Source organism: Myodes glareolus, chromosome 16 (assembly GCF_982192425.1).
Source record: "Myodes glareolus chromosome 16, mMyoGla1.1, whole genome shotgun sequence".
Classification (NCBI taxonomy): Eukaryota; Metazoa; Chordata; class Mammalia; order Rodentia; family Cricetidae; genus Myodes; species Myodes glareolus.
In genome coordinates, this window is record NC_142041.1 from 32984956 (window position 1) to 33117092 (window position 132137).

The 132137-nt window shown below is 42.4% G+C and overlaps 3 protein-coding genes and 1 long non-coding RNA gene across 7 annotated transcripts; 1 reads left to right on the plus strand and 3 right to left on the minus strand.

Annotated features, from left to right (window-relative positions):
- Nucleotides 1-299: 299 nt before the first annotated feature.
- Nucleotides 300-15234, minus strand: Nudt2 (nudix hydrolase 2). 3 transcript variants are annotated; one of them, XM_085677239.2, is made up of 5 exons: nt 15083-15210; nt 11748-11818; nt 4474-4583; nt 3777-3910; nt 300-944 (listed from the first exon to the last, which is right to left on the minus strand). In XM_085677239.2, exons 4-5 carry the CDS (start codon nt 3901-3903, stop codon nt 628-630), a joined length of 444 nt encoding a protein of 147 aa, XP_085533365.1. In that variant the 5' UTR covers nt 3904-3910; nt 4474-4583; nt 11748-11818; nt 15083-15210; the 3' UTR covers nt 300-627. The 3 variants fall into 3 exon arrangements, with proteins under 3 accessions (XP_085533365.1, XP_048276272.1, XP_048276273.1); XM_048420315.3 differs by lacking the exon at nt 4474-4583 and having other exon boundaries at nt 15083-15208; XM_048420316.3 differs by lacking the exons at nt 4474-4583; nt 11748-11818 and having other exon boundaries at nt 15083-15234.
- Nucleotides 15235-15411: 177 nt separating this feature from the next.
- Kif24 (kinesin family member 24) lies at nt 15412-73657 on the plus strand. Its single transcript, XM_048420311.3, has 13 exons — nt 15412-15564; nt 37168-37806; nt 42426-42609; nt 48816-48913; nt 49740-49955; nt 53075-53162; nt 59256-59377; nt 60171-60276; nt 62511-62582; nt 65746-65855; nt 68086-70203; nt 70681-70774; nt 71484-73657. The coding sequence occupies exons 2-13, from the start codon at nt 37193-37195 to the stop codon at nt 71622-71624; spliced, it is 3963 nt and encodes a 1320-aa protein (XP_048276268.3). The 5' UTR covers nt 15412-15564; nt 37168-37192; the 3' UTR covers nt 71625-73657.
- Nucleotides 73658-73659: 2 nt separating this feature from the next.
- On the minus strand, nt 73660-106709 carry Ubap1 (ubiquitin associated protein 1). 2 transcript variants are annotated; one of them, XM_048420312.3, is made up of 7 exons: nt 106497-106708; nt 90033-90073; nt 87501-87625; nt 80726-81649; nt 75843-76025; nt 75197-75298; nt 73660-74707 (listed from the first exon to the last, which is right to left on the minus strand). In XM_048420312.3, exons 2-7 carry the CDS (start codon nt 90064-90066, stop codon nt 74567-74569), a joined length of 1509 nt encoding a protein of 502 aa, XP_048276269.2. In that variant the 5' UTR covers nt 90067-90073; nt 106497-106708; the 3' UTR covers nt 73660-74566. The 2 variants fall into 2 exon arrangements, with proteins under 2 accessions (XP_048276269.2, XP_048276271.1); XM_048420314.3 differs by lacking the exon at nt 80726-81649 and having other exon boundaries at nt 106497-106709.
- LOC146891450 (uncharacterized) lies at nt 84655-85943 on the minus strand. The gene is made up of 2 exons (XR_014997334.2): nt 85670-85943; nt 84655-85011 (listed from the first exon to the last, which is right to left on the minus strand). It is a non-coding gene; the product is annotated as an uncharacterized LOC146891450 (long non-coding RNA).
- Nucleotides 106710-132137: the final 25428 nt, after the last annotated feature.

The following is a 132137-nucleotide window of genomic DNA, read 5'->3' on the forward strand; positions in this document are numbered from 1 at the left end:
TAGTTCTATTGGTTTGGAAATCCCAGCTCTATGGGTCTGTATGTGGGTGAGGAAGTGCTTGGAGCTGCAGAGCAGAAGGGTCACCCTAGATGTGCTGCATCTCTTCCAGTCTCATAGTACCAGCCTTTAGCTTTGGGGGTATAGAGTTTGGACATAGGGTTTCCTCTGGTTTACACGGTCAGAATGGCCTGGTGGTCTAAGGATTCCCTCTGGTTAAACCCAGAGCTCTCATTCACTTCAGTTTCTCTCTCTCTCTTTTTCCCAACCAATGGCATGAGTCCAGGAAATAAGCACACAGGTTTAAAGGCTATGTAAACTGAAGTTTATTTATAAATTATGAGGATACACTTATTGGGACTGGCATTTAAATTTTTTTACCCTTCTTTGCTTTTTAACTTAGCTAAAATTCTTGCTTGCTCTTATTTTGAAAGCAATTATTTTCTATGCTAGGGACTAAATAGGGGCTTCCTTGCCCTCACCTGAGAGTGCCAGATCAATTTTACTTCCACCAACCTATCTGCTCTTGGCCACAGCTAGGCAAAGACAGTGCATCCTTCCCTGGATAGGAGGGTGGGTTCATCTCAGGAGACCCTCAAGGAAGCAATGGAAGCATTTGTTTTGGTCAGCTCAGGCCGGTGTGGAGCAGAGGAACTGGTGTCCTTCTTGGAGTGTTGCCTTCATCTCATCAAACTGAGCCAACTGGCAGGCCTCTTCCAGTCCTAGCCAGCGGTAGGCTTGATGCTCCTGGGAGAGGCAGATCTCTACATCGTAGTCTCTCACCTCTGCCAGCCAGTAAATGACTGTTTTCGGCTTCTTCCAGGCCACGTAGTTGAGCTCCTTTCTGAAGCCCTCAATGATGGTCAGCTGGCTTGCTTCTATGCCTGTTTCCTCCCGAGTCTCTCTCAGGGCTGTTTCCAAGTCAGTCTCTCCAGGGTCCACATGGCCTGGTTAGGAGGAAATAAAGAAGAATCTGACTTCCAGGACAGATGGTAGAAAGCCAAGGTCTTCAGTGACCTTCCCGGGAGTGCCTGGGCTAAAGGCAGTCTGCGGGTCATAGTGCCCTAACATCCCTAGGGAGGCTGTAAGGCAGACCGTGTTGGCTCACAGGTCTGAGAATCCCTCCTTCCTACTCCATCTTTGTAGAGGGTGACAACAATGTGCGTGGCAGGTCAGATTCAGATATTGCTTCGTTATTGCTGTGCCACGTGTTACACCTGGGGCTGTGTGCACAGGAGGCAGGCGCTCTACCACTAAGCTACAGCCCATCCCAGAATACGGACTGCCTTCTGGTGTCTGTGAAGGCTTTCCTCAGATCTCTGCTTTCCCGTTCTTTTGCGTTTTCTCCCTATATTATTCACAGGGACCCCTTTTCTTGGAGACCTTAAAGTAATTTTTCCAAGGAGAGGCAGTCTCTTGGCAGAGTGGGGGCTAGCTGAAAGCCCCAGTGAGGACTCAACACTCTACAGTTAACAGGCGCAAGCCCTGCACTGCTGCCCAGCAGCTGTTTCCAAGTAGCCATCAAGGCGTTCTCAAATTGTTTTCATCCTCCTAACTGAGCAAGGCCAGATTTCAGACTCACAGGGAAAGTCGTGATGGGAACTTAAGACTAAGGACAAGCCAAGAGCCAGTTCTAAGAAAATTTGTTGGCAAGACCCAAATCAAAGCCGACAGCTGCCAAGAAACTGTTGCAGCAACACTTGAAACTCTGCAGACTGTGGTGGCCCCCAGCTTTACCCCTAGGCCTTTCCCACAAATTCTTAGTGTCCCAGAAGGGCCCAGAAGCAATGAAAGGGTTCTGGTAACCTGTATCTCCTCCTGGCTCTGGCAAGTTGCTGAGGGGCCCTCCTAGTTCAGTCAGGAGCTCATGAGGAGCAGGAACTGACAGCTGTTCCTTCGTTGGCCTGAAGGTGGAGCTACACACTAGGAGTTCTACCTCCCAGGGGTCTGGGCAGCTGCCTAGTGGCTGCTGAATGGAAAACAGGAACTTGGCACTTCTGGAATCCATTCTAGCCACCCGCTTCTGGAGAAAGTTTTTGCACACACCACACTGATAATGTATTGAGGAAGAAAAGTAGGAGGGGCACTGGTGGTGCCAGAACACACTGATTCAAGGTGCACCCACCCCCCACACACAACTATCTGCCAATCTTAGGACACCCGTCCCAGGAACATATATTCAGTCTGCTGACCACCGATGCTAGTACGGTAATTTCATCCCAGGTCAAAAACGGAAATGATTAGGAGAGGTCCTTTGACATCTCCAAGTGAGAGGACCCACAGTGTGACTCCAGTAATCAGGAGATGAGTGTGAACACTCGTAGCTACAGCATTTGTGGCAGCCCTCTCTTACCCTGCTCTTCCTGTGCAACTCAGATGTCAAAAACTCCTTTTCTGTTGCCATGTCTTGTTTTCTTCCAATCTCAGCTGTCTGTCCATGCCTCCCCATCCCACCCTTCTGTTTTTATCTGTCCGGGCTGTTTACTCTGGGGCCTCATCCCAGAAAGTGCCAGAGCCAATCTGTTATTGCTCACTGGGACCATCCCAGTGGCCTCAATCAAGGATGGCTTCATCCCCATCTGAAGCAGAGTTGGATTAAATAAAGAATTTTAATGTAAGTGTAAGCATGAGGATTTTTTTTCTTCCTTTTTTGGTTTTTCAAGACAGGATTTCTCTCTGTAGTCCTAGCTGTCCTGGAACTAACTTGTTCTATAGATCAGGCTGGCCTTGAATTCAGAGATCCGGCTGCCTCTGCCTCTGCTGGGATTAAAGGTGTTATCCACCATTGCCCGGCAACATCAGAATTAACAGAAAAAGAGGCAGTCAGAAAAAGTAAGACACACCCAATAGCATGAGTGTGGGCTTCCAAGAAGAGTTATGAAAATACATAGTCAAATGGGCACGGGCTCCTCAGGGGACACTCCGTTCACCTCTTCTCACATAGTCTGCCTTCTCTTTTAGGAACATCCAAGGGGATCTTTTGTACCCTTAAAAGAGCATCCAGGATGCTAGTGAATGAAAACCTACTTACAAATACATCTGGGCCATGTCAAAGGCTCCAGGCCACTGGACTTTCTTCACCTTTTTGCCTTTTGAAGACCTGACTAGCTCTGTCCTGGGTGCTCAGTGAGGAGCCCAGGCAAAGGTGGCTGCTGAGATTACAAGCGCAAGGTCTCTATGATCTTCACAGCCTCTTGGTCTGAGAAGGACCCTTCCATTCCTGCCAGAATATGCAATGGCCTATGACTAGGAAAGCCAGCTGCTCTGCGCCTCTAACAGTCCAGAACTCATACTCCCTGGATGTGTGGTCCCCAAAAGAAAATCCGAGTGAAGGGAACACTAAACAAAGAAGCAAAGGATCTTATCAAGCTAAATCAGAAAAAGGGCAGGAAGAAAACATGGGATTTTTAAGTCAAGCTCTACTTTGATAGATGAAAAACTCAGAAAGGTAGGCACATAGCCATCATTTTACTCAGTTTCGAAATTTCCAAGTCCTGGCCCAGTGGCTCTTCTCCTGTCTAGCCATTCATGAGCTAGAGCACAGGTGAATGACAGAAAAACACAGGTGCTTTGTCTGCTGGGGTCAGCTGCAGAATCCTATGTCTAGGTCTGGGCTGGCCTACAGACCTTATACATAGAAAGGATTAAGTGCTCTTGCCTCTCCCTCCTCCTCCTGCTGTACCCTTACTGGGAAACAAGCCTCGTAGGAAGTCTGTCAGGGTGGATTTCTGAGCAAAGCTTGGCATTTCCCCAAAAAGCTAACCCCTCTGCCCCTGCACCTTTGGGAGGAGTCCAGTGATGAATGCCATTTGATGCCTGCAGCAGCAGAAACTCAATTGTGCTGTTGTCCACCTTGGGAATAAGGTGTCTTCGAAAGATGATCAAGCCACATGCTCTCAGGGCCATGCTCTATCTATGAAGTTAAAAAAGAAGTGAAACATTGGGAAGCTATATACAACAGCAACATCCACACAAGGGGGCACATCTGGAGAATAGGAAGAACTGGCTAACAGTGATCTCACAACCCACAAAAGGACAGACAGCATGCCAAGAAATGGAGGTTAGTTTTTCAGTTTTGCTATTCTTGAGAAAATGCCTCTAGAAGATTAGCCTCTAAGCAAGTGGAGTATTTTCTTGATTAATGGTTGATGTGGGAAGGCCCAGCACACTGAAGATGGGGTCATCCCTAGGTAGGTGCTATAAGAAAGTAGGCTGGCCAGACAGTGGTGGTACGAGCCTTTCAATACTAGCACTGGGAAGACAGAGACAGGCAGATCTCTGAGTTCAAGGCCAGCCTGGTGTACAAAGTGAGTTCTAGGACAGCCAGGGCTACACACAGAAACCCTATCTCGAAAAACTAAAAACAAAAAACAAAAAAAACCTGAAAAATATGTGTGTGTATACACACACACACACACACACACACACACACACATAAATAAAGCAGGCTGAACAGCCAGGCATGGTAGTGTATACCTTTAATCCCGGCACTCAGGAGGCAGGAGAAAGATGCAGGTGGAATTCTGTGAGTTTGAGGCCCAGCCTGGTCTACAGAGTCAGTTCCAGCAGTTTCAGGACAGCCAAGGCTACACAGAAAAAAACCCTGTCTCAAAATCAATCAATCAATCAATCAGCCTGAGCAAGCCAAGGAGAGAAAGCTGAGAGCCTGTAAGCAGTTCCTCCATGCTCACTGTTTTAATTTCTGCCTGGAGTTCCCTGCATGAGAAACTATAAACTCTAAGCTGAAATAAGCCCTTTCCTCCTCAAGTTGCTTTTGGTTATGGTGTTTGTCACAGCAATAAGAACATAACTAATACAGAGGGGCATCCAGGGTTAGGGACAAAGCTTTGTGGGTAACTACTACAGGACCCTGGTAACCACCCTCCTCAAGGGACTTATACCCTGAGCTTCAGGTCTCCCTGTGAAACTCAAGACTCGTTTGTATGCATTATGAGACTACAGAGACTCATCAACTAACTCACTGAAAAAGAGTTAGAATAGAAAATACACTAGAAATAATAACTAGAAATACACTAGAAAAGACACTAGGAACATGTTGCAGTTAAACTCGCAATCCCGTTTTCCTCAGCCTATATCCTGAGTCCTTAAAGCAGAGACTCCAGCGGAGTCACTTAGGTAGTCTGGTACACAACACTTGTGTTCATTTTTCAGTCTCATATTCATGTCTATTAAGTCATATATGCATTTGGTCCAAATGAAAAGTAAAAACCACCAATGGTTAAAAAAAGAAAAGAAAAGAAAAGAAAAGAAGGAAGGAAGGAAGGAAGGAAGGAAGGAAGAAAGAAAGAAAAAAGAAAGCAAGCTCTCCTTCACTCCAGCAGGGCAAACTATCCCGACTGTTCACAGCATGGATCTGGGCCTAGACTTGGAGGGTAACAGCTCCACCTAAAGAGGCTGCTATGAGGGCTATGTAATCATCACTTAGTTTTCTCCCTTCTTTTTCTCATTAATGTAGCTCTGGCTGGCCTCAGATTCACAGAGCTCCACCTGCCTCTGTCTCCAAACTTCTTAACTGTGATATAACTCTACAGTGATTTATAAGTGCCTTGCACATACTAAACCTCAGTAGATTTCTGTGGAATAATATCTGGGAGAGGGCCGCTGAGATGGCTCAACGGGTAATCAAGGGTGAAATGCTTGCTGCAGAAGCCTGACAACCCATGTAAAGAGTCACACCAGAAAAGTTCTCTGACCTTTACACATGTGCTATGGAGTTCAGGGGAACATATATGTGCGCATGCACACGCACACACAGAGCTAAGAAATCACAAAGGAGAAATGTGATAGGCAACAATGTGACCTTCTCTGAGGGATTATCATAGGCTTACTGAAAGAAGGGGTGTCTGAGGAGAGAAACAAGAGACAAAAAGCAAGTCCATAAAGGGAGGAGGGGAGAATGCGGTTCAAGGTGGAGGGTAACACCCTGGGCAGAAAGGTCCTGAAGTAGGATGGCAGAACCAAAAGAAAGCTACGTGCTATTTTGCTTGCTGGTGTGATGGCACACACCTGCAATCCCAGCTCTAAGGAGGCAGAAGCAGGAGTATCCCACTGAAGATTTGAGGCCAGCCTGGATTACATAGCAAAATCTTGTCTCAAACAAAAGAATAAACAAACAAAAAGAGGCACTCTCGGCTGTCAAAGGCATAAAAGTCAGGCCCAAACACCTCTTCCGAATAATTCTCAGGACTGTTATCAAGTGCTATTTTAGGGATTTCTCACGAAAAAACTAAACACCTTTTCCTCTCCTCTCCTTTTTGCTTCTTTTTTTTTTATTTTTTTATTTTTTTGTGGTTGGAATAAAAAAAAAAAGGCTTCATGCATGTTAGGTTTTATCACCAAGCTACAAAGAGACACCCAAACCATTCTAAAATGGTGGGTGGGAAGGTCTTAAGAAGTAGAAATGAACTCAGTGTTTTAGGAAACAGTCTGTAGTATACCTTTTTTGTTGCTGTTGTTTTTGTTCTCTTTGTGTGTGTGTGTGTGTGTGTGTGTGTGTTGTTTTGGGTTTTTTTGTGTGGGGGGGATGACAAGGTTTCTCTGTGTGGCCTTGGCTGTCCTGTAATTTGCTTTGTGGACCAGGCTGGCTTCAAACTCACAAAGATCCTCTTGCCTCTGCCTCCCAAGTGTTGGGATTAAAGGCGTGCACCACCTGGTATATCACTTTTTAAAAGAACTGGTGTGGGAATAGTTAGTGACATTTCAGTATATACATCTATCTCTGTGGCACACACACCATTAAAAATGGGATAGAACCAAATGTTCTGGCTGTAAGAAAAATATTTTTGGATATATTAATTGAAAAAATTATGGTACAGAATATGTATAATGAGATCTTTTTTGAGTTAAAAAATTCATATGTAAAGTAGTAGTACATAGGCTTTTATGAAACACCATGTTCTATTTTCCTGGACTCCTTATTTATGCTGAGAACATTTTCCATTCTGGAAGCCACAAGGAAACACCTTGTCACTGCAGAACTACTGAACAAGTATTTTAATCACTGGCTTAGAGTTCATGTAGAAACAGGTAACTGATCCTATATCCTTCCTACAATTAGAAAGTAATAAATGTAGGGTACCTTCCTCTTGCCTCTTGAAGAGCCCCCATATAATGAGTGCCAGAGCCCTAGGAAAACTCAGAAGTCAAAACTAGGCCGGGCGGTGGTGGCACACACCTTTAAGCCCAGCACTCGGGAGACAGAAGCAGGCGGGTCTCTGTGAGTTTGAGGCCAGCCTGGTCTACAGAGTGAGTTCCAGGACAGGCTCCAAAGCTACACAGAGAAACCCTGTCTCAAAAAACCAAAAATAAAATAAAAATAAAGACAAAAAGAAAAAAAATAGAGCATGAGAAAAGAAAGATGCCTTCATGAAGGACAAGAATGACAGGCCTTGGGTGGCCATGCAGACCCATAAAAGAGAGGAAAGGCTAGTATTCTCCTTTGGAGAGGAATGGGAGTGGGGAGAAAGTCTTAGCATAGTAGAAAATGTGCATTCTAGCAGGTGTAAAGAGGCTGCACTAAAGAAACAGTCTGGCCTATAATCTGATCAGACAGCTAAGGAAAGATGCTTGACTCACAGGGAAGACAATCTTCTAGAAAATGAGAACTCCCCATTGCCCTTTCAATTGGCTTAAACCAGCTGTGTACTAGAAGTCTATCACCAAACTCATATAGACAACTCTTCCTACTTAACCCTTTAAAAACTATTGCTGATTTATAGTTATTGTTGTGGGGGCTATAGGCACACATGGCACATGTGTGGAATTCCAGCGACTGAACTCATTGTCCAGTTAACAGCAAGCATTTTACCTCTTAAGTCACATTGCTGGCCCCACTTCTTTGTTTTATTTTGTTTTTTTTTTTCTGTGTAACAGCTCTCGCTCTCCTGGAACTCGCTGTTAGACAAGGCCTACCTCAAACTCACAGAGATCTACCTGACTCTGTCTCCTGAGTGCTGGGATTAAAGGTGTGCCCATCTAATAATTTTATTTTCTATGCATTTATGTTTTGCCTGCATGTATGTCTGTGTGAAGGTGTCAGGTTCCCTGGTACTAGAGTTACAGACCGTTGTCAGCTGCCATGTGGGTGCTGGGAATGAATCCAGGTTCTCCGGAAGAATAGGCAGTGCTTTTCACGGCTGAGCCATCTCTCCAGCCCTAATTTAACTTTTTGTTTGTTTGTTTGTTTGTTTGAGACAGGGCTTTCCTATAGCTTTGGAGCCTGTCCTGGAACTCGCTCTGTAGACCAGGCTGGCCTCGAACTCACAGAGATCTGCCTGCCTCTGCCTCTCGAGTGCTGGGATTAAAGGCGTGCGTCACTACCACCCGGCTCTACTTTTAGCTTTTGAAATAGCTCAAGTGTCACCTTTTTAGTGACACTTCAAGCCTGTAATAACTCTATAAATCTCTACTCTAAGACACCATCAGAGAGGACTCTGACTCATAGACACTTAGGCATTTATTATAAGGAGTGTATGTGTGTTGGTGGGAATCAAATACTGGGATCTGTACACGAGGCACATACTCTAACCACTAACCTACCTTCCTAGCCCTTGGTTTTTCAGTATGGGATACTGCTATATAGTTCATGCTTGGTCTTGAGCTTATTATGTAGTTCAAGCTAGCCTCAATTTTGAGATCCTCCTACCTCAGCACAAACTATGTCCAGCTCAGGATTATATTTTGTGCATTTTGGGAGCTAGTAGAGAAATCATGCTAGTCCACATCTGCTGTTGGGGCCTAAAGTCTAGTAATATTAGCAGTCTGGGGGCGGGGTTAGATGTGAAGTAGAGGAGAGCAAGGAAACTAAAGCATGTGAGAGCACATGGAGACCGATGAGCATAACTGGAAGTCATGAAGATAAACTACAACCCTAGACTTCCTTTCATTGCTTCTAGGCTTGATGATACAGATGGCTGTAGGTAAAACCAGAGCCCTCCAGAGATGAATGCCATCTTACCTAGGATACCAAAGAGCTGAAGAGAAGGATTCAGTATGAGCTGAGATTTCTTCAGGCCTAGATGCTGTCCTTCATCACCAAGGCGAGTCAACAGACTGGTAAGAAGGTGTATGTACTACAGCCATGCCAGCCCTGTGCTGCACAACATCCTGGCTGCTCTTTCACTCCAGCTTTCCAGATCTTATGCAGACATTTGTTGTGGGCAGGACTGAGCTAGAACCATTAAGAAGGGGATTCTGGGGCTGGAGATTTGGCTCAGTGCTTAAGAGCACTTACTTGTTCTTGGAAAGGATCCAGGTTCAATTCCCAACATCCACATGAAGGCTTTCCCCTCTTTGGGTGCTAGGCATGCATGTGGTTCACAGACATATGCAGACAAAACACTCATACACATGCACACACACGTGCACGCGCGCGCACACACACACACACACATACACACACATTCTTCTTTTTTTTTAAAAAAAAGTGGTGGTGGTGGTGGGTGTGGTGGTGGTGGTGGTGGTATACACACACATTCTTAAAAAAGAGATTTCTGGGAAATGTAGTTCCAGTATAGCTAAAGTGACCCAGTACAAAGCCACTTTAAGTATGCATCCCTTGTAAGGTAAGTCTCTGTTGGTACCTCTGGCGAGAAAGAACCAGACTCAGTCTGTTTCCTTGGGACCCAGCTCAGCAGCTCAACAGATGTTCATTGACTCAACAGAACTCTTTCCCCACCTCCCACTGAAACAAATGTTTAAGTATGTTCTGGGGCCCTGGGAAACAGCTCAGTGTTTTCTTGAAGAGTGCCATTTGCATAAAAGTCAATGGAGCTATTGTTGGTTTTCTGTTTTTTTGGAGAAGAGGGAGCTGAAACTATCTAGGGGCTTGAAAGTATTCAGCTCTCATACATTCTCCAAGTGTATTCAAACCTCAGGGGGTTAAAGAACACAGCATCCAATATGCAAATATGCCTGCAGCCAGGATTGCAGAGGTGAGAACTCCAGGCTGACAGCAGGCAATTCACACTTCAGAAAAGTGGCAGAGTGCCTGAGGTGGTTAGAAGAAAAGAAAAGGAAAAAAAAACCCTCAATGTCATCAGAAGGTTCCAGAAGCTAAGGAAAAATGCTCTTGACTTTCTCCACACACAGAATTTCCTCACAGTCTAGGATATTCGGCGGGGGGGGGGGGGGGGGCTACAGACAAATGGCCATGCTGCCGTGGTCCAACAATACACCAACTTAATCAAGAATGCTACTGCAGTTACCTGCAAAAGCACTCACAAACACATATTTTTATTTGCTTGCTTATTTATTTTGTGGGGCCAGAGCGTGAACTCAGACTTCACACATGTGAGATAAGCGCTCTCCAACTGAGCCATACTTTCCGTCTTTACATAACAGATTCCCTAAGTCTTCCTCACATCCCTTAAACCAGTGTTTCCAGCCACTATGCTGTCCGGCATCAAGACTGTGTCACCTATACTGTGCAGTTTTTGACTACTAAAGTTGCTATACGGCAACCCTGTAAGCCCAGGCATGGTGGCACATGCCTGTAATCCTAGCATTCAGGAGACTGAACTTGTGTTACAGATCTTGTCTCAAACAAACAAGTTCAAAGGAGGATCCTTTTCTTTTCTTTTCTCTTCTTTTCTTTTCTTTTTTGTTTCGTTTCTCTGAGTAACACTGGCTGTCCTGGAACTTACTTTATAGACCAGGCTGGCCTCGAACTTGGAGATCCATCCTCTGCCCACTAAGCATTGGGATTAGAGGAGGGTGCCACCACTGCCCAGAAAAGGATGATCATTTAAGACTTACGTTTAGTTTATAAGGAAACAGATTTTTAAGACAGGGTCTCACTGTATAGCTCAGATGGAGAAATGTAGACCAAGCTGGTCTTGTATTCAGAGACCTCTCTGCCTTCCGAATGAAGATGAAGGCCTGCACTAATGTGCCTTTCTAAAGTTGAGATCTTAAGAAAGAGTAAGCCAGGCTTAGTGTCACACACCTTGCACCGGTAGCCTCAGTATTAGGCAGAGAGGCAGCAGTATTAGGATATCAAGGCCAGCTTTCACTACATATAAACTTGAGGTCTTTCTGGACCACATAAATCCTGTCTCAAAAAGTAAAATAAAGATTAAAATACTTGCCCAGTGGCATAAATGGCTGGTAATATGATTTGAATCCAGAGAAATCTAACTCCAAAGCCTGTAATTTTTTTTTAACAGCTCTGCTTATCATGAAATAGGGTTAAAGGTACACATGGCTCCGAGAACATGCACAAGTGATTAATAAAATCACCACCAGTTTTAAAACTCCTTTGTCTTTAATCTGGACTCATCTGGAGACTGTTTAGGATGTCTGGCTGAAACTTTTCCACAAAACAGGTTTTAGGCAGGGAGGATGGAAGTAACCAAAGCCAACTTAGGTGGGGAAAGTGTCTCCTGAGGCTCCTAAAAGTCCGATTTGACAAGGGTGTCCTTGACTTCACTGCTGTTTTCTAACAAATAGGAACCTAAAACCACAGGGTTTTGCCTAAATCTGGTGTCTAGAAAATTTGCACATGCCTGTGAAGAGGAACAGCAACTCTGCTTGCTCCCCAGCAGCTCCACGGGACTCCTTGCCTACGGCCTCCTCTACTACTTCCTTCTTTGTTCTTGGAGGAAGAATGAAGCATATGTCCAGATAAAGTTTTCTTGTAATAATAACAGAAGGAAGAAAAGAAAAAAGAGAGAAAAAATCCTAGTTATATGAAAATATTAGAAACAAAGAAAATGCTCCCCCAACTGTACCTTTCTCTAGGCCTCTGCTTCCTCTCTGGGAGATCAAGCTGCTGAATCACCTTGCAAACTTGGCTATTTGGCTGAGGGAGAAAACAGGAGAGTTTTACCTGCAGTGACACACAGGCTTCTAGGATCAGGGCAAAGTCAGACAAGGTTGGAACAAAAATGTTTCTTAGGGAAATTTTGTTATGTGGCCTTTTGGTGCCACCTGCTGTTCAGCTATGGGAAGGAAACCTAAGTGATTCTGATACTGGCGCCTACAGAGGCCTGCTGAACGTGTTCTCTACGGCTGGACAGAAGGGTGAATGTAAAACTGAACACTACAAATCTCTCATGTTCCAGAGGTTCACAGTTCAGTGAAAGCAAACGGCGTTCAGACAGATGTTACAAAGTGTTGCATACATCATAAGGATGTCTGTAAGACAGAAAGACAGGCTGGCCAGGCAGTGATAGTGCATGCCTTTACTCCCAGCACTTGGAGGAGGCAGAGGAAGGCAGATTTCTGAGTTCAAGGTCAGCCTGGTCCACAGAGTTCCAGGACAGCCAGGCTACACAGAGAAACCCTGTCTTTAAACCATCCCTCCCTGCAAAAAAAAAATAAACAAATAAAAGAAATATAGGCTAGGCACGGTGTTGCGTGCCTTTCTTTAATCCCAGCACTTGGGAGGCAGAGGAAGGTGGATCTCTTTGAGTTCAAGGCCAGCCTGATATACAGAGTGAGTTCCAGAACAGCCAGGGCTATACACAGAAACCCTGTCTGGGTATGGGAGGGGAAAAAAGACAGTGAAAAAAAACTTTAGGTCAAAAGAGTACCTCGTAAGGATGTGCATGTGTGCATGTGTTTTTCACCTGAGTGTTATGGTCAAACTTAGGTCCTCATACTCGTACAGCATACTTCACGTCCAGACTAAGCCCCGTCTGGAGCACCATCATAAAGACCTCACACACAGAATAGCGTTCCATTGGTAAGCAGCTTAGCTTACATTGTTTTTTTTTTTAATAGTTTATGTATTTCTTTATTTCAGACAGGATCTCACTATATGACTTCTGCTGACCCTGAACTCTCTATGTAAACGAGGCTAACTTCAAACTCAGTGATCCTTCGTCTGCTTCTGCCTCTGGAGTGATGGTATTAAAGGCATGCCACCAAGTCTGGCTTAATTTATATCCTGTAGACAATAAGGACTACTGGTTTTAGGTAAAGTGTATTTTTGTCAGATTGACATTTTACAAAAGCACTTTGGCAGTAAGCAAGGTGGAGAACAAACTGGAAGAAAAAATTGCAGGCAAAGAGACCTGTTGTTGTCAGCTTATTTCAGCAGCTTGCAAACGGCAGGAAACTAGATTGAGAGTGAGCCTATGAGAAAGGAGAAGGGGCGTATGCGATGTCTGAAGTAACTAACACTGACAGGTTGATATCTCATTGTCTGTCTGAGAGACTGCATAAGTTCAAGGGAACTGGAAGAGGTGTTCGGCTTGAGTAACTGGATGGATTTCCTTTTGAATCGAGTTGAATTTGAAGTGCTATAGACTGTCCACAAGGTAAGTGGAAACCAGGTCTAAGGTTCAGTAATATCTCATTCCATTCTTCATTTCCTAAACTGGACACTTTTTTTATGAGAAAAAGAATTGTTTTCCTCATAGGTACTTTGACAATCCATGTCTTGACTAGTTTATGTCAACTTCAAACAAACTAGACTCACTGGAGAGGAGAGAGCTCAGTTGAGAAAATGCTTCTGTAAGATGAAGGCAAGGTGTAGGGCATTTTCTAGTCACTGACGGGGAAGTGCCCAGCCCACTGTGGGTGGGGTCATCCCCTGCACTGGTGGTCCTGGATTTCCTAAGAAAGCAGGCTGACCCGCCCACAAGGAGCAAGCCAGTAAGCAGCACTCCTTCACCGCCTCCGCATCAGCTCCTCTCTCCAGACTCCAGTTCTGTTTGCATTCCTGTCCTGACTTCCTTCATTGATCAACAGTGATGTGGAAGAGTAAGCCAAGTAAATCTTTTTTTTTTTTCAGTCAGGCAGTGATGGGGCACACCTTTAATCCCAGCACTCGGGAGGCAGAGGCAGGAGGAATCTCTGTGAGTTTGAGGCCAGCCTGGTCTACAAGAGCGAGGAAGGGCTGCACTATTCCTTCTCCAGCTTCCCTGAACTGATGATTTTTGAGCTAAAATGAGCACTCGATTAAAATACACATGGTGCTGCATACATGCTGGCTAGTGTATTTGTTCTTAATAACGGCAGTGCCTTTTAAACCGAGAAGCTAACCTGCCAGGCACTGTGCTGCTTTACCGTTATTTCTTCACTCAGTCTTCCTCGCAAACTGGGGAGGCCATGCTACCGTTTTTCAGAAAAGGAAAAAAACTACGGTCCGGAAATACTTTGGGTAGTTTTTCAAACGCAGGCATGCCAAACTTCTAACATCATTAATCGTAATACCCACTGGACATTAAACATTTTGCGTTTGACAACTTGACTGTTCTCAATTTAAGCTGTTTCGCTTTTTATTTTCCTTAGGATGGGAATCTTGTGACTTTATTATAACTGTCTCAGCCTTCATTCAATGAACACTTGAAAAAGAAAATAAAAAATCTTTGGGGGGCGTGGAGAGACAGCTTAATGGTTACAAGTACCTGCTACTCTTCCAATGGACTGGGGTTCGGTTCTTAAGAACCTACACTTGGGTGGCTCACAACTGCCTTTAACTCCGGCTTCTGGGATCTGACGCCTTCTGGCCTCCGAGGGACGTGCATGCACTTGGTGCACATAAATTCAGGCAGGCAGGAAGGCGCGCGCGAGTGCACACACACGCATATTATATATATATATATAATATACATATTATATATACACACGTATATTTATAATTATTATTATAAATAATATATTATTATATTATTATATATTATATATAATAATATATTATTATATATATTATATTTATATATTATTATAAAACATGTTAAAACATGTTATATATAATCCCTTGTAATGCAGGCAGGGTTTAATCGACAACAACAAGGCAATACTGAGGCCGAAGGAGAAAATATGATGACTGGTTCTCTAAATCCCAAACCCGGGCCTTCCTGTCTTTGGGATTCTTCCGAGCCACACCATCGCCACTCAGAAGAGGACGACGCCGGACCACAAACCACTGAGGCCTTTTCTTCTCCGATGCAGAGCGGTAAACCGAGGCCCTGGGAATGGATGGGGCCTGTCCTACACACACCTCACTGCCAGCTCTGATGGCGCTGCACGGGTCAGTAGCAAAGCACACCACCCGCACCCCTGCCCCACGCCCCCTCCCCCCCCCGTTCTCCGCCCCCAACACCGCCGCACTCACCCGCAGCGCAGAGGCAGGAGGCGGTCCTTAAGCGGAGACGTAGCTCGCTAGCCAATCAGAAGAGCCCGGCTGGCCTTCAGCCGAGCAACAGAACTGGGCACCAGACGCTCCGACCCGCCTCCGAGGCACGGTTCTCTGATGGGACTGTCGCGAGATCTTCCTCCAGTGGACCCATTGGTAGAAAGAAGGTTACGCCCCCTGCTCTCCGGATCTCTGATTGGCTCTTTAGAGGAGAAGGCGGTAAACGACAGCAGGCTCCCTGAATGGCCATTGGTCGGTGCTGCGGGACTGCGGGCGGGCGGGCGTCAGCGCGCGCGTTCGAACTGGCGCTTGGCGGCGTTGCCATGGGGACGTGGCCTGGCAGTCGCCTGAGGCGGGTTGACAGGACGGCTGGTAGTCTGGTCCTAGGGCTTTCTCCAGACGAGATTATTTCTCGCATCCTCCGAGGAAACTGACCGAAGAGGAGTCCAGAAGCCCCCGAGGTGAGACAGGGTCGCGGGTTTAAGCCCTGCGCCTGCGCGGGAGAGGTTGCGCCTGTCCGCGGAGCGGCGCGTGGAGACCGGCGTTTGCTGGGCACCTAGAATTTGGCTTCTCCTGGTTCTTCGACGGTTCACACACACACACGTTTCATCTCCCTAGCTACGATTTCTTAGGCCATTGTCTCGAAAACCACTGTTCTTGAGGCTTTTGAGTCCCCAAAGTACTCTTGCCTTTGAAACACACTCCCCAGAGCGCTTCTATTCAACTTTGGGTTGTTTTCTGTACTTCCGGGAACCTCGTTCTTCCTTTTCTCATATAATTTTGAACTCTGAAATGAGACAGACGTTTCACAATGTCTTGCACATAGTAGATATTTAGGAAATATTTGTCCAGTTGAGTTTAACTCACTACAAAAAGATTCTGTTTTCTTTCATGCCTTGTTTCATTCAAAGATGATTTGGGGGCAGGTGGAAGAGGCTGAAAATTCGACGTTGGGATTTCCACCTTTTGTGAAAGGTAAAGTTGTGAATTGGTTGCTACGACTCTCCTCACATTGCAGTCTGATCCACCAATACCTTTTATCGGGCTCCTAAATGTATTTCCCTAAAACAGACCATTCTGGCCGGGTGGTGGTGACGGCACGCGCCCTTAATCCCAGCACTCCCTTAATCCCAGCACTCGGGAGGCAGAGGCAGGCGGACCTCTGTGAGTTCGAGGCCAGCCTGGTAACAGAGCAAAGTTCCAGGACAGGCTCCAAAGCTACAGAGAAACCCTGTCTCAAAAAACAAAACAAAACAACAAACCCAGACCATTCTGTTGTTATATGTCAGAGGGTTTTCTCTTTTCATTTGATGGTTACACCTTGGAAAATATAATTACTTGAGTTTGAATTTTTCATTTGCATGCGTGCGTGCGCGCCACAGCACTCAAATGAAGGTCAGAAAACAGCTTTGAGGAGTTGGTTGGTTTTCCATTTTGTTGAGGCAGGATCTGTTTTGTTACTGCTGCTGCACATGTTCTCCCGTCATACCTCCCATTTCCCCATAGTACTGGGTTTATAGACCACATGTGACCTCTACCATGCCTCCCTGGGCTACAGATATGCACTACCCCATGTGACCTTTTTTTTTAAATATTAATTTATTATGTATACAATATTCTGTCTGTGTGTATGCCTGCAGGCCAGAAGAGGGCACCAGACCTCATTACAGATGGTTGTGAGCCACCATGTGGTTGCGGGAATTGAACTCAGGACCTTTGGAAGAGCAGGCAATGCTCTTAACCGCTGAGCCATCTCTCCAGCCCACCATGTAACCTTTTATGTAGGTTCTGGGCATTGACCTCAAGTCATTAGGCTTATGCATTATGTACGTTTCCCTACCAGGCCATTTCCTTGGCCCTGATTTGAGTTTTTAATTTAATGTAATGTATTTATTTGGTTTCTCGAGACAGGGTTTCTCTGCAGCTTTGGAGCCTGTCCTGGAACTAGCTCTTGTAGACCAGGTTGGCCTCGAACTCACAGAGATCCGCCTGCCTCTGCCTCCCAAGTGCTGGGATTAAAGGCGTGTGCCGCCACCGCCTGGCTGAGTTTTTTATTTTTTTAATGTGTATTATGTGCACCTTGTGGACTTCTGGTGAGAAGGAAGTCGGAAGAGGGTGTTGGATTCCCAGAGCTGTAGTTACAGACAGTTGTGAGCTACCATGTGGGTGCTGGGAATAGAACCCTGGTCCTTTGAAAGAACAGCCAGTGTTCTTAACCACTGAACCCAACCCCATTTATTTGGGGTTTTTTTTGTTTGTTTTTTGAGATAGCATTCCACACTGTAGCTGAAACATGCAGTAATCCTCCTGTCTCAGCTTCTCGAGTGCTGAAGTTGTTATTATTATTACTTTGTTTTTCAAGATAGGGTTTCTCTGTATTACAACCCTACCTGTCCTGGAACTAGCTCTGTAGACTAGGCTGGCCTCAAACTCACAGATATCAACCTGCCTCTGCCTCCCAAGTGCTGGGATTAAAGGTGTGCACCATTACTGCCTGACTGAGTGCTGAAGTTATAAATAAAACATTTATTATTTGTTTTATTTATTTGTTGTTGCGTGTCTGTGTATGAACAGAGGACCAGCTTTTGGGGAGTCGATGCCCTTCTCCAGTGCAGGTCATCAGGCTTGGCAGAAAATGCCTTTATCTGTTGAGCCCTCTTGCCAGCCTTTAAAACATCTTTTTTTTCTTTGCATTTATATTCTACAGAGAGATTTTTGTGGCCACTATCTTTCGTATATATTAACAACTCAGCCTCTACACAGTCACCAGGCATCCATAATCCTATTGTGTTTCCAAGACTATTTCATTGTTGACTTGTGGCCTATATACTCACAGTATTATTGCTGATTATTCTTCCTTATATAAAATTTATAACTTTAATGAGAGCATTAAAAATGTTGCTAGGTGGTGGTGGCGTACCTTTAATCCCAGCAACTGGGAGGCAGAGGCAGTCAGATCTTCGAGTTCAAGATCAGCCTGGCCTACAGTGTGAGTTTCAGAATAGCCAGGGCTACACAGAGATACCTTGTTTTGTAAAACAAAGCAAAAAGTATAGCAGCTGTTGTGGTTTGGATTTTATGATATATAGTGCTAATTGTCAACTTGAAAAAAATCGAGACTCACCTAGGGGAAGGTGATATCTATAGAGAATTGACGTGACTGTATTAATTGAGGTGGGAAGATTTGCTCACTGAGTGACAGCATTCCCTGGGAAGGAAATGCTGGACAATGGAAGAGTAGAGAAAGCAAACTGATCACTAAAACATACATTAATTCATTGTTCTCTGCTTTTCTTATTTTAAGTTTTTTTTTTCTTTTTTGAGATCTGATTATCCTGGAACTCTCTATGTAGATCAGACTGGCCTTGGATTATAGTTATCTGTCTGTTTCTTCCTCCTGAGTGCTGGGATTAAAGGCATGCATCACTACATGGATCTTTTGCTTTTCTTATTTTAAAGATTTATTTTTATATGTATATGTGTGTCACCAAGTGTACTCACATTTGTGTATGGGTCCAGGGAGACTAGAAGAGGACATCAGATCTCTGGAGCTGGAGATAGTGATGAAGTGGGTTCTGGGTGAGCAGCAGGCACTCTGCACAGCTGCGCCATCTCACTTACCTTTTACATAGAAGAAATAGCAGTTTCTCCAGGTTGCTGTTGTGTTATTTGTATAGTGAAGGGTTGAACTTTTCTCCATTTCCTCATTTAGTATTTGTGATCTGTTAATCCAATTTCTCCATGGAGACTCAGTAAACTTGTTCAATCTTTATGTAGAGTAGGTCCTTAACAAGTTTTGTTGAATGAGGCTGGTAGTGGGTTGGTGCACACCTTTAATCCCAGTACTCCAGAGACAGGCAGATGGATCTCTATGTGTTCAAGGCCAGTTTGGTCTGTTTAGTGAGTTCTAAGCCAACAGGGATACATAGAGAGACATTGTCTACACACACACACACACACACACACACACAGTTAAATGAATACTGGAGTCAAGTATAACATAGACTGTAGTCTGTAGTCCTAGCTGCTTGAAAGCTGAAGCAGGAAAATCACCCTAATCCAACAGTTTGAAACCAGCCTAGGTAACAGCGTGGTCAAGACCTAATCCTGGAGTGCTAGGGATGGAGCCCAGGGCCTTAATAAGCATGCTTGGTAAATGCTTCACTACTGAGTTGAGCTACATCTCAAACAAGAGACGGTTTTAGTGGTAGTAATATTGGCAGTAACAATTGTAGCAGTGGTGGTAGTAGTTGTAGGTTCAAGGTTAAAGGAGAGGAAGGAATCTAATATGCTTTCTATTTCAGGTCTAAGTGGTACCAGCACCTACTTCCCTAACCCCAAAGAATAGTTCAGCAGAGGAATAGATAGTTAGTTGATTGGTTTGGGACAGATAAGACCAGACAGACTTCAAACTCAGATCTGCCTGCCTCTGCTTCCCTACTACTGGGATTAAAACGGTGTGCCACTACCCCTGACTTTTGTAAGGAAGTGATAAGTTCTATTATTGTTACATGATTCATTTGTTCAGTCATGGAATCATTTTAACTGTGATGGGTTGAAGATAGAGTTCAGTTGATAAGAGTACTTGCTTATCTAGCATGCCTGAAACCCTGAATTCAATCCCCTGGACCACATAAAACTAACAGTCATGGTCACAAATGCTTAGCACTTAAGAAGTGTAAGTAGACAGGAGAAAGTGTCAGAAGGCAGGTTCAAAGGTTAGAGCTATTCTGGACTCTTGGAATTTAAGGTCAGCCTGGGCTACCTGAGACATCATATCAGAAAACAAACAAACAAAAACAACAAAAAACATATAGTTGTCTCTTTTACTATGAAGTGAACTTACCTAGTATTTGGAAGCATTGCATAATACTGGTATTTAACTAGTATCTAGAATAGTATATTATATCCAGGCCACAATTTCAAGTTGAGAATTCACCAGCAATGAGGAAAAAACTGTATCTATATCTATCTGTCTGTCTGTCTGTCTGTCTGTCTGTCTATCTATCTAGTAGTCTGTTTTTAGTTAGCCATCTATTTATGTTGACATATGATTGGTTCTTGCTGGGAGTAAGCCTTTAATCCCAGGACTTGGGAGACAGAGGCAGGGAGATCTCTTGAGTTTCAAGCCAGCCTGCTCTATAAAGCGAGTTCCAGGACAACCAGTGCTACACAGAGAACCCCTGTCTTAAAAAACAAACAAACAAACAAACAAAAACTAGTGGTCTATACTAATGTGGCAAATATATAGATAACCATTTACTCTTCTAGAAAATTCATGTCATTGTTTTGAATAAATAAAATTATTCCTCACTTTATCCATTTATGAAAAATGAAAGATTAATTGAATAGCACCATTACATGTTAATAATTTAGATCACAGTAAATGAGGTTATTTATATACTTTTTTTAACTTTAAAAAGCAAATTGGTTTTTCAAGACAGGATTTATCTGTGTAGCCCTGGCTGTTCTGAAACTAGCTCTGTAGACCAGGATGGCCAAGATTCTCCTGCCTTTGTTTCCTTAGCGCCGGGACTAAAGGTACCCCATCTCCACCCAACCAGCTTGGAAATTTATAAAGACTAATTGTAGCCATTATTTTTCCAGGAAAACACATGAGATATGGTTTGTTGACGTGGTTTTATGGCTACAACTGGCAAAAATCTTTTAAGTGACAAGTTCCTGAGATTGGATTAGACCAAAATTTTAAATTTTAAAAATAAACCTCTGAATTTAACTCCAACATTGGTTACTACCTGTCCCTGTTAGTGCATTCAGAATTAAACCTCTCTATATAGAGACTATTATATTTGTGTTGACTTAAGATGACTGGGTTCAGCAATTTTATTATGTTCATTTTTAGGTGATTGCCACCAAACTTAAAAACTTAATAAACCTGTTAAGGGCAGGTCTTGAAGCAGATCATAGAGTATTTATAGTTAATCATAAAAGAACTTTTTCTTTCAGTTACAAATCGAAATAGTCTCAGAGTAATTTTTTTTAAAGTATTATGATAGTAACTCACATATTAGTGTCCAAATGTCCACAGCTGACCTTAGGAATTCCACTGAGTACCATCTGTTCTAGTTCCTCTGCAGCTGTTGCTTTAAACAGTTGTCCCTTCCTTTGTCTTCTTAAAGCTCAGTCATCTATAGATAGGATAATCCCTGAAGTTTGAAGTAACTGGTTCTCTTGAGAGGGAAGAATAAACTGTAGTGTTTAACTTCTAATTTGCCTCTTAGAATATGGAATTTCTTGTGTGTTATTCAGGATCTAATACCTAACCTGAGGTACAGAAATGTTTTATAAGAAGTGATCAAGAATGTTGAGTTATATTGTATCTGTTTTTAACTTGTATGTGTGTATTTGTGTGTGATGTGTAGTGATAATTTACATACAAGCAGGCAACATTAGAGTCTGATGCTTATATTTTTTGAATTTTTATACTTACCCTAGGGTTCCTCATACTTGCTGACTTGCTCCCACCTAAAAGCAGGTAAACCTGAAAAACTCTTAGCAGAAATCCATCCTGTTTGCCCCTGGACAGCTTTGAACTGATGACCTTTTCTGTGTAGGGGGGAGGGAGGCCACTTGTTTGTTCTGGCCACCCGGATGCTCAGCCCCGAAATAACCACACAGAAATTGTATTAATTAAATTATTGCTTGGCCCATTAGCTCTATTATTGGCTAACTCTTAAATCTTAATTTAACCCATTTCTATTAATCTGAATATCACCACGAGGTTGTGGTCTACCAGCAAAGTTCCAGCATTTCTGACTCTGTCAGTGGATCCATGGTGTCTCTCTGGCTCTACCCTTCTTTCTTCCAGCATTCAGTTCTGTCTTCCCTGCCTACCTATGATCTGCCCTATCAACAAGCCAAGGCAGTTTCTTTATTCATTAATGATAATGATAGCACACAGAGGATTCCCACATCACCTCCCCTTTTCTGTTTAAATAGAAAGGAAGGCTTTACTTTTAACATAGTAAAATTACATATAACAAAACAGGTATCAAATAAAAATTACAATATTTATATCTATTTTATCTTTTATCATAACTCAGGAAAACTATATTATTACTATCTATTCTTCAACTCCATCAAAGACTCCAGAATGATATAATATTATCTAAGTAAATAGGAAGTACATTGTAAACAACTTCCAAAATTCTAGAATTGACAGAGACATCTCGCTACCTGGACAGTCACCCAAAGTTCTTCTGTATCATTGGGACATCCATCTTCGACCTACAGGCCCATAGTATCCAGCAGACTTTTCCACAAAGCAGGAAATTTCAAAGACAGGTCTGCCTGTGTTGGCACTTTGCCAGTCACTTTCTTCTCTATCCTGCAGAATGTCTCACAGACTCTTTTATGAAACAGGAACCCCAAAGGATCATCTCATCTTTAAGCAAGTTCAGCAGTCATTTCTCTGTGGATCCTGCATGTCTAGTTCGTCTAACAAACTCTATAAGGAGCCTCTTTAATGCCCATCTTCCTTTTGAAGAAAAATGATGCTGCCAGGAGCAGATGTGTCTCACTGTCATGAAAAGACCTAAATTTTTAAAACATTTTAAATGCCATATTCTGAAGGTCTCTGAAAGATTTGAAGAATCCCTATCCTTCCGAAATACTTCTCTGCACATCTAAAAAAATCTAACTAACATGACTACAAACTTCACTATTATAGAAGATTATCTATTAACCTATATTTCTTAATTATACATTTCATTTTTAAATGAACTACACAATCACAATACCTCAGTCAAGATCAGAAATACATATACATATAACAAAATTGACCTTAAATTTGTATCAGTAAACCAAGATTCTTACAATGCAAATTATTCATATCTATGTCATATCCCCCTTTAAATGTGAACAAACAATTATAAACAATAATTGGGAATATGGGCATAGTTTTGTCCATACTGCTTCCTGCTGTTTGGGGGTGCTGTTAATCAGGTCTTTCATGGTGTATCCTGTATGCTAAATTCACCTCAGTCCAGCAGTTGGGCAAAATAATTTTTTGAGGGTATTCATGGCAACCTTTCAGGGGGGTGTGGTCTATGAAACCATATTTGTCTGGAAGCAATCCACAGGTTCTCATCTTCCGTGGAAACAAGATAAGAACTTTTCCAAAGCAGCATATCCTTAGACCCAAATTTGAAAGTCATGATACCTTTATAATATACATGCTAGTTTAGCATAGCAGCCCATACAATGAAATGTCTCTTTGTACTTAGCTCATTCACAGTCAAATAATTCAAAGAAAACACAATAATATACATAATCCAGATTCTCTGCGAATTTTCCATCTTTACGTGGCTTATTTTTCTTTACTCCTTTTAATCTATGACTATCTGTACTCTGTCTCTTTAAAGACTTTTTTAAATGATTTACTTCTTTTCCAACTCTCTATACTCTTTTTCTTTTCTCTCCCAAACCTGCGTACATTCATCCAACACCGTGACCCATTTATAGTTCTTTTATGTCTGAATCTGTCCTTATTGCATTTTCTGTAATTCTTTGCTGTCCAGGAGCACTTTTGCTTGCTAAGTGCTTAAAAATATAAGCTGTGACATCACCAGGTCCAATACGGTGCTACCTGCTTGCCTGCTCAGTCTAAAACTTAAGCTGTGCCATTTCTATGATATATATACATATCATATATATGGTGGAGCTGGTACCTCTTCCCTACCTCTAAAAAAAAACTGTATACAAATGTTTTAAATCCCTTCCCACCGTCATCAGCTGCAGCTAAGTCTTTGTTTACACAAAGGCCCTGTTACTGTCTTAGACTTTGACTGTTTTAAGTGGCCTTCCCCATCCCCCTTTCCTTCATTTTCTTTATGCCAAATCTTTTAATTGAAAGGACACAGCACCTGTGTTAGAATAAAACTCAGATGCATGCCAGACAGTAGTAGTGTACACCTTTAATCCCAGCACTGGGGAGGCAGAGACATGATCTCTATGATTGGGAGACCAGTCTGGTCTACAGTGCAAGTTCCAGGATAGCCAAGACTACACAGAGAAACCCTGTTTCAAAAAACAAAACAAAACAAATAAATCAGGTGTCCTTCCTGCCCTTGTGTGCATGTTCTTTCCCTTCCTTCCTTCCTTCCTTCTTTCCTTCCTTCCTTCCTTCCTTCCTTCCTTCCTTCCTTCCTTCCTTCCTTCCTCTCTCTCTCCTTCCCTCTCTCTCCCTCTCTCTCTCTCTCTCTCTCTCTCTCTCCCTCTCTCTCTTTCTTTCACAAGCAGTGCACCCTCTTGATCCAGAGTAAAGTTTTGCTTTGTCCAGACACTTCAGTTGGTATGTCGACCTTTATTTGCAACTTTGCAACCCCAAACTTTTTTCCAACAGAAGGTAGGTTTTCTAGTCTGCAGCCAATCTGGCCTTGGTGTTTTTTTATTGGAATTTATTTCTTTATTTTGGTTTTGAATCTTTGCTTTGGGTTATATGTTTTAACAGTGTTGATTCTTCTGAGAAGTTCATGAAAAGTTTTTCCAATTTTTAGTGATCTTTCATCAATGTTTTAGTAGTTTTTATTGCAGAGATCTTCCCTTCCTTCCTTCCTTTCACTTTCTTTTTTCCTTCTATCTCTCTCTTTTAGACAAGTTTCTCTATGTAATCCTGGCTATCCTGGAACTTGACATGTAGACCAGGCACTGACCTGAAACTGGAACTCACAGATATCCTACTGCCTCTGTCCCTAGAATGCTGGGGTTAAAGTTGTGTGACACCATGCCTAACGTGATCTTTGATTTTTTTTTTTTTTTGGTTTGGTTAAATTTATTCCTAAGTATTTTCTTCCCTCTCCCCACCCCCCCCCTTTTTTTGAGATAATTTGCTGCTGGCATACCAAAACTATTTCTGATTGTTACATCGACAGCTGGGAGCTAGCAGTCTCCAGGCTTGCCACAAAGGAGAGCTTCACATATTTGTGCTGTTGAATACTAGGACAGCCAGTATGTAAAAAATCTGCCCATCGTCCTCCCTCACCATGGAATTCACTAATTTGCTGTTCATTTTTCTGGTAGTGACAGCTGTGAGCTACTCCATGTACTAGGGGTCAGCTAAGTGGGGAGTGACTGAGCCTGTCTGAGGTAATGGAAAGAACAAATGTGAGACATGAGAAGACTTAAATTCCAATTTTGGAAGTCACTTGTTACTCTGGCCAACACGCAGGTTCGTTATGAATCTTTCTTCTTTCCAGTAGAAGGAAAGGGTAATGATAGTATTGCAAATAAATCTCAAAATCATTTTGGTAAACAAAAGATCCAGTCTGTTTGGACGCTCGCCTTCCTGGACTTGGAGGGAGGGGGAGGGAGCTGGAGCTTCCCACAGGGCAGGAAACCCTGACTGCCCTGGGGGACGGAGGGGAAGGAGGGGGGGAGTGGGGGGGAGTGGGAGGGTGTTGGGAGGGGGGGCGGAAATGGAAACTTTTATAATTTAATAAAATTTACTAAAAAAAAAAATAAAAAAAAATAAAAAAATTAAATTTGCAAAAAAAAAAAAAGACAGTAGATACAAGAAAATTTATCTTCTTAGGTAAAATTTAGGGAATATAAATAATACATAAAGCCAGGAAGTAGGTCAGTGATAATCTTCACCAGGAGCAGAGGAAAGCAAGGCATGCAAACAGGCATTTGGAGTCTTTTGAGAGTAGTGGGTCTGTATCTTAATTGTGGTTCTACAGGTGAATAGAGCTATCATATAGCTTATGAAGTTATATGTTATCACATATACAAGCCAGAAGAGAAATTTGGAGGCAGTTTCATTGTACAATAAGAAAGAACATAGAAATAGATTATTTGGAGTTGTGCTGCAGGTGCCCGAGGGAAGAGCAGCAGCACAGATAATTTGTTGTCTTTATTCAGTGATTAAGTAAAATCATTGCTGCTTTGTAGTGTGAATGTAGGAGACCTAAACAAAGTCAACAGTCATCAACTTTGATGTCCAACTTCCTTTACCTATTTGTCTTTTTTCTTGGAATCTTTTTGAACTAGTTATTGTGGAGGGTGTTTGAGATCAGACAAACCTTTTAAAATTAAATATCTATCTATCTACTTATTTATTTAAGAAGGGTTTTACTATGTAACTTTGGCTGGCCTGGAATCCACAGAGATCCATATGTTTCTGCCTGACTGAATATAAAGCTGCTCTCCAACATCTCTATCTTCTAAAATATTTACATTATTAAGTTTGTCTTGTAGGCCAGACCATCTCTCCGGCCCTTCAGTTTTACCTGTAAAAGTATAGCTGTGGCTTCTAAAAATTTTACTACGGAGTTTAAACTATAAATAGAGAATACAGGATGAGACCAGGTGGTGGTGACACACACCTTTAATCCCAGAAGAGGCAATCAGATCTCTGGTTCAAGTCCAGCCTGGTCTACAGAGCAATTTCCAGGACAGTTAGAACTGTTACACAGAGAAACCCTGTCTCGGAAAAACAACCAAACAAAAAATTTTGTCTTGTAGCATACTTAACCAGTTGTTTTGAATCTTATTGGTTAATGGATCTTTTTTCCTTTATGTCAAGGAACTCCATTTACATCCTTAGGGTTACAATGTAATGAGACTATTCATGGATAACTTTAATTTCTGTTTCATTGCGTGTATGTAATGTGCATGTGTGTGGGCAGATGTGTGTGCACATGTGTGTGTGTGCATGAGGAGGCCAGAAATTGATTACTCTCCATAGTGTTTATTGAGGCAGGGTCTCTTAGCTGAAATGAGAGCTTGCTGATTGATAGTCTTAGCAAGAGCAAACCAGCTTCTCTTAGAGAGTTCCTGGATTTGTCTCCCAAGTACTTGGGTGACAGCTAACACATCTACTCAACTTTCTTTATATATACAGTGTTCTGTCTGCCTGTATACCTGCATGCCAGAAGAGCACACCAGATGTGGTTGCTGAGAATTGAACTCAGGAACTCTAGAAGAGCAGCCAGAGCTCTTAACCTCTAAGCCATCTCTCCAGCTCCCTCCCTACCTATCCAACTTCTAAATGGATCCTGGGAATCTGAACTCTGGTTTAAACTTAAGCTTTATGGGGCAAGAGGGCTTTATCCACTAGGCCATCTTCCCAGCCTTGATGATAAATTCTTTTTAAAAACAACTTCTTAGGCCAATTGTGGTGGTGTCCACTTTTAATTTCAGCAGAAGAGACCAACCTGGTCTACATAGCAAGTTCTAGGACAGCCAGGACTGCATAGAAACCCTGTCTCAAAATACACACAAGAAAGTATTTATTTTGTAATTTATGTGTAAACATTTGTGTCTCTGTGAGTTCCTGTGTACCATATTCATGCAAATGCCTTTGGAGGCCAGGAGGAGGCATTGAACAGGAGTTACTCATGGTCATGGGCCACCATGTGGGTCCTGGGAACTGAACCCTGGTCCTTTGCAAGAGCTATAAGTGTTCTTATAATAGATTCGTGATAGATCACTAAGCCCTCTTAATGGTAAATTCTTAATTCCAGTGTGTAAGTAATAATAAGTAAAATGACACCTAGTTTAGCTTTTAAAATTCTCATCCTATATTCTCTTTTTTGTCTGTTTCTTTGTTTTGTTTTGTTCTTTTGAGATGGGGTTTCTCCATGTAGCCTTGTCTATCCTGGAACTCACTCTGCAGACCAGGCTGGCCTCAGTTCAGAGATCTGCCTGCCTCTGCCTTCCAGGGGCTAGGATTAAAAGTGTGTGTCACCACCACCTGGTCTCATCCTGTATAATAGTTTAAACTCCTTCATAAAATTTCTAGAAGTCACAGCATTGGTAGCATTGAGGAGCTAGAGAGATGACTGAGCGTGTGAAGTGAATAGCAGTGTCCCTAGAGTAGTTGTGGGCGTCTGGAGCTGTGCAGGTCTCTAAAGAACAAGCGTTGTCAACTTTACTCTTTCCTTTCCCCATCTTCAGGCTCTCTGTCCTTAACTGGAAATGCATAACCTTCACCTGAATTTAGGCCTGTGGGTGGCTAATTATAACAGCCATGTATTCATTGAAGGAAAGCTTATTTCCAGGTTAGACGGAAAATATGCATGATGAAGCTATCAAAGGCTTAAGGCAATTTAATGAAAAACATGGAATATGAAAAAATGCTAGAATTAATCATGAATCTGATGAAAAAACATTAAAATTCTGAAATAAGTCACCTGATACCATTTAAAATAAGTAGGACATTCTTTATGAATTGAAAATTTAAAGGAAAAAAATCATTTATACTTGCCTTCACGTAAAAATTCTGTTTTAAGTAATCAGATAGCCCTAGTTGTTGACAGAAAGTTTCTCTCACTCTCTCTCCCTCTCTCTCTCTCTCTCTCTCTCTCTCTCTCTCTCTCTCTCTCTCTCTCTCTCTTTTGAGACAGGGTTTCTCTTTGTAACTGTCCTGGAATTCCCTTTGTAGACCAGGCTGGCCTCAAACTCCCAAGTGTTGAGATTAAAGGAACACACCAACACCTCCCAGCTCTTTTTAAAATCTTTATGAGTATGTTTACATGCTTGCATGTATGTCTGTGTACCACTTATGTGATTGGCTGTTGGAGGCCAGAATAGAGTATTAGATCCCCTGGAACTGAATTATTGTCAGTTGTGTGGCACCATGTTTATCCCTAGGAACCGAATCAAATTCTCTGCAAGAGCACAAGTACACTGAACTGCTGAGCCATCTCTCTAGTCCCCAGAAAGGTTTCCTAAGGAGAATTCCTAAAGAAGGAGAGGATCAGAAAATTACCAATTTACAGCTCCTAATGAAATAAGTAAGGAGGTATTGATCCCCAATGAGTGAAACTCCTAGATTAATTTAAAGAGAGACTCTCTCAGCAAGGGGATCAGGCTGCAGTCCTTGCAGACATTTGTGTATAGTCTGATTCTGTGTGCATGAAACATGTGCTAAATAACACTGACAGAACATTTTGCCAGAAATGTAGATGCTGCTTCTAATGTAGGATAGCCAGATTTAGACCAAACAAAATTCAGTTTGAATTTCAAATAAGCAATGAATGATTTCTTTAGTATTAAGCTCCATGCTTGGAAACATACTTATTTTGTCTTTCTATAAGAAGTCAGGCTGGGTGTTGGTGGTGTACACCTTTAGTTAGCAGATCTCTGTGAGTTCAAGGCCAACTTGGTCTACAAAGGGTATTCAGGAGCAGCAAGGGCTGTTACACAGAGAAACCTTATCTCAAAACAAACAAAACAAAGTTAAGAGGGCAGCAGGGTAGCTCAATGTTACAGTGCTTGCCTAACATTAATAAGGCCCTGTAAGGTTCTGGTTTGGTCTCTACTGTTGCAGAAAACCTAAGACAAAACACGATCTAACACCCTCTGGGGGGAGGGGGAGGGTGGTGGGAGGAGGGGCGGAAATGGAAACTTTTATAATTTAATAAAATTACTTTAAAGAAAAAAAAAAACACGATCCAAGCCCCATCGATGTTAAATAACTTGACCATGTATCACATCTGCTTCTCAGGTTCTTAGCAGAGCTGAACTAGATGAAGGGTTTTTTTTGCCTCCTAATTTAGTAATCTGTGTTAGTTAGTACTCTTTGGTTTACTAACAGATATTTAAAATGAAGATCTATCTTATTTAACATCTTAAAATAAGAATGCTCTCTGCCTTTACATTTTAGTATATATTTTTATTATGTTTTAATTTATTTCGTGTGTAGACATGTGTTGCACAGTTTATGTGTGGAAATTAGAGGATAACTTACTGGAACTGATGCTCTTCTCTCACTATGTGGCCCTGGAGAGCAGACTCAAGGCGTTAGGCTGTACAGCAAATTCTGTTACCCACTGAATCATGTTACCAACTTTCCACCTCATTTTTTGAAACAGACTGGAGCTTAGAGTGTTGACCAGCAAGCACTGAGGATCCTTCTGTCTCTTCCCCAGGTATTACAGACATGTTCTCTCACATCTAGTTTTATGTGGGTGCTGGAGATCCAAACTCATATCTCCACGCTTGTGCAGCAAGCACTTTACCTACTGAGCCATCTCTCCAGTGCTGAAATGTGTTGTATTTTTTATTAATTAATAATAGTATTATTGAGCTAGAGAGATACCTCAATGATTAAAGAGCCCTTGCTGCTCTTGGGATGACCCGCTCAAGTTCTAGGGATCCAGTGACCTTTTTTGACCTCTGAGGGCACCAGGAACACACATGATGCACAGATATACATGTAGGAAAAATAATAACACATAAATTTTTTAAAAATAGTTTCAGGACTGGGGAGATGGCCCAGTGGTTAAGAACACTGACTGCTCTTCCAGAGGACCCAGGTTCAATTCCCAGCAACCACATGGCAGCTCACAACTATCTGTAATTCTAGTTCCAGGAGACCCAACACTCATGGCGAAACACCAATGTATGTAAAATATAAATAAATAAATATTTTAAAAAATAGTTTCAGATTTAAGCACATGCACAACAGTGTTCTCAGTCCTGCTGGTTACTGGAGACGTCAGTGAAATACAGATCACTTTAGAAAAAACAATGGCCAACAACTTTTGCTGTAGTAGGCTACTTCTCTTGATTGTCCACTAGTAGTACCCATTTCCCTTCCTGCAAAAGACTACTGTCAGTACTCATGCAACCTGCCAAGCACATTTATGCCTGATAAGCAATGATACGGTTCTATTTTGGATCAATTAACGTTCTCTTTAACAAATGATGCCTTTATGAACTATTCTGTACCTTACTTTATTCACTTAGCAATATATTGGAAAGCTTTCTTTTTCTTCAATAACTATTGGAGAGTTTAGTTAAGTTTTGTAATTGCTTCATTGTGTTTTTTCCCTTGAAAGGCAATAGTAATTTATTTAACCAGTCTCCATCCTTTGCTATTACCAATAGTGATATGACTTTGTACTTCTGTCTTTTTATATTTGTACAGAATAGCTGTAGGATATTTCCAGAGTTAGAATTACTGGGGAGTGAATAAATTTTATGAAAATTTATTTTTATTTATTTATTGGCTTTTTTTTCAAGACGGGGTTTCTTTGTGTAGCATTGGCTGTCCTGGAAATAGCTCTGTAGACCAGGCTGGCCTCAAACTCAGAGAGATCCGCCTGCCTCTGCCTCCCAAGTGCTGAGATTAAAGGTGTGCACCACCGCCGCCTGGCTATAAAAATTTATTTTTATACATATGTGTGCATCTATGTGAGTAGTATGTACAAATCATATTAGGAAAGACCTAGCTACCAACACTTTTGCTATGTAATAGTTGACTTCTGTGTGCACATATTGTGATATATGTGCATATTTGCATAGATACATATACCTGTGGTGAGGAGAGGCCAGAAGACATCAAATGCCTTGGAACTGGAAGTATAGGCATTTGCAGATTGCCCAGTTTGTTATGTGGGACTGGGATCAGAACTCCAGGCCTCTCAACTTCATTGCCTAAACAGTAATCACTCTTAACCTCTGAACAGCTGCCTCCAGAGCCCAGGGCCTTGCTCACACTAAGCGTGTGCTCTACTGCTGATATCCCTCCACAGCCTTTGCATTTGTCTTTTTGACAGAGGTAGATCAGTAAAGTAAAATTATCATCTGAGCAAAATGTCAATATATCTATCCCCCAAATATGGGGGTTTATTTTGTTTTTCTGTGGCTCAGTAGTAGAGTTTAAATGTTTTTTGTTTGAAGTTGCAAGAGTGATTCTGATACTTACTTCAGGAGTTAAAGGAGGGGATAAACCCTTGTAAAGCAGACTACAATTACGGAGAAGCATGTTGAGTTTGAAAACAAAGGAACATAGGCTATCCATAGTGCCCAAAAAGGTGGGAGGGCTGCAACTGTGTTAGATGCATGACTCTGACTACTTCAACTCATGCTTAATGCATGTTCAAATTATTCTTACATTTTTCTCTTCCCATGATATTATAGGTTATACAAGAGTTTCAAAATTAATATTTTAGTCTCATTTACTTGTTAAGAAGCAGTGGAGACTGATTATCAGAGTTGAACTGAGAAATGTTTGATATGGCACCAAGGGAATTGGTGTGCAAAATACAGAATCTTGCATAGCTTGTGCATGGCACTTACAGCCTGTTCCCATGGGTAAGCTGAGCCAAACAGAGAGTGCAGCTGCTTAGAATTTGATTAAACCAAAACACCGAAGGTAGATTAAGTTCTGTTCTTGGTTCTGTGCTAGGTGGTGAAGATAGGGAGAAATGCAGAAATAACAATAGCAATGGTAATAACTGCCAAGGCTTATTTTGCTTGGCTTGTTTATCTGTCTTTCATTCAGGCAGGCCTCAGACTTGCTCTATAACTAAGAATGTCTTGAATTTCTGATCTGCCTGCCTCTACCTCCCCACATGCTGGAATTATAGGTACATGTTAACATGCCTAGAATTTGGCAGTGCTTGGGAGCAAACCTAGGACTTTATGCATGTTAATTAAGTGTGATATAAACTGAGCTCTATCCCCAACCCCTACTGGTATTTCCATATTCAATCTGAAGAATTTGATTGTCTTCTTCTCCCTTCAGTGTCTTGAAGCAAGGTGTCATTATGTAGTCCAAATTGACCTCAAACTTTCTATGTAACTTTGTTGCTAGAACCTACCTCAAACCCAAGGCAGTCCTATCTCAGCCTTCCAAGTGCTTGGGTTACAGGTCCCCACTACTAAACACATACTTGAGGGGTGGAGGGAGGTGCACGTACACATGAAGTCAGTGAGTGTCTCCCTCAGCTGCTCTCCAGCTTTTCTTTTTCTCTTTCGTGAGACAGAGCTCTATCTTGCACAGGATTTTTTGTTTTGTTTTGTTTTGTTTTTGAGACAGGGTTTCTCTGTAGCTTTGGAACCTATCCTGGAACTTGCTCTGTAGACCAGGTTGGCCTCGAACTCATAGAGATCCACCTGTCTCTGCCTCCTGAGTGCTGGTATTAAAGGTGTATGCCACCATCACCAGGGAGGATCTTTTATTGAATCTGAAACTTTGGGATTCAGTCAGTTTGGTGGGCCATTGAGTTCCAAAGAGCTTCCTGTTTCCACCTCCCCAGCACTGACATTACAGTCAAACACTACCACACTTGTTTTCTGTTTTTTGTTTTTTTAAGGGAATCAAACTCAGGTCTTCATGCTTGTGAGACACTTTACTGACTGAGCTGCCTCCTTACGTCCCAAATATTTTTTTTAAACAAATAAACCAAAAAATGGGGTCTCATATAGCCCAGGCTGGCCTTGACCTTGCAATGCTTCCCTTTGCCTCAGTGTTGGGATTTCAGATGTTGGGTTTTCAGAATGCTTCTATGGCATTCCTTATTCACAATTGAAAAAGTGAGTTCCTGAAATAGTAAGTGATTGAACTTGCTACACACTTACCTCCTTTATAGGATTGTGTGGAGATGAACAAATACAATGCCCAGAACAGTGGGTGGTATGTATTAAATACACAGTAAATACTAGACGGTATAATGGTTGCTGAGGCACAGAGTACCATGTATTCCCTATTAGGGCCTATCTCCATCGTGATAGAAAACTGCAGTGTCCTTCTGACAAAGACAGATATTCTAGGGAGGAAGAAAATAGTCGTAAGAGAATTGGTGGTTTAGTTTTGATACAATGTAAGGTGTTGGGGGTGAAATGATAGAAAAAAATCTAGAGATGAAAATCTTATCTTGGTGAAAAGCTCTTGAGCAGTCTTGAAAGGAAGGGTGTAACACACGCAATGACAAATGATAGGAAGCACCTGGCGTTCCCAGTCATCACTTGTAGGGATGAAAATAGTACAGCCACTTTAGGGAGTAGTTTGACAATTTCTTATAAAACTAAGCGTGTCTTACCATACAACCCAGTAATCATGCACCTTGGTATTTACAGAAAGGAGTTGAAAATTATGTCCATGTGAAAACTGCATGGCTGTTTATAGAAGCTTTATTTGTAATTGCCCAAACTGTAAGCCTCTAAGATGTCCTTCATTAAATGAAAAAATAAATAAACCAGGCACATTCACATGTGAAATGGGTTTCAGCAGTGAAAAGAAATAAGCTAACACACCATAAAAAAAATCTTGGAGGGAGTTTAAATTATGAACTGAAAAAGCCAGTCTAAAAGCTGACAGGCTGCATACTTCCTACTATGTGACATTCTGGAAAAGGTACTGTGGAAGCAATAAAAAGATCATTGGGCAGATATGGGTTCACACCTTTAATCCCAACACTTGGGGAGCCTGATATACAGTAGTGGGTTCCAGGACAGCTAGTGCTATACAGTGAGACCCTGCCCCACCCCCTACCTTTCAGACAAAGAGATCATTAGTCACTATTGGATAGAGCTTACGAAGGGTGAGTAGACAGAGCCCAGGAGTTTTAGGGCAATCAAACTAGTCCATGTTTTACTTAAATAGAGGATGCATGTACTATCTATCCAAGTCCATAAGTTCTGTAGCTCTAGGTAAGAACTCCAGTGTAAACTGTAGACTTTGGGTAATGATTTTTTATCAATGTAGGTTCACTAGTGGGGAAAAGAGTACATGTGCGACACAGGCTGTTTGGCAAGTTTTTACCTTCTCAGTTTTTCTGTGAACCTAAAATAGCCCCTAAATTTGCATATAAAATTGGCAAAGTTTCAGAAATGAAGTTGTAATTACTGTTACATAACAATCCAGCCTCAAACTTGACTCAAAATAGTTGTCCTTTTATTTGCTTAAAGCTCTGTGAGTCAATTATTTGGACCAAGCTTAGTTCTTTACTTGATCTCACTTGGAGTCATTCCTGTGACTGTGACTGTCTAGTGCACTGGTTCTTAACCGGTCGTGATCCCTCGCAGGGGAGTCAAACCACTTTTTTACAGGGTCACCTAAAACTATTGGAAAACAGATACTGACATTACGATTCACAGCAGTAGCAAGTTTAAGGTTATGAAGTAACAACGAAAATAATTTTATGGTTGGGGGTCACCACAGCCTGAGGAGCTGTATTAAAGGGTTGCGTCATTAGGAAAGTTGAGAAACACTCATCTAGTGACATCTAGTCTAAGATGGCTTCTCTTGCACATATGTTTTTGGCCATTAAAGTTGTAGTAGTAATGTATGAGCCTCTAGCTATTGGCTAAACTTCTTCACGTGGCAGTAGAAGAATTCTGTCAATGGTAACAGCTATGATGGCGCTCTAGACCTGGGCATGGCAGTCTGCTTTACTGCATTCTCTTGCCCAAAAGAAACTAGAAAGTCATTCTAGATGTAATGTGGGGAAGAAATACACTCCACCCTTGATGGAAGGACTGCAAAACTTTTGTGGGCTTTTGCAGAGGGGAAACCCATCACTAAAAGACGGTGTCAGTTTAGGATATGTGTTAGGGTTAGGTACTCAGACATTTGGTGTTTTGTTTTGCCTAAATAGTATTTTCTCCAAATTTAATTACTCAGAACTCCTTGGTTGTCTTTACGCACACACGCGCGCGCACACACACACACTGTTTCTCCTAGAAAGGACAAAAATAAATGAAAATGAAAGCAATTCTTCAGTAATTATTTGAGTTTTGGAAGCTCTGAAGTATTAGACCATTTTGAAAAAGAAAATATAAGAGGCTGGAGAGATGGCCCCACAGTTAGGAACACTGGCTACTCTTGCTAAGGACTTGGGTTCCACAATTCTAGTTTGTAACTTTAGTCCCGAGGGATCCATCGTCCTCTGCTGGCCTCCTTGGACACCAGGCACACATGTGGCGCACAGACATACATACAGACAAAACACTCATACACATATAATAAGTAATAATTTTAAAAAATTTTAAATTTTTAGGCATGGTGGTTCCTGCTTGTAATCCTAGAGATTGGGAGGCCAAGACAAGGGGATTACCACAAATTTGAGGCCAACCTGGACTGCACAGCAAACTCCAAACCAGCCTAGGCTATCCAGGCTATACAAACAACAGCAACAAAAACAGGCTGGATGGTTGCCTTTAATCCCCGTAAGAGGTAGAGGCAGGTGGATCTCTGAGTTCAAGGCCAGCCTGGTCTATAGTTCCAGGACAGCCAAGGCTACACAGAGAAATCCCTCCTCCCCCAAATGAACAAAACAGAGGCTGAGGAGACAGTATGTATTATTTTTCCAGAGGACTCATTTTCAAGTTCTAGCACTTCATCTCCAGTGGATCCAACACCCTTTTCTGGCGGTATAATCGTGCACGCACATGTGTGGGCACACACACATACATGTACATGTACATTCACACATACATTTAAAATATTAGTTAAATATTTTAAAATGCTATTGAAAATTATTTTTTATATTCTTAGGAACTTGAGCTTGATTAACAGGAATAATTGAGAATTACTCAGAATTCTGACAAAGATTTTGTATTATTACCACATCATCTCTTAGTGTTTAATTAAATTTCTGATTTTAAGTGTTATATTGTGTAGTTGTTCAAAGTGACTGTAGTATTAATTTCCTAGAAAAAATTTATTTGATTGATATTCTGTTCAGTTGACATCTGTGATCACCTTTTAGAATTATCTGAAATACTGAGTGAGTTGATTCTGAATTGGTTGTTTTTACTTCTCTCTAGTTTACCAATACACAGTAGATAAAAGATGCAGTTTTCTCTGAGCTGTGTTAATTATCCTTGTGGTCACTATTTTATTCTGCTTTCTATTCTGAAAGACTTCTTAGCCTTTGTTGATTAATCTTAGGAAACAGTTGTGCAACCTGCCTTGACATTGAGTTGAACATCTAAAATTAGTCCTGCTACAGTCAGTGGCTGAGAGCAAGATTTCAGCAGTGTATTGCCTGTTAAGCAGACACTGCAAAGTTAAAAGGAATTCCCAAGCAATAAGTAAGTGCTTTATGTTATATGTGTCCATATGTATTTACTTAAATATATAATTAGGAAACATTATTAAACAGATGAATAAATTACAGCTGTTACTTCATATGCTGTTATAAAGCAGCTTTGCTTATAGACTCTGCTGTTTAATTAATCATTCCAGAAGAAACATTCCTAGGAAACCTGAGATGAGAAACATTTTCCTGCATATTTATGTTTTCATTTGTAAAGGAATATATTCTGTTTACTCTATATAGATGACTTCTTTTTCTCTTTTTCTTCAGAGTTCATGTAAATCTAGTCACAAAAATGGCCTCCTGGTTATATGAATGCCTTTGTGAAGCTGAACTTGCACAGTATTATCCTCATTTTACTGCGCTTGGCCTTCAGAAAATAGATGAATTAGCAAAGGTTACAATGAAGGACTACTCCAAATTGGGAGTTCATGACATGAACGACCGCAGACGTCTTTTCCAACTTATCAAAATCATTAAGATTATGCAGGAGGAGGATAAAGCCCTCAGTAGCCCAGAGAGTCCTCTTCAAACAAGCAACATGTATACCAAGCGTCGGGAGTTCAGATCTGGCCCCCGAAGACAACTGCATTTTGATTCTCCTGCTCATAGCAAAGCCAGGACAGCCAGCAATGAAACATGCAATCTATCAGACTTATCTGTAGAGGAGCAGAAATCCACTTACCTGAAAGTGCTGGCACACATGCTACCTGATGACTCCCAGGACCAAACAAAAATAAGAACCCTGAATGCCTCAGCTGCTGGTGCTCACATGCAGACAGAAACTGACGCTTCGCTCTTTTCATCAAGTTATTTTTCTCCAAAACTAGGAAACAGTGATATTCCCGTGATTCAAAGAGTCTCTCATGTTTCGGGGTATAACTATGGAATCCCTCATTCTTGTGTCAGGTAATAATTTATTTTTACATTTTTGGGAGAGGCAAAGACAAATCTCTCCTTCATGACAGAGCAGTGCAGTTACTCTTTATTCCTAGTAAATGAATGTAACATGAATGATAGTTAACAAAGTTTGCATTAATAATTGAAGTAAGTGAGTAGAAACAGAATAATGAGGAACTGGAACTTTCCCAAAGCAAAAAACTGATATTGTTCATGTGCGTCAAACAGACAGCTGCTACTTACCAGGGTCTGCTGTCCATCCTCTCGCAGACTATACCCCCAGTATATTCGTGAAAGCGAAGTAGTTAACTGGCCTTCTACAATGAAAAAAAATCATACAATTCACGGGATTTTATTTGTTTGTCTTTTGAAACAGGACTTCTCTGTGTAACCCTGGCTGTCCTGGAACTCACTCTGTAGACCATGCTGGCCTCGAACTGACAGAGATTTGCCTGCCTCTGCTTCCCGAGTGCTGGGATTAAAGGCATGCTCTACCACCATCCAGCAGGATTATTTTTTTAAGACAATCTAATTCATACCAGCCAGATGATTTACAGTAGCTTGCTTAAGCCAAAGAGCAGATAGTTAAATTAAGTAGTTCTTTGAGCACTTAGGTTATCTGCACAATTGAAATAGGATCCTAATTTTGACTGCATTTTTTTTTTTTAAATTCAGCCCTGGAGAAACAGGTGATTTTTTGGTGATTACAAAGAGTAAGTAAGACCTTTTGATGGCAATCAGAGGTTGTGAATCAGAATGACAGTAAGCTATTTTCACCTAGTTCTTCAAGATAGAATTTTAAATAAGATCTCTGAAAGGTGAAATACTCAATAATCCCCAATGCTAAGAATGATATACTAGAAAATATGTTCTTTTAAAATATATTACTTGTTATGTTATTATAAAAGTAATGTATATGAGTTACGGGAAACTAAATTCTTTCCCTTCCTTCCTTCCTTCCTTCCTTCCTTCCTTCCTTCCTTCCTTCCTTCCTAATACAGGGTTTTTCTATGTAGCCCTGGCTGTCCTGGAACTCACTCTGTAGACCAGGCTGGCCTCGAACTCACAGAGATCCTGTTTCTGTCCTGAGTGCTGGGATTAAAGATGTGCGCCCCTACTTCCTGTGGCAAGATAAAGTCTTTACATCTGGTCTTATATTTGCTGAAGTGCCAGAGTACTTCATGATGAGTTCTTTCATTCTCCCAAACTAGGTAATTTAGGTTTTTAAATTTTTTATTTTATGTTTACGAATGTTTTCCAGGCATGTATGACTTTACACTACATGTATGTCTGGTGCCCATGCAGGCCAGAAGAGCATGTCAAATATCCTGGGAGTGGAATTATAGACAGATAATGCTGAGTCACATATGGGTTCAGTGAATTGAACCTGGGTCCTCTGAAAGAGTAGCCAGTACTCTTAACCACTGTGCCATCTCTCCCACTCCAAGGTGACTTAGTCTCATAGGTGAAAGTACCTATAATAATTTGAGATACTTAAGCCAGACAGTGGTGGCTCACACCTTTAATCCCAGTACTCGGGAGGCAGAGGCAGGCGGATCTTTGTGAGTTCGAGACCAGCCTGGTCTACAAGAGCTAGTTCCAGGACAGGCCCCAAAGCTACAGAGAAACCCTGTCTCGAAAAACCAAAATAAATAAATAAATAATTTGAGATACTTGTTCTAGCAGAGCACAGAGGATTTAGTGCTGCTATTTTTCTTCTTTAATTATAGATTGTAAATATGAAAGATAAAATAGCAAGCTTTTTTTTTACTATTTTAGTCTTATTGACCAACACAGAAAAATATAAATTAGGATTATTTATAAAATTACTACTTTCCACTGGGCATGGTGACATATACCTTTAATCCCAGCACTCGGGAGGCAGTGGCAGGAGGATCTCTGTGAATTCAAGGCCAGCCTGATCTACAGAGTGAGTTCCAAAACAGCCAAAAATACACAGAGAAACCCTGTCTTGAAAAAAACAAACAAAAACTACTTTCCATTACTTAATACATCATGATTTAGAATGCATATTTTAGTTTAAATATTGCCATTACATTTATTCTATAAATATTAAGTAAAGCTGTGATCTCTGACTCTAGGTATGAAGATAATAAAGATATCTGGAGGCTCTTAGATATTAGAGGGCAAGGTAAGAGATGACAGGCATAGCCATTTGTGCCAGGCATGGTGGAGCATACAGCAAGCCCATCACTCACAAGACAGACACAAGGCTGATGAGCTCCAGCCAGCCTTGGCCTCATAGAAAGACCCTATCTCAAAAACAAATGAGCCAGAAAATACCCACTAAGGAAGAACACACTTTCCTTTTTGTCTTTTAACTTAAAAACCACAAACTACAGACCTTTTTCCTTGTGACTCCCCTAGAATTCCTGCACAACTCTAAAAATGACTGGCTGGGCGTAGTAGTATTGTGTAATCTAGCACTGTGGATGCTCAGACCACATTGCAAGACCCGTCTCAAACCTAACAAAAATAAAAAGGTCTAAGCATTTTCCGTCCTCTTTGATTAGCTTGTTGTGATTAGGCTACTAATGCTAACATCAAAGAGATTTGACCAAAAACCCCTTTAAAATAATGGGTTAGAGTAAAACATAAAGCGAAAAAAATAGATTTTATAAAGGAACAGATAATAATATGAAATCAAAAAGTAGAATGGATTCCAAAATAATAGATTAAAATATTCTCTCTTTTATTGTGAAAAATTAAGCACATATGCAAAAGAGAGAACAATAAATTCCCCATATACGCATTAAGTCTCATGCCTCAAATGATACATTAGTCTCATATTTTAATTAAAATAATAAAACGTGTTTTAAGATGTCTTAAAATCAAGCACTATAATTTATTGGAAAATTTCTTTGTTTGTTGTAAAACTAATTTAGATCCTGACAAAAAATAATTTTTCAGCCAGTTGGAAGACTCAGAAAATTAAATTTTTTTATTTTATTATTATTATCATCATCATTATTATTATTATTATTTGGTTTTTCAAGATAGGGTTTCTCTGTGTAACAGTCTTGGCTGTCCTCAAACTCACAGAGATCTGCTTGCCTCTGCCTCCCAAGTGCTAGGATTAAAAGTGTGTGCCATCAACCACCCAGCTGAAAATAAGATTTATTTATTTATTAAAAATTTCCACTTCCTCCCCACCTCCCTTTTCCCTCCCCCTCCTTACCTCCCCTGAAAATAAGATTTTTATGAAAATAAATTAAGAGGAAAATGGATCTTATTTTCTTACAACCTAGTTTTAAAGAAGTTTCTATAAGTGATTGATTCTTAGATACATTATCACATGAAACTCAGCAAATAAACCTCATTAGTGTTTTATCCCTGGCTTGAGGAATAGTCCTTTAGGTGTTGGGCTAGCTGAAAGAATGCATTGAATAGGAGATTGAGGTAGTAGTGGATATGACCAGTCTTAAAACTATCTTGAGAAGAAATATATGGTTATATTGTAATGAATGAATTCATATCAGCTGATAAAATGCTTGCCATGCAAGCATAACGTCAAGTTCAATCTCCAGCACACATGTTAAAGCCAGTATAGTGGTACATACTTGTAATCCCAGCACTGAAGTGTAGAGACAGGTGGATCCCTGATGTTTGCCCTAAATCAAGTGAAAAATTCTGTCTCAGAAAACAAGGTGGACAGTTCCTGAGGAGAAAAGACACATAAGATTGTTCCCTGACCTCTTCACACACAATGCGCATGCACACATGTGTGCGCATGTGTTCCTCACCCCACACACACACCAGATAGACAGACAGACAGACAGACAGACAGACGGAGAAAGGAATAGGATTCGGAGAAACTGAGTATATCTATGATGAATAGGAGGAAAAGTACATTGAAACCTACCACCTAATTCGAGACACTTAGTAAACCAGTAGAATTTTTTTTTTTAAAAAAAAAGGAGCGAGAGAGAGAGAAATGTAGTGTGTGAGGATGTCTTTCAGTTGATAGAGTGCTTACTTAGCATGCATGAGACTTTGGATTTGCTCCCCGGCATCAAATGTACAAGTCTTAGAGCTAAAGTAGCTGACAGTTTAGTCACTAGCCTGTTCCTTCCTCCTTTTCTTTCTTTCTTTCTTTCTTTCTTTCTTTCTTTCTTTCTTTCTTTCTTTCTTTCTTCCTTCCTTCCTTCCTTCCTTCCTTCCTTTTTTTTTTTTTTGTATTGTAAGAGTGAGGGGGTGTAGGTCAGAGATGAGAAACAGAGGTTTAAATTTTTCTCTTTGCTGAATTGTTTAAATGAGCTTGATGTGGTGGTGTTTATCCCAGCACACGTCAGGTGGAGGCAAGAGAAACAGGAGCTAGCCTGCACAACAGTAGCAACCTGTCTCAGAACTTGGGTTTGATGGTACATGCCTGTAGTCCCAGCACTTGGGAGGCTAGAGTAGAAAGTTTGCGCCAACCTGTATAGCAAGTTCTAGACCTGCTTGAGCTACAAAGTGAAACCCTGTCTTAAAAACAAAACCAACAAACCAAACAAACAAAACTCTAGAATAATTATATTAAATATATTCAAAATGTGCTGATACTTTGACCATTTAAGTAATTTAATCCTTTTATTAAGAATTAAAGTCTGTTTGTAAACATATATCAGACAGATCACTTCAGAGAATTCTTGGACTGAAATGGAGAAAATCAGAGTTTGTGTTCGAAAACGGCCATTAGGTGTAAGGGAAGTTCGTCGTGGAGAAGTTAATATTATTACTGTAGAAGATAAAGAAACTCTGCTTGTACATGAAAAAAAAGAAGCAGTTGACCTCACACAATATATTCTGCAGGTAGGATCTCTTACTGTGGTTCCAACTAGTATTACGAAATATGCCAGCTTTATGTTTAAATGATCATTCTAAAATCCAGTTTCTGGTTTAGGTATTGATTTTTTTTTATAATGTTTGTTTATTTATTTATTTTCAGACAGGATCTCACCTCGGATAGAACTCAAAGAGATCCAGCTGCCTCTGCCTCCCAAATGCTGGGATTAATGGCGTGTGCCTCTGTGCTCAGCTCTTGATTGCTTTTCTGAGTTATTGATACTTTGGGCCTTCATTCTTTAAAAATGTAATGCGGTTATGATATACATAGTTGGAAAACCACAATTCCTGTATTATGCAATGAAACTCTACCATGTATTTACTTAGCATGTTTTTTTTTATTTTATTTATTTATTTTGCTTGGTCAAGACAGGACTTCTCTGTAGCTTTGGAGTCTATCCTGGAACTCCAGCTGTAGACCAGGCTGGCCTTGAACTCATAGAGACCCACCTGTCTCTGCCTCCCGTGTGCTGGGATTAAAGGCGTGCATCACCACCACCCAGCTTTTAACTTTTTTTAATGAGCACTAGTGTTTTGTCTACACGTGAGGCAAATTTGTCCTTGTGAGGATGTTGGGTTCCCTGAAAGTGAGGTTACAGACAACTGTAAGCTACCATGTGGGTGCTGGGAATTGAACCCAGGTCCTCTGGAAGAACAGCCAGTGCTCTTAGCCACTGTGCCATCTCTCCAGCCCATTTATGTGAATTTAATTATACATATTTAGTAAAATCAAGGGCACAGACAAGAGAATAAAAAGAGTTTAAATAAGTAGTTATTGATGCCAGTTGCTGAGAGTGATGGTCACAAACTTGGTTTCTTTTTTCCCCTACATCATGCAATACGAACTTTTTGGTTTCTTTTTTGTTTTATTTTGTCTTCAAGACAGGGTTTCTCTGTGTAACAGCCCCAACTGTCCTGGAGCTTACTCTGTAGACCAGGCTGGCCTCAAATTCACAGAACCTCACCTGTCTGTCTCCTGAGTGCTGGGATAAAGGTGTGTGCCACCACCGCTCAGCTGCTTTGGTTTCTTTCTTCCTTCCTTCCTTCCTTTCTTTTTCTTTTTAACTTTTCTTTCTTTCTTTTGTTGTTTGTTTTTAGTTAGGATCTCACTGTGTAGCCCTTGCTGTTCTGTAACTTGCCATGTAGCCCAGGGTAGCCTTAACTCACAAAGATCCACCTACCTCTTCTTCCCTGTGCTGGGCTTAAAGGCATGCCCCACCACCGCCTGGCTTGTTTGTTTTCTAAACAAAATCTCACTATGCAGTCCTGGTTGGTCTAGAATTTGCTAGGCACACCAGTCAAAACTTGAACTTGCATCTATCCTCCTGCCTCTGTCTCTTGCATACTAGAATTACAGGCATGTGCTTTCTTTCCATGTTCAGCGTTCAGTGCCAGTTTATCACTCGCTGAGTGTGAGTTTTGTTGAGGACAGGCTATGACTCTGTCTGTAGTCCAGGCTAGCCTGAAACTTGCTGTACTAGCCCAAGCTGGCCTTGGACTCATGACTTTTCTGATGGACCATCCTGAGTGCTGTTACAGGCAAGTACCATTATGTCCAGCTCTTGAGTATGAATCTTGTATTTAATTATGGGTAATATATTATTTGGGATATATTTTCACATTTAACATTTAACGGTTTCATAAAATACTGTTCAGATACATAAAAAAATTTCAAACTATCTATAAAAACAGTTAGGTGTTGAAAAGAACTTATCCCAAGCTAGCAAGTACCCTTGCACCAATTCTCATAGAGAAGCAACGAACTCCACAAATGAAGGAAAGTCATATAATCTGTAGTTAAGATATTGGAATCGTAGGGGCTAAGGAAATGGCTTAGTGGTTACAGTGCTGGATGCACAAGCATAAGTAGTTGAGTTCAGACCCCAGTACCCACATAATAAGTTGAGCATTGTAGCCCCTGGATGATGGAAACAAGAGATCAGCTTTCTGGCTGGTCTAGTTAATTGATGAACCTCAGGTTTAGGGAAATAAACTCTTTCAAAACATGAGATTCAGAGTGACAGACTCCCAATATCAACCTCAGGCCTTTCCATGTGCACACATAGGTGTATACACCTGTACCTGCACACAAGGATTTTGGAACTCAGGGTTTCTATTACTATGAATTGCCTTCTTTAAAGAGTCTGCCTCCATAAACATTCATATTCAATACTGCTTCTTTCTCTTGTTCTCTTGCAAAACCCAGTGACTGGTACCAAGAAGAATGCAGTGATTAATGGGATGTGCTCACAGTTCACCTTAGTCAGCTGAGACACTATTCTATTGCAGTAAATTCTTTAACACTGAAGTCAAATTGTTGAAACTTACTCCTTCTTTCAAACTTGCATTGTTCTTCCAAAAATTGAGTTTCACAGTGACATTTCGAGTAATCCAATAGTCTTTCTATGGGCAATAAATTACTAGGCCACTGTACAGCCAACCCAATCATTTTAACAGCTTCATTGATTGTTGATCAATGCACAGTCTATTAGGTTTCAGTGGGAGATACTTACTTTGAAGATAGTCTAAATGACCAATTAGTTGTAAGGCTAGTTAGTTCCGTGGCTACTATAGCCAGAGTAATCGCTCTGCCCAATCACCATCTACCCAAGATTTCCTTAATGATGCTTCAGTCACAGTAATTCCCTCCAGGAGGCATCATATTATCTTTTGTATTTTTCCATTATCCCCAGACACAATAACCTTACTTCTTTGTCATTGCCATTGATCAATATTTATTGAATATCCATAGATCTCAAAGCATTTTCTTTGCTGTTGAACTTTGGACCTTTGATTTCATAGGTCAGAGTCCTTACCTGTCAACGCTATGATATAAAAATATTGGAAGGACTTACATTCTCTCTTTTTTCCTTCCTTAAAAAGAAGTCTGTATCGAACTTGGTGTTAAATGAAAGTAATCCTAGATTCTTTAGGTTTTATTTTGAAACTTATTCAGGGAGTAAAACAGAAAATTTGTATATGTAGTTAAATATCCTATCTTTTCAAATCAAGTATTTCTGCCACTTACTCATTAGAAATTTTATACAAGCACAAAAGTGGAAAAAAAACTATTTTACTTTCCATGGTTTTTTTTTTGTTCTATTTTCTTTTTTGTTTTACTTTTACACCCCACTGCCACCACATACACACCCATCAAATACTGGGAATTCAATTTAGAACCTCACCTATGCTAGGAAAATACTTTACCACTGAGCTGCAACCAAGCTCTGCCCTACTTTCCAATTTTTAAAAAATATTTTATGTATTTATTGAGGGAAGGTATCACTGCCTAATCTGCTGTCTTGGAATTCACTTTGAAGCCCAGGCTATATACTATATCCTCTTGCCTTGGCAACTCGAGTTCTGAGATTGCAAGCCTGCACCGCCGTGCTTAGCCAGGGTTGGCTGGGTGGAAGAAGACTCACTGTTCTTCCAGAGGGTTTGAGTTCAGTCCCAGCTCCTGTGTCAGGCAGGTCACAGTGGTCTGTAAGTCCAGATCCGGGGATCTGACACCCTCTTCTGGCTTCCATGAGCACCCACACACATACAGTAGACACTCATCAACATCAGTAAAATAAATCTCTATGGGGACTCTAGGATTTACCATCTCAGCAAAAGGCCTGTGTTTCTTGTTTCATTTTGGTTTTGGTGTTTGTTAAGACAGGCCTCACTATACAGCCCTGGCTGTCCTGGAACTCACTCTGTAGATCAGGCTGACCTGGAACTGACAAGATCTACCTGCCTCTGCCTCCCAAGTGCTGGAACCAAATGTGTGTGCCACCAAGGCTGGCCAGGAGCTCATTGGCCAGCCAGTCTAGAAATGGCAAGCTTTTAGGTCAGTGTGAAATTGTCACAAGGCAGAAGAGTAATCTGTGAAGACACCTGAAGTCCTCCTCCTCTGGTCTCTGTATGCACACTTACATGTATACAACTCCCACCCACCCCCAACACACACACACACACACACACACACACACACACACACACACACACAGCTTATGCCAGTCTTGAGCTGGTTGTATGTACCTGAGGTGACCTTGAACTCGTGATTCTCGTGGTTCCACATCCTAAGTGCTGGGATTATAAGCATCTGCAGCTGCCCCTGCTTTTACTCCATGGGAGGGAATGACCCTAGGGTTTTCTACTTGTTTGACAAGCATTCTACTACCAGCTAAACTTCACCCCAGCCCAGATCTTTCTTCCATTCTGTAGATGGATTCTCTCACTTTCTAATGTTTGGTGACCTTGTAAATGGCTCTGTGATCTAATTTCTTCTCTAGTGATCTCACTTCTTTCTAATGGAATGTAATGGTACATAAAAGATAGTTGAACTTGGGGTAGAGTGAGCTCATTAAATTTGCCAAAGTTTTCTGGTCTATCTTTACAATTATCTCTAGTAAATAATTAGAGCAGGTTGAAAATGTAGCAGAAGATAGGCCCTTAATCTCACTCATTGTGTATTTACTGTCATTCTGTTATAGTCGATATGAAATTACTAAGATTTCTTACTCAGGGGTAGTTATGTTACCATCATTGTAAGCCTCTAAGTTATTCAAAAAGTATAGCTACTGGAATATTGCTTTCCAGACCCAGTGTAATGAAGTCTCTTCTCTCTTTTTCTACATCACTCTGATTTTTTATTTATAGCCCTTTCTCTCATATCCAGTCATTTGCCAGTTTTTTTGTTTCCCCATTATTGTCACCTGATTTGAACCTTCTTACTTCACCAGCAAATGGCTGGAGTCTTGTCACAGTCTAGTCACATTGTAAACTCAGGTTAATCTTCCAGCAGAGTAGCTCAGATTATCCTTCTCTTTTGCAGAATTCTTTACTTTATCCTCATTGTTTCTGCTAATTCCTTTAAGGATGATGTCCCAAGACCCCTACCACATAGTCTAAGTCACTCTTCTGCTTACCAGGGTCCTGAGTTTGATTGTACTGGACATTCTCTGTTCCTAAACATAACTAAACAGCTAATTGCTTAAGCTTTCTTTCTTTGACCTTTTGCTTTTGTTTCTCTGACACTGTCTATCTTCCTTCCTCCTCCCATCTCTACCTCTCACACCACCCCAGCCAGTCTCAGTAGTCCTTTTCCTAATAACTTTCCCAGTGAGTGAAATGTTTTCTATTGAATTATACCCACCCTCCTCTAGTGGGCAAGATTTTAATAGAAGGAACTTGAAGAAAGGCGTATACAGAAATTCTGCTCTCTGTTCAGTTTTCCTATAGCTGCTCAAAAGTTGTTATTAAAATAAAAACAGGGCTTGAAATGCAGCTTTGTTGGTAGAGTTGTTAGAGCTTGCTTGGCATGCATGAAATCCTGGGTTTAATCCACAGCACCACATAAACCAGGCAGGGTGGTACAGTCATGTAATTCTAGCACTTGGAAGACAGAGACAGGAAAGTAAGAAGTTCAAGATCATCCTTGACTGTATAGCTTCAAAGTCAGTTGGAACACATAAAACCCTGTCTCAAATAGTAATAAAAATAATCAAACAGATCCATTGAAACAAAAATTGTGACTTTTCCTATAGCTAAATACTTTATAATCCAACTCAGAGTATCAGGAGACACTGAAGATGGGGCAAATACAGCAACTATTGGGATGCATGTTCATTTTTCTCATCCAAACCATCTCTTAAAGTTCTGCTATCAGATAGGTCATCTGTGTATTTGTATAGATCAGCACCTTCAGGAGTTGGGTGGAATAATGTCTTTCTCTTTGGACTCCTGCATACTCCTGTTACAGTATACATCCATCAGCTAACAGTGAATGTTTGTGAACTACAAGTTAAGCTATGTAACCTACAGAAGAAAATTCATCCCTAGAATTCACACAAATTTTCATATATATTGACTTTGCCTAGTCTGTTAGATAATCCTTATAGAATTCATTTCCTCTCCCAGACCCAAAAGGATTTACTCACTCTTGTGTTTATCAGTTTACATTCCTTAAAATGGGACAAAAGCTGTTTACTTTAGTTATTACACTGTAAGAACGTATAAGGACAGGTGGAAAGCAAAGGTACTGTCATTTTACAGTTACTGGTTATTCATTTCTCTGCACTTGTCAGTTACTATTGCTTAGAAATATGTTTAGCTTTTCCCATGTGTTCATAGAATGGTGGTGAAAATGCAAATGTATTTCTATAAAACTCAAGTTTGTTTTTCAGCATGTTTTTTATTTTGATGAAGTCTTTGGTGAGGCATGCACCAATCGAGATGTGTACCTGAAGACTGCTCACCCGCTCATTCAGCATGTGTTCAATGGGTGAGACAGATTTATTCCTGCTCTTACCTTTAGTTTTCTGTTCCCCATAAGCTGTGTTCCTTTACTAATACATGGATGCTTTTCTAGTTCTTTTGAATTAAATATGAATTTATGTTGTAATGTAGATATACCAAACATTGAGAAATTTGCAACAAAATTTCCTTTTACACTGGAGATACTGTTTCTCTGTTTCCTAGGAAAGTAGAAGCTCTCAGTAGTTTAATTTTGTCAGTATTTTCAGAATAACTATGTAAGTGGTTGTAATTAGCTTGAACTTTGGAATCTCTTAGCTATGGTGGGAAAAAACAGGTTCAAGGTCAGCCTGATCTACGGGTGAACTCCAAGAGCTCTAGGCCAGCCTGGATTACAATGGTAACTGTCACAAAACAACAAAAGCAAAGCACAAAATACAAAAGGAAAGAAGAGTCTTTAGGATACATCTAAGCATCTTATGTAGAATAGAAAGTTGGTGTTTGTTGCTGTGTGTGTGTCATGCTGGGAATCAAACTCATGGCCTCCTATGTGCAAGGCAAGCATTCTACCAACTTAGCTGTATCTCTAGCTCAAGTGGTGTTCAAAATCCTTATTACCTTATATTCAATAGTTACCTTATATAGTATTATCAGTTCTATAAAATAATTCCTTTAAGAAAATATACCTCAGTTTGAGGATGTTTTTACTTTTTGTGTTTTCATAATATAAGACTTCTTAATTATGTGCTAGATTTCTTTAAGGATTCTGTTTCTTCCTGACATCGTTAAATGTCTCTATGTAAATTATCACTTCTTTAAATATTTATAAGTAATTCTAATTATTCTTCTCCCAGAGGCAATGCCACTTGCTTTGCATATGGACAAACAGGTGCTGGAAAAACCTATACTATGATAGGAACTCATCAAAACCCAGGATTGTATGCTTTGGCCGCCAAAGATATCTTCAGGCAGCTGAAAGTATCCCAGCCAAGAAGGAACCTCTTTGTGTGGATTAGCTTCTATGAGATCTACTGCGGACAACTGTATGACCTCCTAAATAGAAGAAAACGGTACTAGTTAAGAGTCAGAAGCTGTTGGTCTCTACATCACTGTTTGAGCCAGAGCTCCATGGAATCACTCTGGTCACATGACTTTAATGACAGGCATTTTTGTGAAATGACAGTTTCTTACATAGGATGTTCTTTCTTCCCCTTTCTTCTGTTTTCTGTTTTGAGGCTGTCTGGCCGTATAGTCCTGTCTGCTATAAAACTTTCTGTTTTGCCTGGGCAGCCTTGGACTTATGATCATCCTGACTCTCCTTCCCAAGTGATGAAATAAAAGACTTTTGCCGCGATGCTTAGCTCAGTACATATTTTTTAAACTGTTAATTCAGTTGGAGAAAAATGTAAAGTAGCCATCAGTTAACATCTTTTCAATGCTGGGGCTTGAACCTAGTACCTCACACATGTTTGCAGTCATTCTGCCACTGGGCTACAGCTTCAGTTTCCAATAATGTTTTTAAAAGAATAACATCTTAGTACCTACCAAGACTCCTCCCCATTTTTCCTGTGAAAAAGATAATAATTTCAGAATGTCAGGAAATCAACATTTATTTATATATTTCCCTTTAAATGTTAGAGTTAATTTAATGACAGTTTTCTGAAATTGTCAAAAAATGCCTTTTTTCTTCACATTCAACTTTTTTTTAGATTTATTTTTATTTTATGTATGTGGGTGTTTGGCCTACCTATATGCCTTTGTACTACATGCATGTTTGGTGCCTATGGAAGCTGGAAGAAGGCACCAGAATCCCTGAAACTGCAGTTACAGACAGTTAGTTTCCATGTGAGTGCTGGAAACCAGCCTGAGTCCTCTGGAAGAGTAGCCAGTGCTCTCAAATTACATTTTAATTTCTTTATTTTGTGGGTGTATGTATATGTATGTAAGTGTGCGTGTGACATGATGGGGATGTGGAGGTCAAAGAATAACTTTAGGAGTCATTTCTCTTCTGTCTCTATCTTTGTGTGGGTCTAAGGCAGTGCCTCTCAACCTTCCTGATGCGGCAGCCCTTTAATACAGTTCCTCATGTTATGTTGTGGTGACCCCCCCAACCATAAAATTATTTTTGTTGCTACTTCATAACTGTAATTTTGCTATTGTTGTGAACTGTAATGTAAAGATCTGTGTTTTCTAATGGTCTTGGGTGACCCCTGTGAAAGAGTGATTCAGCACTCCCCCAAAGGGTCGTGACCCATAGGTTGAGAGCCTCTGGTCTAAGGGCTGGAACTCAGATTGCCAGGTTTGGTGGTGGGAGCTGTCCCACTGTCCCACCTTCAACTATTTGTGTCTTTTGTTTTTTGAGACAGGGTTTCTCTGTGTAACAGCTCTAGCTGTCCTGGAAGTCACTTCATAGACTAGGCTTGCAGAGATCTTCCTGCCTCTGCTTCCCAAGTGCTGGGATTAAAGGTGTGCACCACCACCACCTGGCTACCTTCAACTTTTAATTGTTATCAGCCTTCAGCTTATTGCTTTTATAAAAGTAAACTAGAACTGTATCAGTGTGCCTATTATATGTGTTTCTAGAATGAAATTTTGTTTAGGTGGGAACATGTGACTTAAACTGAACAGCAAGCAACAAAGTTGTGAAGGGGTCTACTAGCTGGAGCATAGAAAGGTGAGAGAGAGGTCAGAAGGTAATGGATTGTCACCACAGAGTAAACTACTGATACCTGAGTGGAAAGTTAAGTGTGGAAGAAGGCTAGTAATGCTGGACCAGCACCACAGCAAAGGCACGCAAGCCTGTGGAGGTGTCCAGTGTGACATTCAAGTTCATGTGCTGTAGGCAAGCAGTGGAGTAGGGTGTCGGAGAGTTCCTGTGCAGTTAGGAGACCGTGGTTCTTACTGATAGGAAAGGCTCCAGCAGGTGCACTGTTACCATCCCAACAAGTAGGTATGCCCGTGTGTCACAGTTGAGAGAAATTAGTGTTTAGGGTCCATCTCTGAAACATAGCTGTCAAACGGAGGCAGTGCTACTCAGTGAATCCTTTGGGCGAGAGTTACTGTTCTCAGTCACCATCTCTGTAATGGTGTTTAAACCTCCATTTAACTCAATTATGGCTTTTCTTTCAACCCCAGGAACCCTCCTTAAAAGCCCTTTCCAAGCTGAGGCTGTAGCTGGGTAGTAGAACACTTAACCTGACATGTGTAAGGCCCTGAATTCAATCCTCAGTATAAAAAAAAGAAAGGAAACATTTTACCCAGGAATGATAGCACAGACCTGTAATGCCAGCGCTCAGCAGACTAAGACAAGAGGGTCACAGTTTCAAAGCCAGCCTGAACTACACAGTGGGACTTTGCCTCATCTCCTGATCCCCCAAAGCTCTCTAGTCATGATGCCTACTTCTTTTAAGTAAAAGTCACCATTATACATGTAATTGTTGTGTGCATGTTTGTGTGTGTGAGAGACAGAATATCCAGCTTTATCAGAATATAATTCTTTAATGAATTATGTAAATTAGTTGGAGGCCAGCTTGAATTTCATAATGAGATCCTGTCTCAAACAAAACAAAAATACGTATCAGAACTCCTGTTACAAATTAAAAAAAAAAACAACTCCACCCTACTGTATTTAGGGAAATCATTGGCTCAGATAAATTGGAAGGCTAGGGAGACTTCAGGGATATTCTGTTCCATTGCTCAGGGATAATGACACGGTTGCTTTGCATCTCTCTGCATTGCCTCCCCTCCATTTGTTACCTTCATTGTGGAGCTAGTTCTTTGTCGATACAGAATGGCTGCTGCTGCTCCCGGGACCACATGTTTTCTCTCCACAAGAGAGAAGAGGAGAGCAGCTAACAGGTAGAGGCTAGAGTTGTAGTTGATTAGACAGCAAAGATCCTGAATCCTCCATTGCACTGGTTACTAGCCAGGACTGTGCTGTCCTTGGTTTGGAAAATGTATGGATTTTATGCTTATTCTTTTTATTTTAATCAAAGATACTTATTTGTTTACAACAAGGAAGGACCACCACGGTAGTCTGAAGCTCACGTTAGGAAGGTAGGGCTGGGGAGGGGAAGCAGATCCATCCCATACTAATGGCAAAACCACTATGTGAAGACTCGTAGAATGTTTTGGGAAAGCAAGATACAACCCCGTGTCTGTCATACCAAACACAGCTTGTCATCTGCAGGCTCTTCGCAAGAGAAGATAGCAAGCATGTGGTGCAGATAGCTGGCCTTCGAGAGCTCCAAGTGGACAGTGTAGAGCTCCTCCTACAGGTAATTCACCCTTCTCCTTACACCCCACAGCAGCCTCAACCCAGGGTAAACACTTCATTTTGCTTCCTAGCAAGTGTGATGGCTCAGATAAATGCTCAGGGCAGTGATGCCACACACATTTGTATAATGTGAGCTACCTTTTGAAGATAGCTTGTTTCTCCACAGTGCCCTTGAGTGTAGGAGGCAGGGCATGTTGCAGAAACGGATGCATGGGCTCTTGGGCCATTCTCAAAGACTGTGATTATATTTTATGTGTCAGTGGGCTTAGGAGAAAGCTGCTAGAGGCAAGTGTTCTTATTTTAAATAAAAATTTAATAAGCAATACTTTCACAAGATCTCAAAATCCAAAGAATTGGAAAATACCCTTTCCATTCCCTTTTCCCGAGGCAACTAATTTTATTAGTTTTTGTGTATCCTTCCAAAGGAATTTTGAAAGTCTGCTTCTTTATTAAAAGTTATCCATTTGCTATAATAAACATAGTATTTGCTTACTGTTAAATCTAAACATTGCAGAAATATAGAAAATAAGAGCCCTTTTACTATCCTTAGCACTTACACTGTCTCTGTGATATACAATATTAATTGATTATTGTTTTTTCTTGTTTAAATTTATTGATTTATGTACAAATATATTTCTGTTGTTTGTCTGTTTCGAGACAGGGTTTCTCTCTGTAGCTTTGGCTGTCCCAGAACTCACTCAGTAGACCAGGCTGACCTTGAACTCACAGAGATCTGTGCACCTCTGCCTCCCAAGTGCTGGGATTAAAGGTGTGCACCACTACCACTTGGCACAAATTTCTTTCTTTCTTTCTTTCTTTCTTTCTTTCTTTCTTTCTTTCTTTCTTTCTTCTTTCTTTTTTCTTTTTTTGTTTGTTTGTTTGTTTTGTTTTTTGATACAGAGTTTCTCTGAAGTTTTGGAGCCTGTCCTGGAACTAGACTGGCCTCGAACTCACAGAGATCCGCCTTCCTTTGCCTCCCAAGTGCTGGGAATAAAGATATGCGCCACCACCGCCCAGCACAAATATATTTCTAATGATCCTCCTTCTTTTAATGATCCTCAAGCCTGACTTTCTTGGGGGAACAGATTCTGGGGTTCAAACACAGAACCTTACACTCATTAAGTAAGCATTCTGCCACTGAGCTCTGGGCTGTCCTGGCTCAACCCCAACTTTATATTAGATCATTCATGGGCCCTTTTTTTCATTTCTTCCATTAAAACATAATGAAAGTACGGTGTGGTGGTACATATATTTAATCCCAGATATCCATAGAGGCAGGTGGATATCTCTGAGCTCAAGACAAGCCTGGTCTACATTGTGAATTCCAGGACAGCCAAGGCTATATAGAGACCCTGTCTCAAAAAAACACAACAAAGTGCTAGGTATGGAATCTGAAGGAAAATGTTTCTCACACATGTATTCTCTGTAGTTTTCTTGCTGTACTTTCCCCAGCCATTCCTTCATTGGTTAGGAGTCTGAGGTGACTCTAGGCCTTGGTATTCTTAAGAGGAAAAGGAACAAATGCTTTAGGGAAATCCCTTTTCCTTAGCTTCGAGCTATAACTGTGCTACTTCCTCCCTGTAGTGCAAGGGGTCAGATCCAGAGCCACACACACACACACACACACACGCTTAGCAAGCACTCTGCCACTGATCTACACCACCAGCCCCACAACTGTGCCCACAACGGCAGTCTGTGTCACATGAGCCTCTCTTGGAAGAGTATATGGCATTGCCTTATCCTAAAGTATTGTTCCTTAAAAAAAAGCATGAAGGCTTTTGTTTGTTAACTTGGTTTTTGTTTGTTAGCTTGTTATTAATTTATTGTCATTGATCCCCCTAGTCTATAAAATAAAACTACAATCAGAAAGATATCAGAGATCCAGGTGGAAAGTTAACATAAATTATGAATACCTGACACAGTTACTCTCATAAACATTTATTGACTTGAAACCACAGCACTTGCCTACTTGAATTACACCTATACTCTCTCAGATGTTGGTGTTCATACCCACTCAGGTATCACCCATGTGTTTGTTAAAGTGTCATCTTCAAGTGTTACCCTCAGATAACCCTCACGCTCACTCCAGCACAGCTACCTGACACTGCTTGCACAACAGGATTCTCCTTTCTTCCAGAAATTTGTCCTTCCAGGTCTTTCTGGCTACCTGACCTCAGCAGTGCAGACACCAGGACTACTCTGCCCTTATGAAGAACTAACTGCCTTGACATATTGCCCATATTTGGACTCAAGATTTTTTTTTATTATTATTATCCTTTAAAAGACTGTTTAGGGGAGCTGGAGAGGTGATTTACAGGTTAAGACTGCTCTTCCCGCTGGGTGGTGGTGGCGCATGCTTCTAATCCCAGCATTCAGGAGACAGAGGCAGGCAGGCGGTTCTCTGAGAGTTCAAGGCCAGCGTGATCTACAGAGCTAGTGCCAGGACAGGCTCCAAAGACAAACCCTTTCTTGAAAAAGGAAAATAATCTTAAGGAAAAAAAAAACTTTGTTTAGTTTACTTTATGTGCAGTGTTTTGCCTGTATGTGTATATGTGATGGGGACTGAGACCGGATCCTATGCGAGAGGAACAAGTGTTCTTATCTGCCGAACCATCTCTCCAGCCCCTCAAGTCTTTGTTTTTTTAACTAACTTTTGGTCAGTCAATTAGAGATTTCCGACTTAAATCATTCTAATAGCTTTTTTATATTTTTTAAGATTTATTTTTGGGGATAGAGAAATGACTTAGTGGTTAAAAGCACTGATTGCTCTTTCAGAGGACCTGGGTTCAATTCCCAGCACCCAGATGGCAGCTCACATCTGTCTGTAACTCCAGTTCCAGAGGTTCTGACACCCTCACACAGACATACATGCAGGCAAAACACCAATGCACACAAAATAAAAATCAAATTTTTTAAATAATTTTATGTATGTTTGTGTTTATGTGAGTGTATGCCATCTGAGTGCAGATGCCTAAAGAGGCCAGAAAGTATCAGTACCCTGGAACCAAAGTTATAGAGAATGGGAGCTCCCCTCCTCCTCCCTCTGTATAGAAGCTGGGAACCAAACTTGATTCTCTTCAAGAGCAGCAAACGTTCTTAGCCACTGAGCCGTCCCTGTAGCCCAATAGCTACTTATATAATCACAGGTTTTTATTCTCAAGAGTTGTGATACCTGCTCATGTTTTTATCATTGCTTCGTCTGTAAAGATCCCTACAAGAAGATCCTTAGGTGACTCTCAGTTGGGTGTGGATAGTAGAGACTGAACAGAGCCACCGCTTCTCAGACAAGGATAGCATGCACATCAGGTGTTTGCTGTGCTTTGACCTTTGTGTAGGAAGGCTTGGTGGTTAAAGTCTTGTGGCCAGACAAGTGGGGTGCTCTGGCTCTCCTTCCCATTCCCAATCCCACTTCTTTTTGTTTTTGATGTGGACTGAGGAGCCTGTGGCATATGTAACAATTTATAAAGCTATATTTCCCATGAAATTCTGATGAAGGCAACCATTCGTTTTGGAAATTTATATATAGATGTTAGTTCTTCCTGTCTTTGTAAAGTTACTACGTGAGCTTACCATATCTTGGTCATGGTCTTGTGTGCTTTACCACCACCCAGCCCTTGGTGCTTTCTAATGGCACTAATCTGTTTAATAAACCACCCTCCTTGTTCACAGCTTTCAGATCACTCCTTTTCTAGCCAGATTATATGTTTTTAAAATCCCCTGTTCTTTGCTTCTGATCGTTACTATAAATCTAGCTGAAAACAACGGTAACTTCTACAGCTTGAATGCTATGCTTTCTTTTTTTTAAAAAAAAATATTTATTTATTTATTATGTATACAATATTCTGTCTGTGTGTCTGCCTGCAGGCCAGAAGAGGGCATCAGATCTCATTTCAGATGGTTGTGAGCCACCATGTGGTTGCTGGGAATTGAACTCAGGACCTTTGGAAGAGCAGCCAGTGCTCTTAACCACTGAGCCATCTCTCCAGCCCAATGCTATGCTTTCTTGAACTTTCAAGTCAAATTAGTCAATCACCTTTAAATTCAGCTTCTGCAAAGTTTCTGGACATGAACAAAATATAGACAAATTCTTTGCCAAAATAAATGACTTCTAATCTTCTTCCAGTTGTGTGCTTGTGAGACAGTCTTTACTGCCTGCATTCCTGTCAGTATTCTGGTCCTCTGAATTCCCACCACAATCATGCTGTAAAGACTCTACTTATAGCATTCTAGGACTTCAGTCAAATTCATCTCCACAGACTCCTTTTTCTTTTCTTTTCTTTTCTTTTCTTTTCTTTTCTTTTCTTTCCTTCCTTCCTTCCTTCCTTCCTTCCTTTTAAGGTAGAGCCTCACTATGTAGACCAGGCTGGCCTTGAACTCTCAGAAGTCTGCCTGCCTCTGCCTCCAAAATGCTGGGATTAAGAGTGAGAAATTCTTTTTGTTTTTTGAAACAGGGCCTCAAGTGTATCAGATTGATTTCTGTCAAGTTTACCATGTAACTAGGATGACCTTAGACTTCCTGATCCTCTTACCTTTGCCTCCTAAGGGATAGGACTGCAGGATGTGCAGTGCTGGGTTCAAAACCAGGGCTTAGCACAAGCACTCTACCAACCTTACCAGCTGATCTGTATTCCCAGCCTAGAAATTATTTTTAATTAGTTTTTTTTAAAAAGAAAATTGCTGGGTGGTCATGGCGCACGCCTTTAATCCCAGCACTCAGGAGGCAGAGGCAGGCGGATCTCTGTGAGTTCGAGGCCAGCCTTGTCTACAAGAGCTAGTTCCAGGACAGGCTCCAAAGCTACAGAGAAACCCTGTCTTGAAAAACCAAAAAAAAAAAAAATAATAATAATAAAAATAAAAAAATAGAAAGAAAGAAAGAAAGAAAGAAAATTAAAGCCCTTGCCCCTACTATTTGATAAGGTATTTTGAAGCTTGTTGAATTTGAGTTTGTCAATATTTGGACTCTTAATGTAGAAAACATGACCATGTTCAACATGATACAAATTAAAATTCTGAGAGACTGGGGAAGGAAATGACCTAGGACTTTCTTACTCTTAATTCACTATGAAATAAACAAGTTTATCTGAAGTGCACAGTGTGGGCGCATGGTAGAAACCACATGGACATTGGAGTCAGATATTCTGAATGTGGGCTTTGGCCCCACCACATGACACTTATTTGACTATAAGAAGCCACCTTTGAATTTGTTTCTCAATAGTAAATTTGGCATAGTAATTATTTATTCTTAAGTCACATTAGACTATTATGAGAATTCTTTCAAATAATGATTAATTTTTTTTTATTCTTTGTAATCAGTACTTCTCTGTCCAAAATCAGGGTGGCAGAGCTGGTGCCATGGAACAAACCCAAGACCTCAGTACTTGGGAGGCAGAGTAAGGAATATGCCTTACTCATCATCAGCTACATTGTGAGACCCTGTCTGAAATTTTTTTTTAAATCAGGGTAACATGTTCATATATATGATTATATTTTCATTGCTTGGAGGCTGGAGGCCTGAGACTACTCCCTTCCTCCATTCCTTTGTGACCAAAAGATCCCAGTTCTTGACTTCCAGGCAGAGGTCAGAGAGTACTGGTATCAAGGGGAGTTACAGGCACATGAAACAACTCACTTCCCTGTTCCTGAACATCAGGTTTGGCTTCCTCCATCCCTGCATCCTGGTAGAGCAGGTGGATGTGATCAATCATTCTGTGATGTATTTCTGTCCTTTACTTCAGTTACTAAGATAGATGAAAGGCTCGAAGACCTTGCTCTGGAGCCAAGTTTTTGCCCTGGGGATTTTGGTTAGGCTAGATCCATCAAAGATATTAAAAAGAGTGCATAAGATTAAGAAGTAAATTAGCTTTTGAGCCATTGACTGTTCTCCCACAAGATTAGTATTCCACATTGTTCTCACTGCTGTTGGTACTTACTCTGTATGATTTAGTGTCTGGGCACACTTCCACCTGGACATTGAACACTGCAGTATGCTAACAAAATTACATGCCTGGTCTCTGCTGATTACTTAGCCAACTTTCCAGAGCCAGAGGACTTTGTTTTCTCCCAGAGGAAGTCATCCTATGCATTTTATTTTTAGGTGATCTTAAAGGGCAGCAAGGAGCGCAGCACTGGGGCCACTGGCGTCAATGCAGATTCCTCCCGATCCCACGCTATCATTCAAATTCAGATCAAAGATTCAGCCAAGAGGACATTTGGCAGGTGAGCTGGAACTATGTGGAGAATTGCATTGTCTGCCTTTCCATATGTAATTTTGAAATATACATGCTCAAAATGGGACACCCTGCCCCTTTCTATCTTCATTGCATGGATATAGAGTAAGTGTTGTTAACCCTGAAATAAATCATTGTATAAAGTGCCATCAGTTGATTAACCATGAAGTAATGACCTATTGTTGGTCAACCCGAAGTTATTAAAAGGGACATCGATTGCTTCTAACGTGAAACACAGTATCAGCAGAGAAACAGCAAGGAATGCACCTCAGAGAGCTTGCAGGCCATAAATGAGGGTGGGGGAATCCATTCTTCTTCAAAGAAGATGTAAGACAATTGGATACATTCATTGCTTTCCTGGTGCTGTCTTAGCAAACTCTGCCGTGCTGATGGATGAGCCTGTCTCACCTCTGAGTAATGAGGCATTCTCTTCTTTTTCATCCTTTCTTGTTAGAAAACAGCCAATAAAACTTTCTATTTAATTATCTAAGTAGTCACCTAACTGATTTGCATTATGGTCACTTACCCTTGTGGGGAAATGCTTTATTAATTTCAGTCATACTTCCTCATAACTAGTAGAGCCAATGGAAGTGTCTTAGTGAACAGTGCCGGCTCCAGCTGACACATCAGAATCCTGTGATGTTTTTGGAAGACTAACAATAATGCCTTTTATTTCCTAAGGATAAGCCATGCTCCTTTTCTTCCTGAGGTCAACAAATGTCACTAATATGGAAATAAACCAAAATCCCAAAGAAGTCGTTCCTGCTGTGTCTTTTTTCTAGGATCTCTTTCATTGATTTGGCTGGCAGTGAGAGAGCAGCAGATGCCAGGGACTCAGACAGACAGACAAAGATGGAAGGCGCGGAAATAAACCAGAGTCTTCTGGCTGTGAGTTGTTTGGAATCTAAAAATCTTTTTCTATTTTCGAAGAGATTTTGCCCTAATATGAAGCCAGATGGTGAGTCTGGTAGAATCAGAAGGGCAACACACAGGCTGTCCCCTGACAGTGGGCATCCTGAGCGGGGCTGCATGTGCGTGGCAGCCTCTCCACAATGCTGGGCTGCTCTTCTTCTGCCCCTGCCTCTTTTCCTCATTCCCTACCAGTTAGACAGAGAAATGTTTCTGCAACATTTGAAATGTTGCTAAATGGTTGAATGTTGCTAAATGCAAGAAAAGCTTTTTCTTGCTCCGTAAAATTTAAACTATACTTGAAGGACGCAAGCGTAAAAAGTAGTATATCTTTCAGTTGCTTGTCACTCAGTTTCAATAGTTGAGAAACTTTACCAGGGCCAGGAAGGTGGCTCTGCAGGTAAAGGCGCTTACTGCCTAGCCTGACATCTAGGGTCTGATCTCTGGGACCCACATGGTAGAAAAATAGCAAACTCCTTTGAGCTGTCCTCTGTCCTCTACGTTGTGCACTATGACACACATGCGTGCACACACACGGATAATAATAGTATTAAAAGAAAAATAAAGGAGATGGTAGTGTGAAGTAATTGCTCAGTACTTGGGTTTCTGCTACTGTAACAGAAACACCATGACCAAAAGCAATTTGGAGAGGTGGATTTATTTGGCCTACAGGTTACAGTCCATCATCAGGGAAAACCAGGACAGGAGCTCCTCAGGCAGGAACCTGGAGGCAAGAACTGAAATAGAGACCATGGAGGTACACTGTTTACTGACTTGCTCAAACTAGTTACACAACCAGGACTACCTGCCTAGAGGTGGGATTACCCACAGTGCTCTGGGCCCTCCCAATCACTCATTAATGAAGAAAATGCCCTACTGATTTGTTGGAGGCATTTTCTCAGTTGAGATTCCTCTTCCCAGATAGCTCTAACAGAGCTAGAGTCTAGCTTGTGTCAAATTGACAAAAAACAAACAGGACAGTACCATTCTGTCTCTGCTGCTCAATTTATCCTTTCCCATCAGTTTTTATCCAAATTTGCACTTGAATTTATTCCTATAGGTGTATATGTATAAGAGAGAGAGGCAAGTAGCTTAGGTGTGTTCTCTCCCTGAGCACATCAGTTGTTGTGAAGAGGGAAACAATAGGTCAGCTAGGTTTACCTCGCAAAAGCCTGGACTTTGGACCCAAGCTGGTCTCCTGGATTTATCAATCTCATCATGGACTCAGCTAATCTAGAATCATAGCCTCTGAATGTAAGATCCTTAGCAAGACAGCACAGGATGGTGTTTTCCCATTGTTGCTTGGTTTTACTTGTTGAACAGGAAACAACAGGACAATTAACTTTCTTTTAGGAATTTCCTGAGTGTGGTTTGTTTGCTTATTTACTTGTTTGTTTGTTTGTGACAGGGTTTCTCCTTGTAGCTTTGGAGGCTGTCCTAGAACTCACTCTGTAAGACCAGGCTGGCCTCGAACTCACAGAGATTAACCTGTCTCTGCCTCCCAAATGCTGCGATTAAAGGTGTGCATCACCACTGCCCGGCAAGATTTCTTTTATTGTTTTATTTATATGTATGTGTGATGTGTGCCACAATGTCTGGGTGTCTGAAGAGGACAGGAGAGTTAACAAGTGGTTGTGAGCTGCCCGTCTGGGTACTAGGTACCAAACTCTGTCCTCTAGAAGAGCAGCCAGCACTCTGGTTTTTGGGGATAGGGTTTCTCTGTGTAGCCCTGCCTGTCCTGGAACTTGAAGACCAGCCTGGCCTCAAACTCACAGAGATCCGCCTTCCTCTGCTTCCGGAGTGCTGGGATTAAAGGTATGCACCACTGCCAATCAGCAAGCAGCCAGCACTTAACTGCTGACTACTTTTATTTAAGAAAACTAAGCTTCCCGGCCTGGAGAGATGACTCAAGAGGTTAAGAGCACTGGCTGCTCTTCCAGAGGATTAGTGTTCAATTCCAAGCACCCACATGTTGGCTCGCAGCTGTCTGAAACTCCAGTCCCAGGGGATTCGATGTCTTTTTCTGTCCTGTGTGGGCACTAGATACACACATGGTACACCGAAATAAATATAGTCACAACACTCATATATATAAAAATAAAAATAAACTTTAAAAGAGAAAGAAGCTTCTTATGGATTCAGCGTCTGACTGTCCCTCACATTTTTTTGTCATATTGATATATTGATATGTCTTTTATTCTCCCACTTTACAGCTGAAGGAATGTATTCGAGCACTGGACCAGGAACACACCCATACGCCTTTTAGGCAAAGCAAATTGACCCAGGTAATGTGAAACAAAAGCCGTGAGTTCATTCTGGTTCACTCATTGTTCCTTCCTCCATTACTTTGTTAATTTAGTCAAGCATCCACTACTACCAAGACATGCTAAACACACTGGGGAGAAAGAATTTAGGTGTCATTTTCCTTCCAGGAGCTCTCAGTGTCCTCAGAGATATATGCACCAGGGCAGCTATAGTCCTAAGAAGGTACCCATGCTCTTCTTACCGCCAGCTGTACTTTCATTCTGTTCTGTGATAAAAATACTCTGTCTGGTTCAGTTCTCCACTGAGGAGAGTCACTGCAGGAACCCAGAAACCATGGAGCATTGTCACTTACTGGCTCACTTCCAGACCTCTGCTTACGTGAGTTTTCCATAAACCCAGGACCACCTGCCCAATGGTGCAGCTCATGTATCTGCCCCTACCTCAGTTAACAAGTCACCTACCTACCCACAGGCAGATCTGATCTGAGGAATCCCTTAATTAAGACTCCCTTCTCGGCCTGGTAGTGCTGGTGCATGCCTTTAATCCCAGTATTCAGGAGGCAGAGGCAGGTGGATCTCTGTGAGTTCGAGGCCAGCCTGATCTACAGAGTGAGTTCCAAGACAGGGCAGTTAAGGGAAAAAAAACCCTGTCTCAAAAAAAAAAAAAAAAGACTCCCTTTTCTGATGACTCTGCTGTATCAGGTTGACAAAGCTGACCAGGATACCACCTTTCAATGTTCTTCCAGTGTAAAAAAACCTTACTGCAGGGGTGGTGGTATCTTCCTGAAGCTACTCAAGATACTGAGGCAGAAGGATTGCTTGAGCCCATACAGTGGAGATCAGTCTGGGCAACATAATGAGATCCTGTCTGTCCACTAAGTGGCAGGCTGCATTCCCCCACCCCCCACCCGAGAGAAGCGGGCCCTTTGTTCCGGCCGCCCAGCTAGTTTATACCCGAAATAATCACACAGAAAACTGTATTCATTTAAACACTGCCTGGCCCACTATTTCTAGCCTCTTATTGGCTAACTCTCCCATGTTAGTTTAACCCATTTTTAATAATCTATGTATCACACTTGATTGTGGCTTACCAGCAAGAGTCTAACCTACGTCCACCTCAGGCAAGAGATTCATGGCATCTGCCACACTGCCTTCTTCCTCCCAGAATCCTGTTCTGTCTACTCTGCCTACCTAATTGCTGTCCTATCAAAAGGCCAAGGCAGTTTCTTTATTCAACCAATGAAAGCAACACATAAACAGAAGGACCTCCTACACCACCCCTGACCAACAAAACAATGGGGAATATTCGGGGCCAGGGGGAGAGGTAGCTCAGTGGTAGCACTTGCCTGATATGCCCCTAGGTTTAATTCTCAATACTGGAGAAAGTATTTGTATTTATTATTTAGTAGGGTTCCTGAGTCTTGAACTTGGTATCCTCCTGCCTCAGTCTTCTGAGCATCTAGGATTACAAGCCCACACTACCAGACCCAGTCCTGTGTATTCTGAGCAATACAAATAAAGAAAACTTTTACTTTCTGTTGTCATGAAAATGGCTGAAAGGTACCAGGTCTCTGAGCTGCAGAGGAGCAGCCTAGGGAGGGACAGATGTGAAAGTCATTACATTGTCTTGAGCTCCTTTCAACCTTAGGTCCTATACACAGTGGAAGAAAGATTGGGTGTGAGGAGGGCAGGAGGAAGACCTCGGATGAGAACTCTCAGTAGTCAGAATTAGTGTCCTCTGCAATGAATGTGACTTCTGTCTTTCAATTATGTGTATATGTGTAGGTACATATGGGGTTGTAGTGGAGTGAGTTTAGTTGCCTGCAGAGTCTAGAAGAAGGCATCTGGTCCTCTAAAGCTGCATTACAGAGGGTTCTGAACACCTAATATATAGGTGCTGAGACTGAGACCCTGGAAGAGCGCAAAGCACTCCTAGCACTCCTAACCACTGAGCTATCTTTCCAACCCTGAGTGTTTCTGCTCAAACACGATTTAACCAGAAACTCAGGATACCATTCCTGACTCTGACATTTAACTTTTTATTTTTAAATAAGTTTTTATCCCCAGAAAACATGATTCTACTTTTAAAAAAGAATAATCTCAATAATCTATATAGAATAGAGCCAGGCATGGTGGCATACATCTTTAATCCTAGCACCCAGAAGACAGAGGCAGACAGATTTCTGTAAATTCGAGGCCAGCCTAGTAGTGAGTTTTAGACAAGCCAGGGCTACCTAGGGAGACCTTTTTGCCACTTAGGAAAAAAAATAGTAAAAGATAACAGGTACCCTAAAATCTAATCAGGTTGACAATTAAAGTTAACTATCAGAGTGTGTAAGGGAGGTTTTCACTTAAACTTTTCAAAGTTTGGGCACATTTTCACCAAACTTTCTTAAGCTTATGTACTAAAATGCTGGGTTTTCCTTTATAAACTATTTTTCCTTTATATTCATTTGTGTGCAGGGCTGTGTATGAACATGAGTTAGTTGTATGTATCTTCACCCATGTACAGTCAGAGGCCTGAAGACCTCAAGGTCTGTCACTTTCTTTCCACCTTTTCCTGTGAGATATGATCTTTCACTGGACCTGGAGGAAGGCTGGTAGCCAGCAGCTCCATCAACCCTCCCGTGCCCACTGCTCAGCAGTTCTGGGATTGTAGGTGCTCACAGCTATACCTCACTTTTTACATGAGGGAATGTGAACTCGTGTCCTCATGCAGGTTCTTACCCACTGAGCTGTCTCCTCAGCAACATAAATATTAGTTTTTCTAGTTGTTTATTTGTGTTTCTCTGATTACTAGTAAGTACCTTTTGCTTTGTTTATGGTTATTTACATTTCTTATTCCTTCTTTTTTTAGATTTATTTTTTATTCATTTATATGTCTTGCCTCCATATATGTCTATGCTCTGCACCACATGTATGCCTACAGAGACCAGAAGAGGACCTCAGATCCCCTGGAACTGAAGTTATATTATAGATAGTTGTGAACCACCATATGGATGCTGGGAATTGAATCCTGATTCTGCAAGAGCAGCCAGTGCTCTTAACTACTGAGCCATCTCTCCAATCTAATGTATTTCTTTTGTAAAATGTCTTTTGTGAATAGAGAAAGCTATGGCCAGCATCTTCATACATAAGTAATCAATATGCCCATTATTCATTGGCCTGTCTCTTGGTTTGACAGGTCCTGAAGGACTCTTTCATTGGCAATGCCAAAACTTGCATGATCGCCAACATCTCACCGAGCCACATAGCCACAGAACACACACTGAATACCTTGCGTTATGCTGACCGGTAAGTTGGCTATAGGATGTCAAGTTGTGCCAGACATGGTGGCACACGCCTTCAATCCCTGTAATTGGGATGCAAAAGCAGGCAGATCTCTGTGAGTTCGAGGACAGCAAGGGCTATACGGTTAAACCCTGTCTTGAAAAACCAGAAAAGAAAAATATGTCAGATTGTGTGTGTGGGTCACTTGTGTTTGTGCACATGCCTCTCAAAATGTCAAGTGATCTGACATTGAACTCCACAGCTGTCTTCCTGGAGCTACTATACTAGCATTTTTAAAAATATGATCAATAAACCCTACTTTTGTGGTGTGACAAGGAAAGATGGCACATGTGCCATTCATGAATCGACGCAATCAGTAGCTTCTCAGTGTCCACTAGGAATGGTATATTAACCTAGTGTGGTATGCTCGAGTAAACTTTTCTCTCTGCTGATCTCAGTGCTGTTTGTAGGAACATGTACATCCAGAAAGGACCAATCTGGACCTGTCAATCAAGATAAAGGCCCAAAGAAGGGGAGGAACTTCCCAAGGAATTACTAAAAGTTGGTGGCAGAGGTAGCACCTCTTTAAGAAAAATTGCAGGAGGTGTGGGGGTGGGGATATATAGAAGTCAGAGAATGCCTTCTGGTAGTCAGTACCCTCTACCATATATGGGTCTCAGGTCAAACTCAGATTGTCAGACTTAACAGCAAGTGCCTTTGCCCACTGAACCATCTCGCTCTTTTTAAAGCTAGCACCCATTAACTGCTTGGCAGGCTTCTCTCTGAAGGGACTTTGGCATCTGCCAGCATCCCTCCCACCTCTACGTACACTTAGTCTCTTACAGAAGCAAAGATATGTTATAAAAAGGTTTTACATTATTGTGTGTCTGTGTGTGTTTAAATGTTTTGCCTGTGTGCATGTATACAGATGCACTCCATGTATTCCTGGTTCCACCAGAAGTCAGAAGGCATCAGATTGCCTAAAACTGGAGTTACAGAGGGTTGTGAGCTACCGTGTGGGTTTTGGGGACCAAACTTGTAAGATCCTCTGCAAAACCAGCAAGTTTTCTTACCTCTGAACTATCTCTCCAGCCCCCGGAAGTAAGAACATTGTTGATTGTCATCACTGAGAGAGGTGCTACTGGCATCTAGTGGGTAAAAACCACAGATGTTACTAAACATCTCCAATACACAGAGCCTCTAAAATAAAGAATTTTACCCAGTTAGATTGTCAGTGTCAGTAGTACTAAGTTAGAGGATGCTGAGAATACATGTCATCTTTCCCTTAGTGGAACTAGCACAGTCTGCTGCTCTTTAGGTTTTGTTTTCTGAACTGCCCAGCAGATTTAGGGGAATTCACCTTCTCAGAGAAGCCCAGCACTGTGCTGTCTGCAGAACTCCAGCTAAAGAGTAGACATGAGTTCCTATGGCCTATGCTCAGGAGCCATGATAGGCCCTGCATGAACATAGCATGATTCTGATTCCTAGCTTGTCCCTCACGTGGGGACATGCTTATCTTCTCAGAAGACACTGTTCCTTTAGTTCAGGTACAGTAGGAAACATATTAAAGGGGAATGTACCTTTTCCTCTTAGTTTCTCCTGTACCAGGCTTTTTCTTTTGGTCCACCAACCAACCAGCTCCCAAATCATGACACAGACTTATTAGTTACAAATGCTCAACCTCAGTTTAGGCTCATTTCTTGTTAGCCTTTACAACTTAACCTGTTTCTCTTCATCTGCATTTTGCCTCAGGACTTTTTACCTATTTTCTTTCTGTATATCTTACTTTCCTGCTGTCTCCAAGGATGACCAGCTGGCGGCTGCCTGACTTCTGGCCCTGGGTGTCTCCCTCTCTTTCTCCCTTTCTCTTCTCCTTTTTCTCTCCTGAGCCTAAATTTCTCCTCATATTTATTCTTCTTGTCTGCCAATCCTGCCTGTCCCTCTCCTGCCTAGCTATTGGCCGTTCAGCTTTTTTTTTTTAAACCAATCAGGTGTCTTAGGCAGGCAGGGCGAAACAAATGCAACACATCTGTACATAATTAAACAAACGCAGCACAGACAAATGTCACAGACTGTCACATAAACAAACATAACACATCTTTGTCTAGTTAAAATAGTATTTCATAAAATACTCTCCTAAAGAGCGAGCTTGCCGTCTTTGCCATGCTTCCCTTTGTTGTTTCAGTTCCCTGAGATCTGTAGGAAAGGACTCACAGACGGAATATACAGTTAACGTTAACTGCTTATATTACAGGGTGAAGGAACTAAAGAAAGGTGTTAAGTGCTGTGCTTCAACCACCAGTCGAAGTCGGGCATCTGCAAACTCCTCTCCAAAACGAATTCAGAGCTCCCCTATTGCCCTGCCAGGGGACAAGTGCTCCCCCAAAAAAGTTAAACTGGGACTTCAGCAGTCAGTTGTTGTGGCCCCAGGCCCCACAAGAGTTAAAACCCACCCTTTGGCCAGCCATGCTCCCAATATCCCCTTTGCCTCTGAACCTAAAACCCCCAGTAAAAGGGGGAGTCCTGTCCCAGAGTGGGAGGCAAAGCCTAGCCTTTGGAAAGGAACCATGAGGTCTGGCCATTCGATCAAAAAGGGAGCAGAAGAGTCAGCATCGTTGTGCTCTGAGAAAAGTCAAGTTGGCAGCAAGGCTGCCATTGTGTGGGAGAGCAGGGCCTCGGGCCCCAGAGAAGGCCTACTGCGTCTCAGGATGCCTGCCAGAGAGAAGAAGGTGCAACCGGTGCAGCCAGTGCAGAAGCAACTACTGTCCCGAGCTCAGCTTCCTGGCAACCACCACCACTTAGAAACCAGTCAGGACAGCAAAGTGGGCACATCTGCCAGGCTTGCCCCGGAAGCTTGGACAAACCCCCTTCCCCAGCAGAAGGAAAGGGAGGAACATTTGCGATTTTACCACCAGCAGTTTCAGCAGCCACCACTCCTCAAGCAGAAGCTAAAATACCAGCCACTAGAAAGGCTTTTATGTCAGCATAGGCCCTCCGAAGGTCAGCTTCCAAATGAGACCGTTTCTCCCCTCCACTCTAATCCTGAGAGCCATGATGGAGCCCAGGCTGAGGACCTGGACGACAGTGATTTCAGTGAGGATTCTTTCTCACACATGCAGAGGAGCACCTTGGAGAAGAGCGGAAGCTCTTTCTTCCTTCATCAGAACAGGGTGCACAGTCCTGAGGAGCAGGGGGCAGAAAGGCAGCAATATTTGCGTTTCAGCTCCGAGATGGATGGTGATGAGAGAGGAACTGACAGCTGGGTGTGTTCCAGAGGCTCCATCATAAGCCACAGAAGAGGAGCACTCAGCCAGAGCCACAGCCCAAGTAAGGTGTGCTCGGACTGGAGCAAGGAGGAAGACTCTGCCTCCTCAGGACCTTCCCCCAAGGATGGCTTGGCCCAGAAGCCACCCTCCTCACAGGTAGATTTTGTGCATCACCAAGAAACGGGTGGAGCTCAAGCCTCTGACATTAGACCTGAGGCCTTCAGAAGTGAGGTTCCTGGACAGGCTGAGAGCAGCTTGCCATCCCCAGAAAACGGGCTGTCTTTGCCTCTATCCCCAGATGAAAGAGACATCAGTGACGACAGAGTGACTCAGGCAGCAGGAACAGTGGACAGGACTGCTCCATCCCAAGAAGACTCTAGAGAGGGCTCTGCAAATGCTTCTGGACTCATGGCTCCTCTCACTATATCCCTCTTGGAGACCCCCAGTCAGGAGTACTCTTCTTCCTTGGAGCAGATTGCCCAAGACAGAGCTGAGCATAGTCTCACGACTGAGATCATAGGAGGGCCGGCAGTGGAGCACATAGTATCCCCTTACAATCAAGAGGCTGCTTTGCCAGTATCTTCAGCAACTGCGCTCCTGTGGCTGTCCTCATCTCCCCCTGACAATCGACCTAGTGGTGATCTTCCAGCTCTTTCCCCATCACCCATCCGTCAGCACTCACCTGACAAACTGCCCCATGGGGAGGCCTGCCAGAGCAGAAGGCCTGTACTCATGGCCCAGAGTCACGTGGGTGGTGATCCATACGGTGACAGTGCTGAGGAGACTGGACTGGTGGACTCGTCATTCCCTCGGAAGCCCTGCTCCATCACACATGCTGGAGCACCCTGTTCTACGCCCTTGCTCACCTCATGGACAGGAAGTAGTGATGTAGCTGGCGGTCCCTGGGCCCAGGACAGAAAACATCCTGCAGGGTTTAGCCGGCAGGAGCTTGTTTCCTCCACAGATTCCATCAAGCCCTCTTACGAGGACATCTTGTGGCTCAAGCACAGGCCACTCTCAAAGTGCTTAGCATCAGACTCTCCTGTGGTCCCCAGTTCTCTCAAGGCCTCAGGGACCCTCTGTCCACTTACACTGGAGCAGGCACAGTAAGTTGGACTTTGTTCTTAAACCCCTTCAACATCCCATGCCCTTTCCAGTTTGCTTGCTTCTTCAGTGAGCAGAGTTGCTGCTCCTGTTGTGTTCTCTGACCAAAGGTAGATATTCAGCTTTTAGCCCTGACCTGCTTTGGTCCTGGACCTCCCCCACCCCACCCCCCACCAAGTAGAAATAAGAGCAGACCTTGTACCAAATACTCCAGCTGTCACAGCTTGATAACCTCTCTCAGGGAAGCCATGGGAAACAGGAACCCCTGAGAAGCAGGGACAAGATACTTCCTATATCTTATGGGTACTCCATAATCCCTTGACTAGTTCTGAGAACAGAACAGAGGAGAAAGCAAGGAGTGGCCAGCTGACCTTACCACACTGGCCAGAGGCTCCTAGTATGGAAATGAGACTCAATTTCCAAAGGCTGTCCCTGAGTATGGGAAACCAGAAATGTCAGTTTCTTCTACATGTTCCTAGGCAGGTGATCATCCGTGCACACCAGGAACAGCTGGATGAAATGGCTGAGCTGGACTTCAAGGAGGAGACCTTAATGACCCAGATGAATTCTAATGTAAGTAGAATAGCCACATGTACTATTGACAAGTAGCTTATGGTTTGAGGATCAGGTTTGCTGCAGTATTCATGACAAAGTTCTGCTGTTGTGTACTAACTGTTGAGGCCTTATGGCCCTCAGAGGGTCTGGGTAGAGGTGGGAGATGGTGCTACACTGCTCTTCCAAGCTCTATCCTTAGCCATCCTGCCTTCCTAAAGGTTTGCTGGGGGTGCCTCCCTGTGATTACTGTAGCAGTGACTAGCTTGCTGCTTACAACCTGCAGACGCAAAACCCTGTTTGTAACCACCCCTTTGCAGAACACAGCCCAGAACACAGCCTCCATTTATAAAGCGTCTCAAATGCAGAGAAGGGAGCCCCACCCAAAGCCATAGAAACTTTTAAGGTTTTACTCTGAGAAGAGGGACTTGGGTTTTAAAATGTTCCTTCAAGAAGATGGACTAGGGGGCTGGAGAGAAGGCTCAGCAGTTCACTCATTGCTCTTGTAGAGGACCAGGTCCTAGCACCCAGTGTAACTCACAGCATCCAAAACTCCAGTCGCAGGAGATCGGATGTCATCTTCTCAATTCCACGGGCATCACCAAGTACAACATGATATGTAGACAAAACATTCATACACATTAAAAGAAAAACTACACACACAAAAATAGACTGGAAAAGACGAAGGGTCATCAAGATTAAACACCTCCACTGTCTTTTTTCTTCTCAGGATTTTGAAGATTTCGTGACCCAGCTGGATGAACTCATGGCTTTGAAGTCTAAGTGCATCCAGAGTCTGAGAAGCCAGCTCCAGTTGTACCTCACCTGCCATAGGTCGGCTGCAGCTCCCAAGAGAACCATACTGTCTTAGAAGAAGGGCTCACCCTGGGTAGACATTGCTGTGCCCTCTGGAGCTGGAAAAAGTTCTGCCAAGGCCTTCCTGCAGACAGCCACTCCCTATCCTACCTCTAACTTCACTCTAGCCATACATGGCCTTGGATGGCCTCACTACTCAGGGACAGACCTCATCTTACCTCAGTTCCAACTATAGGACCCCCTGTAAGAAAGGACCAGGCTTAAGACCTTCATGTCCCCTTCTGTTTGGGGCTCAGAGTATCTCATTGTTGACCTATGTCTGTAGGAACATATTTGGTCTAACTGTACATGTCCCTGAGTTTGAGGATGAAATCAGAGGTTAGGGCCACACGCTGAGCCAACAGCCTTATTCCTGACTTACGTGCCTTTCTGTCTTCAAAGGCTACAGCACTGGTGCCCGCCAGGCACTTAGGTGAGCTTCTTCCTCCCCACCAGAGTGGAGACGTAGTTCTGGAAAATATAAACTGGCAACTATTGATGCCTTAAGGGTACAGCTGGGCTGGGGGTTAGGCTTTATGCTTACAGTGCCCCTCCCTGAAACCCTGCTTTGACTTAGAGGATGCTGCTGATGGCGGCAGTGATGAGAAAAATTCATTCACTTTTTGCTAAAACAGCAGGCTTATGGATAGTTCCTGCTAGCCCTCCTAAGTTTCTGTGGCAGAACCTAGCTCCTGCCTATGACTCCTCACTCCCAATCCTCTGAGTGTCTCAGGCAAGTCCATTGCCTAGGCTTGACTCTTCCAGGACACCCGGGCCAGCCATACTTTAGGACCTTTGCTATGGGTGTCTTGGCACTGAGTGTGTAGTCAATAGTCTGAACCTTCTGATACAGGAACAAACATACTGTGCTCTTTAAATGAATTATTGCTGTTATTACTATGTGTAGGCCAGATGTTATTAGGTACCCACAATCCTCTGCTGTTTCACTGTTGATTTAGCTAATTAGCCAAGTTTCATGGGTCCTCCTGTCTTGGAGCTCTCTATGTGGACCAACTCACAGAGATCCCCTGCCTCTGCCCCCCAAGTGCTGGGATTAAAGGTATGCACCAATACTCCCAGCTGCTCCAGGCCTCCTGCGTGGGTGCTAGAGATCCAACCTCATGCTTGCACCTTAAGCACTTTATTAACGAACCATCTCCTCTGTCACCTTTTTAACAGAAAGGCCCTCAAGGAAAACAAAGAGCCTCCAAGAGTCTGTTAGTTTTGGAGTTCACCTGAGAGTCATGTGTCAGAGGCTGGGCCCAGAAGCCACTACCACATGAATTTAACAACATAAGGAAGTTTTAAGAGTTATGTCTAAAAGGCCAAGATAAACCAGATATGGCATTGCTCACTTGAAAATTCAGCATCTGGGAGGCTGAGGCAGGAGGACCTTGAAACCAACCTGGGCTACAGTGAGATCTGGCTCTATTTAAAAGGCATTCAGAAGGGCTGAAAGGCTCTCTAGTGGGCCACAGGCAGTGCTTGAACTAGCCATAGCCACCAGAGGGCAGCCGATTCCTAGCTTATAACTGTACAGCTCCTCACATTGCCACTAAAAACCATTCCCAGCAAGTGCCCCAAAAGGATGTGGGATTTTACTAAAGAACTAGAAACTCTAGGGAGTTCTGTCGGCTCCACCAGCGCCACCGAGAGCTGTGGAAGCACGCTCTCTGCCTGTCCTGGAACTCACTCTGTAGCTCAGGGGCTCAAACTCAGAGATTCACCTGTCTCTGCCTCCCAAGTACTCCCAAGCAGGACTTTTTAAAGAGCACCTTGAAGCCTCGTCTGCCCTTCCACTTTGGCAAGAAGACATATACCCTTGGTCCAGAGACTGCACTAGATCAGGTTTAAAGAGATCTTTGTTTGAGTCTCTATTTGTATACCAAAAAACCAGAGAAGACATGGTCCAGAAGGTATGGCCAGCTTCAGGTCCCTCAGGCCTCCAGCGGGAAGAGTGTACTGAAATGTGGGCCAGAAATGATTCTGCCACCTACAGCCATCCTAACTCAAGCTGTTTTTTGAAATAAAGACATTAAGGCAGCACAACGTACCTTTTAGGTTTTTATTAGTAGTTCTCTGAAGAATCAAAATAGTTAGCAAATTATTTTAGATTCAAGACTGTATTATATCTTTAATGGTGTAGAACATAATACAAACAAACCCAAGAGTGGTTTCTATGCCTAGGTGTTACTCGTGTCGTCCTAAAGCAGGGCTGGAGGAGGCTGTTTAAGAACTGGGTTAGTGCTGAGTGACTAGTCGTGGCCTGTTTTCTCAGTGAGCTGAGAAGGGGTCAATGATTATTCAAACTGCCAACAGCTTCCTAGCACAGGGGCTCCGATGCCCTGGGCAGTAGAGGATTATGTTTAATCCACAAGAAACAGTCTGGACAGGGACACATGGGAACGGCCTAGCAAAAGACCTTGTCCCATGAGGAAAAGTGCATCTTTTGTACCGCAGAGACATTCCAGAACCAGTGTAACACTAAGGACTGCTGGGGAAGGTGGGCCCCTGGAAGAACCTCTCGCTTGTATTCAACTCGGGTTGGAGTTCAGTCTGCCTGTGGTGTGGCAGAGAGGAAAGCATCCAGCCCCCAAACAGCAGTATGCCCTTCCTCTGCTTCCCACTCCTCTTGGGAACCAGGCCAGGTTTTGGATGAGGAAATAAGAGACCCCAGAAAGATCCAAGTGTTCTTTCTGACAGGCCAATGTGGGAAGGACACTTCTCAAAATACAGATATGTTTAATATTGAAGGAGCCAACAGGGCATTTATATGCCCAAGTCTTCCTACTTTCCCCCAGCTTGGGCCTGGGCTCAGAGACTAGCAAATGTCATCTCCACATCTGACCTAATCCCCAATGAAAATCTGGAAGCATGTCCCTTCTTGCCCACGAGTGAGCTGTGCGGGGCCTCCTGGGGAATGGTGGTGCTGTGGCAGGGCCATGGCAGGGCCTGGTCTCAGCTGGCTCCAGCCCGGGCCATGAGGTCTTCCAAAGCATTGTCCTGGTTGTTGTTGTGTAATAGCAAAACTTCCTTAATGTCTTTCAGTTCAAAGCCCATTTCCTTAAACTTGCTCATCAACTGAAGAAACTCCATCATCTATGGGATAAAGAGGAACACATTTTTAAAAAGGGTCCAGCCACAGAGTGCAGCTGAATGTAGAGGCATCCGGTAGAAGGAGGACCTGTATCCCTCAGAGTCTTGCAGATCTTTCTAAAGTTCACCAGAGGTGGGCTGTGGAGCCCAACCCCAACTCACTTGCTGATCTCTGAAATACTCCCACTGCCCCACGTGAATATACCCACCAAGACAGTACTGAACCCCTAAAAGTTGCCCTTTAGGTGGAGAGGAAGGCAAAAATGCTAGCAATGGCCCAAGCCATCCAAAAGCCTGGCTTTTAGCCCAACTCAATTTTCCCTTCCTATCACTGTGAGTCAGCTCCATGCTTCATCTATAGTATAGAAGGACCCATCTTGTCTGGGCACAAGACTGTTTCTGCCTGCAGTCCCTGGTAAGGAAAGGTGATGGAGGGCCCAGGGTGAGCAAGAGGACAGACAGCTCTGTCCCAGGAATGGTAAAGGTTCCTACCTTCTCTTCTGAACACTGGTGCATTTCCAGAGCCTCCTCCACTAAAAGAGGGTCAAAGCCCTTCTCACAGAGCTGTCCATGTGCAAAGAGATAGTCGAGAATCTAAGAAAAGAAATAAAAGTTTGAGCTCCTACTGCTACTCCTATGCTGGGAGTTCTACACCATCTGTGAATTCAGCTCCCTGCCCCTCCCCAGTCATCAGATCCTGGGCAGTCATTACTTGGTAAACAGACTGGCACACCCCTCTAGAAATGAGCAGCCACTTCCCAAAGGAGGTGCTGTCACAGCTGACCCAACTCCCAGAATGTCAACACTCAGGGCAGGATGACAGTCCTCTAAAATTATACACTTATGTCAGAAAAATGTCCCCAAAGTAGAAGACTATAGCACACTATTCATAACTTCCTGTACAGCCATGACAAAAGTTTCTGGAGGCAAGATGGGAACAGTAGACCACACCTATATGCTAGCACTTAGATGGTGGAGACGAAGGGCCCTGAGTCCAATTCCAGCCTCAGCTGCTTCCCTGACAACAGCCCAGGGGAGGAGGCTGAAATTGCAAGCACTCTAGGACAGGCAGGCAGATCACAACCGTGACTTGAGGCCACCATGCTCCACCACCCACACCTTGCATACTAGCACCTACCTGCTCAATATTCTCTCCTTTCTTCTTCATGGCTCTCAGGACACAATCATATGAGTAGCCCATGTTGACTACTGTCTCTACACATTGCCGCTCACTCGGAGACAGTGCCTGCAGTTCCAAATAGGCCTGGGGACAGCTGGGCATGTTGGGCACTTGTGACACTGAGAAATTTAGAGGGGTGACCTGGTAATAAAAAAGCAAGATCAAAAACAAGATGAGCTGAGGTCCAGGTTGCTGACCAGGCATTGTGGGGTGTGAAGAAGAGAGGTACCAAGTACCTCCAGCCCTTGGAGCCCTTATCCACAGCCCCTACATGTGAAAATACAGACAGCACATGCTGCTGCATGCCCCGATTCCTGTGACTTAAAAAGTAGTTCAGAGTTTGAACCTACCGACAGGATTAATGTCGGAACAGACTATGAATTTTCTTCCTAGCATTCCCTCAACCTTAAGGGTCTTTTCCACTCTGGACCTGGCTCTGTCCTAGTCTCCCCTGCTTATCACTGGCCTGGGCTTCCTACACACAGTCAGCGCAGGCCTCAGGATTTTGAGGGCACTTACCTTTGCCCCACACAACACACTCCCTTCATTTTCTGCTAACGATGCTGTCCTCTGGAGCCAAGGCAGGAGTATTTGCTACACTAGGCTGGACTCCTGGCCACAGTGTACTTACACTGGCTACAGGCAGTTTGCCTAGTTCTCATCTGACTGGTTACATCTCTGATAATGAAACCTAAAGTACAAGGGCAACTCAGCTCACTCCCAGACCCATTCACCATGGGAACAAAATCACAAGTTGTTCGTGGTAGTTTGGCTCCCAAGAAGCAAAGAAAACATGTTATTTTTCCTAGTTTTCTTTTTCTATTGGGTAGAATTAAGGCAATGAATAGTCCTCTGTCCTAAAACAAGTTCTGCTATAACCAGATGTTCTCAAACTCTGCTGGGGAAAGCCAGGAAGACAACAGGCCTGTAGATTAGCAACTTCCATTGAAATACCACCGATAACATACTCTAAGCGTCCATTTTCAGGGACTTCAGCAAGGTGCAGGCATCATGGAAGAGTGGGAGCTCCTCATAAATCAATCTAACCCCTTTTCAGACTCAAGACTCTATGAGCCTTCTCAGAGGCTGGCTCCAAAGCACCAGCTTCTCAACAAAAGCAGCTCTCACATAAGCCTGTGTGCCTCTCCCTTTAAACAGTCCCAAGAACTGGAAGCTAGTGGTGCGTGCCTTTAATCCCAGCACTTGGGAGGCAGGGGCAGGCAGATTTCTGTGAGTTCAAGGCCAGTCTGGTCTACACAGTGAGTTCCAGGATTGGTGCAGCTACACAGATAAACCCTGTCTCAAAACAAAACAAAACAAATAACAAAAACATCTCTAGAAAGTAGTTTTGGAGTGTGTGTGGTCCTCTAACGCTCTGTGCTTTTGGAACTGCTATCTGTACCCTTCAGGTAAATGTGGCTATATGGAAAGCCTGATAAAATTCTTTGTTCTAGTTACACATCTAGGGACCGAATCTTTAGGAGTATTAAAATACAAACCTAGGTCAGTGGTTAAGTGCACTTGTTGTTGTGGTTAAGTGCACTTGTTGTTCTTGCAGAAGACCTGAGTTTGGGCCCCAGCATCCACATAGTAGCTCACAACTATCCATAACTCCAGATACTTCTGAACTCCACAGATACCAGGCATGCATGTAGCACACAAACATATGTAGGCAAAACACTCACACACCAAAAATAAATCTATAAAAAATGTAATATATATATATGTATGTATAAATAAAATAGTCATTTCAACAACATTTGTCATAAACATTAGAGGTAATGTAAATAGCCAACAGAATATTTTAATAAAATCATATTACTAGTAGGTAGTTTATTTATTTTATGTAAATGAGTGCCAGAAGAGGGCATCGGATCCCACTGTATAGATGGTTGTGAGCCACCCTGTGGTTGCTGAGAATTGGAACAGCAGCCAGTGCTCTTAACCTCCGAGCCCCAGCCCCAGTTTTTGTTTGTTTTAAAGATAGGGTCTCACTATGCAGGCCTAGGATTCTCTGTGTAGATCAATACCACCATGCCATGCCCAGTCTAAAAGGTTTTTAGATTTTCATTTACTTTCTGCTTGCCTGCATCTATGTGTGTACACCACGTGCATGTCTGGTGACTGCAAAGCCCAGAAGATGTTGTGAGATTTGGAAGTGGATACACATGGTTATTAGCCATCATGTAGGTCCTGGGAACCAAACCTGGGACCTCTTTAAGAGCGGCAAGAACACTTAATCACTGAGCCATCTCTTCTCCAGTTCAATGCATAGGGTTTTAAATACTAGGACGGAAGAAAGTCTCTTTTCTTTTTTAAATATTAGGACTGAGAATACTTCCTGAACAGAGAAAAATGACTGTCTCCTTCACATAATGCTTTATTAACCACACACCACTAAGGAGACCCTAAATGGACAATGTTTAAAAGGATCCCTTATTACTGGGGCTTAGGAAGGAGGAGGATCCTGAAGTTAAGGCAGTCTGGGCTACACAGCAAGACTATCTACAAAAATAAAAATGGACCCCTTGTCAAAATCGCTAATACTAGAGTGTTTCACATCCTTCATCAAGGTTATTAGGCATGATTATGATTACTGCAGGTAAAATTCTGTGTGTGTGCAGTGTGATACTACTGTGCTACATCCCAGACTCATAAAAGACACCATTACCACATTTAGGCAGTTCTTTCTCATTAGCAACTTTTTCAGTAAAAATATAAAATATATTTATTAGCAAGTACAAAATGTGATTTTAATTCTTTATAGTCAATGACCCCGATCTTGCAGAGACCAGAAGGGCCCAACACAGTAACTGATAAGGCGAATCAATAGTAAATTTCAAACTCTCCAGAGATTGACGGAGGGTCTCAAAAGCTTCTACGGGTGGAAGTGGAGGTACAGAAAACCAGGCAGCATAACTAAAATGCTAGACACTGTGGGATTTAGGAGAGGCTGGCGACAACTCAGTACCTGTGCTCTTGCAGAGGACTCAGGTTTGTGTCCCAGCGCACGCATGGCCACTCACACTGTCTTTAATTCTGGTTCCCAAGGATCCAACACACTATGACTTCCTCAGGCACCAGGCACACACATGGTATGTGTGTGTGTGTGTGTGTGTATATATATATATATATATATATATATATATATATATATATACATACATGCAGGCAAATCATGAATAATAAAGCAATCTTAAGAAAGAAAAAGGAAGGGAGAGGAGAGGAGGGAAAGGAAGGGGGAGGGAGAGAGAGAGGAGAGAAAGAGGAAGAAGGAAAGGAAGGAAGGAAGAAGGAAAGGAGGGAGGGTTAGTTCTCTGGTTTTGGTCTCTAAGGGCTTCATCTAAACGAGGCTGGGCACTAGCTGAACCCCCATCATTTCAGGGTGCTTTTCATTTACCTAATGCATCTAATATGTCATGAAAAGGAATACTCTGGAGTGCTGACCAGAGGCCAGCTGACCAAGGACAATGATGCTCAGCAGTCTGTCAAGTTTCCCTGGGCCAAAGTCCGCACGTTTACAAGCCAGGGGCTCTCACACTCGCTGCTGGGAAGGTGCACTAATGAGGCAGGCCGGGGTTCTGTCTTTCTACTGGCTGACAAACAGCTTGCTGTGGTCTCGTACCAATGCAGCTAGGCTCATTCCTAGCTCTACACAGCCTCTTCACACACTGCCATTTAAAAACATCTATGAGCTAGTAGATGCTAGAAAGAGACTCTGTGGCTTCTAAGATTTATATAGCCCAGGATACCCCAGTTCTGGGGTAGAAACACAAATCAGAGCTGAGCTTATACTACCTGACAAAGAAACTGCCTTGTTTTACCATTATTCTGTGTAGCAAGATAGTATTTTCTGCTGAGGGTAACGGTGCACACCTTTAAACCCAGCACTCAGGAGGCAGAGGTGGGTGATCTCTGTGAGTTCAAGGCCAGCCTGGTCCACAAAGTGAGTTCCAGGACAGTCATGGGTACATAGAGAAATCCTGTCTCAAAAAACAACAACAAAAAAAAAATTTAGATTTTCTTCAGGATGAGAAAAGTTGTAATCTCTTTATCAATCCATCCTAATGTATCCTTCGACCCCACTTTCCAGACTTTCTAACACATACTGCTGAACAGGATAAAAAAGAATCACACAATTACAATCTAGAGACTTTAGCCACCATTCAGGCTGAAGAAATGTAAATCCTAAAGAGCCACGTCATGATTAGAAAAACAAAAACAGGGCACAATGAGAATGGGAAGCGAGGAGAGGAGAGGGTGTGACAAGCAGTATCTGCAAGGAAGATGGGTAGAGAGACAACAGCCAGACAGTCAGGCACAGGGGGTGGGCACACACTGTGATCCCATCTCTCACCAGGTGGAGGTAGGAGATCTAGGCCATACAGTAAGACCCTGACTCAACTAAAACCACCAAAACAAAGACAAAAAACCTATTAAGACATAACAGTACAAAAAAGAATAAAGATCAGACAGAGAAATAAAATACCATTCCTAGGGGTTGTATTATCTCTTACATCTGCAAAGGAAAGATCTTAAAGATGCAGGGAGGTGAACATTAACCAAGTTTTAGCTGGGAATGTAGGGCAGTGGCAGAGTCCTTGTCTACCATGGCAATGTCCTGGCACTAAAGAAGAACCAAAAATAAATAAATAAATATCCAAGCTGGGTTCAAAAGTAGTAATCCTGGTTCTCAGGAAAATAACTGGAATTATAGCTATCAGATAAAAAAGCCATTCTACAGGGCCCCATCAAACACTAAGCCTTGTGGGAGACTTTTGCTAAATAGGGTCGATCACTGAGACATCTTTGGGACTGTTAAGTTAGGACTGAAAACTTACTGTGGGACATGTATTTGGAGGTGATGGTTCTTCTGTAGACACAGACAAGACAGACAGGGAAGGCATCTGGGAGGACGTCAGGGTTGGCACCTCTGTGCCACTGTTCAAGTTCAAAGCTGAAAGCCCAAGAGTATGGTCCCCATTGAGCTCACTGGCACTGCTTTGGGTGGAAGGCTTCAGGAAATTCCGGGGTGCGCCACTTCGGAGGCAGGATGTGCTATGGAAAGTGCTTGCAAGCTTGACTGTCTTCTGATTGCTGTCATCAGAGTCAAGTTTGGGGAAGGACAGAGATTTGATATTGCTTACTGTAGGGATAGGGGGGAGGGACACTTTGGAAGACAGCGACATCTTTTCACAGTTGCCCAACTGCGGTAAGGTTATAAAGCCATTGGGTTTATGAAGAGGCTTGAAATCTAAGGTTGCCTGCTCCAAGGAGGCCAAGACCTCCTCGTCCTGTAACACAGACCCCGAGCTTCCTCTGGGTGAGTTACTGTCCAGTAACTGAGCCATTATGGGTCCAGTGGTTCCTACCAGAATGTTCCTCAGTTCTTCCTTCTCATCGATGGTTTTTAACTCCAGATTATCAAACGGATCCTCTTCGCACTCAAAGTCAGCAGGGTTGAAATCCGCTTTTGTGTGGGGTGGGCTGAGAGCTTTCTGCTTTGTGGCACTACTGCTGACCCGAGTTGGAGTGAGGATGCTGTTGTGCTGTAAGCTGGCAAGGATGGGGTTAATCGGAGGCGGCATTGTGGCTGGATTATGAGTCTTGGAGAAGCTCATTTTGCTGTCACCCTCTGGGCCACTCTTAGAAGTCACTTTAGCTTCCGCATCCTCAGCCTTCCGCTCCGCTTCTCGCTGAGCTTCTTGGATTAGCTTAATATCTTCGGCCCACTCAATGGTTTTCTTTTCCAAGGAGAAATCATACTGGAGAGATACAGCAGAGAGAGGAGGTGTGAGCCCAGGGGCTGCTACTCTCCCCACCCAACTCAGTCCTGTGTAAGTGAGCAGGCAGGACGCCAGCACACAGCTGAGCCTCACGAGAGCACCAAGACTTCCACTGTCCAAACCATGCTCCCAGATAACTTCTATAAATTAACCCTCATACCAGACCAAAGGGAATTTGCCACATCCATTGCTTCTCTTCCCTTTGGCTTTTCCCGTTCTTAAATGTACATAGCTGGGGGGGAAGGGGTTGGCCACCCACTCAAGAAAGCTATTCTGATGGCCCAGTTACTCTTCTAAAAGTGCATGACACCTCCAGCCATATACATTAACCCTGTCTTGAAAAATCAAAAAAAAGAGGCAAGCACTATCAACTCACTAGAGGTTTCCTACTGGCCAGTTCCCTTTGCTATAGTTTCGTTTGTTTATAATAACTACAATAAAAGAATAGCAAGCAAAAATTCCAGAAAAAACATCTTAACTTTTGGACTGAAAGATAGTTCAGCAGTTAAGAGCATTTGTTGCTCCTGTAGAGGACCCAGGCTCTGTTCCCAGCACCAACACGGTGGATAAAAACTATCCTTTCATCTTCTTCCGCTGGTTTCCAAGACAGGGTTTCTCTGTGTAGCCCTGGTTGTCCTGGCACTCACTCTGTAGACCAGGCTGCCTCTGCCTCCCGAGTGCTGGATTAAAGGCGTGTGTCACCACCACCATCCAGCAATTATCTTTAACTCTAGTCACAAGAGATCTAACACCTTTTCTGACCTCTTTAAGTAACAGGCATGTATGTGGTACATCCACTCTTAGATAAAATAAAAACTAAATCTCTTTAATGACACCCTGAATAGTGTAATAAAATCTGGCCTCCTCTCCCACTCAGTCCTGCCAGAGACGAGTGTCCAGCACACCCACACTGTGTGTGATACCTAGCAGTTAGCTCAACTGCTACCTGAGGCTTTAGGCATCCTCCATAGGTTGCAGAACACATCCCACAGAAAATGGAGGGATGCTATGGTTTGGATATGGCTGGCTCCTTAGGATTACTGATCCTAGTGTTGAGGTGGCCTAGTGGAAGGCAGAAAGTAGTATATTTCCTGTAGGAAGTACTTTTAAATATTTCAGAACTTCCAGAAAAAAGCATTTTAAGAAAATAAAATCTTAGGGTTAGAAAGATGGCTCAGCAGTTAAGAGCGCTGGCTGCTCTTCCAGAGGACCTGAGTTCAACTCAGAGCAACCACATGGTGGCCCAAAACCATACATAATGGGATCTGCTGTCATCTTGTCTTATTCTCTTCTGTAATGCAGGCATACATACAAATAGAGCAGTCACATATATAAAATACATAAACAAATATTAAAAGAAAACCAGTCTCAAAAACAAGAATGACTGCAGACTGTTATGAACCACAGGCACTAAGGACTACCCTACACTACTGTGGTCACAGCATCCAAGTGAAGTTTCCAGTACCCTAGATACTAAGTTAACTGACTCACATTGATTGAATGTTGTCTATTATGTAGCCCTGGTTGTCTGGAACTCACTAGGTAGATCAGACTGGGATCCATCTGCCCCTGCCTCCTGAGTGTTGGGATTAAAGGTCCACTGGTTAGTTTTCATCATTTGAAAGCAAAACATATAAAAGCAGGACAGAATGGCTCACCCCTGTAATCTCCGTATTTGTAAAGTAGAGACATGCAGATCTCCTAATCATCCTCAACTTCTTAGTTGAATTTGAGAACAGAATGAGATGAATGAGATTCTGTCTCAAAAAAATCCAAAATAGCACTAAGAAGGCGGATCTCTGGGTTTGAGGGCAGCCTCTTCTACATAATGAATTCCAGGTCAACCAGGGTTTTTTAATGAGATTCTTGCGGGGGTGGGGTGTGGAGAACAACAACAGAGAGAGAAAGAGAGAGACACACAGAGAGAATAACAACCCTATAAGTGGTTTACACAATTCTCCGCCCAGCTCTCCTCCTCTATGCAGTGAGTGAGGACTTCGAACATAATGCTTCTCACAGACCAAAAAAGAGGTACCCAGCAAAATCTAAAGTGGCAAAAATTTGAAAGTCAAAACAGATTTGCTGAATGTATCAGTTAGGCCATAAAGGAAAAAGAAACGATGTTCAGGTGCTTTCATCCCCAGGTGGGCTAAGTTGTGGAACCTTTAGTTAGGGGGGCCTGGCTGGGGGACGTTTGAGGGATACAGCCCAGCCCAGATTCCAGGCCAGCCTATGGGGCCTACGAGTAGACTATGAAGGCTTGAAAGTGAAATTACCTGGCAGGCTCATACGCTGGAACAGCTGGTCCACAGCTAATGTCGCTCATTTGACAAGTTATGAAACTTCAAGGAGGTGGGACTTGCCCGAAGGGCTGGGGCCATAGCCCCTTATTCAACTTATCAATGGGATCAGCTACCTCACACTCATGTGGCAGCAGAGAGAAACCAGTCCCACAGCATGCCTCCATTGCCATGATGGACTACTTTCCCCAAAACATAATCCAAATAAATCCTTTCTCTACCTTAAGTGGTTTCCTTAGGAATCCTGTCAGCAATGAGGAAGGTAAGTGATACAAGGCTACCCACTTCGCTATGCTGGCCTCAAACTGCTGCATGAAAGTGAACCTCCTGCCTCAGACTCCCAAGCCTATGGGACTACAACATATGTGTCTACTCCTAGCAAAAATCATCATGACTCTCTTATTTTTTCAATTGTATGTGTATGCTGTGTGTATATATGTGTGTGTGTGCACGCACGCGTGCAGTGGTAGCAATAAACCCAAGGCTTCATTCATCTCACCTCTTGTTCTTATATTTTCAATTGTGTGTACATGTTGGTGTATTTATATGTATGTCTGTGTACAGTGACAGAGATAAACCAAGGGCTTTGTGCATGTAGAGCACACATGCTACCACTAAGCTACATCTCTAGCTCTGGGGTTTTTTTTAAATTATATTATTACAAGGACTGCAAACACAAGAAAGGTATTTAATGATTATTTATTATCAGGAAAATGGAGCAAGGAAAGTATCGGTAAAAGATATAAGGTAAAAACGTACCTTAGGGCCCAATGAAGTCTCCATTTAAAAAAGATTATCTATCCAGTACTCAAAACCACTTAAGATGCTTAGTGTCATTAGTAAAATGAAAATCAAAGCCACAAAATACAACTTCACATCCACAAAATACATAATGAAAGAGACAGTTACCACAGGTGGGTAAGATGGACAAAACTGGAACACACCTCCAGTGCTAGTGTGAATAAAAGGACACAGTGAGCTACTTTGGAATATCATCTGGTAGTTCCTTTACACAGTTATGGAAGGGCCCAGCGATTCCACCTTTGTACATCCAGGAGAATGAGAAAGAAGGGAAAGTCTGTATGTAAACCTTCATAGCAATACTGGTCAAGATAGTCAAAAATAGAAACTACAAGCATGTCTATCAACTGATGAATACACAAGTGTGGCATACCCACATAAGAGCAATACTACTCAGCCATAGCAATGTAACAGGGACTGAGAGGCTGCTTTTATTAAAATCACTGACTCTTTGCTTGGGTCTGAAGGTGTCTGACAAGGAACTAAAAGCAAGGTAAGTGTTAACTGGCCCTTTTCCGAAGTATTCTCTCTCACACTCACGTGGGTTCCAGGAACAAACAGTCTAATATTTTAACACCTGTTCTGAAGGCTCACACTTCCCTGCCAGGCAGCAGCAACTTTTCTTTTCTTTTCTGTGCAGAACTGTACATTTCACTACAGCTCTCTGGTTAGGAGGGAAAGAAGTGCTCAAAAGGAGTCACACTTTATGTCTTGCAGCAACTTGTTTATCAACAATAAGGCTTCATTCTGAAATAATGCTCAACCAGACCAAGATGTCTAGCTGTGCAAACCTCCAGCTTATACTGCAGACCAGGACGGTTATCAGCCTCCTGGGACAGACAGGCTTTATAACTAGACTGCTGCTACTTAGTAATTAGACTGCCAGTAGGTGTCCAACCTGAGAATACATTACGTTCATGTCTTCATCACCATTCATCTCTTCATTTGGCCTTTTGGGATGAAGGAGCAGACCTGGTTCACTAGGAGTCTCCAGATTGAGACCTCTGGCCTAGGACTCCAATTACAAAAACCTAAATTAAATGTGTCTGTCACAAAGACCACAGAAGGTTTCTTTTGGGGGCAGGAGAAATAAAATATTCTAAAAGTTTACACAACTGTGAATATTAAAAACCCCGACCAGGGAACTAGAGAGATGGCTTAGCAGTTAAGAGAACTGGCTGCTCTTCCAGAGGACCCTGGGTCAATTGCCAGCACCCACATAGCAGCTCATAACTGTCTGTACCTCCTGTTCCAGGGGACCTGACACCCATGGCAAAACACCAAAGAACACAAATTAAAATTAATTTAAAAAAAAATCAGGTGGGGTGGAAGTGACTACATCTTTAATCTCAGCACTTGGGACACAGAGGCAGGTGGATCTCTGAGCCTGGTCAGAGAAAGATCAGCCAGCATGGTCTTCAGAGCTAGTTCCACAATAGCCAGGGCTAGAAATCCTGTCTCAAAAACAAACAAATAAATCACTGAAGTATAGCTTGAAAAAGTTCATTTCAAGGTATGTAAATCTTGTCTCAATAAAGTTATTAAAACAAAGCAATTGAGAGTTGGGCAGCACACCTTTAATCCCAGCATTCGGGAGGCAGAGGCAGGCGGATCTCTGTGAGTTTGAGGCCAGCCTGGTCTACATGAGCTAGTTCCAGGACAGGAACCAAAAGCTACAGAGAAGCCCTGTCTTGAAAAACAAAAACAAAAACAACAAAAAAGAAAAACAAAGCAACTGGATTCTGCACACAGACTCTAGAAGGAAAACCTTTTAAAGTGACATGCTGATGTCCTAATGAGTCCCCAGAAACAAAATTTCCTTTCCAACAAGGTGGAGTAAAGTTCTGTCATGGCAGGACCACGTGTGAGTACACTGTGCTCTCAGGGCTTCTCACAACACCCCTAGGCTGGAAGCCCCTCTGAGGACACTGAGCTGACTCAGCCCCCAGAAGAGCACCTCCCAAAGGCAGGCTCTTATCAAGTAACACTCAGTTTTTCGGTGCTTTCAAGAAGTAATTTCGTGCATTTCTATATAACTTAGCTCTCAAGAGGAGAGAGTTGAGAAAGAAACCCTGGAGAACATTTAGGCACAGTTCTGTACAGTCAGAAAGAGACTACTCCACCCAGAGACAACTCACGAGGAAAGTTAGGTATAGGGAAAAATGCACTAAGTATATTCAACAAACTCTTGCTGACTTGGAACATGAAGACAGTCGAACGTGCTCTGACAAAACCTGATGTCCCTATGTTTGATTTAATAATCACTGAATTATAAACTTTTAAAAATAATTTTAAAGCCTTAAAATCATTATTCTAGAAATGATGGGGAAAACCTTGCAAGCAGCAGAGCCAACTGCTACTGTAACAGCCTGGGAGAAGACTAAGTGTGAGCACAACAAAAGGAAAACGTTATCTGAAAGACAACGAGGACATCAGCAAAGGAAAGAGGCGAGTATCTGAAATGGGTAACTGGAATTTGCTTTGTGCAAATTCAGTGCAAGGAAAGCACTGAGACCATATATATATATATATATATATATATATATATATATATATATATATATATGGGCTAAACAAAATCTATGTATGCATTAAACATATAAATGGAGGTCTGGGTACCACTGTAAACCAGGCATTAATAGGAGCAACAAGAAAAAAATGAAAGGTGTAAGAACAGCATTATCCAAATTTATCAATGCATTAAACACTAAATAAAATTCACGACTTACCTGCACCTCTCTGATAACCTGTAAGCAATCAGGCAAGGAAAAACCAATAGGTAGACCAACTTTAGCTGGTGTTTTGAATTTGTCTCCTATTTTGAATGGGACATCATCAAGGTAACTGAAAGTCCCTATAATGATAATAATAAAAAAAAGAAAACATTAGCAAATAACCTTAGTACTTATTTTGCTATAACTTAGGTGAACGCACATTCACTTAGACTCTCCTAAGTCCCTTCTCGGTCAGCTTACCTGATCGAGACCTGTCTACTCCGTCTACTTCACTATAAGGGTTTGGGTTTGTTTTCAATTATACTCAATGTAAAATCCAAGGACTTGCAGGGCCTGGCGCACACCTTTAATCCCAGCACTCCAGAGGCAGAGGCAGGTGGGTCTCTGTGAGTTCAAGGACAGGACAACCGGGGCTACAAAGAGAAACCCTGTCTCCAAAAAAAAAAAAAAAAAAAAGTACTCACAGCGACCTAAAAAAGCCTCCTAGGATCTTTCTGTCCACATCTAACAACTGTCCTTTGGATTACCGCCTGAGTCACGAGGACCTCTGCCTGAAATGATGTCAAGCTCAAATCTGCCCTAAAATGTTCCATACCCGCTGTTTCTTTATCTGGAATGCTCTTCTCTTGGAGTCACAATTCACTCCTTCATGTCTTCAACTCTGCTCAAACGTTTCTGAGCCAGGTTTAACTGCAGCACCCTACCTCACTATGCAGTCTGACTTGACCTCGCAGTATTTCTTTTCTTCTAGCATACTACGTAGCTGTTTTATTATACTTATTGTCTTTCAAAGGAAACATAGGTTTCTTGTAGCCAAGTCAAGTCTTATTTGAAGGTGTAGTCTCAAAATCATTTTATTTGGGTTGTTCTGTTTTGTTTGGGAAACAAAGTATTGGTACCTGACGCAGATATCCTTGTCCTCAAGTAGCTGGGATTACACTGTGTGCCACTATGCCACATCTGTATTCTCAGAACCTACACCTGTCTGACACAGACCCGTCTGAACTGATGAGACTCCTCACAACAGATGTCTTTGATTTAAGAGCTCTCTACGAACTTTTTCTTGCTTTCTGGGCAGTGAGAGCATGGGTACCAGTGAAACAATCATTTTTTTAACACAAAGAATAAAAATATTATTACTTTCTAGAATAATATGGATTTCCACCACACCCCCAGTACTAAAGAATCAAACCCATGACCATGTCTCAGATATGTGAAGCATTCAACTGTTGTGAAATATCACTTTAACTATGTAAAGATGGGTTACATTTCTTTATGCTGCAGAACATTACTTTAACTATGTAAAGGTGTGTGTTAAGTTTGCTTATGTTGCATCTATTTAATTATGTACAGATGTGTTCCTTTTGGTTCACCTTGCCTGCCTAAGGCACCTGATTGGTCTAAAATGTAAAAAGAAAAAGAAAAAAAAGAAAAAGAGAAGAAAAAAAAAAGCTGAATGGCCAATAGCCTAGGCAGAAGAGGGCTAGGTGGGCCTGGTGGGCAGAGAGAATAAGCAGCAGGGCTAGAGAGATGGCTCAGCGGTTAAGAACACTGGCTACTCTTCCAGAAGTCCTGAATTCAAGCCCCAGCAACCACATGGTGACTCATAACCATCTGCCCTCTTCTGGTCTACAGGGTTACATGAACACAGAACACTATACAAATTAATTAGATCTTTGCTGGGTAGTGGCAGTACATGCAGAGACAGACAGATCTCTATGAATTAGAGGCCAGCCTGGTCTACAGAGTGAGTCCAAGAACAAGCTCCAAAAGCTACAAAGAAACCCCGTCTCAAAAACAAACAAACAAAAAAGCAGGAGAAAAGGAGAGAATGAGGGAGAAGCCAGGCACTGCCAGCCAGCCAGACATGAGAAGCAGTAAAAGACATGTAGAAGGAAAGAAAGGGAGATAAAAAGAAACAGGTTACATTATGAGATAGTGGGACAAACATAAGGCCAAACATTCATAACTAATAAGAAGTTTCCATGTCATGACTTGGGAGCTGATTGGTGGCCCAAAAGAAAAGGCCTGGTACATTTGACCACTGAGCTACATTCTCAACCCCTTACCAGTGTGGAAATAGCTAGCAATGCAGCACTTAGAAAAAGATACTCAGACAAGGCCATGGTAATCTGGTCAGAACTGTCAAACAACAACGGCTTTAACTCCCTAAGGTGTTCTGCCTACTGTAACTGAACAGCACAGAAGGCCCAGGACATAATCCACAATTCACTGGTCAGAAGACAGTGCCTCCTGTACATGACTCTCATTCTCACTACCAACTGGGTCATGGTTTCTTTCTGGACCAATTCTAGTGAACTAATGTACTGGCAGAACTAGTCAGACAACGAGACATAACTAACTGATTAATTTTACTTTTTCAATACTAATACCTAGTACAACACGGTTTACTTGTAGGCCTCACAGTGCCATATATTCCTGGGTGCTTAGAAACACAATACTAAAACAATTTATATTTTCTGATCAAATCATAACTTAAAACACAATATTTAACACTTCACTTACCATGAAAATCTGTACCCAACTTCTTAGAAGCCATTTAGAACCTAAAAAACAAGGAAAGATTTCTTTAGTACTATGTCTTAAGACTAAACAAAAAAATAGAGGCAAAAAAATCAAAACAGAATACTAATGTTTTAGGACTCACAAAGTCTTTACTTCTCGAGGGGCTAGAGAGATGGCTCAGAGGTTAGGAGCACTGACTTTCCTTCCAGAGGTCCTGAGTTCAATTCCCAGCAACCACAAGGTGGCTCACAACCATCTGAAATGAGATCTGGTGCCCTCTTCTGGCGTATAGGCGTACATGCAGCCAGAACATCGTATACATAATAAATAAATAGATCTTTAAAAAAAAAAGTCTTTACTTCTCACTCCTGAAGTTCAAAAGAAAGCCTAATATAAGAGAAGCTAATTTGTTTGTCTTTCTTTTCTCTTCTCTTCTCTCTCTCTCTCTCTCCCTTTGTGTGTGTGTGTGTGTGTGTGTGTAGCCCTAGCTAAGCCCTGGCTATTCTGGAACTACTTCTGTAGATCAGGCTGCCCTCAAAACCACAAAGATCTGCCTATCTCTGCCTCCTGAGTACTAGTATTAAAGGCATGCACCGCACCACCAACACCCAGCCTTGTTATTATTTAAGACACACAATGATGTGTAAGTAATCACAGATTTTACCCCAGAACAATAACAATGAATGAAGAAGAACCCAATGACTTCTAGTCCACTAAGAACACCCAAACACTCAGGGGTGGGTTGGAGATGTCTTAGAGTTGTAACAGTTATTAACTACACAGGGTACAACCCATGAAGATCTCAGTTATAAATTGACACGATACACAGAATGACCACTCATAAATTGCCAGATATTAACTATGCAAACACTAGACTACTAAAATCTATGTCCAGCCTTTGATGTTATGGTAATTTTGTTTGTTTCTGAAGTGAGATTTCGTTGAACTGGCCTTGCACTATGTAATCCAGAATAGTCTCAAGCTCTCTGGCTTCCTGCCTCTGACTCCAAATACTGAAAATGAGGTGAATACCACCACGCCCTATCAGAATACCCTTTTTCATTTTTATTTTAAAATCTGTATGCCTATGTGTCTACATGCCACGTGTGTAGAGGTGCACATACATGCAGTGCACCAGGTTCCCTGAGGCTTAACTACTGGAATGTGAGAGTCACCCGAAGTGGATGCTGGGACCTAACTTGGGTCCTCTGGAAAAGCAACAATGTTCTTAACCGCAGAGTCATCTCTCCAGCCCCCAGATGCCTTTTGAAATACCTGTAACAACACTTTACAAAACCTGCTGAACAAAATGACAATAAATCTCCCGAAACACACGAGTATCACAGATACTAGATTTCAGGCTGTGATCTAAGTTTCTCAGGAGGCAGAGGCAACAGGACTGAGTTCAGGGACAGTCATGTCAGCAAGACTAAAAAGCAGCAGTCAATACACCGGAAATAAATGTGCCTCTACATGAACACTTCCTTTCCTTTTCTTTTTCTCTTAGGAAGGGGGTCAGGAGAACCAGGTGCCATAACTTAATCCAAGGCCTGGTTGAAAACTGAAAAAAGTATGCGGTCAACTTTTCATCAACACCATTTAAGTGTTTCGTGGCAGGACCTTTTAAAAGAGCTGCAAGGTTTTGCAGCTAAAGCTGAGTCAGGAAGCAGACCTGAGAAATTGCTGCTACCAAGAAAACATGCTTTACTCTATTCTTTCCCAAGCTTTCTCAGGCTTTCTGTGGGTGCAGTTATCCACGTGGGTGTCATTCTGTAACATGAGTGCTGGCTTGCTGGGGTTTATGTCCTGCCCAGTTCCCCACAACCGGCAAGTCCCAAAGAAAATCACACAGAGATCTCCACAAATTATAAAACTGATTGGCCCATTAGCCCAGGCTACTTATTAATAACTCCTGTAGCTTATATTAACCCATTACTCTTATCTATGTTAGTCACATGGCTTGGTACCTTTCACAGTGGGACAGGTTACATGTTGCTTCTTCGGTGGTCTGGGCTGAACTGGCAGAGGGAGCTTCCTGCTTCCCAGAATACTCCTGTTCTCTTTGCTCCACCTCTACTTCCTGTCGGGTTTTCCCACCTATACTTCCTGCCTGGCCAATCAGCATTTATTTAAAACATGATTGACAGAATATAGTACTGCACCAGAAGGCCTTGTAATGCTAGGCAAGCACTCTACCCATGACCTACACCTAAAATTTTAACCAATCTCTAATAGACTCCAGGATCACCTACTGAGGAACAGGGTCACCTACGGAGAGACAGGATCACCTATGATGGATAGGGTCAGGGTCACCTACTGAGGGGCAGGAACACTTGCTGAGGACCATGGTAACCTACTTAGGCACAGGGTCACCTACTAAGGCTAGTGACCCTGCCCCTTGGTGCTATGCAATCATGTGGATCTGAAGGACTCACATAAACAATCCAGTCACATATTCATACATGTAGGCAAAACACTCATACACATTTTGTTTTGTTTTTCAAGACAGAGTTTCTATGTGTAGCCCTGGCTGTCCTGAAACTCAGAGATTTATACAGCCAGGGCTGCACAGAAAAGCCCTGTCTCAAAAAAGAAGAAAAAAAGAAATAAAAGGTTCAGTGAACTATATCTCTCTTAGCACACCTGTAACCTCCCACCCCTGAGGCTGAGGCAGAAAAATTCAACACACAGTAACTCTGTCTCGAAAAGGAAGGAAGGAAGGAAGGAAGGAAGGAAGGAAGGAAGGAAGGAAGGAAGGAAGGAAACTAAAAGAACACCAAAGACATTGTTGGTGTTGGTTTCTCGAGACAGGGTTTCCCTGTAGCTTTGGAGCCTGTCCTGGAACTAGCTCTTGTAGACCAGGGTGGCCTCAAACTCACAGAGATCCAGCTGTCTCTGCCTCCCAAGTGCTGGGATTAAAGGTGTGAGCCACCACTGCCCGACAATGGAAAATGGCACTTTAGGTATACTTGGGAACTTGGGTAAAATAAATAACTCAGAATATATTATACCAAAGCTGAACTCAAAAATCAAAATTTAAAAAAAGGTAAGTTTCTTATTTCTTTTTAACAAAGTATGTGTAATGTTTTGAAAGATAACATTCAATGGTAAGTCTCAAGGGCTGAGGGCACTGCTATCACACTAGAGGTTACCGATCTAACCCGAAAGACCTAGTACCAAACACAACTTTTCTGTTCTTCCAGCAGTTTTCAAACACAGTAAACTCCAGCTGCGACTAGGGACACACAAGTGGATCAACAGCCAGTGAGGACCACAATAAGCCCTTGCCTCAAAAAAATTAAATTAGGAGCTGGAGAGATGGCTCAGCAGTTAAGAGCACTGAATGTTCTTCCAGAGGACCCGGGTTCAATTCCCAGCACCCACATGGCAGCTCACAACTGTATGTAACTACAGTTCCAGGGAATCTGACACCCTCACATAGATATGAATGTGGACAAAACATCAATGCACTTAAGATTAAATTAAATCTTAAGAAATTAAAAAACCTGAATGCTACCTTACAATTTGTAATTTCTCTTTGATTAATTTTAAGAAAACTTAAATACAGGAACCCATATGTGACTAGCTGGCAAACTGTCATGACATTGTCATCTTAGACAGAAAATCAATCTACTGACATTGTTCATACTAACAGCTCATTTGGTAACAAAGAGATACTTAGAAATAGGAAAACAATATCAGTAAATGGGCAAAAGCAGAACTTGAGGGGAAGCTTTTTCTTATTTTTTTTAAAAAGAACTATCTTTTTTCATTTTACATACCAACCCCAGTTCCCACTCCCTCCCCTCCTATTTCCTCCACCTTCTCACCCCCCACTCCCACCCCCATCTACTCCTCATCAGAAAGGGTAAGGCACATTGCTTTAGGGAAGGTCCAAGGCCCTCCCTACTACATCCAGACTGAGCAAGGTATCATCCAAAGAGAATGGGTTCCCAGAAAGCCAGTACAAGCAGTACGGATAAATCCTGGGCCCACTGCCAGTGGCCCCACAGTCTGCCCCAGCCATACATCTGCCACTCACATTCAGAGGGTCTAGTTTGGTCCTATGCTGGTTCCTTCCCTGTCTGGCTAGAGTTAGTGAGCTCCCATTAGCTCAGGTATTTGTCTTTCTGGGAAAGTGGTTTGGTTTGGTTTGGTTTTTACAGTACAGGACTCAAATCTGCCTTCACATGCCAGGCAAGCACTCTGCTACCCAACAACACTCCCAGCCCAAAGCATGACTACATTGTTCTTCTACTTAACTCCAAACCAACCTAGCCTTTCTAACCAGTTCTGATTTATCTAAGGATATTTTGCTACACTATCCCAACCAAATTAATCAAAAGCAATCTAAGATGTTTTTCCAAATTATGTCAATACATCAAAATTGTCTTCCTGAATACTTTAAATCATATACTTAAAATTAAGTACCCAAATTTTCTGCACCCTAAAAATAAGTCTTACATTGCTATATTCAAGATACTTTTTATTTTGAAAACAAAGCAAAAACAGCTTGGAGACACACTCCTTTAATCCCAGCACTCAAGATGCAGAGACAGGTGGATCTCTGTGAATTCAGTCAGTAACAGCCTTAGCTATCCTTGAACAAGCTCTGCAGACCAGACTGGCCTCAAACTCACAGACAGAGGCCTGCCTCTGTCTCCCAAGTGTTGGGATTAAAGGCGTGTGCCACCACCACTCAACTCTAACAACTTTTAAAAGAAGTTTGCTATCTTAACTGAACTATTAATCTAAAGCCCTGTTGTACGCCTCCATTCCAAACACTTAACTGAGTACCAACTGAAACTCCAGTTTACAAGCAACTATGTCCCTCTGCCAAAAATTCACAAAACCTGGTCTTCAACACCTATATCAAAGAATTTCGGGAGCACACCTGTAGGAGGTAGAGCCAGAAGTGGAGGGCTGGAGATATGGCCCAGAGGTTAAGCGCTTACTGTTCTTGCAGAGGATATTAATGTCTGGAAACCTTACTGTAACTCCAGGGAACCTGACATCATCTTCCTTACTCCGTTACCTGCATTTATGTGCAAATACACACAGAGACAAGAATATCTTACAAAAAAAAAAAAAAAAAGGAAAGGAAAGGAAAGGAAAGGAAAGGAAAGGAAAGGAAAGGAAAGGAAAGGAAAGGAAAGGAGTCAAGCATAGAGATACAAGCCTAAGCACTCAGGAGGGAAAGGCAAGTGGATCTCTTGAGTTAAAGGCCAACCTGGGATACACAGTTAGACCTGCTGTGGGATGCCTTTCTGTACGCTATGAATATGTGTTGCTCTCATTGATTGATAAATAAAGCTGCTTTGGCCTATGGCAAGTCAGGATAGAGCCAGGCAGGAAACCCAAGCAGAGATAGAGGAGAAGGGTAGAATCAAGAGAGACACCATTCAGCCATGGAAGAAGCAAGACATGAAAAAATGAGATAACACCATGGTCACACAGCAATACACAGATTAATGGAAATGGGCTAATTTACATGCAAGTGCTAACTAGTAATAAGCCTGAGCCATCGGCCATTTATTATTAATGTTATGCCTCTAAATGGCTATTTGGAAACTGGCAGGTGAGAGAGAAACCTCCAGTTACAGAAACACTGTCTCAAAGCAAAACAGAGAGGTGAGATGGCTCAGTGACTAAAATGCTATGCAAACATGAGGACCCAAGTTCAGATGCCCAGCACCCAGGCAGGAAACTGCACAAGGAGTTGAAAACATGGTTAAGAGCACTTACTGTTCTTCCAGAAGACCAGAATTTGGTTCCTAACCCACATAACTACCTGTAACTCCAGTTCCAGGATACCTGAAACACTCTTCTAGCCTCTTCAGGCACTCATACACACACACACACACATGGATATACTCATACACATAAATAATATAATTTTTAAAAATTAATGAAAGAAAGCCTGGAGATGGTGTCTCACACTTACAAGCCCACAGTGGACAGAGACTGGATGATCTTTAGGGCTTGCTGACTAGTCAGGCTATCAGAAATAGAATGAGCCTGATTCTGTGAGACCTTGTCTTAAAAACAAAACAAAAGTAAAGAATAAAAACACCCAACATCTTCCTCCTCTAACCTATACACACAAATGAGTACATCACTCATACACATCACATTCACAAACACGTACAAAATGGGAAGAAAAAAGCATCTAAGTGGGCTGGAGAGATTGCTCAGAGGTTAAGAGCATTGCCTGCTCTTCCAAAAGTCCTGAGTTCAATTCCCAGCAACCACATGGTGGTTCACAACCACCTGTAATGAGGTCTGGTGTCCTCTTCTTGCCTGCAGGCATACACACAGATAGAATACTGTATACATAATAAATAAATAAATAAATTTTTTTTTAAAAAAGCATCTAAGTATGTCACTCATAAAGAAAAGGAAATGACAAAATTTCAAGAGGACAGACAACTCTGAAATAAAGGGATGGGACAGGAAAGAATCAGGTGAATGAAGGGCACACCAGTGTTCTAAGAGTCCAAGGAGTATCATCTGTGTAATTTAAATGCTTCAAATGAAATGCCTGTTTTATACAAAGTATACTAGAAACCTCGCTCTTTTAGTCACTAAACAATCTACCAAAAATTGATAGTACTAAATCAGGTTAACAAATTGATCATCTACCAACTCTAATGACACTCTCCAAACCATACTACCACTCCCACACACAGTCTCGAGTTACCAGAACTGAAGTGTTCCAGTAAAACAGAAAGTCATCAATACCAGCCTGACAAAGAAACACTTTAAAGTCCTAACCCTATTCTCTGGAGAAATGGCTAATTAAGGCTATTGTACTCTGAAAAGCATTCCCCATGGCCAATCTGAAAGTTTCAGAAAGCAGTACAGAATGTTTAACCCAAAGCATAAAGTAAGTGCACTCAGGCATACACCGAGGTCACGTAGCAGCTAACACTTACTTCAGCTCTAGCTAGTTTGCCAAAAACAGATAAACCAAAAGTGATGTCTATTCTCCAATACACCTGACAGCTTCCCCCAAGTTTTTTTTTTTTCTTTTTCCTTTTATTTATTTATTTTTTGGTCTTTGTGAGATAGGGTTTCACTTTGTAGCTCTGGCTGTTCTGGAACTAACTCCATAAACCAGGCTGGCCTTGAACTTGGAGGAAGTTCACTCTGCCACTCAAATGCTGGGATTGATTACCTCAATCCAAAAACAGATTGGAGAGTACATCTGCCATTCCATCCAATCACAAAGCCCAAGCTCAGACACACTGGACCAGAACAGCCAGCAACCCCACCAAACTTTGGAATACTGTTTGCCAATAGCCCTACTCAGAAAGAATGCAGCCAAATGACCCCACCCAACCTTAGAGGGCACATGTAGCTCACATTATTCCAGACCCCAGTTTACAGCCAGTTCAGCTATGAAGTAGAACTAAAGCATAGCCCAATCTGCCCGAAGACAATTGCCGCACCCTGATACAGTCCTCCCCATCATAAAAGTCAGTCAGTAGCATCTCCCTATCATGAAGTCCAGCCAAGAGACCCACCAACAAGGGCCCAGCCAGAAGCCCTACTCAATCTCAAAACAGACAGCATTTTGGTTCCACCAAATCCCAGCAGCAAGCTGTTAAAAATACACATATAATAAAAATATATAATATATACTTATATATTTTATATGTGTATGTTTATACCTATGAATTTCATATATATATATGACCCTCCAAAAGACCTGAGCGCCATCTCCAGAATTCAAGGTCAAAGAATGGACTCAACTCTCAGAAGTTGTTTTCTAACTTCCACACATACACATGCACCATCGCATATGCACACCCAAACGCAAGCATGCATACATACATACATACAAACACACACACACACACACACACACACATGTAACATGCACACTCACAATAAATAAATAAAATATGTGGGTGTTTTAACATCTTTTTTTCCAAAACATGGTCTCACTATGTAACTTTGGATGGTCTCAAACTCACAGAAGATCCGCCCTCTGCTGCCTCCCAAGTGCTGGAATTAAAGGCATGCAAAACTATGCCCATATACATCTTTTTAAGCATACAATTAAGCAAAAATAAATAAGAACAGATATGTGATGCTTTTCTGTTGCTTAGTGGCTGCAAATGAATCTACTGATATTTTAATTATCGTCTGCAGCCCCCACAGCGTCCCCCCATCAGTGCCCCACCCCAAGGCCTGGTAGGGCTTCCAGTCCCACCAGCCCCAGCCCGAGTGGCCAGTGGGGCACTGACTGAGGGGCCATTGAGCAGCAGAGGATAGTTAAAATATCAGTAGATTAATGTGTAGCCACTAAACAGACAGAAAAACATTATTTGGCACCTCATGTTGGGCACCATATATAGTTGAACTTTCCTTTGGGTCACCAACTCACAAATGACATGGTGACTTATTATTAACTTATTATTAACTATGAAAGCTCAGCCTTAGCTTAGGTTTATTCCTCCTTCTAGTACTTATAACTTTAATTAATCTGCTTTTATTAATCTCTATTTTATCATGTGGCTTTTTACCTTTGATTCTGTATGTTCAACTCCCTCTGTGTCTTGCTGGTATCTCCTTGGTTCCTTAACTATCTCCTATTTCCTCTCTCTACCTGGAAGTTCCCCCCAATGTCTCCTGCCTTGCTATTGGCCATTCAGCTCTTTATTAAGCCAATCATAGTAAAATACCCTCATACAATGTAGAAATATCCCACAACAAGTGTAGTGGCACATGCCTTTAATACCAGTACTCAGGAGGCAGAACAGGATATCACTAATTTTGAAGATAGCCTGGTCTATAAATACTGAAACACTGTCTCCAAAAGGGTGTGATGTGAGGAAGGGATGATGGTCACTCCACAGTGTACAGACAGACACATGATGTACATATATACATGCAGGCAAAACACTCATACACATAAAATAAATCTTAAAATAAATATATATGAAAAGATGGGTCTGCAGTTAAAGAGATCTTGATGTTCTTGGAAGAGGACCTGATTTGGTTCCAAGCACCCACACATGGTGGCTTACAACAATCTGTAACTCCAGTTCTAGGGCATCCAAAACTCTTTCAGACTCAATGGGCATAGCACACAGGCGGTACACAAACATACAGCCAATCCCTTGAACTCATATAATTAAAAAATAAAATAAATTAAATAAAATTTAATAAATTAAAATAAAATAAATAAATAAAATAAATAAATCTCAAAAAAAAATCTGGAATGAAATCTGAAATGAAGAAGAAACAGTTTCAACAGAAGTCTCCATCAAACAAAAGAATACACAAAATAGATTATACAAAAATATCCAGACAGCAGGGCAGTGGGGGAGCACACCTTTAATCATGGTAGCAGAGACAGAGGCAGGAAGTCTACAGAGCAAGTTCTAGGACAGTCAATGCCACACAGAAAAACTCTGTCTTAAAAAGAACAAAAACAAATGTGTGTATATGATATATGTGTGTGTATATTTATATGTGTGTATACATATATATCATACATACATATATTCAGACAAATGGGTGTGATGGCAGGATCCTGCCTCAATACTTAGAAGGCCGAGGCAGGAGGGCTATAGTGAGCTCAAGACCAGCCTGGGCTACATCCATATCAAGTAGCAAGCCAGCCAGGATATACATAAACAAGACCAGGTCAAAAAAAAAAAATCAGGATTAGGATTAAAATGCTGCTGTCCAACAAAGCAGGCAAAGCCACGTAGATCATGAATGCGTCCCAACAGAGTATTAAAGGAGGCTGAGGACAGGTCACTGAAGCGGCAACAAACAACAACGTATGGAGTTAAAGGTAACTGAAATCAAATTAGCATTCAGATTACCAGCTGTTTTGTTGCTCTCTTCTGATTTACCCACCCCTTTCTTTCTTCAGAATTTATCTCCACTAGTTTTAATTATCTGTATGTGTTTATGTGTATAAGTTGGGTCCCTGGGAGTTAAAGTTACAGGTAGTTGTGAACCACCTAATGTGGGTGTTGGGAACTGAACTTGGATCCTCAACAGCAAAGTTTGTTCTTAGCTGCTAAACCATCTCTCCAGTTCCTGTTCTTTCTTCTGAGACAGTCTCACTACAAACCCTGACTGGCCTAGAACTCACAGTACACAACCGGCCGTAAGGAGCATTCATTCTCCTAATTCTGCCTCCCATGTAGTGTAGGCTTGTGTCACCTCACCCAGGGAGTTGGTTGGTTTTTGTCGCCTTAATACAAACTCCAGTCATTTGGGAGAGGGACCCTCAGTTGAGGAGTTCCCTCCATCAGATGGGCCTGTTGGCACGTCTGTGCAGCATTTCTTATGTGGTAGCGCCTACAGGGCAGCACCACCCCTGGGCAGGGGTCCTGGGAAAACAGGTTGAACTAGACACAGAAAGAAAGCCAGTAAGCAATATTCCTCTGTGGTCTCTGCTTTGGTTCCTGCGTCAGGTTTCCGCCCTGGCTTCCCTCAGTAATGATCTGTGAGCTGCTTTGGTCAGTTTCATCACAACGGCTTCGCGTCTGGTTCAGCCAGCTGTAACATTTTCTCAATGTGCTCTTTACCGCCACACTCTACAGCTGAGCGCTACAGGACAGACAGCAGGACATGGACATGGTAATGAGCACTTCTAGGCCCAGCTACTAGGAACGCAGAAGGGAGAAGCGCTTGAGCCCCTGGGTCTAAGACCACCCTAAGCAACATAATAAAGCACTTTTTATAAAAGAGGTAAAAGTCAGTTCAAGGCTGAAAAGTCCAAACAGCTTCCATGAAGACCTCACTGTGATAGCAGCACCTGCCATCACACAGTGAGACAGGAAAGCAGCAGATGAAGACAGGCCAATTCTGCTGGGGTTTTGTTGTTTTTTCGATACAGGGTTTCTCTGTAGCTTTGGAACCTGTCCTGGAACTTGCTCTATAGGCCAGGTTAGCTCTAACTCACAGAGATTCATTTGCGTGTGCTACCACCTCCCGGCATGTTGTTTTTTAATTATTTGTAAGTATGTGTCCACACACAGGTATGTGCACATGACACAGGTGCCCGCAGAGCCTAGACACCCATCACTGGAGCTGCAGTTAAACACAACTGTGAGACTCCTAAGTGTGAATGCTGAGAATCAAAGGCAGTCCTCTAAAGAGAACAAAAGCTCTTATCCAAGAGTCATTCCCCCACCCCCTTTGTTCCTGCTCTTTTATGATCAGGAACTTTAAGGCTCTAACTGGCATTTCATGGGAAGTAGTTCATTCTTCCAAGGACAGCACGCCCAATGGCCTAGTCTCTACTACTAGGCTCCACTTTTTTTTTACTTCTTGGTTTCTTCCTTTTTTTTTTTTTCTTTTCAGACAAGATATCATTTTGTATCCCTGGTTGGCCTGAAAGTAAATATATTACAGATCAGGATGAATTGATAAAGATTCACCTGCTTCTCTGCCTCCTGAGTGCCTTTTTTCCCCTTTCTTCCTCCACTCCCCACCCCCAATCTTCGGAGACAAGTCCAGTCTGGCCCCAAATTAACTATGTAACCACAGATGACTGGTCGTCCTGCCCCCGCTTCCAAAGTGCTGGGATTACAGGTGTGCATCTTATTCCATGCTGAGGACCAAACCCAGGGCTCTGTGTATACCACACAAGCACTCTGCCAACTAAGCTCCATTCAGCAGACTCAAAAGGCCGGGATGAGGATGCAGCTTAGTGAGTAGAGTGCTCACCTGGAGAGCATGAGCAGGAGGTCTACTGACCTCCTGAGGGCACCAGGCATGCACACGGTGCACATTCCATACATGGGCACTCACACATACACATAAAATAATAATTTAAAAAAAAAAGGAGGGGCTGGAGAGATGGCTCAGTGGTTAAGAGCATTGACTGCTCTTCCAGAGGTCCTGAGTTCAATTCCCAGCAACCACATGGTGGCTCACAATCACCCATAATGAGATCAGGCATACATGCAGGCAGAATGCTGTATATATAATAAATAAATCTTTAAAAAAAAAAAAGGGAGCCAAATGATGGTGGTGCACATCTTTAATTCCAGCACTTGGTTAATTCCAGCACTTGGGAGGCAGAGGCACGCGGTCTCTGTGAGTTCAAGGCCAGCTTGGTCCAAGACAGCTGGGGCCACACAGAGAAACCCTATCTTGGGGGGAGGGGTTATAAAAGACAGAAAAGCTCATTTCATTAAAATGAGTTTTTAGCAAGATGTGGGACTGCACATGTAGTCCCAGCACTTGGGAGGCAGAGAAGAGTACACTGGCTAAAGTTCAGGCCAGTCAAAGCTATGTAACCAGACCCTGGCTCAAAACTAAGGCTGGCAAGATGACTCAGCAGTTGCCACCAAGCCTGATGACCAGAGTTCAAACCCCAGGATCCACATGGTGGAACAAACCAACTCCCATAAATTGTCCTCTCACCTCGAAACATGCACTCGGTCATATAATTTTTAAAAAAACAACATAAAAAAAAATCATGGGCTACTCACACCAGAAGGCATAAACAGAATAAAAAATGACAGTCATAAAATATAGGAAGATATTCATAAGTCATACATTAAAAAATAATTAAGCTGTGGAGTGGTGGGGGGCAAACCTTTAATCCCAGCACCTGGGAGGCAGAGGCAGATCTCTGTGAGTTCAAAGCCAACCTGGTCTACAGAGTTCCAGGACAGGCTCCAAAGCTACAGAGAAACCCTGTCACAAAAATCAAAAAGACAAAACAAAACAAACAAACAAACAAAAAATAAGCTGAATGTGTGGTGTTTTACACCTGTGATTCCCAACCTGAGAAATGAAGGCAGGATTAGGAATTCTAGGTCAGCCTGGGCTACATCAAGACCCTCTCTCCAAAAGATAACCGGAATAAATAAAGCAATCTTACTCAACCAGGAAAAGAAATAACCCAAAAAAAAAGACAAAAATAAGATATACAAACTTCCCAGAAGTACAAATTGCCAACAAATACATGAAAACAAGCTCAACTTTAGGAAATACCAATTTAAAAATCACACAACAGATACCATCTTAAGCCCCCTCCCCAAATCAGAAAACAGTTTAAGTTTCCCAATCTCAAGTGCCAAAGAGGAAAATGAAGCAACACAACACATACTGGCAGCCTCTTGACTCAGTCATCACAAGATTCCACCAGGAGCCAGTGCAGTGACTCAGACACTGCAAGTGTTTAGTAAGCATCAGTAACTGATACTGAGCAAAGCATGGTGAGGCAGAAAGAACAACTGGAAGTCTGAGGCCAGCCTGGTCTACATAGGGAGCTCCAGGCCAGCCAGGGCTACACAGACACTGATTAAGAACCAATATAGATGCAAGAATACGTGCGCCTGGTGGTGCTGGTGGTGGTGGCGGTGGTGCACGCCTATAATCCCAGTGTGAGAGACAGAGGCAGGCGGATCTCTGTGAGTTCAAGGTCAGTCTGGTCAACAGAGCGAGTTCTAGGACAGACAGGGCTACAGAGAAACCTTGTCTCAAAAAAAAAAAAAACTTAATATAAGAGAAAAAATATATCTCAGTGCCTATATTCAGAAATATTGATACATTTACAATGCTGAAAATATTCAAAAGAACTTGTATCATTACTTAAACTTCAGGAACCCTAAGCTTTTGGGGCAGTAGGAGAGGTAAAGTCTCACTATGCGGTTCAAGGGGATCCTGTACAACTCAGAAGTGCTGAGATGACAGGAACATGACACCACTCCTGATAAATTTTAAATGCCATAGCAAAAGGTAAAAGAGGAACCCACACCTGACAACCTAAGTTTGGTTCCTGGAACCCACATGGGGGGAAGGAAAAAACCAATTCCTGCAGGTTGTTCTGACTGTCCTGGAACTGTTTCCAGGCTGGACCTCAAACTCAGAGATCCACCTGCCTTGGCCTCCCTGAGTGCTAGATTAAAGGAGAGCGCAACCACCGCCAGGACATGGTCATTTAATTTTAAAAACTAAATAGGCAGGGCTGGGCAGTAGTGGCGTACACCTTTAATTCCATCACTTGGGCAGACAGAGGCCAGCGGATCTCTCTGAGTTCAAGGCCAGCCTGGTTTACAAGAGCTAGTTCCAGGACAGCTAGGACTGTTACACAGAAAAACCATGTCTCGAAAAACCAAAAAAAAGAAAAGGAAAAAGGCTAAAGACACAAGTGACATTTGTCAAAGAAATGTGCACTGATAATCACTGACAATGCCTATCTACTGTACCTTACTAGGATCAAAAGGAAAAATAAAGCCAGCCAAGTGTGGTACTGGTAAATGCCTTTCATCCTCAAACTCTCTCGGCAGAGGAAAGAGGGTCTGAGTCTTTAACCAGTCTGGTCTGCAGGGTTCTAGGTCAGACAGAGTTACATACTAAGAAAGTCTCAAAAGAAAAGGAAAGAGGGGTGTTGGAGAGAGAGCGCAGAGGTCAAGAGAGAGCACTACCTCCTCTTCCAAAGACCCAAATTCAAGTTCCAGCACCCACACAGAACCTTACAACTGTGAAATTCCAGTTCCAGAACACTCTCTTCTATGCACAGACATACATACAGGAAAGACACCCATACACATACACACATAAATAAACTAAAAAAATAAAATTAAAAAAGGAAACAAAAACAGACACAGAAAATGTCACAATGAAGTAAAAAGTTTTAAATACTAAAAAAAAGTTTAAAAAATTTCAGCTGGGCGGTGGTACTGCACTCAGGAGAGGCGGGGGATCTCTGTGAGTTCAAGGCCAGCCTGGCTTACAAAGCGAGTTTCAGGACAGGCAAGACTACATAAAGAAACCCTATCTTGAAAAAAAAAAAGTAAAAATTCAGGAGTTTTTGTATTTACATACTACAATCTTTGTAAATTAAAACTTTTTTCTCCATGAGGCCATAGGTTAGTTACCTGCTATGCAGCGACAGGGGCATTTACTAGAGAACTACTAATTCTCCTGTCCCATAACTATGACGCACTGATGAAACATACAGTAGGTTTTCAGTAACAGAATGAATCAGAAACAAAAACTCAATCTATAAAACTTCACTTATGATACCTAACGCAATCTTTTTCTTAGTGACTTTAGACATTTTGTGTTCTTTGCTTAAGATAATACGGAAACTTTCAGTTTAACTAGGAAGAAAAATGTTTATAAACCCAGAGATCATGCCTTTAATCCCAGCACTCAGGAGGCAGATGCAGGTAGATCCTCTGTGTGTTCGAGGGCAGCCTGGTCTACAGAAAGAGTTCCAGGACACTAGGGCTATACACAGAAACCCTGTTTGGGGGAGGGGGGGATGTTTTAGGCTGGGTGTGATGGCAGGTGGAAAAATACAAATTTTGTAGATTTACTTATTTTATGTGTATGAGTGTTTTTGCCTTCATGCTGTATACATGCACCACACTCCTGCCTAGTGGTCATGGAGGTCAGAAACAGGTTTCATAGCTCTCCCCTGGAACTGGAGTTATGGATGAATGTGAGCCACCATGTAGGGACAGAGCTGAAATCAGGTCCTCTGCATGAATAAGTGCTCTTAATTGTTCAGACCCTAAAAAGAACTATTTATCAATGAAAATGAAATACCTTGCTTTATCATCAAATCTGAAAAAAAATTCAACAGAGAAGCATCCACCATATTTATTCAAATTCCCAAATACTAACAACTAGGACTGAAGAAACAGATAAAGCACTAAGAATGAAAACTAGAACATTATATGTAATACACGACAAATTTTGGGTTACAACACACTATGATGTCTAAAAAGTACCAAAATCTTACTCCAGTTCAACACAAAAAAATTTTTAAGCAATCATATTTCTAAGTCTCAAGTCAGAAAACAATTACATGAGGTCAAGGGTCGCTGGTTAAAAGCAAATGCTTGGCTTAAAAGACAGACTTGAGGTTGTTTATGAGACCCAGGTGGGTAACCCAGGTATTTCCACCCAGGGAAAAAAAAAAAAGGAAACTCTAAGGAAGATCTAGCTAGAGAAGACCAGACAATACCAAAGATTCCCTCCGAAAGCATTCACCCTGGTCTGATCTCTTTTTCTCCCTCATCTCATCGCCTAATTAACTAAATGCTCACATTACAAGCTCGCCCTCAACTCCCCAGCACTCTTTCTTTACTAAACCTGGGTTCCGCTCCTCGACCTACTCTAGCTCCCACTGAGCTCCCACTAGAAAGGCAGAGAGGTCTACTGAGTCCGTCTCCTAGGAGAGATTTAGTCCCCTTAATCCCAACTCATTTGCCCGCACCCCGTCTGCCGTCTGCCCTCCGCCCCTTCAACTCCGGTCCCGTCACTCTGACCCTTCGCCCAGAATCCGCCCTAGACGTCGGTCGCCGTACGGCTCTTTCTCCTTCCCTTCCTGGTACTCCAGCTCCTTTCATTCCGCGGGGCCCCCAGGCACCGGGTCCCCAGCTTCCCTCCTCCACAGTCGCCCGGTACCGGCCCCTTCCCCCAACTCCGCCCCTCTCCCTCTCACCCAGAGACAGGCCCCCTCACCTGAATGCCGCTGCCGTCCAGAAAGCTGAAAGGTGCTGGCTCCGCCCGGCCTCCCGGGCTCAGTCCCCGCCTGGCTCCCGCTGCCCCTAGGGAGAGCGAACAACCCCCATTCCAACTCTATCCGCCCCGGGCCAGACCGTCACCGTAGCCACCACCAGTACCACGGCCGCCATGTTGAAGGCCTACTTCCCTCCTCCTTCCAGCCGTCGCTCCGCCCCATTAGGCGTCTGACATCATGGCGTTGAGCCCCACCCGCCCGGACCAATGGGAGGAGCCGACAGTGACGTAACTAAATCCCTCTTCGGAAGTTGAAGGATTCCTGCAACCAGGAGCTTTGATTGTGAAATGACAACCCTGATGAACCAGGGAAAGAAAGGAGGGGTCACTGACAGGATAAGACTCAGGGTTAGAGACAGGGCCCAAGCGAGAACCCTAGAGACTTGAATCGCGAGGGCACACCCAAAGGCTTAGCCGTGAATCCTTAGAAATTAGAAAACCTCTAAGACTCCGGTACCGGTTTCACCCTTGTCAAGTCTCACTTTCTGCATTTACTCTTGGGTTTTGTTGTTTTTCAGACAGGGCCTTATGTATCCCAGACTCACGTTTATAAACAAATTGTCTAAACAGTAACTCTAAATGTCTCTTCAGTTTTAACATCCATTACATTCAAACCAGAAATGCAATCCCAAAGCCGTCACTGCTTTCTGTGTAACTCGACACCTGAGGAAATAGCTTCAGGGAGAACTCACAATTGTTATTAAATGATTTTTTTTTCTAAAATTTCATGATCATTGGAAAAATTAGAGCATAAAAAGTTAACTCTTGCAGGGCAGTGGTGGCGCACGCCTTTAATCCCAGGACTGGTCTTGAACTCACAGAGATCTGCTTGCCTCTGCCTGCTGTGTGTTGGAACTAAAGATATGCACCACCTGCCAAGACTATGAAAATAAAACCTTAAGAGAAGGAAGGGAGGAGAAAGGCAGAACAAAAGAGAGAGAAAAAAATAAAAAAAGAAAAAGAAAAAAAAGAAAAAAAGAGAAGGGAGGGAAGGAGAGAGTGAGAAAAGGAAAGAAGAGAGAACATAGTGGTTTGAAGGGAAATGGTCCCCATGGGCTCACAGAGAGTGGCACTATTAGGAATTATGGTTTTGGTGTAGGTGTAACCTTGCTGGACAAAGTGTGTCACCAGGACCAGGCTTTGAGGTCTCAGAAGCTCAAGCCAGGACCAGTATGTTTCTGTCTCTTCCTGCTTCCTGTGGATTCAGATGTAGAGCTCTCAGCTCCTCCAGCACCATGTCTGTCTGCTTGCCTGAATGCTTCCTGCTATGATGATAATGGATGAAACCTCTGAACTGTCAGCCACCACCCTCACACGGACAGACAGGTGATGTTTACAGCTTTGCTCCTTTCAGAGTTGAATGCCAGATGTTTCCTTCTGGTTTCCAAGATGGTGTTATTATATCTAAAAGTTTCCTTGCCCCAAGATAGTGAAATACACAAGTTGCCTCAAATAGTACAAATACATGGGCAACTGAATGCTATGCCAGGACAGCAAAGTCCCTTGACTGCCTTGTGAGCCCAGTGTTTAGAGTTGGCAGTGGAGTCTCATCATCCCTCCCTCTCCCTCTGTGTTAGAGTTTTATTGCTGTGAGAGACACCATGACCACACTCAGCCAGATTTTTTTAAATCTATCTATTGCTTTAATTTTGTTTTACATTCCAACCACAGTTCTCCCCCCACTCTCCTCCAGCCCTCCTCACTTCCCACCCTAGCCCACCTCCCATCCACTCCCACCAGGTAAGGGCTCCCATAAGGAGTCAACAAAGCCTGGCACATTAAGTTGGGGCAAGACCAAGCCCCTCCCCCTGCATTAAGGCTGAGCATGGCATCCCACCATAGGGAATGGGCTCCAACAAGCTAGCTCATGCACCAGGGATAGATCCTGGTCCTACTGCCAGTGACCCCTCAGATAGTCCAAGTTTCACTACTGTCTCCCACATATGGAGGATGTAGTTCCATCCCGTGGAGGCTCCACAACTGTCTGTCTAGTGTTCCTGAGTTTCCACAACCTTGGCTCAACTGTCTCTGTAGATTTCTCCATCATGATCCTGACCTCCCTTGCTCATATGCTGGTGCTTTGTTGTAAATCTCTGCATCTGCTTCCATCAATTCCTGGTTGAAGGTTCTATGATGACAATTAGGGCAGTCACCAATCTGATTACAGAGGAAGGCCAGTTCAGGCACCCTCTCCACTATTACTAGGAGTCTTAGCTGGGGTCATCCTTGTAGATTCCTGGGAATTGCCTTAGTACCAGGTTTCTCCCTCCATAAAGGCTCCCTCTATCAAGATATCTCTTTCATGGCTCTTCCACTCCATCCCACCTCCCCTTGACCATCCTGCTCCAAGGAATTCAACACCCTCACACAGACATACATACAGGCAGAAAACCAATACACATAAATAAAAATTATTATTAAAAGATTAAAATGTTAGCCGGATGGTGGTGGCACACAACTTTAATCCCAGTACTTGGGAGGCTGAGGATGTAGCTCAATGGCAAAGTATCGCCTATTATGTGGAAGGCCCTGGGCACCATACACAAAATCACAACTTGTGTATAAGGACAGAAACCAATGATACCCTGAAGAAGTTAAAAGATGAAATATGGCTGAGTGTGGTGTCACACCTTTAATCCTAGACTCAGGAGGTAGAGGTAGGCATATCTCTGAATCTCAAGCCAACCTGATCTATATAACCAAGATCCAGGTCAGCCAGAGGGTTCCAAGGTAATTGGAACCAAGCCTTACATGGTAAGACCCCGTCTCAAAACCAAAACAAGCAAAAACATGTAGAGTGGGGTCGGAAGTGAAGATCTGTGGTTGAGTGCATGCTTACAACACACAAAGCCCTGAGTTCTGCTCCCGGCCCCAAAATGAATACTAAAAGTAAGTATGATTTGTCCCTGTCTTTTTTTTTTATAGAGTTTCACTATTATAGCCTAGAACTTGCTTTGTAGACCAGGCTGGCCTTGAACACACAAACCAACTCCTAGTTTTATTTTGTAGTCTTACTTATTTGTTGTGTGTGTATGAGTATGTGCACATGTGAAAGTTGAATAAAAAAAAAGAAATAAAAAGGAAAGGACTGTCTGCTCCCAGGTATGGTGGAGGAGAACGTTTATTGTAGATAAAAGAGAGAGCATAGACAGAGTCAGAAATATCTGGGGGGTATGATGACGGGGATGAACGACAAATACTAGGTGCAGTAGGAAAGAGGGCAAAGGTACAAAAGGCACCTCAACCATTTGTCGGAAGGATTAAGACTCAACAAAAGTAAGAAGACAATTTGTAGGAGTTGAATTCCTCCCTCCACCATATGGGTCATGAGAACCAAACTCAGGTGGTTAAGCTTGGCAGTATGTGCCTTTAGTCACTAGACCATGACTTCATTTTATGCCTTTTATTTTATTTTATTTATATTTTATGTATGAGTGCTTTGTATGCCAGGGGAGGGCATCAGATCCTATTGTTGATTGTGAGCCACCATGTGGTTACTGGGAATTGAACTCAGGACCTCTGGAAGAGCAGCCAGTGTTCTTAATTCTTGAGCCATCTCTGCAGCCATTATTTTGTTTGTTTTTTTAAGACAGGGTCAGTTGGACATGGTACACATTTAATCCCAGTATTGGGGAGGCAGAGACAGACAAATCTGAGTTCAAGGTCAACCTGATCTACATAGTTAGTTTCAGACATGTAGAGAGACTCTGTCTCAAAAAAAGGGGGAAAAAAAGGAGAAAAAAACGAAAGTTAGAACAAAATTCTCACAGTTCGCCAGGTGGTGGTGGTGCTCACCTTTAATTCCAGCACTCAGGAGGCAGAGGCAGGATGATCTCTGTGAGTTTGAGGTCAGTTCTATTCAAACTAGTTCCAGGACAGGCCCCAAAGCTACAAAGAAACCCTGTCTTGAAAAAACAAAAACAAAAACAAAAAAATTCTCACAGTTCTGAAAGTCAGGAGTCCTAGGTCAAGGTGTTGGTGGGAGTAGTTTCTTCTCTGGCTCCTCCTTCGTGGTAGGTGTGGTTTCTCCCCGCCCCCCAAGCTTCCTCTTCCCACTGTATCATCTGTCTCCTGTACACTCACATCCATGTGTGCATCCAAGTTTGCCTTACAATGAGAATATGAATCGGATTGGGCTAGCGTGCACCCAACAACCTCACTGCAATTTAATCATCACTCTAAAAGCTGTCTTTTCTAATCATCCAGTTTGATGGATTAGGTTCAAGGCTTCAGTATAAAATCTGGGAACCTACACTGTAGCCAACTTTTTCTTTTGGGCCACCAACCAGCTCCCAAACCACGACATGGAGACTTGTTATTAGTTGGGAATGTTCAACCTTAGCTTAGGCTCCTTTCTTGCTAGCTCTGATATCTTAACCTGTTTCCCTTTATGTTTTACCTAGGGTTTTTTATCTTTCATTCCTTCTGTATATTTTACTTTCCTGCTGTCTCCATGGCTGACTGGAAGCTGTCTTGCTTCTGGCGCTGGCATGTTCCTCTCTGTCTCCCTTGTTCTCTTTTTTATTGCCTCTCTCCTCTTATTTAGTCTCTCTGTACACCAGCCCCACCTATCCTCCCCTGCCTAGCTATTGGCCACTCAGCTTTTATTAGACAAGTCAGGTGCCTTAGGCAGGCAAGGTGAAACAGCAACACATCTTTACACAATTGAACACAGGCAATGCAGATAAATAAAACACAGCTTTACATAATTAAAGTAATGTTGCACAGCCAAGCAGTTGTGGCACATGCCTTCAGTCCCAGGACTTGGGAATCAGAGGCAGGCAGATCTCTGAGAGTTTGAGGCCAGCCTGATCTATAGAACGAGTTCCTGGACAGGCTTCAAAAACTTCACAGAGGCTGGGCGGTGGTGGCGCACGCCTTTAATCCCAGCACTTGGGAGGCAGAGGCAGGCGGATCTCTGTGAGTTCAAGGCCCCTGGACTACAAGAGCTAGTTCCAGGACAGGCTCTAAAACTACAGGGAAACCCTGTCTCGAAAAACCAAAAAAAACCCCAAAAACAAAAACAAAAAAAAAAAAACCAAAAAAAAAAAACACACAGAGAAGAAATCCTATCTTGAAAGGAAAAGGTAATATGCTGCAACATAAACAAATGTAACACATCTTTGCCTAGTTAAAATAATATCCCAATCTAATTAGATACAATCTAATTCATTACAATATATACTTACCAGAGAGAATGCAGCACAGGAGACACTAAATAGCCAAGTAAACAAAATAACTCAACCAGTTTATCATAGTCAGGTACTCAGACATATTCGCTATTATCTAACACCAGAGAGTCCCAAATTGCAAGGTCTCTCAAAGGGATTTCCTCAATTCCCTAGAGCCAATATGCATGAAGTTACCTATCTTGCTGTATTCTTTTTTTTTGTCTTGCTGTATTCCTAATTCAACACCATAAATTATCAATCTTCATGACTTTACCAAGGAGTTCTTTGAGCAAGATCTGTTGGCTGATTCATTTCTGTCAACTTCTTGCTTTCTTGTCCTCTGTGGTGTGGGTTCAAGGTTGTCCTCATTTCTCCAAAGTATCTTCTTTCAGTTGATGAAGGAAGCTCCAAAGTGGATTCTTTCTGCACCTGTGAAATCTCATTTGCCTCCAGTTCAAAATAACCCATATGCCAAAGAGCTACGGTGGAGCATAGCTACTCTGTTCAGCTTCACTAATAACAGGACCTGATGCTGACTATTGAGAAAAGGGATCCATTGGCAGGACCTGGAGGTGTCCAAAGTCATACTAAACAGCTGAGCCTCCAGGTTATGGAAAATAGAAGTCTGCATGGTGGTTGTCATAGGGAATTTTTTAACTGATTTTATTGAGCTCTACATTTTTCTCTGCTCTCCTCCTTTCCCTTCCCCTCCACTTCAACCTTCTCCCATGGTCCCCAGCTCCCAATTCACTCAGGAGATTCTGTCTTTTTCTACTTCCCATGTAGATTAGAACTATGTATGTCTCTCCTATGGTCCTCATTGTAGTCTAGGTTCTCTAAGATTGTGATTTGTAGGCTGTTTTCCTTTGCTATATGTTTGAAAACCACTTATGAGTGAGTACATATGATATTTGTCTTTCTGGGTCTGTGTTACCTCAATTGACAAATTGTAACAAATTGTATTACTCAATATGATGTTTTCTAGATCCATCCATTTGCCTTCAAATTTCAAGATGTCATTAATTTTTCTGCTGCGTAGTACTCCAATGTGTAAATGTACCAATTTTCCTTATCCATTCTTCAGTTGAGGGTCATTTAGGTTATTTCCAGGTTCTGACTATGACAAACAAAGCTGCTATGAACATAGTTGAGCACATGTCCTTGTGGCACGATTAAGCATCCGTTGGATATATACCCAAAAGTTGTATTACTGGGTCTTAAGGAAGGTTGTTTCCTAATTTTCTGAGAAACTGCCATACTGATATCCAAAGGGGTTGTACCAGCTTGCATTCCCACCAGCAGTGCAGAAGTGTTCCCTTTTCCTTACAACCTCTCCAGCATAAGTTGTCATCAGTGTTTTTGATCTTGGCCATTCTTACAGGTATAAGATGGAATCTCAGAGTTGTTTTGATTTGCATTTCTCTGATGGCTAAAGATGTTGAGTATTTCCTTAAGTGTCTTTCAGCCATTTTAGATTTCTCTGTTGAGAGTTCTCCATTTAGGTCTGTACACCATTTTTTCTTGGATTATTTGTTCTTTTGATCACCAATTTCTTGAGTTCTTTGTATATTTTAGAGACCAGACCTCTGTCTGATATAGAGTTGGTGAAGATCTTTTCCCATTCTGTAGACTGTCGTTTTGTCTTGTTGACTAAGTCCTTTGTTGTACAGAAGCTTTTCAGTTTCAGTCGGTCCCATTTATTAACTGTTTCTCTCAGTGTCTGTGTTGCTGGGGTTATATTTAGGAAGCAGTCTCCTGTGCCAATGCATTCAAGTACTTCCCACTTTCTTTTCTATAAGGTTCAGTGTGGCTGGTTTTATGTTGAGGTCTTTGATCCATTTGGACTTGAGTTTTGTGCATGGTAATAGATATGGGTCTATTTTCATTCTTCTACACGTTGATATCCAGTTATGCCAGCAGCACTAGTTAAATATGCTTTCTTTTTTCCATTTGATATTTTTTGCTTCTTTGTCAAAAATCTGGTGTTCGAAGGTGTGTGGATTAATATCCGGGTCTTTGATTCAGTTCCATTGGTCCTCCTGTCTGTTTTTATGCCAATATCAGACTGTTTTCTGTACTGTAGCTCTGTAGTAGAATTTGAAGTCAGGGATTGTGATGCCTCCAGAAGTTCTTTTATTGTACGGGATTGTTTTGGCTATCCTGGGTGTTTTGCTTTTCCATATGAAATTGAGTATTGTTCTTTCAAGGTCTGTGAAGAATTTTGCTGGGATTTTGATGGGCATTGCATTGAATCTGTAGATTACTTTTGTTAAGATTGCCATTTTTACTATGTTAATTCTACCTACCTAAGAGCATGGGAAATCTTTCCACTTTCTGGTGTCTTCTTCAATTTCTTTCTTCAAAGATTTAAAGTTCTTGTCATACAAGTCTTCCACTTGTTTGGTTAGAGTTACTCCGAGATATTTTATGCTATTTGTGGTTATTGTGAAGGGTGATGTTCCTCTGATCTTTTTCTCGGCCTATTTATCATCTGTGTAGAGGAGGTCTGCTGGGTTTTTTTTGGGGGGGGGGGGGTTAATCTTGTATCCTGCCACATTGCTGAAAGTGTTTATGAGTTGTAGAAGTTCCTTGGTAGAATTTTGGGGGTCGCTTACATAAACTATCATATCATCAGCAAATAGTGAGTGTCTAACTTCTTCTTTTTCAATTTGTATCCCTTTGATCTCCTTTTGTTTTCTTACTGCTCTAACTAGAACCTCAAGTACTATATTAAATAGATATGGAGAGAGTGGACAACCTTGTCTTGTTCTTCCTGATTTCAGTGGGATCGCTGTGAGTTTCTCTCCGTTTACGTTAATGTTGGATGCTGGCTTGCTGTATATTCTCTTTATTATGTTAGGTATGTTCCTTGTATCCCTGCTCTCTCCAAGACCTTTATTATTGTTCTATTTTGTTAAAAGCTTTTTCAGCATCTAATGGGATGATCATGTGGGTTTTATTTTTCAGTTTGTTTATATGGTGGGTTACATTGACAGATTTTCGTATGTTGAACCATCCCTGCATCTGTGGGATGAAGCCATCTTGATTATGGTGGATGATGGTTCTGATGTGTTCTTGGATTCAATTTGCCAGTATTTTATTTAGTATTTTTGCATCAATGTTCATGAGTGAGATTGGTCTGTAATTCTCTTTCTTAGTAACGTCATTCTGTGGTTTTGGGTATCAGGGTAATTGTAGCCTCATAAAAAGAGTTTGGCAATGTTCCTTCTGTTTCTATTGTGTGGAACAATTTGAGGAGTATTGGTATTAGTTATTCTTTGAAAATCTTGTAGAATTCTGAGCTGAAACCATCTGGTCCTTGGCTTTTTTTTTTTTGGTTAGGAGTCTTTTGATGACTGTTTCTATTTCTTTAGCAGTTATAGGTCTGTTTAATTTGCTTATCTAATATTGGTTTAATTTTGGTAAGTGATATTTATCCAGAAAGTTGACCATTTCCTTTAAGTTTTTCAATTTTGTGAAGTACAGGTTTTTGAGATATGACCTGATGATTCTCTGTATTTCCTCTGTGTCTGTTGTAATGCCCCCCTTTTCATTTCTCATTTTGTTAGTTTAAATATTCTCTCTCTGCCTTTTGGTTAGTTTGTATAAATGTTTGTCTGTTTTGTTGATTTTCTCAAAGAACCAACTCTTTGTCTCATTTATTCTTTGCATTGTTTTCTTTGTTTCTATTTTGTTGATTCCAGCTTACAATTTGATTATTTCCTGTCATCTAGTTCTCTTGGATGAGTTTGCTTCTTTTTGTTCTATAGTTTTCAAATGTTCTGTTAATTCACTAGTGTGGTATTTTTCCAGCTTCTTTATGTAGGTGTTTAGTGCCTTAAACTTTCCTCTTAACACTGCTTTCATTAAGTCCCATAAATTTGGGTATGTTGTGTGGTCATTTTCATTGAATTTTAGGAAGTCTTTAATTTCTCCCTTTATTTCTTCCTTGACCCATTGATGATTCAGGTGAGCATTGTTTAATTTCCATGAGTTTGTGGGCTTTCTGGAATTAGTGTTGCTGTTGAATTCTAGTTTTAAGCCATGTCATAGGGTTCCTATTGCTATGATAAAACACCATGACCAGAAGCAACTTGGAACAGAGAGGGTTTATTTCACTTTACAGTGTATAAGTCCATCACTGAGGGAAGGCAGGGCAGGAACCTGGAAGTCAGAACTGATGCAGAGGTCATGGAGGAGCTGCTTACTGGCTTGCTCATCAAGATTTAATTAGCTGCTTACTTGCTACGTTCTTTCTTTTCTTTTTATTTTGGTCGGGCTCAATTCCTAGCACCCACATGGCAGCTCACAACGGTCTGAAACTCTGGCTCTAGGGGATCCAACACCCTCACACAGACATACATGCAAAATATACATATTAATAAAAATAAATCAGTCATTAAAAAATTAAATTGTTCTTGGGCATGATGGCGCACACCTTTGATCCCAGCACTTGGGAGGCAGAGGCAGAGGGATATCTGTGAGTTTGAGGTCAGTCTGGTCTACAGAATGAGTTTCAGGACAGTTAGGACTACACAGAGAAACCCTGCCTTGAAAACAAAAACAAAACAAAAAAATTAAATTATTATGCTTGGTAGTTAACAGAATAACTATACTGGTCACATGACTTGGTTAAATTACACACCTTTAATTCCAGCACTCAGAAGACAGAGGCAGTGGATCTCTGTGATTTCAAGGCCAACCTGGTCTACAAGGTGTGCTCCAGGACAGCCAGGACTGTTACACAGAGAAACCCTGTCCTGAAAGACCAAAAAAGAAAGAAGAAAGGAAGGAAGGAAGGAAGGAAGGAATAAAGGAACGAAGGAAGGAAGGAAGGAACAAAGGAACGAAGGAAGGAAGGAAGGAAGGAACGAAAGAAGGAAGGAACAAAGGAACGAAGGAAGGAAGGAAGGAAGGAACGAAAGAAGGAAGGAACAAAGGAACGAAGGAAGGAAGGAAGGAACGAACGAAAGAAGGAACAAAGGAACGAAGGAAGGAAGGAAGGAAGGAAGGAACGAAGGAAGGAAGGAAGGAAGGAAGGAAGGCTCCTAAACCAACCAAAATAATAATTAAAAACAAGACTGAGGATGTAGCTCAGTGACAGGGTATTGCCTATGATGTGGAAAGCCCTGGGCACCACACAAAAATCACTTCTTGTGGATAAGGACAGAAACCAATGATACCCTGAAGGAGTTAAAAGATGAAATATGATTTCTTTTTTTAAGATTTACTTTTATTTGCATGAGTTTTGCCTTTATATAGTTCTATGCTGTGTGTATACAATGTCAGTGAAGGCCAGGAGAGGGCACCAGATCCCATGGAGCTGGAGTTACAGATGATTGTAAGCCACCATGAGGGTGCTAGGAACAGAACCCAGGTCTTCTGCAAGAGCATTCAGTGCTCTTAACCACTGAGCCATCTCTCCACCCCCTCAACCTGCTTTCTTATTGCATCCCAAACCACCATCTCAGGACTGGCACTGCCCACAGTGAGCTGGGTCCTCCTATATCAAGTATCATCAAGAAAATTCACCATAAGCTTGACCACAGGTCAATCTGGTGGGACCATTTTCTCAAAGTTCCCTTTTCCCAAATGACTCTGGCTTGTGTCAAGTTGTGTCATAAACCTAGCCAGCACAGTGACACCTATAATACTGTAATCCCAGAACTTGAGAGGAAGAGGCGTGAAGATCAGAAGTTCTTTATGATGTTTGGCTATATGGCTACATAGCAAGTTGGAAGCCAGCTTGGGCTACTGTAGTATGGAGGCTGTTGGTTTGTCTTCTGGTCACCCAACTAGAATAATCACACAGAAGCTATATTAATTATAGCACTGTTTGGCCAACAGCTTGGGTGTATTTCTAGCTAGCTCTTACATCTTGAATTAACCCTTTTCTATTAATTTGTGTATCACCACAAGGCTGTGGCTTTACCAGTCAAGGTGCTGACATCTGTCTCCTTTAGCAGCTACATGGCGTCTCCTTGACTCTGACTAAGTTCTCTCTATATCTCTGCCCAGATTTCCCACCTGACTTTACTTTGCTAAGTCATTGACCAAAACAGCTTTATTTATCATTAAATAAAAGCAACACATATACAGAAGGACATCCCACATCAGAAAACACAGGACACTGTCTCAAAAACAAGAAACAGGGACTGGAGAGATGGCTCAGCCATGAAGAGTTCCAAGTTCAGATTCCTGAGCCAATGCCAACCAATGTCACATAGTTCACAATTACCTGTAAATCTAGCTCAAGGGGATCCAATCCAACACCCTCTTCTGACCTCCTTGGGCACCCCTACACACACAGCATACACTTACACAGACACAAACACACATGAATAAAAATAAATCTTTACACACACACACAAAGGCTGGGCTGAGGATTTAGCCTACTTGGTAGTGTAGTAACAAAACCTGGGCTCAGTGGCCAGCACCATTCTAAGTTCAGAACAGTGGTAACATGCCCGTAATCTCAGCACACTTCAAGGTCATCCTCAGCTACATAGCAAGTGTGAAGTCACCCTAAGCTACAAGATGCCCTGATGGGAAAGGAAGGAAGGAAAAGGATATGGGGCATGCTGATGCACCCCACTTCCATTCAGAGGGTAAAAGTGCTTGCCAGGCAAGCCTGAGCTCCCGAGTTTTTGGATCACATGGTGGAAGGAAAAGTGACTCTAAAAGCTGTCCCAGGAGACTGGAGAGATGGCTCAGCGGTTAAGAGCATTGCCTGCTCTTCCAAAGGTTGTGAGTTAATTCCCAGCAACCACATGGTGGCTCACAACCATCTGTAATGAGATCTGGTGCCCTCTTCTGGCCTGCAGGCATACACACAGACAGAACATTGTATTCATAATAAATAAATAAATATTTTTTAAAAATTTTTTTAAAAAGCTGTCCCATAACTGTCACATGTGGGTTGTTGCATGCTTGTGCCCATATATCAGTGGTATAGCACTTACCTAGCACATATGAGGTTGACAACATAGGTTCCATTCCCAGCACTGCCAAATAAAGAAATAGAATAAAATAAAAATAGCCAGCAATGGTGGCACTTAATCCTAGCATTCAGGAGGCAGAGGCAGGCAAACTTCTGTGAATTCGATGCCAGCCTGGTCTACACAGTGAGTTCTGAACCAGCCAGAGTTGCAGAGTAAGACCCTGTCTCAAACACCAAAGATAAAATATTTGAAAATAAATAAATCAAGTACTCTTAGGGCTGACACTTGGGATGAATCAATTCCAGCCATTTGCTATCACCATTTTACTCTGAAAAGGAATCAGATTACAGAAATTAAGTGTGTGGCTGGCCTAACTTGGCTTATAACACATAGCCTGGGCATCTCTTGTCTGTTTGTTTTGACATCCTGGGTGAACGGCGGGGCATCTTGACTAATACTCCCATAATTACAGTGTTCAGAAAGGGAGCTGGATGTGCTAGCACATGCCTGGAATCCCAGTACTAGTGAGTTTGAGGCCGCCCAGGATATGTAGATAAAAGGTTCAAAACAACCCTGAGCCATATAGATAGTGAATTCAAAGATACATTATGAGGCGGGGTGGAGCAATGGCTCAGCAGTTAAAAGCATTGCTGTTCTTCCAAAGCAACTGGATTTGGTTCTTAGCACCCACGTGGCAGCTCACAACTGCCCTTAACTCCAGTTCCAGGGGACCCACCACCCACTTCTGACCTCCATGGGCACTCGCACATGGCTCACGTATGTACAAACATGCAGGCAAAAAACTCACACACATAAAATAAAAATAATGTAAACATTTTTTAAAAGATAGGCAGTGAAACCCTACATAAAAAAAACAATCAGTCACTTTCAAAATAACCTAGCATATGTTTGAGATAACACACAGATCTTTTCATATCCTCACAGTGCCCCCACCCCCGGATTATGTATTACTATCTCCGAGAAAAGCCCCTGGTCACTAGGCAGCATTGATAGTAAAAGGAAGAAAAAAAAACAGGAAGAAAAAACCCTCTGCGGACTGAAGCAGTTGCTCAGCAGTTTAAGAGCATTGGCTGCTCTTCCAAAGCATCTAGGTTCAATTCCCAGCCCCAGTAAAAGTCAGTTACTTCAGTTCCGGGGTCCATCACCCTTTTCTGCTCTCCTCAGACACTGTGCACACACGGTGCACAGGCATACAGGCAAAACATTCATAATCACAAAATATTTTTTAAAAAACTTAAGACTTCTGCTTTCAAAACCCACACTAACTTGTATCTTTTAGGAAAAGCTTGTTTTGTGTGTTTGTTGTACTACAAGGGATTAAACTTACAGACTTGGGCCTACTGGTCCAAACCGGCTCTTTCTTCTGCTATGCACAGGTCACATGCTATAATATGTCACGTGCTATAACATGTCACAGAACATTTCTTTAACCAGACGTATGTGTGTCTCTTCCCCCCTCATACTATGCATATGAACAGGTGGTCCTATAATGCAATTCAGTTATGACATTATTTCCATGAAGTCAGAATCCAGTCTCAGAGATCGAGAACTCAGTTCCATAAAACAGTTCATCCTCACCACAACTCTACCCCCACCTCTCTGCTCCAAATGTCAAACCCAAATCTGGGCATCCATAACTCCTGACCTACAACCTAGACATTGGTGACTCCCGTCACCCTCTCCTTAGGTTTGGTAAGTCTGAGTTCACAGAACTCAGAGAAGCAGTATATTTACAAATATCAACTTAATATAAAGGATATTATGGGAGTGGAGCTATGGAGATAGCTCAGACAGGAAGGTGTTTATCTCACCACCGTGAGGACCTGGTCCGTGTAAATCTGCTTGGCACGGTGGTGTATGCCTGTAATTCTTGTGTCGAGGAAACAGAAACATGAGGATCACTGGGACTGGGGCTCACTGACCAGCAAGTCTAGACTAGTTGGTGACCTCAGGCCATAGGAGACCCTAAAAGAAACGGGTGATGTTACTAAGGAATGACAACTCAAATTTGCATATGAGCATACACACACATACATGCATACACATATACATACACACGCACACATGCACACACCTACACACATGCACACACCTACACACATGCACACACACACATGCACAAACACATTGTATAAAAGAATATAAGGAATGGTGTAGATAAGCAATAAGAAGCAAGGATGCATAGACAAGTTCTGGAGGGGTCCCAGCATAGGTACCTCTGCACACAATAGTGCCCACCAATCCAAAGCTCTCCAACACAACAATTAAAATGAGGTTTTATCATCTAGGTGTAAGTGACTGCTAAGTCTATCTCCATGCCATCATGGCTTCATCTTTCTGGGGTCTGGTGTTTATCCACAACAGTCACCTCAGTAGAACAAGTGCTCCCCCTACCCAAGAGAAGCCAAGCTACTCAGGAGCTCTCTGTCTGAAATCTGAAATTCTCTTTGGGTTTTGTTTTGTTTTGTTTTTCCAAGACAGGGTTACTCTGTGTAGCCCTGGCTGTCCTGGAACCCAACTCTGTAGGTCAGGCTAGCCTTGAACTCACAGAAATCCACCTTTTGCCTTTTGAATACTGGGATTAAAGGTATGCACAAAATCCAAACTCCAATAGTCTTAAGTGTTCTGGAGACAGTGAGATGGTTCAGCAGTTAAGAGCACTTACAGAGAAACCAAAGTGGTTCCCAGTACACCCAGTTGATGAACTCCAGTTGAGGGAATTCAACTCCTTCTTCTGACCTGTGTGGGCACCTGCACACACAGCAGCTCACATATACAGAAATAAAAAGAAAAGGTAAAAAGATAAAAAGTTCTGTGGTACATAATAGCACTTGCCTGGAATCCTATCACTTGGGAGACAGAAGCAGTGCGATGACTCAAGAATGCAAAGACAGCCTGGTCTACCTTGTTCTAGGTCAACCATGACTACATCATAAGACCTTGTCTCAAATAAATAAATAGATTAAAAACTCTACGTCAAGAACTGGGGCCAAGGTCAATACCAGTGGTTCCTGACTTTCACGATATAACTGACAATTTTTTTGGTTCTATGATGACATAAAAACAACACCTGTTCACCAGAAACCACACTTAGAGCCAGGTGTAGTGGCACATTGTTATCCAAGCACTTGGGAGACTTGGGCAGAAGTATATTAAAGTCAAGGCCAGTCTGAGCTACAGAACAAAACTCTGACTCAAACAAACTATCAAAGAGGGCCTGAAGAGATGGCTCAGTGATTAAGAATACTTGTTGCTCTTGTAGAGGATCTGGGTTCAATTTCTAGCACCTACATGGTGGCTCACAACCTTCTGTGATTCATGGGGTGTACACTTATACAACATAAAATAAATCTTATCCCCTCCCCAAAATCTTTTAACTACAAAATGAGGGAAAAGGAAGGGAAGGAGGTAGAGATGGGAAAAAGGGAGGGAGGAAAGAAGGGAGAATATTTCGACTTTAGGTATTTTGAGGAGCTAGGAATCCTGTGTACAATCCTCTGTTGTTCTGAAAATGCAGGGAGACCTACTTCAGTCTATCTATCTATCAATCATCTATATCTATCTATCTATCTATCTATCTACCAATCATCTCTATCTATCTATCTATCATCTATATCTATCAATCTATCATATCTATCTATCCATGTATCAATCATCTAATTTTTATAAATATATTTATTTGTATATAATACAAACATAGCAAAATACTATATAATAAAATAGAGGAGTACATGCTTATATAAATATATGTTAATATTACATTACATTTTTAATTCTTTTGCTTGTTTAAAACTTATTTGTTTGCATACCAATCCCAGTTCCCCTCCCTCCTCTCCTTCCACTTCCTCCCCCTCCCCCCTCCCCTCAACCATTATTGATTTTTTTTTTTATCTGTGTGTGGACATGGCCAGAGGATAACTCGCAGAAGTCACTTCACTCAACACGTAAATTCCAGGGATTGAATTCAGATTAGGGTTGACTGCAGGCACCTCTGTCTACTGAGCCATTTCAACAGTCTTAGCAAGGCTCTCAATAACCTCATGAAATAGACAATATCATTATCTAAAATTTCAGTACAGAAACACATCTAGAAACTGAAGCTACTACTCAGTATCATTGTTTTCATTTTCCCCATAGCACAGACTTGACCTTGCATTGGATTCATAAGGAAGAATGGCCTTGCACTTCCGACCCTCCTACCCCCACCTGCCAATCCCAGAGTTACAGGTGTGCACCACCACACCTGGCCATCATTGGTTTTCTAATCCAAGTTGAACCATGACTCTAAAACCCCATCAATGACACCCCACTGTGTTCATCTGGAATACTCCTTTGCTATTGGACGAAGGGTCAATCATCTCAGAAGGAGGGTGATTTCAGTGTCTGTGGCTTATGAATTAAAGTATTCAATTTGCCTGTCTCTGGCAGGTCCTTCTACCTCTGATTTCTCTATGAAAGGCACAGAGCCAAGTTCCGTGTTAAACAGAAGAGTGAGGGCAGGCTGCAAATAAGGCTCAGTGCTAAAGAGCTTGCCCAGCACGTCTGAGGACCAAAGTTCAAGCCTCACCTATTAAACTTTGCACCCCAGCCAGCTGTGAGCCTTGTTCATGCATAGGGCACTCTGTGTGCCTGGAGGGGGTTGGGGGAGGCTGCACATCTGCCTTTGAAATGGCTGGCATAAACAGTAATATACCGGAGGGAATTTTTTTAATTATTGTTTTTAACAGTAATTATTGTTTTAATAGTTTATTTAACTTTATTTTATGTGCATTGGTGTGAAGGTGTCAGATCCCTGGAAAACTGGAGTTACACACAGTTGTGAGCTGCCATATGGGTGCTGGGAATTGAACCTGGGTCCTCAGGAAGAGCAGCCAATGCTCTTAACCACTGAGCCATCTCTCCATTCCCATGGAGAGAAGTTGATGAGAAAGACAGGGTATTCTTTCAAATAGCTCTCTTCCTGATCTCTTGCCCTCCTTTATGGCTCTGTTTTTTTCTTCCTTATTTTTAAAAATTTTTTTAATTTTAATTTTTTGTTGTTGTTTTGTTTTTTGAGACGGGGTTTTTTTGTAACTTTGGAACCTGTTCTAGAACTAGCTCTTGTAGACCAGGCTGACCTCGAACTCACAGCCTACTGCCTCTGCCTCCTGAGTGCTGGGATTAGAGGCCTGTGTCTCCACCGCTTGGCCTCTTCCTCATATTCTTAAGAAGGAAGGAAAAAGTGGAGGAAACTGAAAGAAAAATTTTGTTCAAGGACAAGAAGATAAACAAAACATATGATAATTTAAGTCAATATTTTTATCCTTCTGAACAGCCTCTAGTCTATCATCTTCTAGATAATAAAACTCAGTTTTCCTCATGATTTTTCATTCTAGAGAATGCATTTTAATTGAGTCAGCACACTGTAAGCCTACCAGAGTTCTGATGTAATTTGTATTTACACATCACAAAAATATTCCCACGCCCACCCTAATGACTCAGCCTTGAACTCAAGTCAGGTCTGAGGAGAGGAGATAAAAGGGCAAAAGTCTCCTCCAGTGGAAAACACTTCCCACCCAGATACAACTTGGCTAGTGGTTGCTAGCCAAGGCTGCCTGATGGCAAGCACTCCTCTGGTGACTGCCAGGCCCCTGGGTATCAGGGACACCACAGCGGGCGGGGAGGACTTCTGTCTAAAGTCTCCTCTCCCCCTCCCACTCTCCGACAGGTGGTACAGGACAGGGACTAGAGAAGGCTGAAGAAGGGAAGGCCTGGTAGGTAGGTCCGCACGTGGCTCCCTGCACAGAGCAGGGTTTGTACATCCAAGCGGAGTACAGATGGTCTTCCAAGTGATGAGAGAAATTAAATCCACAGCAACTTAATCCTCATACAGCTATACTGTGAGTGGAGGAGAAGGGAAGGAGCTTTGAAAGGGAAGAAAGGGAGGGAGGAGAGAGAAAGAGAAAGCATACGATTTGAATCTCTGGGTCTGTTTTACTTGAGCAAAGTACATCTTAGCATTCTTTCCCAGAAATACTATTGTATCCCATTGTCTACTCTCATGATTTTCTGAGTTTCATTTTTGTCTCTTCCTGCAGCTCCACTCTCTGTAAACTGGCCCATAGAAGTATTCTCTCTCTCTCTCTCTCTCTCTCTCTCTCTCTATGTGTGTGTGTGTGTGTGTGTGTGTGTGTGTGTGTGTGTGTGTGTGCGCGCGCGCGCATGTGTGTGTGACTTTAGCGCACCTGAGACAGAGGGGTTTTTTGTTTTTTGTTTTTTTCTTTTGGTTTTTTTTCAGGACAAGCTTTCTCTGTAGCTTTGGTGCCTGTCCTGGAACTAGCACTTGTAGACCAGTCTGGGCTATATATGGAGACACTGTCTTGTTGTTGTTGTTGTTGTTGTTTTGTGGGTTTTCTGTTTTTGCTTTTTGAAAACAGGGTTTCTCTGTGTAGCCCTGACTGTCCTGGAACTCTGTAGAGCAGGCTGGCCTCAAACTCACAGAGATCCTCCTGCCTCTACCTCCCGAGTGCTGGGATTAAAGGCATGCGCCATCACTGCCCAGCTGGGGACCCTGTCATAAAAACAATAAGAGAGATGGGATGGGATGGAAAGATGCCTCAGCAGTTAAGAGCACTGGCTGCTCTTCCAGAGGACCCAAGTTCAATGCCAGCACCCACATGGCAGCTCACAGCTGTCTGTAACTCTCGTCCCAGGGGACCTGACACCCTCACACAGACATATATGCATGCAGAGCAGCAATGCGCATAAATCAATCATTAAAAGTGCTTTTAAAATTTTGGAAAACTATTAGACAACATACTCAACAGCAATAAGACTTGACCTAGAAACCTGAAATAATGATTACTGCTTGACTTTTGCTTCAATCAAGTTAGTTAGGAGTAATAGGCTCCCAAGAGATGGTTCACCAGGTAGAGGCACTTGCCACCAAGTCTGACAGTCTGAGTTCGATCCCTAGGACCTACACTGGGGAAGGAGAGAATTGTCTCTAATTTGCTCTAACAAGACACTCTTATGATAAATGTTGATGGAGAATTTATTTGAGGTGTTTTTTTCCCTTGGGGGTGTGTTCTATTTAGCCCCAGGCAAACAAACCTAGACCTTTTGTTCCCCCCCCCCAAGTGCTAGTGTGTGGGCGGGCGTGCCACATAAACCTCAACTGTTCTGCAGTATCTAGGGTCAGACAAACTGCTTGGTCTTGGCCGGTACAAAGAGACATTACGAAGATCCAGAGGGGCATACGACTTAACAGCCTGTGCTAGGACAACTGCTTGCTTTACAATGGGCCATTTCTAGCACGAATCCCACCATGACACACAGTGAACTGTGTTCCTAAACCAGTGTTTAGGGAAAAAAGTTGAGTTGAGCAACTCTGGTTTTTGTCCTGCATCTGTCACTCATTCACTCGCCCTTAGTTGTTGCCTGGCTTCTGCCTGACCTCTCCCTGACCTCCGAGATTCCAATTTCCCCTTTGAATGGCAATGATAATTTTTCTCTTTTAGAATTTTTGAAAGGCTCAAACCAGATACTGCTGTTATTGTTTTTAAAAATGCTTTTAAAATGTTTTAAAAGCTTTATGACTGTATATATTTAAGCTGGATGGTGGTGGCGCACACATGCATTTTTTTCCCCCAAGAAAGGTTTTCTCTGTGTAACCCCAGCTATTCTAGAACTCATACACCAGGCTGACTTCAAACTCAGATCTGCCTGCCTCTGCCTCCTGAGTGCTGGGACCAAAAGTGCATGCCACCACCATCCTGCTTGTCAAGTTGTTTGTATCTCATGTGAAAATCCAAGCACACACTGGAACACAGAAACAGGAGGTGCACAAAGTGGCGCCCACCTTTAGTCCCAGCACTCAGAAGCCAGAGGCAGGCGGATCTCTGAGTTCGAGGTCAGCCTGGTCTACAGACGCATTCATGCATAGTGGTGCACTTCTTTATCCCCAGAATTTGGGAGACAGAGGAGAGACAGAGGAAGATGGATCTCTGTGAGTTTCAGGCCAGCCTGGTGTACATAGTGAGCTCCAGAACAGCCAGACTACACAGAAACCCATCTTAAATAAATTAAGCATTCAGGGTTAATAAGAGAGAACTGAATGTGATTTACTCCTTCTCTCTCCCACCACTCGTTTGCATTTCATAAAAAATGATAATTAATCCCTTATCCTAGATTCTTACCCAGCAAAAAGAAATTAGACAGAGACAAGCGTTGACTTCAGAAGGCACCCAGAAGAGAGTAAACAGAAATAGACTGATGGACCATGATTTCACCAGTTCCCTGAGGGCATGCCTGCATTCATAAAGCAAACTGACAGAAGGGAGGTGTGGTGGTTTGAATGAAAATGGCCCCCAAAACTCATAGGAAGTAGTGCTATTTGGAGGTGTGGCCTTGTTGGAGAAAGTGTGTCATGGAGGGCGGGGGGACTCTCAAATCTCAGATGATCAAACCAGGCCCAGTGACTCACTCTGTTCTGTTCGTGCTGCCTACTGATACAAATGTTGAACTCACAGCTACCTCTCCAGCACCATCTACCTGCCTGCCTGTCACCTTGCTTACCACCATGACAGTGATGGACTAAACCTCCGAACTGTGAGCCAACCCCAGTTGAGTGTTTCCTTATAGAGTTGCCGTGGCCATGGTGCTTCATCACAGCAATGGGGCAGTGACTATACAGGAGTGTTCTTTTTTGTTGCTTAATATTTTTTTAAAGGCCTCTGGCCAACTGAATCATCTCTGGTGCTGAGTTTTCAGTCAATCAGCCTGTGTCAGAGCAGAAGAAAAATAGCGGCCGCAACCCATGTAGAGGACAGAGAACAGCTTTCAGGAGTGGTTGGGACTTGAATTCAAGTCCTTGGTCTTGACTGGAGAACTGGTTAGTTTTGACATTGTTGTTTGGTCAACACGACACAGATTATAGTCATCCAGAAAGAAGGAAGTTTGGTTGAGAAAATACCTTCCTCAGAACGACCTGTAAGCCATCCTATGGGATATTTTCTCTTTTCTTGATTAACGATTGATATGAGTGGGCTCAGGTCTGGAGTAATAACAGCTCAGTGGTTAAGAGCACATACCGTTCGTGCTGAGGACCCGTGCTCAATTCCTAACATCAACAATAGGCAGCTTGCAATTGCCTGTAATTCCAGTTCCAGGTAATCTGATACCCTCTTTGACTACTCCTTCCCCAACAGGCACAAGTAAGTAACATTTTTGTTGTTGTTGTTGTTGTTGTTGTTTGAGACAGGGTTTCTCTGTATAGCCTTGGCTGTCCTGGAACTCACTCTGTAGAATAGGCTGACCTCAAACTCAGAGATCTGTCTGCCTTTGCCTCCCAAGTGCTGGGCGAAAGGCATGCCTGCCTGACTCTTCCCTCAGTCTTTTGACATTGGTCCCTAAGACTGGTTTCAGACTCACCCTGTAGCTGAGAATGACCTTGAATTCCTGGTCCTCCTGCCTGCACCTTCCTAGTCCTGGGATTACAGACAATCACCAGTATACCAACCTTTTGTTGTTTCCTAGAGTCTGGAAGTTCAGCGGTTCTACCAGCACTTTGAACACTTGTATATCCTCCAAAGAATTCCTTTTCTTCCTATCACATTAGTCACAGTCAGGTCCTGTCACTTCTGATCAGATCACAATCTTATGATCACAGCTAGACCACTTCAGCGTGTTGATGAGTTTGAACTTGAGACAGGTGAAAATTCACAGATGCAGGAGGAAACCACGCCAGCACTTCCCCACCTTCTGGTTGCTGCAGTTACAGGTGTCTTACCTCATTATGCAAAAAAGTTGCTAATATTACACGTCTTAATACACTACTTTTACTTTTTTCTTTTGAGACAGGGCTCTCTCTTGTACCCTGGCCTGGCCTTAAATTTTCTATACAGCAGAGAATGATCTTGAGACTCTTATCTCAAAAAACAAAAACAAACAGGGTCTGAAAAAATGGTTCAGTAGTAACAAGTACTTGCTACTTTCAGAGGACCTAGTTTGGTTTACAGAATACACCTGGTAACTCCCAGCTGTTATGTGATGTTTTTGCTCTTCTAGCTCTTCGGTCTTTTCGGGGGGGTCTGCCACCCAGTTCCCAGATGAATCACTCACAGAGGCTTATTCTTAGTTATGAATGCCCAGCCTTAGCTTGGTTTGTTTTGTTTTGTTTTTTGGAGAGAGGGTTTCTTTGAGTTGCTTTGGAGCCTGTTCTGGAACTCACTCTGTAGACCAGGCTGGCCTCCAACTCACAGAGATCCACCTGCCTCTGCCTCCTGAGTGCTGGGATTAAAGGCGTGTGCCACCAATATGCCATCTTTTCTTAATTTTTTTTGTTTTGTTTTTTAGCTTTATTTTTTTATTGATATTTATTGAGTTCTACATTTTTCTCTGCTCCCCTCCCTGCCTCTCCCCTTCCCCTTCAACCCTCCCCCAAGGTCCCCATGCTCCCAATTTACTCAGAACATCCTGTCTTTTTCTACTTCCCACGTAGATTAGATCTATGTAAATCTCTCTTAGTGTCCTCATTGTTGTCTAAGTTCTCTGGGATTGTGGTTTGTAGGCTGGTTTTCTTTGCTTTATGTTTAAAAACCACCTATAAGTGAATACATATGATAATTGTCTTTCTGTGTCTGGGTTACCTCGCTCAAAATAATGTTTTCTACTTCCATCCATTTTCTTTCAAAATTCAAGCTGTCGTTATTTTTTTAAGCTGTGTAGTACTCCATTGTGTAAACGTACCACACTTTTCTTATCCATTCTTCAGTCGGGGGGCATTTAGGTTGTTTCCAGGTTCTGGCTATGACAAACAAAGCTGCTATGAACATAGTTGAGCACATGTCCTTGTGGCACGATTGGATATATATATATCCGTTGGATATATATATACCCAAGAGTGGTATTACTGAGTTTTGAGGAAGGTTGTTTCCTAATTTTCTGAGAAATCACCACACTGACATCCAAAGGGGCTGTACCAGCCTGCATTCCCATCAGCAATGCAGAAGTGTTCCCTTTCCCCACAACCTCTCCAGCATAAGTTGCCATCAATGTTTTTGATCTTGGCCATTCTTACAGGTGTAAGATGGAATCTCAGAGTTATTTTGATTTGCATTTCTCTGATGACTAAGGATGTTGAACATTTCCTTACATGTCTTTCAGTCATTTTAGATTCCTCTGTTGAGAGTTCTCTGTTTAGGACTGTACTCCATTTTTTTATTGGATTATGTGATCTTTTGGTGTCCAATTTCTTGAGTTCTTTGTGTATTTTGGAGACCAGACCTCTGTCTGATGTGGGGTTAGTGAAGATCTTTTCCCATTCTGTAGGCTGTTGTTCTGTCTTGTTGGCCGTGTCCTTCATCTTTTCTTAAATTATATCATCCCGACAACCTTTGCCTCTGTGCTTTTATCTTTCTCTATTTCTGTATATATTTCTTTACTTCTTTCTCCAGGGTTTGCTGTGTAGCTGGGTGGCCCCTGGAGTCCTCCTCTCTTTGTTCTCTTGCTCCTCATTCTCTCTCCTCCCAGAGTTTTCCTATTCATCCTCTCTCCCTGCTAGCCATGCCTATCCTTGCTCCTGCCTCACTTCTGGCCATTCATCTCTTTATTAGGACCAGCATGGGTTTTAGACAGGCACAGTAACACAGCTTCACAAAGTTAAACAAACACAGTATTAACAAAAGTCACACACCTGAAAATAATATTGCCCAACATACAACCTTCTGTAACTCCAATACCAGGGGATCTGACACCCTCTCTGGTCTCCTTGAACCCCAGGTATGCATATGATGGACACCCATATGTACAGGCAAAACTAAAATAACTAAGAATCCTTAAGTGAGAAGTGTTATTCCTTTTGATCTCTGGTCCCTTTAAGGGGCAAGCCACGCCCACTCCCAGTGACTTCTGACCTCTCATTGCCATCTTGGCCTCTTTCTGTTCTCTCTCTTGGTGTGTGCACACATGTTTCTGTCTTTCTCTCTCCCCTTTTCTCTGTTTCTGTCTTTCTTTCTCTCCCTCTCCTTCTCCCTCTCCCTTTCTCTCTCTTCCCTCTCCCTTTCTCTCTGCCCCCTCCCCTTTTTCTCCATAACCCCCTGAATAAATATTTCAATCTCATTCTACATGTCTCTGTCTCCTGCCCACCTGCCATGTGCCTGCCTTCCCACAACCATCCGCTCTCCCAGGACGCGCTCCCGCTGCTCTGTGAGCTCGCTGCCTGTTCACATGGCCCCTGGGGATCTTGCAGGGACCCATAGCTGTCTCTGTTGGACTAGCAGCTACTCTGCAAGCCTGCTGGGGGCACACCAGCATTTTTTTTTAAGGAATATTAAGGAGTTGGTCCTGAGATGCTCTTTCTAGAGAACACTTGGTATAATCAATATTTATACACACTGATCTAGTACTGGGATTACGGTCCTAGAGCACAGCTCAGCTGTAACCAAGCACAGTATGTTTGCATCACCGTGAGAAAGATGGCATAGCCAAGAAATAAGACAAGAGAAAAACACTACTACCTGAAGCAGGCAAGGGTGCATGGGGATTATTTCTAAAGCAATTCTGTCCCAAAAGGAGAGGTGAAGGTTTCCTGGCAGATTCTGTGCATATTCATCTGCGAAGCGCTGTGGGGGATGGGCACATTCTCTAACATGCTTAGTTTTAGGTGACATCTAACAAGGAAAAGTGGCAGGTACACCTTAGGGCATACATAGCTCAAACTCATTATTTTCATCACCATGACTAAATCCCTGACAGAAGCCACTTAAGGGAAGAGAAGTTTGTTTCTGCTCATGGTTTCAGAGGGTCTAGTGTATCCTGTCACAGAAGAAAGCTGGGACAGCTGTGTCAACAGCAATGAGAGGAGCCTAGTGACTTGAAGTCTGGGGTTGTTTAAGGAAGAAATGCAATCCATGGGCAAGATCAGAGATACAAAAAGGAAGTTAGTTGGAGCTAAGCCTGGGACATCCTTGGTAAGTAGTAATCTGGTGATCGGAACAAAGGCATTGTAAGAGCTGGAAAGGCCCTGAATCTTAGTTTCTTTTCCTATCATGATCAAATACTCTTGACCAAAGCTATTTATTATCTATACTCATTTTCTTTTAATTCTTTAGTATCTAACATATTTTTAAACATACTGTACCTTTTTAGAGCTTTTTTTTTATGTCTAAATTTAGTTTTGCTGAGCACCTCCAGTGTTCTCGGACCACGTGAGATGAATCTTAAACTGCCACGTCAGCTGCCTTGTGGCTCAGTTTGGCAAATGGCACTGGTGGCTGGCTCTAAGCCACAGGCAGCAGCTGGCAGCTGTACCTCTGTACACTGAGCATCATCCCACCTGACAGACCGTAGGACTAGAAAGCCACATCAGCTCCTTGACCAGAACTTTTCTTAGCTTTCTCAGGTCCTGTTTGGATATTTGAGCCCCACGGTGGGTGCCATATGTATGTAGCAAGTCTTTCTCTGTACCACTA

Excerpts from the sequence above, each read along its gene's own strand:
- Nudt2 (XM_048420316.3), bottom strand. The coding sequence starts at position 3,903 with ATGGCCCTGAGAGCATGTGGCTTGATCATCTTTCGAAGACACCTTATT. Across the intron at positions 945-3,776 it reads TCACTGGACTCCTCCCAAAG|GCCATGTGGACCCTGGAGAG; the intron begins GTGCAGGGGCAG and ends CCTCCTAACCAG.
- Kif24 (XM_048420311.3), top strand. The coding sequence starts at position 37,193 with ATGGCCTCCTGGTTATATGAATGCCTTTGTGAAGCTGAACTTGCACAG. Across the intron at positions 60,277-62,510 it reads TAAACCAGAGTCTTCTGGCT|CTGAAGGAATGTATTCGAGC; the intron begins GTGAGTTGTTTG and ends CCCACTTTACAG. Across the intron at positions 70,775-71,483 it reads TGACCCAGATGAATTCTAAT|GATTTTGAAGATTTCGTGAC; the intron begins GTAAGTAGAATA and ends TTTTCTTCTCAG.
- Ubap1 (XM_048420312.3), bottom strand. The coding sequence starts at position 90,066 with ATGGCTTCTAAGAAGTTGGGTACAGATTTTCATG. Across the intron at positions 76,026-80,725 it reads CTCCAAATACATGTCCCACA|GTCACCCCTCTAAATTTCTC; the intron begins GTAAGTTTTCAG and ends TTTTATTACCAG. Across the intron at positions 75,299-75,842 it reads AAGGAGAGAATATTGAGCAG|ATTCTCGACTATCTCTTTGC; the intron begins GTAGGTGCTAGT and ends TTCTTTTCTTAG.